Source organism: Ambystoma mexicanum, chromosome 12 (genome assembly GCF_040938575.1).
Source record: "Ambystoma mexicanum isolate Mex_15411 chromosome 12, UKY_AmexF1_1, whole genome shotgun sequence".
NCBI classification, from domain to species: domain Eukaryota; kingdom Metazoa; phylum Chordata; class Amphibia; order Caudata; family Ambystomatidae; genus Ambystoma; species Ambystoma mexicanum.
In genome coordinates, this window is record NC_090936.1 from 23,191,543 (window position 1) to 23,335,721 (window position 144,179).

Below are 144,179 nucleotides of genomic sequence, written 5' to 3' on the forward strand. Positions count from 1 at the left end.
CATCTCAACATACACAACACAAACATTCAAAAACAAACATTCATGCACATCCAACACCCCCCACACCTGCATCTCAACATACACAACACATTCAAAAACAAACATTCATGCACATCCGACACCCCCCCACCCCCCATCTCAACATGCACAACACAAACATTCAAAAACAAACATTCATGCACATCCGACACCCACCCAGCCCCCATCTCAACATGCACAACACAAACATTCAAAAACAAACATTCATGCACATCCAACACCCCCCACCCCCCCCATCTCAACATACACAACACAAACATTCAAAAACAAACATTCATGCACATCCGACACCCCCCACCCCCATCTCAACATACACAACACAAACATTCAAAAACAAACATTCATGCACATCCAACACCCCCCCACCCCATCTCAACATACACAACACAAACATTCAAAAACAAACATTCATGCACATCCAACACCCCCACACCTGCATCTCAACATACACAACACATTCAAAAAGAAACATTCATGCACATCCGACACCCCCCCACCCTCCCATCTCAACATGCACAACACAAACATTCAAAAAGAAACATTCATGCACATCTGACACCCCCCATCCCCCCATCTCAACATGCACAACACAAACATTCAAAAACAAACATTCATGCACACCCGACACCACCCCACCCCCATCTCAACATACACAACACAAACATTCAAAAACAAACATTCATGCACATCCGACACCCCCCCACTCCCACGTCTCAACATACACAACACAAACATTCAAAAACAAACATTCATGCACATCCGACATCCCCCACCCCCATCTCAACATACACAACAGAAACACTCAAAAACAAACATTCATACACATCCGACACCCCCCCACGCCCATCTCAACATACACAACACAAACACTCAAAAACAAACATTCATGCACATCCAACACCCCCCACACCTGCATCTCAACATACACAACACAAACATTCAAAAACAAACATTCATGCACATCCAACACCCCCCACACCTGCATCTCAACATACACAACACAAACATTCAAAAACAAACATTCATGCACATCCGACAACCCCCCACCCCCACATCTCAACATACACAACACAAACATTCAAAAACAAACATTCATGCATATCCAACACCCCCCACACCTGCATCTCAACATACACAACACATTCAAAAACAATTATTCATGCACATCCAACACCCCTCACCCCCGCATCTCAACATACACAACACACACACTCAAAAACAAACATTCATGCACATCCGACACCCCCCACACCCCCCATCTCAACATACACAACACAAACATTCAAAAACAAACATTCATACACATCAGACATGCCCCCCACCCCCCATCTCAACATACACAACACAAACACTCAAAAACAAACATTCCTACACATCCGACACCCCCCACCCCCACGTCTCAACATACACAACAAAAACATTCAAAAACAAACATTCCTACACATCCGACACCCCCCCAACCCCACGTCTCAACATACACAACACAAACACTCAAAAACAAACATTCATGCACATCCAACATGCCCCCCACCCCCGCATCTCAACATACACAACACAAACATTCAAAAACAAACATTCATGCACATCCAACACCCCCCCACCCCCGCATCTCAACATACACAAACATTCAAAAACAAATATTCATGCACATCCGACACGCCCCCCACCCCCCATCTCAACATACACAACACAAACATTCAAAAACAAACATTCATGCACATCCGACACCCCCCACCCCCATCTCAACATACACAACACAAACATTCAAAAACAAACATTCATGCACATTCAACACCCCCCACACCTGCATCTCAACATACACAACACAAACATTCAAAAACAAACATTCATGCACATCCGACACCCACCCACCCCCCATCTCAACATACACAATACAAACATTCAAAAACAAACATTCATGCACATCCAACGCCCCCCCCCGCCCCCCATCTCAACATACACAACACAAACATTCAAAAACAAACATTCATGCACATCCAACACCCCTCACACCTGCATCTCAACATACACAACACAAACATTCAAAAACAAACATTCATGCACATCCGACACCCCCTCCACCCCCCATCTCAACATACACAACACAAACATTCAAAAACAAACATTCATGCACATCCGACACCCCCCCACCCCCCATCTCAACATACACAACACAAACATTCAAAAACAAACAATCATGCACATCCAACACCCCCCCACCCCCCATCTCAACATACACAACACAAACATTCAAAAACAAACATTCATGCACATCCGACACCCCCCCACCCCCATCTCAACATGCACAACACAAACATTCAAAAACAAACATTCATGCACATCCAACACCCCCCCACCCCCCATCTCAACATACACAACACAAACATTCAAAAACAAACATTCATGCACATCTGACTCCCCCCACCCCACATCTCAACATACACAACACAAACATTCAAAATCAAACATTCATGCACATCCAACACCCCCCACACCCCCCATCTCAACATACACAACACAAACATTCAAAAACAAACATTCATGCACATCCAACACCCCCCCACCCCCACGTGTCAACATACACAACACAAACATTCAAAAACAAACATTCATGCACATCTGACACCCCCCACCCCCATCTCAACATACACAACACAAACATTCAAAAACAAACATTCATGCACATCTGACTCCCCCACCCCCATCTCAACATACACAACACAAACATTCAAAAACAAACATTCATGCACATCCGACAACCCCACCCCCGCATCTCAACATACACAACACAAACATTCAAAAACAAACATTCATGCACATCCGACACCCCCCACCCCCGCATCTCAACATACACAACACAAACATTCAAAAACAAACATTCATGCACATCCAATACCCCCCCACCCCCCATCTCAACATACACAACACAAACATTCAAAAACAAACATTCATGCACATCCGACACCACCCCACCCCCGCATCTCAACATACACAACACAAACATTCAAAAACAAACATTCATGCACATCCGACACTCCCCCACCCCCGCATCTCAACATACACAACACAAACATTTAAAAACAAACATTCATGCACATCCAACACCCCCCACCCCTGCATCTCAACATACACAACACAAACATTCAAAAACAAACATTCATGCACATCCGACACCCCCCCACCCCCGCATCTCAACATACACAACACAAACATTTAAAAACAAACATTCATGCACATCCAACACCCCCCCACCCCTGCATCTCAACATACACAACACAAACATTTAAAAACAAACATTCATGCACATCCAACACCCCTCCCACCCCCCATCTCAACATACACAACACAAACATTCAAAAACAAACATTCATGCACATCCAACACCCCTCCCACCCCCCATCTCAACATACACAACACAAACATTCAAAAACAAACATTCATGCACATCCGACATCCCCCCACCCCCACGTCTCAACGTACACAACACAAACATTCAAAAACAAACATTCATGCACATCCAACATGCCCCCCACCCCCCATCTCAACATACACAACACAAACATTCAAAAACAAACATTCATGCACATCCAACACCCCCCACCCCCTCATCTCAACATACACAACACAAACATTCAAAAACAAACATTCATGCACATCCAACACCCCCCCACCCCCATCTCAACATACACAACACATTCAAAAACAAACATTCATGCACATCCAACACTCCCCCATCCCCGCATCTCAACATACACAACACAAACATTCAAAAACAAACATTCATGCACATCCAACACCCCCCACCCCAGCATCTCAACATACACAACACAAACATTCAAAAACAAACATTCATGCACATCCGACACCCCCCCACCCCCCATCTCAACATACACAACACAAACATTCAAAAACAAACATTCATGCACATCCAACACCCCCCCACCCCCCATCTCAACATACACAACACAAACATTCAAAAACAAACATTCATGCACATCCAACACCCCCCACACCTGCATCTCAACATACACAACACATTCAAAAACAAACATTCATGCACATCCAACACCCCCCACCCCAGCATCTCAACATACACAACACAAACATTCAAAAACAAACATTCATGCACATCCGACACCCCCCCACCCCCCATCTCAACATACACAACACAAACATTCAAAAACAAACATTCATGCACACCCAACACCCCCCCACCCCCCATCTCAACATACACAACACAAACATTCAAAAACAAACATTCATGCACATCCAACACCCCCCACACCTGCATCTCAACATACACAACACATTCAAAAACAAACATTCATGCACATCCGACACCCCCCCACCCCCCATCTCAACATGCACAACACAAACATTCAAAAACAAACATTCATGCACATCCGACACCCCACCACCCCCCATCTCAACATGCACAACACAAACATTCAAAAACAAACATTCATGCACATCCGACACCCCCCCACCCCCCATCTCAACATACACAACACAAACATTTAAAAACAAACATTCATGCACATCCAACACCCCTCCCACCCACCATCTCAACATACACAACACAAACATTCAAAAACAAACATTCATGCACATCCGACACCCCCCCACACCCACGTTTCAACATACACAACACAAACATTCAAAAACAAACATTCATGCACATCCAACATGCCCCCCACCCCCCATCTCAACATACACAACACAAACATTCAAAAACAAACATTCATGCACATCCAACACCCCCCAGCCCCCATCTCAACATACACAACACAAACATTCAAAAACAAACATTCATGCACATCCAACACCCCCCACCCCCCATCTCAACATACACAACACAAACATTCAAAAACAAACATTCATGCACATCCAACACCCCCCACACCTGCATCTCAACATACACACCACATTCAAAAACAAACATTCATGCACATCCAACACCCCCCCACCCCCATCTCAACATGCACAACACAAACATTCAAAAACAAACATTCATGTATATCCGACACCCACCCACCCCCCCATCTCAACATGCACAACACAAACATTCAAAAACAAACATTCATGCACATCCAACACCCCCCACCCCCGCATCTCAACATACACAACACAAACATTCAAAAACAAACATTCATGCACATCCAACACCCCCACACCTGCATCTCAACATACACAACACATTCAAAAAGAAACATTCATGCACATCCGACACCCCCCCACCCCCACATCTCAACATGCACAACACAAACATTCAAAAAGAAACATTCATGCACAACCGACACCCCCCACACCTGCATCTCAACATACACAACACAAACATTCAAAAACAAACATTCATGCACATCCGACAACCCCCCACCCCCACATCTCAACATACACAACACAAACATTCAAAAACAAACATTCATGCATATCCAACACCCCCCACACCTGCATCTCAACATACACAACACATTCAAAAACAATTATTCATGCACATCCAACACCCCTCACCCCCGCATCTCAACATACACAACACACACACTCAAAAACAAACATTCATGCACATCCGACACCCCCCACACCCCCCATCTCAACATACACAACACAAACATTCAAAAACAAACATTCATACACATCAGACATGCCCCCCACCCCCCATCTCAACATACACAACACAAACACTCAAAAACAAACATTCCTACACATCCGACACCCCCCACCCCCACGTCTCAACATACACAACAAAAACATTCAAAAACAAACATTCCTACACATCCGACACCCCCCCAACCCCACGTCTCAACATACACAACACAAACACTCAAAAACAAACATTCATGCACATCCAACATGCCCCCCACCCCCGCATCTCAACATACACAACACAAACATTCAAAAACAAACATTCATGCACATCCAACACCCCCCCACCCCCGCATCTCAACATACACAAACATTCAAAAACAAATATTCATGCACATCCGACACGCCCCCCACCCCCCATCTCAACATACACAACACAAACATTCAAAAACAAACATTCATGCACATCCGACACCCCCCACCCCCATCTCAACATACACAACACAAACATTCAAAAACAAACATTCATGCACATTCAACACCCCCCACACCTGCATCTCAACATACACAACACAAACATTCAAAAACAAACATTCATGCACATCCGACACCCACCCACCCCCCATCTCAACATACACAATACAAACATTCAAAAACAAACATTCATGCACATCCAACGCCCCCCCCCGCCCCCCATCTCAACATACACAACACAAACATTCAAAAACAAACATTCATGCACATCCAACACCCCTCACACCTGCATCTCAACATACACAACACAAACATTCAAAAACAAACATTCATGCACATCCGACACCCCCTCCACCCCCCATCTCAACATACACAACACAAACATTCAAAAACAAACATTCATGCACATCCGACACCCCCCCACCCCCCATCTCAACATACACAACACAAACATTCAAAAACAAACAATCATGCACATCCAACACCCCCCCACCCCCCATCTCAACATACACAACACAAACATTCAAAAACAAACATTCATGCACATCCGACACCCCCCCACCCCCATCTCAACATGCACAACACAAACATTCAAAAACAAACATTCATGCACATCCAACACCCCCCCACCCCCCATCTCAACATACACAACACAAACATTCAAAAACAAACATTCATGCACATCTGACTCCCCCCACCCCACATCTCAACATACACAACACAAACATTCAAAATCAAACATTCATGCACATCCAACACCCCCCACACCCCCCATCTCAACATACACAACACAAACATTCAAAAACAAACATTCATGCACATCCAACACCCCCCCACCCCCACGTGTCAACATACACAACACAAACATTCAAAAACAAACATTCATGCACATCTGACACCCCCCACCCCCATCTCAACATACACAACACAAACATTCAAAAACAAACATTCATGCACATCTGACTCCCCCACCCCCATCTCAACATACACAACACAAACATTCAAAAACAAACATTCATGCACATCCGACAACCCCACCCCCGCATCTCAACATACACAACACAAACATTCAAAAACAAACATTCATGCACATCCGACACCCCCCACCCCCGCATCTCAACATACACAACACAAACATTCAAAAACAAACATTCATGCACATCCAATACCCCCCCACCCCCCATCTCAACATACACAACACAAACATTCAAAAACAAACATTCATGCACATCCGACACCACCCCACCCCCGCATCTCAACATACACAACACAAACATTCAAAAACAAACATTCATGCACATCCGACACTCCCCCACCCCCGCATCTCAACATACACAACACAAACATTTAAAAACAAACATTCATGCACATCCAACACCCCCCACCCCTGCATCTCAACATACACAACACAAACATTCAAAAACAAACATTCATGCACATCCGACACCCCCCCACCCCCGCATCTCAACATACACAACACAAACATTTAAAAACAAACATTCATGCACATCCAACACCCCCCCACCCCTGCATCTCAACATACACAACACAAACATTTAAAAACAAACATTCATGCACATCCAACACCCCTCCCACCCCCCATCTCAACATACACAACACAAACATTCAAAAACAAACATTCATGCACATCCAACACCCCTCCCACCCCCCATCTCAACATACACAACACAAACATTCAAAAACAAACATTCATGCACATCCGACATCCCCCCACCCCCACGTCTCAACGTACACAACACAAACATTCAAAAACAAACATTCATGCACATCCAACATGCCCCCCACCCCCCATCTCAACATACACAACACAAACATTCAAAAACAAACATTCATGCACATCCAACACCCCCCACCCCCTCATCTCAACATACACAACACAAACATTCAAAAACAAACATTCATGCACATCCAACACCCCCCCACCCCCATCTCAACATACACAACACATTCAAAAACAAACATTCATGCACATCCAACACTCCCCCATCCCCGCATCTCAACATACACAACACAAACATTCAAAAACAAACATTCATGCACATCCAACACCCCCCACCCCAGCATCTCAACATACACAACACAAACATTCAAAAACAAACATTCATGCACATCCGACACCCCCCCACCCCCCATCTCAACATACACAACACAAACATTCAAAAACAAACATTCATGCACATCCAACACCCCCCCACCCCCCATCTCAACATACACAACACAAACATTCAAAAACAAACATTCATGCACATCCAACACCCCCCACACCTGCATCTCAACATACACAACACATTCAAAAACAAACATTCATGCACATCCAACACCCCCCACCCCAGCATCTCAACATACACAACACAAACATTCAAAAACAAACATTCATGCACATCCGACACCCCCCCCACCCCCCATCTCAACATACACAACACAAACATTCAAAAACAAACATTCATGCACACCCAACACCCCCCCACCCCCCATCTCAACATACACAACACAAACATTCAAAAACAAACATTCATGCACATCCAACACCCCCCACACCTGCATCTCAACATACACAACACATTCAAAAACAAACATTCATGCACATCCGACACCCCCCCACCCCCCATCTCAACATGCACAACACAAACATTCAAAAACAAACATTCATGCACATCCGACACCCCACCACCCCCCATCTCAACATGCACAACACAAACATTCAAAAACAAACATTCATGCACATCCGACACCCCCCCACCCCCCATCTCAACATACACAACACAAACATTTAAAAACAAACATTCATGCACATCCAACACCCCTCCCACCCACCATCTCAACATACACAACACAAACATTCAAAAACAAACATTCATGCACATCCGACACCCCCCCACACCCACGTTTCAACATACACAACACAAACATTCAAAAACAAACATTCATGCACATCCAACATGCCCCCCACCCCCCATCTCAACATACACAACACAAACATTCAAAAACAAACATTCATGCACATCCAACACCCCCCAGCCCCCATCTCAACATACACAACACAAACATTCAAAAACAAACATTCATGCACATCCAACACCCCCCACCCCCCATCTCAACATACACAACACAAACATTCAAAAACAAACATTCATGCACATCCAACACCCCCCACACCTGCATCTCAACATACACACCACATTCAAAAACAAACATTCATGCACATCCAACACCCCCCCACCCCCATCTCAACATGCACAACACAAACATTCAAAAACAAACATTCATGTATATCCGACACCCACCCACCCCCCCATCTCAACATGCACAACACAAACATTCAAAAACAAACATTCATGCACATCCAACACCCCCCACCCCCGCATCTCAACATACACAACACAAACATTCAAAAACAAACATTCATGCACATCCAACACCCCCACACCTGCATCTCAACATACACAACACATTCAAAAAGAAACATTCATGCACATCCGACACCCCCCCACCCCCACATCTCAACATGCACAACACAAACATTCAAAAAGAAACATTCATGCACAACCGACACCCCCCATCCCCCCATCTCAACATGCACAACACAAACATTCAAAAACAAACATTCATGCACATCCGACACCCCCCCACTCCCACGTCTCAACATACACAACACAAATATTCAAAAACAAACATTCATGCACATCCGACACCCCCCCACCCCCATCTCAACATACACAACACAAACACTCAAAAACAAACATTCATACACATCCGACACCCCCCCACGCCCATCTCAACATACACAACACAAACACTCAAAAACAAACATTCATGCACATCCAACACCCCCCACACCTGCATCTCAACATACACAACACAAACACTCAAAAACAAACATTCATGCACATCCAACACCCCCCACACCTGCATCTCAACATACACAACACATTCAAGAACAAACATTCATGCACATCCAACACCCCTCACCCCTGCATCTCAACATACACAACACAAACACTCAAAAACAAACATTCATGCACATCCGACACCCCCCACACCCCCCATCTCAACATACACAACACAAACATTCAAAAACAAACATTCATGCACATCCAACAACCCCCCCACCCCCCATCTCAACATACACAACACAAACATTCAGAAACAAACATTCATACACATCAGACATGCCCCCCACCCCCCATCTCAACATACACAACACAAACACTCAAAAACAAACATTCCTACACATCCGACACCCCCCACCCCCACGTCTCAACATACACAACAAAAACATTCAAAAACAAACATTCCTACACATCCGACACCCCCCCAACCCCACGTCTCAACATACACAACACAAACACTCAAAAACAAACATTCATGCACATCCAACCTGCCCCCCACCCCCGCATCTCAACATACACAACACAAACATTCAAAAACAAACATTCATGCACATCCAACACCCCCCCACCCCCGCATCTCAACATACACAACACAAACATTCAAAAACAAACATTCATGCACATCCAACACCCCCCACCCCCGCATCTCAACATACACAAATATTCAAAAACAAATATTCATGCACATCCGACACGCCCCCCACCCCCCATCTCAACATACACAACACAAACATTCAAAAACAAACATTCATGCACATCCGACACCCCCCCACCCCCATCTCAACATACACAACACAAACATTCAAAAACAAACATTCATGCACATCCGACATCCCCCCACCCCCACGTCTCAACATACACAACACAAACATTCAAAAACAAACATTCATGCACATCCAACATGCCCCCCACCCCCCATCTCAACATACACAACACAAACATTCAAAAACAAACATTCATGCACATCCAATACCCCCCCACCCCCGCATCTCAACATACACAACACAAACATTCAAAAACAAACATTCATGCACATCCAACACCCCCCACCCCAGCATCTCAACATACACAACACAAACATTCAAAAACAAACATTCATGCACATCCGACACCCCCCCACCCCCCATCTCAACATACACAACACAAACATTCAAAAGCAAACATTCATGCACATCCAACACCCCCCCACCCCCCATCTCAACATACACAACACAAACATTCAAAAACAAACATTCATGCACATCCAACACCCCCCACACCTGCATCTCAACATACACAACACATTCAAAAACAAACATTCATGCACATCCGGCACCCCCCCACCCCCACGTTTCAACATACACAACACAAACATTCAAAAACAAACATTCATGCACATCCAACATGCCCCCCACCCCCCATCTCAACATACACAACACAAACATTCAAAAACAAACATTCAGGCACATCCAACACCCCCCACCCCCGCATCTCAACATACACAACACAAACATTCAAAAACAAACATTCATGCACATCCAACACCCCCCAGCCCCCATCTCAATATACACAACACAAACATTCAAAAACAAACATTCATGCAAATCCGACACCCCTCCACCCCCATCTCAACATACACAACACATTCAAAAACAAACATTCATGCACATCCAACACCCCCCCCACCCCCGCATCTCAACATACACAACACAAACATTCAAAAACAAATATTCATGCACATCCAACACCCCCACCCCCGCATCTCAACATATACAACACAAACATTCAAAAACAAACATTCATGAACATCCAACACCCCCCACCCCCATCTCAACATACACAACACAAACATTCAAAAACAAACATTCATGCACATCCAACACCCCCCACACCTGCATCTCAACATACACAACACATTCAAAAACAAACATTCATGCACATCCGACACCCACCCAGCCCCCATCTCAACATGCACAACACAAACATTCAAAAACAAACATTCATGCACATCCAACACCCCCCACCCCCCCATCTCAACATACACAACACAAACATTCAAAAACAAACATTCATGCACATCCGACACCCCCCACCCCCATCTCAACATACACAACACAAACATTCAAAAACAAACATTCATGCACATCCAACACCCCCCCACCCCATCTCAACATACACAACACAAACATTCAAAAACAAACATTCATGCACATCCAACACCCCCACACCTGCATCTCAACATACACAACACATTCAAAAAGAAACATTCATGCACATCCGACACCCCCCCACCCTCCCATCTCAACATGCACAACACAAACATTCAAAAAGAAACATTCATGCACATCTGACACCCCCCATCCCCCCATCTCAACATGCACAACACAAACATTCAAAAACAAACATTCATGCACACCCGACACCACCCCACCCCCATCTCAACATACACAACACAAACATTCAAAAACAAACATTCATGCACATCCGACACCCCCCCACTCCCACGTCTCAACATACACAACACAAACATTCAAAAACAAACATTCATGCACATCCGACATCCCCCCACCCCCATCTCAACATACACAACAGAAACACTCAAAAACAAACATTCATACACATCCGACACCCCCCCACGCCCATCTCAACATACACAACACAAACACTCAAAAACAAACATTCATGCACATCCAACACCCCCCACACCTGCATCTCAACATACACAACACAAACATTCAAAAACAAACATTCATGCACATCCAACACCCCCCACACCTGCATCTCAACATACACAACACAAACATTCAAAAACAAACATTCATGCACATCCGACAACCCCCCACCCCCACATCTCAACATACACAACACAAACATTCAAAAACAAACATTCATGCATATCCAACACCCCCCACACCTGCATCTCAACATACACAACACATTCAAAAACAATTATTCATGCACATCCAACACCCCTCACCCCCGCATCTCAACATACACAACACACACACTCAAAAACAAACATTCATGCACATCCGACACCCCCCACACCCCCCATCTCAACATACACAACACAAACATTCAAAAACAAACATTCATACACATCAGACATGCCCCCCACCCCCCATCTCAACATACACAACACAAACACTCAAAAACAAACATTCCTACACATCCGACACCCCCCACCCCCACGTCTCAACATACACAACAAAAACATTCAAAAACAAACATTCCTACACATCCGACACCCCCCCAACCCCACGTCTCAACATACACAACACAAACACTCAAAAACAAACATTCATGCACATCCAACATGCCCCCCACCCCCGCATCTCAACATACACAACACAAACATTCAAAAACAAACATTCATGCACATCCAACACCCCCCCACCCCCGCATCTCAACATACACAAACATTCAAAAACAAATATTCATGCACATCCGACACGCCCCCCACCCCCCATCTCAACATACACAACACAAACATTCAAAAACAAACATTCATGCACATCCGACACCCCCCACCCCCATCTCAACATACACAACACAAACATTCAAAAACAAACATTCATGCACATTCAACACCCCCCACACCTGCATCTCAACATACACAACACAAACATTCAAAAACAAACATTCATGCACATCCGACACCCACCCACCCCCCATCTCAACATACACAATACAAACATTCAAAAACAAACATTCATGCACATCTGACTCCCCCACCCCCCATCTCAACATACACAACACAAACATTCAAATACAAACATTCATGTACATCCGACACCCCCCCCACCCCCCATCTCAACATACACAACACAAAAATTCAAAAACAAACATTCATGCACATCCGACAACCCCCACCCCCCATCTCAACATACACAACACAAACATTCAAAACCAAACATTCATGCACATCCGACACCCCCCTCCCCCCATCTCAACATACACAACACAAACATTCAAAAACAAACATTCATGCACATCCAACACCCCCCCCCACACCCCATCTCAACATACACTACACAAACATTCAAAAACAAACATTCATGCACATCCGACACCCCCCCACCCCCACGTCTCAACATATACAACACAAACATTCAAAAACAGTCATGCACATCCGACACCCCCCCACCCCCACGTCTCAACATACACAACACAAACATTCAAAAACAAACATTCATGCACATCCAACACCCCCCTACCCCCACGTCTCAACATACACAACACAAACATTCAAAAACAAACATTCATGCACATCCGACACCCCTCCCACCCCCCATCTCAACATACACAACACAAACATTCAAAAACAAACATTCATGCACATCCAACACCCCCCCACCCCCGCATCTCAACATACACAACACAAACATTCAAAAACAAACATTCATGCGCACTCGACCCCCCCCAGCCCCCCCATCTTAACATACACAACACAAACATTCAAAAACAAACATTCATGCACACCCGGCATCCCCCCACCCCCGCATCTCAACATACACAAACATTCAAAAACAAATATTCATGCACATCCGACACGCCCCCCACCCCCCATCTCAACATACACAACACAAACATTCAAAAACAAACATTCATGCACATCCGACACCCCCCACCCCCATCTCAACATACACAACACAAACATTCAAAAACAAACATTCATGCACATTCAACACCCCCCACACCTGCATCTCAACATACACAACACAAACATTCAAAAACAAACATTCATGCACATCCGACACCCACCCACCCCCCATCTCAACATACACAATACAAACATTCAAAAACAAACATTCATGCACATCTGACTCCCCCACCCCCCATCTCAACATACACAACACAAACATTCAAAAACAAACATTCATGTACATCCGACACCCCCCCACCCCCCATCTCAACATACACAACACAAAAATTCAAAAACAAACATTCATGCACATCCGACAACCCCCACCCCCCATCTCAACATACACAACACAAACATTCAAAACCAAACATTCATGCACATCCGACACCCCCCTCCCCCCATCTCAACATACACAACACAAACATTCAAAAACAAACATTCATGCACATCCGACACCCCGCCTACCCCCGCATCTCAACATACACAACACAAACATTCAAAAACAAACATTCATGCACATCCGACACCCCCCCACCCCCACGTCTCAACATACACAACACAAACATTCCAAAACAAACATTCATACACATCCAACACCCCCCACCCCCGCATCTCAACATACACAACACAAACATTCAAAAACAAACATTCATGCACATCCGACACCCCCCCACCCCCATCTCAACATACTCAACACAAACATTCAAAAACAAACATTCATGCACATCCGAAACCCCCCACCCCCGCATCTCAACATACACAACACAAACACTCAAAAACAAACATTCATGCACATCCAAGATTCCCCAATCTCAATATACACAACACAAACATTCAAAAACAAACATCCATGCACACCCGACACTCCCCACCTCAACACACACAACACAAACATTAAAAAACAAGCATTCATGCACATCCAACAACTCCCACCCCCGCATCTCAACATACACAACACAAACATTCAAAAACAAACAATCATGCACATCCAACACCCCCCACCCCCGCATCTCAACATACACAACACAAACATTCAAAAACAAACATTCATGCACATCCGACACCCCCCCACCCCCATCTCAACATACTCAACACAAACATTCAAAAACAAACATTCATGCACATCCGAAACCCCCCACCCCCGCATCTCAACATACACAACACAAACACTCAAAAACAAACATTCATGCACATCCAAGATTCCCCAATCTCAATATACACAACACAAACATTCAAAAACAAACATCCATGCACACCCGACACTCCCCACCTCAACACACACAACACAAACATTAAAAAACAAGCATTCATGCACATCCAACAACTCCCACCCCCGCATCTCAACATACACAACACAAACATTCAAAAACAAACAATCATGCACATCCAACACCCCCCACACCTGCATCTCAACATACACAACACATTCAAAAACAAACATTCATGCACATCCGACACCCCCCCGCCCCCCATCTCAACATGCACAACACAAACATTCAAAAACAAACATTCATGCACATCCGACACCCCCCACCCCCATCTCAACATACACAACACAAATATTCAAAAACAAACATTCATGCACATCCAACAGCCCCCACACCTGCATCTCAACATACACAACACATTCAAAAACAAACATTCATGCACATCCAATACCTCCCAACCCCGCATCTCAACATACACAACACAAACATTCAAAAACAAACATTCATGCACATCCGACACCCACCCACCCCCACGTCTCAACATACACAACACAAACATTCAAAAACAAACATTCATGCACATCCGACACCCCCCCAGCCCCATCTCAACATACACAACATAAACATTCAAAAACAAACATTCATGCATATCCAACACCCCCCACCCCGCATCTCAACATACACAACACAAACATTCAAAAACAAACATTCATGCACATCCGACACCCCCCACCCCCGCATCTCAACATACACAACACAAACATTCAAAAACAAACATTCATGCACATCCAAGATTCCCCCCATCTCAACATACACAACACAAACATTCAAAAACAAACATTCATGCACATCCGACCCCCCCGACCCCCCATCTCAACATACACAACACAAACATTCAAAAACAAACAATCATGCACATCCGACACCCCTCCCACCCCCCATCTCAACATACACAACACAAACACTCAAAAACAAACATTCATACACATCCGACACGCCCCCCCAGCCCCATCTCAACATACACAACACAAACATTCAAAAACAAACATTCATGCACATCCAACACCCCCCCACCCCATCTCAACATACACAACACAAACATTCAAAAACAAACATTCATGCACATCCAACACCCCCCACAACTGCATCTCAACATACACAACACATTCAAAAACAAACATTCATGCACATCCAACACCCCCCCACCCCCCATCTCAACATACACAACACAAACATTCAAAAACAAACATTCATGCACATCCAACACCCCCCTAACCCCATCTCAACATACACAACACAAACATTCAAAAACAAACATTCATGCACATCCAACACCCCCCACCCCATCTCAACATACACAACACAAACATTCAAAAACAAACATTCATGCACATCCAACACCCCCCACCCCCATCTCAACATACACAACACAAACATTCAAAAACAAACATTCATGCACATCCGACACCCCCCCACCCCCATCTCAACATACACAACACAAACATTCAAAAACAAACATTCATGCACATCCAACACCCCCCCACCCCATCTCAACATACACAACACAAACATTCAAAAACAAACATTCATGCACATCCAACACCCCCACACCTGCATCTCAACATACACAACACATTCAAAAACAAACATTCATGCACATCCGACACCCCCCACCCCCATCTCACCATACACAACACAAATATTCAAAAACAAACATTCATGCACATCCAACAGCCCCCACACCTGCATCTCAACATACACAACACATTCAAAAACAAACATTCATGCACATCCAACACCCCCCACCCTCGCATCTCAACATACACAACACAAACATTCAAAAACAAACATTCATGCACATCCGACACCCACCCACCCCCACGTCTCAACATACACAACACAAACATTCAAAAACAAACATTCATGCACATCCGACACCCCCCCAGCCCCATCTCAACATACACAACATAAACATTCAAAAACAAACATTCATGCATATCCAACACCCCCCACGCCGCATCTCAACATACACAACACAAACATTCAAAAACAAACATTCATGCACATCCGACACCCCCCACCCCTGCATCTCAACATACACAACACAAACATTCAAAAACAAACATTCATGCACATCCAAGATTCCCCCCATCTCAACATACACAACACAAACATTCAAAAACAAACATTCATGCACATCCGACCCCCCCGACCCCCCATCTCAACATACACAACACAAACATTCAAAAACAAACAATCATGCACATCCGACACCCCTCCCACCCCCCATCTCAACATACACAACACAAACACTCAAAAACAAACATTCATACACATCCGACACGCCCCCCCAGCCCCATCTCAACATACACAACACAAACATTCAAAAACAAACATTCATGCACATCCAACACCCCCCCACCCCATCTCAACATACACAACACAAACATTCAAAAACAAACATTCATACACATTCAACACCCCCCACCCCCGCATCTCAACATACACAACACAAACATTCAAAAACAAACATTCATGCACATCCAACACCCCCCACAACTGCATCTCAACATACACAACACATTAAAAAAAAAACATTCATGCACATCCAACACCCCCCCACCCCCCATCTCAACATACACAACACAAACATTCAAAAACAAACATTCATGCACATCCAACACCCCCCTAACCCCATCTCAACATACACAACACAAACATTCAAAAACAAACATTCATGCACATCCAACACCCCCCCACCCCATCTCAACATACACAACACAAACATTCAAAAACAAACATTCATGCACATCCAACACCCCCCACCCCCATCTCAACATACACAACACAAACATTCAAAAACAAACATTCATGCACATCCGACACCCCCCCACCCCATCTCAACATACACAACACAAACATTCAAAAACAAACATTCATGCACATCCAACACCCCCCCACCCCATCTCAACATACACAACACAAACATTCAAAAACAAACATTCATGCACATCCAACACCCCCACACCTGCATCTCAACATACACAACACATTCAAAAAGAAACATTCATGCACATCCGACACCCCCCCACCCCCCCATCTCAACATGCACAACACAAACATTCAAAAAGAAACATTCATGCACATCCGACACCCCCATCCCCCCATCTCAACATGCACAACACAAACATTCAAAAACAAACATTCATGCACACCCGACACCACCCCACCCCCATCTCAACATACACAACACAAACACTCAAAAACAAACATTCATGCACATCCAACACCCCCCACACCTGCATCTCAACATACACAACACAAACATTCAAAAACAAACATTCATGCACATCCAACACCCCCCACACCTGCATCTCAACATACACAACACAAACATTCAAAAACAAACATTCATGCACATCCGACAACCCCCCACCCCCACATCTCAACATACACAACACAAACATTCAAAAACAAACATTCATGCATATCCAACAACCCCCACACCTGCATCTCAACATACACAACACATTCAAAAACAATTATTCATGCACATCCAACACCCCTCACCCCCGCATCTCAACATACACAACACAAACACTCAAAAACAAACATTCATGCACATCCAACACCCCCCACACCCCCATCTCAACATACACAACACAAACATTCAAAAACAAACATTCATACACATCAGACATGCCCCCCACCCCCATCTCAACATACACAACACAAACACTCAAAAACAATCATTCCTACACATCCGACACCCCCCACCCCCACGTCTCAACATACACAACAAAAACATTCAAAAACAAACATTCCTACACATCCGACACCCCCCCAACCCCACGTCTCAACATACACAACACAAACACTCAAAAACAAACATTCATGCACATCCAACACCCCCCCACCCCCGCATCTCAACATACACAAACATTCAAAAACAAATATTCATGCACATCCGACACGCCCCCCACCCCCCATCTCAACATACACAACACAAACATTCAAAAACAAACATTCATGCACATCCGACACCCCCCCACCCCCATCTCAACATACACAACACAAACATTCAAAAACAAACATTCATGCACATCCAACACCCCCCCACCCCCGCATCTCAACATACACAAACATTCAAAAACAAATATTCATGCACATCCGACACGCCCCCCACCCCCCATCTCAACATACACAACACAAACATTCAAAAACAAACATTCATGCACATCCGACACCCCCCCACCCCCATCTCAACATACACAACACAAACATTCAAAAACAAACATTCATGCACATTCAACACCCCCCACACCTGCATCTCAACATACACAACACAAACATTCAAAAACAAACATTCATGCACATCCGACACCCACCCACCCCCCATCTCAACATACACAATACAAACATTCAAAAACAAACACTCATGCACATCTGACTCCCCCACCCACCATCTCAACATACACAACACAAACATTCAAAAACAAACATTCATGTACATCCGACACCCCCCCACCCCCCATCTCAACATACACAACACAAAAATTCAAAAACAAACATTCATGCACATCCGACAAACCCCACCCCCATCTCAACATACACAACACAAACATTCAAAACCAAACATTCATGCACATCCGACACCCCCCCTCCCCCCATCTCAACATACACAACACAAACATTCAAAAACAAACATTCATGCACATCCAACACCCCCCCAAACCCCATCTCAACATACACTACACAAACATTCAAAAACAAACATTCATGCACATCCGACACCCCCCACCCCCACGTCTCAACATACACTACACAAACATTCAAAAACAAACATTCATGCACATCCGACACCCCCCCACCCCCACGTCTCAACATATACAACACAAACATTCAAAAACAAACAGTCATGCACATCCGACACCCCCCCACCCCCACGTCTCAACATACACAACACAAACATTCAAAAACAAACATTCATGCACATCCAACACCCCCCTACCCCCACGTCTCAACATACACAACACAAACATTCAAAAACAAACATTCATGCACATCCGACACCCCTCCCACCCCCCATCTCAACATACACAACACAAACATTCAAAAACAAACATTCATGCACATCCAACACCCCCCCCCCACCCCCGCATCTCAACATACACAACACAAACATTCAAAAACAAACATTCATGCGCACTCGACCCCCCCCCAACCCCCCCATCTTAACATACACAACACAAACATTCAAAAACAAACATTCATGCACACCCGGCATCCCCCCACCCCCGCATCTCAACATACACAAACATTCAAAAACAAACATTCATTCATGCACATCCGACACCCCCCACGCCCCATCTCAACATACACAACACAAACATTCAAAAACAAACATTCATGCACATCCGACACCCCGCCCACCCCCGCATCTCAACATACACAGCACAAATATTCAAAAACAAACATTCATGCACATCCGACACCCCCCCACCCCCACGTCTCAACATACACAACACAAACATTCAAAAACAAACATTCATGCACATCCGACACCATCCCCCCCATCTCAACATACACAACACAAACACTCAAAAACAAACATTCATACACATTCAACACCCCCCACCCCCGCATCTCAACATACACAACACAAACATTCAAAAACAAACATTCATGCACATCCGACACCCCCCCACCCCCATCTCAACATACTCAACACAAACATTCAAAAACAAACATTCATGCACATCCGAAACCCCCCCACCCCCGCATCTCAACATACACAACACAAACACTCAAAAACAAACATTCATGCACATCCAAGATTCCCCAATCTCAATATACACAACACAAACATTCAAAAACAAACATCCATGCACACCCGACACTCCCCACCTCAACATACACAACACAAACATTAAAAAACAAACATTCATGCACATCCAACAACTCCCACCCCCGCATCTCAACATACACAACACAAACATTCAAAAACAAACAATCATGCACATCCAACACCCCCCACACCTGCATCTCAACATACACAACACATTCAAAAACAAACATTCATGCACATCCGACACCCCCCCCCGCCCCCCCATCTCAACATGCACAACACAAACATTCAAAAACAAACATTCATGCACATCCGACACCCCCCACCCCCATCTCAACATACACAACACAAATATTCAAAAACAAACATTCATGCACATCCAGCAGCCCCCACACCTGCATCTCAACATACACAACACATTCAAAAACAAACATTCATGCACATCCAACACCCCCCACCCCCGCATCTCAACATACACAACACAAACATTCAAAAACAAACATTCATGCACATCCGACACCCACCCACCCCCACGTCTCAACATATACAACACAAACATTCAAAAACAAACAGTCATGCACATCCGACACCCCCCCACCTCCACGTCTCAACATACACAACACAAACATTCAAAAACAAACATTCATGCACATCCAACACCCCCCTACCCCCACGTCTCAACATACACAACACAAACATTCAAAAACAAACATTCATGCACATCCGACACCACTCCCACCCCCCATCTCAACATACACAACACAAACATTCAAAAACAAACATTCATGCACATCCAACACCCCCCCCCACCCCCGCATCTCAACATACACAACACAAGCATTCAAAAACAAACATTCATGCGCACTCGACCCCCCCCATCCCCCCCATCTTAACATACGTAACACAAACATTCAAAAACAAACATTCATGCACACCCGGCATCCCCCCACCCCCGCATCTCAACATACACAAACATTCAAAAACAAACATTCATTCATGCACATCCGACACCCCCCACGCCCCATCTCAACATACACAACACAAACATTCAAAAACAAACATTCATGCACATCCGACACCCCGCCCACCCCCGCATCTCAACATACACAACACAAACATTCAAAAACAAACATTCATGCACATCCGACACCCCCCCACCCCCACGTCTCAACATACACAACACAAACATTCAAAAACAAACATTCATGCACATCCGACACCATCCCCCCCATCTCAACATACACAACACAAACACTCAAAAACAAACATTCATACACATCCAACACCCCCCACCCCCGCATCTCAACATACACAACACAAACATTCAAAAACAAACATTCATGCACATCCGACACCCCCCCACCCCCATCTCAACGTACTCAACACAAACATTCAAAAACAAACATTCATGCACATCCGAAACCCCCCACCCCCGCATCTCAACATACACAACACAAACACTCAAAAACAAACATTCATGCACATCCAAGATTCCCCAATCTCAATATACACAACACAAATATTCAAAAACAAACATCCATGCACACCCGACACTCCCCACCTCAACATACACAAACATTCAAAAACAAATATTCATGCACATCCGACACGCCCCCCACCCCCCATCTCAACATACACAACACAAACATTCAAAAACAAACATTCATGCACATCCGACACCCCCCCACCCCCATCTCAACATACACAACACAAACATTCAAAAACAAACATTCATGCACATCCAACACCCCCCCACCCCCGCATCTCAACATACACAAACATTCAAAAACAAATATTCATGCACATCCGACACGCCCCCCACCCCCCATCTCAACATACACAACACAAACATTCAAAAACAAACATTCATGCACATCCGACACCCCCCCACCCCCATCTCAACATACACAACACAAACATTCAAAAACAAACATTCATGCACATTCAACACCCCCCACACCTGCATCTCAACATACACAACACAAACATTCAAAAACAAACATTCATGCACATCCGACACCCACCCACCCCCCATCTCAACATACACAATACAAACATTCAAAAACAAACACTCATGCACATCTGACTCCCCCACCCACCATCTCAACATACACAACACAAACATTCAAAAACAAACATTCATGTACATCCGACACCCCCCCACCCCCCATCTCAACATACACAACACAAAAATTCAAAAACAAACATTCATGCACATCCGACAAACCCCACCCCCATCTCAACATACACAACACAAACATTCAAAACCAAACATTCATGCACATCCGACACCCCCCCTCCCCCCATCTCAACATACACAACACAAACATTCAAAAACAAACATTCATGCACATCCAACACCCCCCCAAACCCCATCTCAACATACACTACACAAACATTCAAAAACAAACATTCATGCACATCCGACACCCCCCACCCCCACGTCTCAACATACACTACACAAACATTCAAAAACAAACATTCATGCACATCCGACACCCCCCCACCCCCACGTCTCAACATATACAACACAAACATTCAAAAACAAACAGTCATGCACATCCGACACCCCCCCACCCCCACGTCTCAACATACACAACACAAACATTCAAAAACAAACATTCATGCACATCCAACACCCCCCTACCCCCACGTCTCAACATACACAACACAAACATTCAAAAACAAACATTCATGCACATCCGACACCCCTCCCACCCCCCATCTCAACATACACAACACAAACATTCAAAAACAAACATTCATGCACATCCAACACCCCCCCCCCACCCCCGCATCTCAACATACACAACACAAACATTCAAAAACAAACATTCATGCGCACTCGACCCCCCCCCAACCCCCCCATCTTAACATACACAACACAAACATTCAAAAACAAACATTCATGCACACCCGGCATCCCCCCACCCCCGCATCTCAACATACACAAACATTCAAAAACAAACATTCATTCATGCACATCCGACACCCCCCACGCCCCATCTCAACATACACAACACAAACATTCAAAAACAAACATTCATGCACATCCGACACCCCGCCCACCCCCGCATCTCAACATACACAGCACAAATATTCAAAAACAAACATTCATGCACATCCGACACCCCCCCACCCCCACGTCTCAACATACACAACACAAACATTCAAAAACAAACATTCATGCACATCCGACACCATCCCCCCCATCTCAACATACACAACACAAACACTCAAAAACAAACATTCATACACATTCAACACCCCCCACCCCCGCATCTCAACATACACAACACAAACATTCAAAAACAAACATTCATGCACATCCGACACCCCCCCACCCCCATCTCAACATACTCAACACAAACATTCAAAAACAAACATTCATGCACATCCGAAACCCCCCCACCCCCGCATCTCAACATACACAACACAAACACTCAAAAACAAACATTCATGCACATCCAAGATTCCCCAATCTCAATATACACAACACAAACATTCAAAAACAAACATCCATGCACACCCGACACTCCCCACCTCAACATACACAACACAAACATTAAAAAACAAACATTCATGCACATCCAACAACTCCCACCCCCGCATCTCAACATACACAACACAAACATTCAAAAACAAACAATCATGCACATCCAACACCCCCCACACCTGCATCTCAACATACACAACACATTCAAAAACAAACATTCATGCACATCCGACACCCCCCCCCGCCCCCCCATCTCAACATGCACAACACAAACATTCAAAAACAAACATTCATGCACATCCGACACCCCCCACCCCCATCTCAACATACACAACACAAATATTCAAAAACAAACATTCATGCACATCCAGCAGCCCCCACACCTGCATCTCAACATACACAACACATTCAAAAACAAACATTCATGCACATCCAACACCCCCCACCCCCGCATCTCAACATACACAACACAAACATTCAAAAACAAACATTCATGCACATCCGACACCCACCCACCCCCACGTCTCAACATATACAACACAAACATTCAAAAACAAACAGTCATGCACATCCGACACCCCCCCACCTCCACGTCTCAACATACACAACACAAACATTCAAAAACAAACATTCATGCACATCCAACACCCCCCTACCCCCACGTCTCAACATACACAACACAAACATTCAAAAACAAACATTCATGCACATCCGACACCACTCCCACCCCCCATCTCAACATACACAACACAAACATTCAAAAACAAACATTCATGCACATCCAACACCCCCCCCCACCCCCGCATCTCAACATACACAACACAAGCATTCAAAAACAAACATTCATGCGCACTCGACCCCCCCCATCCCCCCCATCTTAACATACGTAACACAAACATTCAAAAACAAACATTCATGCACACCCGGCATCCCCCCACCCCCGCATCTCAACATACACAAACATTCAAAAACAAACATTCATTCATGCACATCCGACACCCCCCACGCCCCATCTCAACATACACAACACAAACATTCAAAAACAAACATTCATGCACATCCGACACCCCGCCCACCCCCGCATCTCAACATACACAACACAAACATTCAAAAACAAACATTCATGCACATCCGACACCCCCCCACCCCCACGTCTCAACATACACAACACAAACATTCAAAAACAAACATTCATGCACATCCGACACCATCCCCCCCATCTCAACATACACAACACAAACACTCAAAAACAAACATTCATACACATCCAACACCCCCCACCCCCGCATCTCAACATACACAACACAAACATTCAAAAACAAACATTCATGCACATCCGACACCCCCCCACCCCCATCTCAACGTACTCAACACAAACATTCAAAAACAAACATTCATGCACATCCGAAACCCCCCACCCCCGCATCTCAACATACACAACACAAACACTCAAAAACAAACATTCATGCACATCCAAGATTCCCCAATCTCAATATACACAACACAAATATTCAAAAACAAACATCCATGCACACCCGACACTCCCCACCTCAACATACACAACACAAACATTAAAAAACAAACATTCATGCACATCCAAGATTCCCCCCATCTCAACATACACAACACAAACATTCAAAAACAAACATTCATGCACATCCGACACTCCCCACCTCAACATACACAACACAAACATTCAAAAACAAACATTCATGCACATCCAAGATTCCCCCCATCTCAACATACACAACACAAACATTCAAAAACAAACATTCATGCACATCCGACCCCCCCGACCCCCCATCTCAACATACACAACACAAACATTCAAAAACAAGCAATCATGCACATCCGACACCCCTCCCACCCCCCATCTCAACATACACAACACAAACACTCAAAAACAAACATTCATACACATCCGACACGCCCCCCCAGCCCCATCTCAACATACACAACACAAACATTCAAAAACAAACATTCATGCACATCCAACAGCCCCCACACCTGCATCTCAACATACACAACACATTCAAAAACAAACATTCATGCACATCCGACACCCCCCCGCCCCCCCATCTCAACATGCACAACACAAACATTCAAAAACAAACATTCATGCACATCCGAAACCCCCCACCCCCGCATCTCAACATACACAACACAAACACTCAAAAACAAACATTCATGCACATCCAAGATTCCCCAATCTCAATATACACAACACAAACATTCAAAAACAAACATCCATGCACACCCGACACTCCCCACCTCAACATACACAACACAAACATTAAAAAACAAACATTCATGCACATCCAACAACTCCCACCCCCGCATCTCAACATACACAACACAAACATTCAAAAACAAACAATCATGCACATCCAACACCCCCCACACCTGCATCTCAACATACACAACACATTCAAAAACAAACATTCATGCACATCCGACACCCCCCCGCCCCTCCATCTCAACATGCACAACACAAACATTCAAAAACAAACATTCATGCACATCCGACACCCCCCACCCCCATCTCAACATACACAACACAAATATTCAAAAACAAACATTCATGCACATCCAACAGCCCCCACACCTGCATCTCAACATACACAACACATTCAAAAACAAACATTCATGCACATCCAACACCCCCCACCCCCGCATCTCAACATACACAACACAAACATTCAAAAACAAACATTCATGCACATCCGACACCCACCCACCCCCACGTCTCAACATACACAACACAAACATTAAAAAACAAACATTCATGCACATCCGACACCCCCCAGCCCCATCTCAACATACACAACATAAACATTCAAAAACAAACATTCATGCATATCCAACACCCCCCACCCCGCATCTCAACATACACAACACAAACATTCAAAAACAAACATTCATGCACATCCGACACCCCCCACCCCCGCATCTCAACATACACAACACAAACATTCAAAAACAAACATTCATGCACATCCAAGATTCCCCCCATCTCAACATACACAACACAAACATTCATGCACATCCGACCCCCCTGACCCCCCATCTCAACATACACAACACAAACATTCAAAAACAAACAATCATGCACATCCGACACCCCTCCCACCCCCCATCTCAACATACACAACACAAACACTCAAAAACAAACATTCATGCACATCCAACACCCCTCACACCTGCATCTCAACATACACAACACAAACATTCAAAAACAAACATTCATGCACATCCGACACCCCCTCCACCCCCCATCTCAACATACACAACACAAACATTCAAAAACAAACATTCATGCACATCCGACACCCCCCCACCCCCCATCTCAACATACACAACACAAACATTCAAAAACAAACAATCATGCACATCCAACACCCCCCCACCCCCCATCTCAACATACACAACACAAACATTCAAAAACAAACATTCATGCACATCCGACACCCCCCCACCCCCATCTCAACATGCACAACACAAACATTCAAAAACAAACATTCATGCACATCCAACACCCCCCCACCCCCCATCTCAACATACACAACACAAACATTCAAAAACAAACATTCATGCACATCTGACTCCCCCCACCCCACATCTCAACATACACAACACAAACATTCAAAATCAAACATTCATGCACATCCAACACCCCCCACACCCCCCATCTCAACATACACAACACAAACATTCAAAAACAAACATTCATGCACATCCAACACCCCCCCACCCCCACGTGTCAACATACACAACACAAACATTCAAAAACAAACATTCATGCACATCTGACACCCCCCACCCCCATCTCAACATACACAACACAAACATTCAAAAACAAACATTCATGCACATCTGACTCCCCCCACCCCCATCTCAACATACACAACACAAACATTCAAAAACAAACATTCATGCACATCCGACAACCCCACCCCCGCATCTCAACATACACAACACAAACATTCAAAAACAAACATTCATGCACATCCGACACCCCCCACCCCCGCATCTCAACATACACAACACAAACATTCAAAAACAAACATTCATGCACATCCAATACCCCCCCACCCCCCATCTCAACATACACAACACAAACATTCAAAAACAAACATTCATGCACATCCGACACCACCCCACCCCCGCATCTCAACATACACAACACAAACATTCAAAAACAAACATTCATGCACATCCGACACTCCCCCACCCCCGCATCTCAACATACACAACACAAACATTTAAAAACAAACATTCATGCACATCCAACACCCCCCACCCCTGCATCTCAACATACACAACACAAACATTCAAAAACAAACATTCATGCACATCCGACACCCCCCCACCCCCGCATCTCAACATACACAACACAAACATTTAAAAACAAACATTCATGCACATCCAACACCCCCCCACCCCTGCATCTCAACATACACAACACAAACATTTAAAAACAAACATTCATGCACATCCAACACCCCTCCCACCCCCCATCTCAACATACACAACACAAACATTCAAAAACAAACATTCATGCACATCCAACACCCCTCCCACCCCCCATCTCAACATACACAACACAAACATTCAAAAACAAACATTCATGCACATCCGACATCCCCCCACCCCCACGTCTCAACGTACACAACACAAACATTCAAAAACAAACATTCATGCACATCCAACATGCCCCCCACCCCCCATCTCAACATACACAACACAAACATTCAAAAACAAACATTCATGCACATCCAACACCCCCCACCCCCTCATCTCAACATACACAACACAAACATTCAAAAACAAACATTCATGCACATCCAACACCCCCCCACCCCCATCTCAACATACACAACACATTCAAAAACAAACATTCATGCACATCCAACACTCCCCCATCCCCGCATCTCAACATACACAACACAAACATTCAAAAACAAACATTCATGCACATCCAACACCCCCCACCCCAGCATCTCAACATACACAACACAAACATTCAAAAACAAACATTCATGCACATCCGACACCCCCCCACCCCCCATCTCAACATACACAACACAAACATTCAAAAACAAACATTCATGCACATCCAACACCCCCCCACCCCCCATCTCAACATACACAACACAAACATTCAAAAACAAACATTCATGCACATCCAACACCCCCCACACCTGCATCTCAACATACACAACACATTCAAAAACAAACATTCATGCACATCCAACACCCCCCACCCCAGCATCTCAACATACACAACACAAACATTCAAAAACAAACATTCATGCACATCCGACACCCCCCCACCCCCCATCTCAACATACACAACACAAACATTCAAAAACAAACATTCATGCACACCCAACACCCCCCCCACCCCCCATCTCAACATACACAACACAAACATTCAAAAACAAACATTCATGCACATCCAACACCCCCCACACCTGCATCTCAACATACACAACACATTCAAAAACAAACATTCATGCACATCCGACACCCCCCCACCCCCCATCTCAACATGCACAACACAAACATTCAAAAACAAACATTCATGCACATCCGACACCCCACCACCCCCCATCTCAACATGCACAACACAAACATTCAAAAACAAACATTCATGCACATCCGACACCCCCCCACCCCCCATCTCAACATACACAACACAAACATTTAAAAACAAACATTCATGCACATCCAACACCCCTCCCACCCACCATCTCAACATACACAACACAAACATTCAAAAACAAACATTCATGCACATCCGACACCCCCCACACCCACGTTTCAACATACACAACACAAACATTCAAAAACAAACATTCATGCACGTCCAACATGCCCCCCACCCCCCATCTCAACATACACAACACAAACATTCAAAAACAAACATTCATGCACATCCAACACCCCCCAGCCCCCATCTCAACATACACAACACAAACATTCAAAAACAAACATTCATGCACATCCAACACCCCCCACCCCCCATCTCAACATACACAACACAAACATTCAAAAACAAACATTCATGCACATCCAACACCCCCCACACCTGCATCTCAACATACACACCACATTCAAAAACAAACATTCATGCACATCCAACACCCCCCCACCCCCCATCTCAACATGCACAACACAAACATTCAAAAACAAACATTCATGTATATCCGACACCCACCCACCCCCCATCTCAACATGCAGAACACAAACATTCAAAAACAAACATTCATGCACATCCAACACCCCCCACCCCCGCATCTCAACATGCACAACACAAACATTCAAAAACAAACATTCATGCACATCCGACACTCCCCCACCCCCATCTCAACATACACAACACAAACATTCAAAAACAAACATTCATGCACATCCAACACCCCCCCACCCGCATCTCAACATACACAACACAAACATTCAAAAACAAACATTCATGCACATCCAACACCCCCACACCTGCATCTCAACATACACAACACATTCAAAAAGAAACATTCATGCACATCCGACACCCCCCCACCCCCACATCTCAACATGCACAACACAAACATTCAAAAAGAAACATTCATGCACAACCGACACCCCCCATCCCCCCATCTCAACATGCACAACACAAACATTCAAAAACAAACATTCATGCACATCCGACACCCCCCACTCCCACGTCTCAACATACACAACACAAATATTCAAAAACAAACATTCATGCACATCCGACACCCCCCCACCCCCATCTCAACATACACAACACAAACACTCAAAAACAAACATTCATACACATCCGACACCCCCCCACGCCCATCTCAACATACACAACACAAACACTCAAAAACAAACATTCATGCACATCCAACACCCCCCACACCTGCATCTCAACATACACAACACAAACACTCAAAAACAAACATTCATGCACATCCAACACCCCCCACACCTGCATCTCAACATACACAACACATTCAAGAACAAACATTCATGCACATCCAACACCCCTCACCCCTGCATCTCAACATACACAACACAAACATTCAAAAACAAACATTCATGCACATCCGACACCCCCCACACCCCCCATCTCAACATACACAACACAAACATTCAAAAACAAACATTCATGCACATCCAACAACCCCCCCACCCCCCATCTCAACATACACAACACAAACATTCAGAAACAAACATTCATACACATCAGACATGCCCCCCACCCCCCATCTCAACATACACAACACAAACACTCAAAAACAAACATTCCTACACATCCGACACCCCCCACCCCCACGTCTCAACATACACAACAAAAACATTCAAAAACAAACATTCCTACACATCCGACACCCCCCCAACCCCACGTCTCAACATACACAACACAAACACTCAAAAACAAACATTCATGCACATCCAACCTGCCCCCCACCCCCGCATCTCAACATACACAACACAAACATTCAAAAACAAACATTCATGCACATCCAACACCCCCCCACCCCCGCATTTCAACATACACAACACAAACATTCAAAAACAAACATTCATGCACATCCAACACCCCCCACCCCCGCATCTCAACATACACAAATATTCAAAAACAAATATTCATGCACATCCGACACGCCCCCCACCCCCCATCTCAACATACACAACACAAACATTCAAAAACAAACATTCATGCACATCCGACACCCCCCCACCCCCATCTCAACATACACAACACAAACATTCAAAAACAAACATTCATGCACATCCAACATGCCCCCCACCCCCATCTCAACATACACAACACAAACATTCAAAAACAAACATTCATGCACATCCAATACCCCCCCACCCCCGCATCTCAACATACACAACACAAACATTCAAAAACAAACATTCATGCACATCCAACACCCCCCACCCCAGCATCTCAACATACACAACACAAACATTCAAAAACAAACATTCATGCACATCCGACACCCCCCCACCCCCCATCTCAACATACACAACACAAACATTCAAAAGCAAACATTCATGCACATCCAACACCCCCCCACCCCCCATCTCAACATACACAACACAAACATTCAAAAACAAACATTCATGCACATCCAACACCCCCCACACCTGCATCTCAACATACACAACACATTCAAAAACAAACATTCATGCACATCCGGCACCCCCCCACCCCCACGTTTCAACATACACAACACAAACATTCAAAAACAAACGTTCATGCACATCCAACATGCCCCCCACCCCCCATCTCAACATACACAACACAAACATTCAAAAACAAACATTCAGGCACATCCAACACCCCCCACCCCCGCATCTCAACATACACAACACAAACATTCAAAAACAAACATTCATGCACATCCAACACCCCCCAGCCCCCATCTCAATATACACAACACAAACATTCAAAAACAAACATTCATGCACATCCGACACCCCTCCACCCCCATCTCAACATACACAACACATTCAAAAACAAACATTCATGCACATCCAACACCCCCCCCCACCCCCGCATCTCAACATACACAACACAAACATTCAAAAACAAACATTCATGCACATCCAACACCCCCACCCCCGCATCTCAACATATACAACACAAACATTCAAAAACAAACATTCATGAACATCCAACACCCCCCACCCCCATCTCAACATACACAACACAAACATTCAAAAACAAACATTCATGCACATCCAACACCCCCCACACCTGCATCTCAACATACACAACACATTAAAAAACAAACATTCATGCACATCCGACACCCCCCCACCCCCCATCTCAACATGCACAACACAAACATTCAAAAACAAACATTCATGCACATCCGACACCCACCCAGCCCCCATCTCAACATGCACAACACAAACATTCAAAAACAAACATTCATGCACATCCAACACCCCCCACCCCCCCATCTCAACATACACAACACAAACATTCAAAAACAAACATTCATGCACATCCGACACCCCCCCACCCCCATCTCAACATACACAACACAAACATTCAAAAACAAACATTCATGCACATCCAACACCCCCCCACCCCATCTCAACATACACAACACAAACATTCAAAAACAAACATTCATGCACATCCAACACCCCCACACCTGCATCTCAACATACACAACACATTCAAAAAGAAACATTCATGCACATCCGACACCCCCCCACCCTCCCATCTCAACATGCACAACACAAACATTCAAAAAGAAACATTCATGCACATCTGACACCCCCCATCCCCCCATCTCAACATGCACAACACAAACATTCAAAAACAAACATTCATGCACACCCGACACCACCCCACCCCCATCTCAACATACACAACACAAACATTCAAAAACAAACATTCATGCACATCCGACACCCCCCCACTCCCACGTCTCAACATACACAACACAAACATTCAAAAACAAACATTCATGCACATCCGACATCCCCCCACCCCCATCTCAACATACACAACACAAACACTCAAAAACAAACATTCATACACATCCGACACCCCCCCACGCCCATCTCAACATACACAACACAAACACTCAAAAACAAACATTCATGCACATCCAACACCCCCCACACCTGCATCTCAACATACACAACACAAACATTCAAAAACAAACATTCATGCACATCCAACACCCCCCACACCTGCATCTCAACATACACAACACAAACATTCAAAAACAAACATTCATGCACATCCGACAACCCCCCACCCCCACATCTCAACATACACAACACAAACATTCAAAAACAAACATTCATGCATATCCAACACCCCCCACACCTGCATCTCAACATACACAACACATTCAAAAACAATTATTCATGCACATCCAACACCCCTCACCCCCGCATCTCAACATACACAACACACACACTCAAAAACAAACATTCATGCACATCCGACACCCCCCACACCCCCCATCTCAACATACACAACACAAACATTCAAAAACAAACATTCATACACATCAGACATGCCCCCCACCCCCCATCTCAACATACACAACACAAACACTCAAAAACAAACATTCCTACACATCCGACACCCCCCACCCCCACGTCTCAACATACACAACAAAAACATTCAAAAACAAACATTCCTACACATCCGACACCCCCCCAACCCCACGTCTCAACATACACAACACAAACACTCAAAAACAAACATTCATGCACATCCAACATGCCCCCCACCCCCGCATCTCAACATACACAACACAAACATTCAAAAACAAACATTCATGCACATCCAACACCCCCCCACCCCCGCATCTCAACATACACAAACATTCAAAAACAAATATTCATGCACATCCGACACGCCCCCCACCCCCCATCTCAACATACACAACACAAACATTCAAAAACAAACATTCATGCACATCCGACACCCCCCACCCCCATCTCAACATACACAACACAAACATTCAAAAACAAACATTCATGCACATTCAACACCCCCCACACCTGCATCTCAACATACACAACACAAACATTCAAAAACAAACATTCATGCACATCCGACACCCACCCACCCCCCATCTCAACATACACAATACAAACATTCAAAAACAAACATTCATGCACATCTGACTCCCCCACCCCCCATCTCAACATACACAACACAAACATTCAAAAACAAACATTCATGTACATCCGACACCCCCCCACCCCCCATCTCAACATACACAACACAAAAATTCAAAAACAAACATTCATGCACATCCGACAACCCCCACCCCCCATCTCAACATACACAACACAAACATTCAAAACCAAACATTCATGCACATCCGACACCCCCCTCCCCCCATCTCAACATACACAACACAAACATTCAAAAACAAACATTCATGCACATCCAACACCCCCCCCACACCCCATCTCAACATACACTACACAAACATTCAAAAACAAACATTCATGCACATCCGACACCCCCCCACCCCCACGTCTCAACATATACAACACAAACATTCAAAAACAGTCATGCACATCCGACACCCCCCCACCCCCACGTCTCAACATACACAACACAAACATTCAAAAACAAACATTCATGCACATCCAACACCCCCCTACCCCCACGTCTCAACATACACAACACAAACATTCAAAAACAAACATTCATGCACATCCGACACCCCTCCCACCCCCCATCTCAACATACACAACACAAACATTCAAAAACAAACATTCATGCACATCCAACACCCCCCCACCCCCGCATCTCAACATACACAACACAAACATTCAAAAACAAACATTCATGCGCACTCGACCACCCCCAGCCCCCCCATCTTAACATACACAACACAAACATTCAAAAACAAACATTCATGCACACCCGGCATCCCCCCACCCCCGCATCTCAACATACACAAACATTCAAAAACAAATATTCATGCACATCCGACACGCCCCCCACCCCCCATCTCAACATACACAACACAATCATTCAAAAACAAACATTCATGCACATCCGACACCCCCCACCCCCATCTCAACATACACAACACAAACATTCAAAAACAAACATTCATGCACATTCAACACCCCCCACACCTGCATCTCAACATACACAACACAAACATTCAAAAACAAACATTCATGCACATCCGACACCCACCCACCCCCCATCTCAACATACACAATACAAACATTCAAAAACAAACATTCATGCACATCTGACTCCCCCACCCCCCATCTCAACATACACAACACAAACATTCAAAAACAAACATTCATGTACATCCGACACCCCCCCACCCCCCATCTCAACATACACAACACAAAAATTCAAAAACAAACATTCATGCACATCCGACAACCCCCACCCCCCATCTCAACATACACAACACAAACATTCAAAACCAAACATTCATGCACATCCGACACCCCCCTCCCCCCATCTCAACATACACAACACAAACATTCAAAAACAAACATTCATGCACATCCGACACCCCGCCCACCCCCGCATCTCAACATACACAACACAAACATTCAAAAACAAACATTCATGCACATCCGACACCCCCCCACCCCCACGTCTCAACATACACAACACAAACATTCCAAAACAAACATTCATACACATCCAACACCCCCCACCCCCGCATCTCAACATACACAACACAAACATTCAAAAACAAACATTCATGCACATCCGACACCCCCCCACCCCCATCTCAACATACTCAACACAAACATTCAAAAACAAACATTCATGCACATCCGAAACCCCCCACCCCCGCATCTCAACATACACAACACAAACACTCAAAAACAAACATTCATGCACATCCAAGATTCCCCAATCTCAATATACACAACACAAACATTCAAAAACAAACATCCATGCACACCCGACACTCCCCACCTCAACACACACAACACAAACATGAAAAAACAAGCATTCATGCACATCCAACAACTCCCACCCCCGCATCTCAACATACACAACACAAACATTCAAAAACAAACAATCATGCACATCCAACACCCCCCACACCTGCATCTCAACATACACAACACATTCAAAAACAAACATTCATGCACATCCGACACCCCCCCGCCCCCCATCTCAACATGCACAACACAAACATTCAAAAACAAACATTCATGCACATCCGACACCCCCCACCCCCATCTCAACATACACAACACAAATATTCAAAAACAAACATTCATGCACATCCAACAGCCCCCACACCTGCATCTCAACATACACAACACATTCAAAAACAAACATTCATGCACATCCAATACCTCCCAACCCCGCATCTCAACATACACAACACAAACATTCAAAAACAAACATTCATGCACATCCGACACCCACCCACCCCCACGTCTCAACATACACAACACAAACATTCAAAAACAAACATTCATGCACATCCGACACCCCCCCAGCCCCATCTCAACATACACAACATAAACATTCAAAAACAAACATTCATGCATATCCAACACCCCCCACCCCGCATCTCAACATACACAACACAAACATTCAAAAACAAACATTCATGCACATCCGACACCCCCCACCCCCGCATCTCAACATACACAACACAAACATTCAAAAACAAACATTCATGCACATCCAAGATTCCCCCCATCTCAACATACACAACACAAACATTCACAAACAAACATTCATGCACATCCGACCCCCCCGACCCCCCATCTCAACATACACAACACAAACATTCAAAAACAAACAATCATGCACATCCGACACCCCTCCCACCCCCCATCTCAACATACACAACACAAACACTCAAAAACAAACATTCATACACATCCGACACGCCCCCCCAGCCCCATCTCAACATACACAACACAAACATTCAAAAACAAACATTCATGCACATCCAACACCCCCCACCCCATCTCAACATACACAACACAAACATTCAAAAACAAACATTCATGCACATCCAACACCCCCCACAACTGCATCTCAACATACACAACACATTCAAAAACAAACATTCATGCACATCCAACACCCCCCCACCCCCCATCTCAACATACACAACACAAACATTCAAAAACAAACATTCATGCACATCCAACACCCCCCTAACCCCATCTCAACATACACAACACAAACATTCAAAAACAAACATTCATGCACATCCAACACCCCCCACCCCATCTCAACATACACAACACAAACATTCAAAAACAAACATTCATGCACATCCAACACCCCCCACCCCCATCTCAACATACACAACACAAACATTCAAAAACAAACATTCATGCACATCCGACACCCCCCCACCCCCATCTCAACATACACAACACAAACATTCAAAAACAAACATTCATGCACATCCAACACCCCCCCACCCCATCTCAACATACACAACACAAACATTCAAAAACAAACATTCATGCACATCCAACACCCCCACACCTGCATCTCAACATACACAACACATTCAAAAACAAACATTCATGCACATCCGACACCCCCCACCCCCATCTCACCATACACAACACAAATATTCAAAAACAAACATTCATGCACATCCAACAGCCCCCACACCTGCATCTCAACATACACAACACATTCAAAAACAAACATTCATGCACATCCAACACCCCCCACCCTCGCATCTCAACATACACAACACAAACATTCAAAAACAAACATTCATGCACATCCGACACCCACCCACCCCAACGTCTCAACATACACAACACAAACATTCAAAAACAAACATTCATGCACATCCGACACCCCCCCAGCCCCATCTCAACATACACAACATAAACATTCAAAAACAAACATTCATGCATATCCAACACCCCCCACGCCGCATCTCAACATACACAACACAAACATTCAAAAACAAACATTCATGCACATCCGACACCCCCCACCCCCGCATCTCAACATACACAACACAAACATTCAAAAACAAACATTCATGCACATCCAAGATTCCCCCCATCTCAACATACACAACACAAACATTCAAAAACAAACATTCATGCACATCCGACCCCCCCGACCCCCCATCTCAACATACACAACACAAACATTCAAAAACAAACAATCATGCACATCCGACACCCCTCCCACCCCCCATCTCAACATACACAACACAAACACTCAAAAACAAACATTCATACACATCCGACACGCCCCCCCAGCCCCATCTCAACATACACAACACAAACATTCAAAAACAAACATTCATGCACATCCAACACCCCCCCACCCCATCTCAACATACACAACACAAACATTCAAAAACAAACATTCATACACATTCAACACCCCCCACCCCCGCATCTCAACATACACAACACAAACATTCAAAAACAAACATTCATGCACATCCAACACCCCCCACAACTGCATCTCAACATACACAACACATTCAAAAAAAAACATTCATGCACATCCAACACCCCCCACCCCCCATCTCAACATACACAACACAAACATTCAAAAACAAACATTCATGCACATCCAACACCCCCCTAACCCCATCTCAACATACACAACACAAACATTCAAAAACAAACATTCATGCACATCCAACACCCCCCCACCCCATCTCAACATACACAACACAAACATTCAAAAACAAACATTCATGCACATCCAACACCCCCCACCCCCATCTCAACATACACAACACAAACATTCAAAAACAAACATTCATGCACATCCGACACCCCCCCACCCCCATCTCAACATACACAACACAAACATTCAAAAACAAACATTCATGCACATCCAACACCCCCCCACCCCATCTCAACATACACAACACAAACATTCAAAAACAAACATTCATGCACATCCAACACCCCCACACCTGCATCTCAACATACACAACACATTCAAAAAGAAACATTCATGCACATCCGACACCCCCCCACCCCCCCATCTCAACATGCACAACACAAACATTCAAAAAGAAACATTCATGCACATCCGACACCCCCATCCCCCCATCTCAACATGCACAACACAAACATTCAAAAACAAACATTCATGCACACCCGACACCACCCCACCCCCATCTCAACATACACAACACAAACACTCAAAAACAAACATTCATGCACATCCAACACCCCCCACACCTGCATCTCAACATACACAACACAAACATTCAAAAACAAACATTCATGCACATCCAACACCCCCCACACCTGCATCTCAACATACACAACACAAACATTCAAAAACAAACATTCATGCACATCCGACAACCCCCCACCCCCACATCTCAACATACACAACACAAACATTCAAAAACAAACATTCATGCATATCCAACAACCCCCACACCTGCATCTCAACATACACAACACATTCAAAAACAATTATTCATGCACATCCAACACCCCTCACCCCCGCATCTCAACATACACAACACAAACACTCAAAAACAAACATTCATGCACATCCAACACCCCCCACACCCCCATCTCAACATACACAACACAAACATTCAAAAACAAACATTCATACACATCAGACATGCCCCCCACCCCCATCTCAACATACACAACACAAACACTCAAAAACAATCATTCCTACACATCCGACACCCCCCACCCCCACGTCTCAACATACACAACAAAAACATTCAAAAACAAACATTCCTACACATCCGACACCCCCCCAACCCCACGTCTCAACATACACAACACAAACACTCAAAAACAAACATTCATGCACATCCAACACCCCCCCACCCCCGCATCTCAACATACACAAACATTCAAAAACAAATATTCATGCACATCCGACACGCCCCCCACCCCCCATCTCAACATACACAACACAAACATTCAAAAACAAACATTCATGCACATCCGACACCCCCCCACCCCCATCTCAACATACACAACACAAACATTCAAAAACAAACATTCATGCACATCCAACACCCCCCCACCCCCGCATCTCAACATACACAAACATTCAAAAACAAATATTCATGCACATCCGACACGCCCCCCACCCCCCATCTCAACATACACAACACAAACATTCAAAAACAAACATTCATGCACATCCGACACCCCCACACCCCCATCTCAACATACACAACACAAACATTCAAAAACAAACATTCATGCACATTCAACACCCCCCACACCTGCATCTCAACATACACAACACAAACATTCAAAAACAAACATTCATGCACATCCGACACCCACCCACCCCCCATCTCAACATACACAATACAAACATTCAAAAACAAACACTCATGCACATCTGACTCCCCCACCCACCATCTCAACATACACAACACAAACATTCAAAAACAAACATTCATGTACATCCGACACCCCCCCACCCCCCATCTCAACATACACAACACAAAAATTCAAAAACAAACATTCATGCACATCCGACAAACCCCACCCCCATCTCAACATACACAACACAAACATTCAAAACCAAACATTCATGCACATCCGACACCCCCCCTCCCCCCATCTCAACATACACAACACAAACATTCAAAAACAAACATTCATGCACATCCAACACCCCCCCAAACCCCATCTCAACATACACTACACAAACATTCAAAAACAAACATTCATGCACATCCGACACCCCCCACCCCCACGTCTCAACATACACTACACAAACATTCAAAAACAAACATTCATGCACATCCGACACCCCCCCACCCCCACGTCTCAACATATACAACACAAACATTCAAAAACAAACAGTCATGCACATCCGACACCCCCCCACCCCCACGTCTCAACATACACAACACAAACATTCAAAAACAAACATTCATGCACATCCAACACCCCCCTACCCCCACGTCTCAACATACACAACACAAACATTCAAAAACAAACATTCATGCACATCCGACACCCCTCCCACCCCCCATCTCAACATACACAACACAAACATTCAAAAACAAACATTCATGCACATCCAACACCCCCCCCACCCCCGCATCTCAACATACACAACACAAACATTCAAAAACAAACATTCATGCGCACTCGACCCCCCCCCAACCCCCCCATCTTAACATACACAACACAAACATTCAAAAACAAACATTCATGCACACCCGGCATCCCCCCACCCCCGCATCTCAACATACACAAACATTCAAAAACAAACATTCATTCATGCACATCCGACACCCCCCACGCCCCATCTCAACATACACAACACAAACATTCAAAAACAAACATTCATGCACATCCGACACCCCGCCCACCCCCGCATCTCAACATACACAACACAAATATTCAAAAACAAACATTCATGCACATCCGACACCCCCCCACCCCCACGTCTCAACATACACAACACAAACATTCAAAAACAAACATTCATGCACATCCGACACCACCCCCCCCATCTCAACATACACAACACAAACACTCAAAAACAAACATTCATACACATTCAACACCCCCCACCCCCGCATCTCAACATACACAACACAAACATTCAAAAACAAACATTCATGCACATCCGACACCCCCCCACCCCCATCTCAACATACTCAACACAAACATTCAAAAACAAACATTCATGCACATCCGAAACTCCCCCACCCCCGCATCTCAACATACACAACACAAACACTCAAAAACAAACATTCATGCACATCCAAGATTCCCCAATCTCAATATACACAACACAAACATTCAAAAACAAACATCCATGCACACCCGACACTCCCCTCCTCAACATACACAACACAAACATTAAAAAACAAACATTCATGCACATCCAACAACTCCCACCCCCGCATCTCAACATACACAACACAAACATTCAAAAACAAACAATCATGCACATCCAACACCCCCCACACCTGCATCTCAACATACACAACACATTCAAAAACAAACATTCATGCACATCCGACACCCCCCCGCCCCCCATCTCAACATGCACAACACAAACATTCAAAAACAAACATTCATGCACATCCGACACCCCCCACCCCCATCTCAACATACACAACACAAATATTCAAAAACAAACATTCATGCACATCCAGCAGCCCCCACACCTGCATCTCAACATACACAACACATTCAAAAACAAACATTCATGCACATCCAACACCCCCCACCCCCGCATCTCAACATACACAACACAAACATTCAAAAACAAACATTCATGCACATCCGACACCCACCCACCCCCACGTCTCAACATATACAACACAAACATTCAAAAACAAACAGTCATGCACATCCGACACCCCCCCACCTCCACGTCTCAACATACACAACACAAACATTCAAAAACAAACATTCATGCACATCCAACACCCCCCTACCCCCACGTCTCAACATACACAACACAAACATTCAAAAACAAACATTCATGCACATCCGACACCACTCCCACCCCCCATCTCAACATACACAACACAAACATTCAAAAACAAACATTCATGCACATCCAACACCCCCCCCACCCCCGCATCTCAACATACACAACACAAGCATTCAAAAACAAACATTCATGCGCACTCGACCCCCCCCAGCCCCCCCATCTTAACATACACAACACAAACATTCAAAAACAAACATTCATGCACACCCGGCATCCCCCCACCCCCGCATCTCAACATACACAAACATTCAAAAACAAACATTCATTCATGCACATCCGACACCCCCCACGCCCCATCTCAACATACACAACACAAACATTCAAAAACAAACATTCATGCACATCCGACACCCCGCCCACCCCCGCATCTCAACATACACAACACAAACATTCAAAAACAAACATTCATGCACATCCGACACCCCCCCACCCCCACGTCTCAACATACACAACACAAACATTCAAAAACAAACATTCATGCACATCCGACACCATCCCCCCCATCTCAACATACACAACACAAACACTCAAAAACAAACATTCATACACATCCAACACCCCCCACCCCCGCATCTCAACATACACAACACAAACATTCAAAAACAAACATTCATGCACATCCGACACCCCCCCACCCCCATCTCAACATACTCAACACAAACATTCAAAAACAAACATTCATGCACATCCGAAACCCCCCACCCCCGCATCTCAACATACACAACACAAACACTCAAAAACAAACATTCATGCACATCCAAGATTCCCCAATCTCAATATACACAACACAAATATTCAAAAACAAACATCCATGCACACCCGACACTCCCCACCTCAACATACACAACACAAACATTAAAAAACAAACATTCATGCACATCCAAGATTCCCCCCATCTCAACATACACAACACAAACATTCAAAAACAAACATTCATGCACATCCGACACTCCCCACCTCAACATACACAACACAAACATTCAAAAACAAACATTCATGCACATCCAAGATTCCCCCCATCTCAACATACACAACACAAACATTCAAAAACAAACATTCATGCACATCCGACCCCCCCGACCCCCCATCTCAACATACACAACACAAACATTCAAAAACAAACAATCATGCACATCCGACACCCCTCCCACCCCCCATCTCAACATACACAACACAAACACTCAAAAACAAACATTCATACACATCCGACACGCCCCCCCAGCCCCATCTCAACATACACAACACAAACATTCAAAAACAAACATTCATGCACATCCAACAGCCCCCACACCTGCATCTCAACATACACAACACATTCAAAAACAAACATTCATGCACATCCGACACCCCCCCGCCCCCCCATCTCAACATGCACAACACAAACATTCAAAAACAAACATTCATGCACATCCGAAACCCCCCACCCCCGCATCTCAACATACACAACACAAACACTCAAAAACAAACATTCATGCACATCCAAGATTCCCCAATCTCAATATACACAACACAAACATTCAAAAACAAACATCCATGCACACCCGACACTCCCCACCTCAACATACACAACACAAACATTAAAAAAAAAACATTCATGCACATCCAACAACTCCCACCCCCGCATCTCAACATACACAACACAAACATTCAAAAACAAACAATCATGCACATCCAACACCCCCCACACCTGCATCTCAACATACACAACACATTCAAAAACAAACATTCATGCACATCCGACACCCCCCCGCCCCCCCATCTCAACATGCACAACACAAACATTCAAAAACAAACATTCATGCACATCCGACACCCCCCACCCCCATCTCAACATACACAACACAAATATTCAAAAACAAACATTCATGCACATCCAACAGCCCCCACACCTGCATCTCAACATACACAACACATTCAAAAACAAACATTCATGCACATCCAACACCCCCCACCCCCGCATCTCAACATACACAACACAAACATTCAAAAACAAACATTCATGCACATCCGACACCCACCCACCCCCACGTCTCAACATACACAACACAAACATTAAAAAACAAACATTCATGCACATCCGACACCCCCCCAGCCCCATCTCAACATACACAACATAAACATTCAAAAACAAACATTCATGCATATCCAACACCCCCCACCCCGCATCTCAACATACACAACACAAACATTCAAAAACAAACATTCATGCACATCCGACACCCCCCACCCCCGCATCTCAACATACACAACACAAACATTCAAAAACAAACATTCATGCACATCCAAGATTCCCCCCATCTCAACATACACAACACAAACATTCATGCACATCCGACCCCCCTGACCCCCCATCTCAACATACACAACACAAACATTCAAAAACAAACAATCATGCACATCCGACACCCCTCCCACCCCCCATCTCAACATACACAACACAAACACTCAAAAACAAACATTCATACACATCCGACACGCCCCCCCAGCCCCATCTCAACATACACAACACAAACATTCAAAAACAAACATTCATGCACATCCAACACCCCCCCACCCCATCTCAACATACACAACACAAACATTCAAAAACAAACATTCATGCACATCCAACACCCCCCAACCCCGCATCTCAACATACACAACACAAACATTCAAAAACAAACATTCATGCACATCCAACACCCCCCACAACTGCATCTCAACATACACAACACATTCAAAAACAAACATTCATGCACATCCAACACCCCCCCACCCCCCATCTCAACATACACAACACAAACATTCAAAAACAAACATTCATGCACATCCAACACCCCCCTAACCCCATCTCAACATACACAACACAAACATTCAAAAACAAACATTCATGCACATCCAACACCCCCCACACCCATCTCAACATACACAACACAAACATTCAAAAACAAACATTCATGCACATCCAACACCCCCCACCCCCATCTCAACATACACAAACATTCAAAAACAAACATTCATGCACATCCAACACCCCCCATACCTGCATCTCAACATACACAACACATTCAAAAACAAACATTCATGCACATCCAACACCCCCCACACCTGCATCTCAACATACACAACACATTCAAAAACAAACATTCATGCACATCCAACACCCCCCACCCCCCATCTCAACATACACAACACAAACATTCAAAAACAAACATTCATGCACATCCCAACACCTCCCCACCCCCCCTCCTCAACATACACAACACAAACATTCAAAAACAAACATTCATGCACATCCAACACCCCCCACACCTGCATCTCAACATACACAACACATTCAAAAACAAACATTCATGCACATCCAACACCCCCCACCCCCACATCTCAACATACACAACACAAACATTCAAAAACAAACATTCATGCACATCCAACACCCCCCACACCTGCATCTCAACATACACAACACATTCAAAAACAAACATTCATGCACATCCAACACCCCCCCACCCCCATCTCAACATACACAACACAAACATTCAAAAACAAACATTCATGCACATCCAACACCCCCCTAACCCCATCTCAACATACACAACACAGACATTCAAAAACAAACATTCATGCACATCCCCCACCCCCACCCCCATCTCAACATACACAACACAAACATTCAAAAACAAACATTCATGCACATCCAACACCCCCCCAACCCCCATCTCAACATACACAACACAAACATTCAAAAACAAACATTCATGCACATCCAACACGCCCCACACCTGCATCTCAACATACACAACACATTCAAAAACAAACATTCATGCACATCCAACACCCCCCACACCTGCATCTCAACATAAACAACACATTCAAAAACAAACATTCATGCACATTCAACACGCCCCACCCCCCATCTCAACATAGACAACACAAACATTCAAAAACAAACATCCATGCACATCCAACACCCCCCACCCCCATCTCAACATACACAACACAAACATTCAAAAACAAACATTCATGCACATCCAACACCCCCCACCCCCCATCTCAACATACACAACACAAACATTCAAAAACAAACATTCATGCACATCCAACACCCCCCCGCCCCCCATCTCAACATACACAACACAAACAAATTCAAAAACAAACATTCATGCACATCCAACACCCCCCACACTGCATCTCAACATACACAACACATTCAAAAACAAACATTCATGCACATCCAACACCCCCCACCCCTCATCTCAACATACACAACACAAACATTCAAAAACAAACATTCATGCACATCCAACACCCCCCCACCCCCATCTCAACATACACAACACAAACATTTAAAAACAAACATTCATGCACATCCAACACCCCCCCACCCGCCATCTCAACATACACAACACAAACATTCAAAAACAAACATTCATGCACATCCAACACCCCCACCCCCGCAGCTCAACATACACAACACAAACATTCAAAAACAAACATTCATGCACATCCGACACCCCCCACCCCCGCATCTCAACATACACAACACAAACATTCAAAAACAAACATTCATGCACATCCAACACCCCCCCCACCCGCCATCTCAACATACACAACACAAACATTCAAAAACAAACATTCATGCACATCCAACACCCCCCCACCCCCCATCTCAACATACACAACACAAACATTCAAAAACAAACATTCATGCACATCCAACACCCCCCACCCCCATCTCAACATACACAACACAAACATTCAAAAACAAACATTCATGCACATCCAACACCCCCCACACCTGCATCTCAACATACCCAACACAAACATTCAAAAACAAACATTCATGCACATCCAACACCCACCCACCCCCCATCTCAACATACACAACACAAACATTCAAAAACAAACATTCATGCACATCCAACACCCCCCCACCCCCATCTCAACATACACAACACAAACATTCAAAAACAAACATTCATGCACATCCAACCCCCCCACACCTGCATCTCAACATACACAACACACACATTCAAAAACAAACATTCATGCACATCCAACACCCCCCACCCCCCATCTCAACATACACAACACAAACATTCAAAAACAAACATTCATGCACATCCGACACCCCCCCACCCCCCATCTCAACATACAGAACACAAACACTCAAAAACAAACATTCATGCACATCCAACACCCCCCACGCCCCATCTCAACATACACAACACAAACATTCAAAAACAAACATTCATGCACATCCAACACCCCCCACACCTGCATCTCAACATACACAACACACACATTCAAAAACAAACATTCATGCACATCCAACATCCCCCACCCCCCATCTCAACATACACAACACAAACATTCAAAAACAAACATTCATGCACATCCGACACCCACCCACCCCCCATCTCAACATACAGAACACAAACACTCAAAAACAAACATTCATGCACATCCAACACCCCCCACCCCCCATCTCAACATACACAACACAAACATTCAAAAACAAACATTCATGCACATCCAACACCCCCCACCCCCCATCTCAACATACACAACACAAACATTCAAAAACAAACATTCATGCACATCCAACACCCCCCACACCTGCATCTCAACATACACAACACATTCAAAAACAAACATTCATGCACATCCAACACCCCCCCCACCCCCATCTCAACATACACAACACAAACATTCAAAAACAAACATTCATGCACATCCAACACCCCCCCACCCCCCATCTCAACATACACAACACAAACATTCAAAAACAAACATTCATGCACATGCAACATCCCCCACACCTGCATCTCAACATACACAACACACACATTCAAAAACAAACATTCATGCACATTCAACACCCCCCACCCCCCCATCTCAACATACACAACACAAACATTCAAAAACAAACATTCATGCACATCCGACACCACCCCACCCCCCATCTCAACATACAGAACACAAACACTCAAAAACAAACATTCATGCACATCCAACACCCCCACCCCCCATCTCAACATACACAACACAAACATTCAAAAACAAACATTCATGCACATCCAACACCCCCGCACCCCCATCTCAACATACACAACACAAACATTCAAAAACAAACATTCATGCACATCCAACACCCCCCACACGTGCATCTCAACATACACAACACATTCAAAAACAAACATTCATGCACATCCGACACCCCCCACCCCCCATCTCAACATACACAACACAAACATTCAAAAACAAACATCCATGCACATCCAACACCCCCCCACCCCCATCTCAACATACACAACACAAACATTCAAAAACAAACATTCATGCACATCCAACACCCCCCCACCCCCATCTCAACATACACAACACAAACATTCAAAAACAAACATTCATGCACATCCGACACCCCCCGACCCCCATCTCAACATACACAACACAAACATTCAAAAATAAACATTCATGCACATCCAACACCCCCCCACCCCCATCTCAACATACACAACACAAACATTAAAATAAAAACATTCATGCACATCCAACACCCCCCCACCCCCATCTCAACATACACAACACAAACATTCAAAAACAAACATTCATGCACATCCGACACCCCCCCACCCCATCTCAACATACACAACACAAACATTCAAAAATAAACATTCATGCACATCCGACGCCCCCCCACCCCCATCTCAACATACACAACACAAACATTCAAAAACAAACATTCATGCACATCCAACACCCCCCACCAACCCCCATCTCAACATACACAACACAAACATTCAAAAACAAACATTCATGCACATCCAACACCCCCCCACCCCCCATCTCAACATACACAACACAAACATTCAAAAACAAACATTCATGCACATCCGACACCCCCCACCCCCCATCTCAACATACACAACACAAACATTGAAAAACAAACATTCATGCACATCCGACACCCCCCCACCCTCATCTCAACATACACACCACAAACATTCAAAAACAAACATTCATGCACATCCCCCCACCCCCCCACCCCCCATCTCAACATACACAACACAAACATTGAAAAACAAACATTCATGCACATCCGACACCCCCCCACCCTCATCTCAACATACACACCACAAACATTCAAAAACAAACATTCATGCACATCCCCCCACCCCCCCACCCCCCATCTCAACATACACAACACAAACATTCAAAAACAAACATTCATGCACATCCAACACCCCCCACCCCCATCTCAACATACACAACACAAACATTCAAAAACAAACATTCATGCACATCCGACACCCACCCACCCCCCATCTCAACATACAGAACACAAACACTCAAAAACAAACATTCATGCACATCCAACACCCCCCACCCCCCATCTCAACATACACAACACAAACATTCAAAAACAAACATTCATGCACATCCAACACCCCCGCACCCCCATCTCAACATACACAACACAAACATTCAAAAACAAACATTCATGCACATCCAACACCCCCCACACCTGCATCTCAACATACACAACACATTCAAAAACAAACATTCATGCACATCCAACACCCCCCACACCTGCATCTCAACATACACAACACATTCAAAAACAAACATTCATGCACATCCGACACCCCCCACCCCCCATCTCAACATACACAACACAAACATTCAAAAACAAACATTCATGCACATCCAACTCCCCCCACCCCCATCTCAACATACACAACACAAACATTCAAAAACAAACATTCATGCACATCCGACACCCCCCGACCCCCATCTCAACATACACAACACAAACATTCAAAAAATAAACATTCATGCACATCCAACACCCCCCCACCCCCCATCTCAACATACACAACACAAACATTAAAAAAAAAACATTCATGCACATCCAACACCCCCCCACCCCCATCTCAACATACACAACACAAACATTCAAAAACAAACATTCATGCACATCCAACACCCCCCCCCCACCCCCCATCTCAACATACACAACACAAACATTCAAAAACAAACATTCATGCACATGCAACATCCCCCACACCTGCATCTCAACATACACAACACACACATTCAAAAACAAACATTCATGCACATCCAACACCCCCCACCCCCCCATCTCAACATACACAACACAAACATTCAAAAACAAACATTCATGCACATCCGACACCACCCCACCCCCATCTCAACATACAGAACACAAACACTCAAAAACAAACATTCATGCACATCCAACACCCCCACCCCCCATCTCAACATACACAACACAAACATTCAAAAACAAACATTCATGCACATCCAACACCCCCGCACCCCCATCTCAACATACACAACACAAACATTCAAAAACAAACATTCATGCACATCCAACACCCCCCACACGTGCATCTCAACATACACAACACATTCAAAAACAAACATTCATGCACATCCAACACCCCCCACACCTGCATCTCAACATACACAACACATTCAAAAACAAACATTCATGCACATCCGACACCCCCCACCCCCCATCTCAACATACACAACACAAACATTCAAAAACAAACATCCATGCACATCCAACACCCCCCACCCCCATCTCAACATACACAACACAAACATTCAAAAACAAACATTCATGCACATCCAACACCCCCCCACCCCCATCTCAACATACACAACACAAACATTCAAAAACAAACATTCATGCACATCCGACACCCCCCCACCCCCATCTCAACATACACAACACAAACATTCAAAAATAAACATTCATGCACATCCAACACCCCCCCACCCCCATCTCAACATACACAACACAAACATTAAAATAAAAACATTCATGCACATCCAACACCCCCCCACCCCCATCTCAACATACACAACACAAACATTCAAAAACAAACATTCATGCACATCCGACACCCCCCCCCACCCCCATCTCAACATACACAACACAAACATTCAAAAATAAACATTCATGCACATCCGACGCCCCCCCACCCCCATCTCAACATACACAACACAAACATTCAAAAACAAACATTCATGCACATCCAACACCCCCCACCAACCCCCATCTCAACATACACAACACAAACATTCAAAAACAAACATTCATGCACATCCAACACCCCCCCCACCCCCCATCTCAACATACACAACACAAACATTCAAAAACAAACATTCATGCACATCCGACACCCCCCACCCCCCATCTCAACATACACAACACAAACATTGAAAAACAAACATTCATGCACATCCGACACCCCCCCACCCTCATCTCAACATACACACCACAAACATTCAAAAACAAACATTCATGCACATCCCCCCACCCCCCCACCCCCCATCTCAACATACACAACACAAACATTCAAAAACAAACATTCATGCACATCCGACACCCCACAACCCCTGCATCTCAACATACACAACACAAACATTCAAAAACAAACATTCATACACATCCGACACCGCCCCACTCCCCATCTCAACATACACAACACAAACATTCAAAAACAAACATTCATGCACATCCGACACCCCCCACCCCCGCATCTCAACAAACACAACACAAACATTCAAAAACAAACATTCATGCACATCCGACACACCCCCCCACCCCCCATCTCAACATACACAACACAAACATTCAAAAACAAACATTCATGCACATCCGACACACCCCCGCACCCCCCATCTCAACATACACAACACAAACATTCAAAAACAAACATTCATGCACATCCAACACCCCCCACACCTGCATCTCAACATACACAACACATTCAAAAACAAACATTCATGCACATCCAACACCCCCCACCCCCCATCTCAACATACACAACACAAACATTCAAAAACAAACATCCATGCACATCCAACACCCCCCACCCCCCATCTCAACATACACAACACAAACATTCAAAAACAAACATTCATGCACATCCAACACCCCCCACCCCCCATCTCAACATACACAAAACAAACATTAAAAAAAAAACATTCATGCACATCCAACACCCCCCCACCCCCATCTCAACATACACAACACAAACATTCAAAAACAAACATTCATGCACATCCAACACCCCCCACCCCCATCTCAACATACACAACACAAACATTCAAAAATAAACATTCATGCACATCCGACGCCCCCCCACCCCATCTCAACATACACAACACAAACATTCAAAAAAAAACATTCATGCACATCCAACACCCCCCCACCCCCATCTCAACATACACAACACAAACATTCAAAAACAAACATTCATGCACATCCAACACCCCCCACCCCCATCTCAACATACACAACACAAACATTCAAAAATAAACATTCATGCACATCCGACGCCCCCCCACCCCATCTCAACATACACAACACAAACATTCAAAAACAAACATTCATGCACATCCAACACCCCCCCCACCCCCCATCTCAACATACACAACACAAACATTCAAAAACAAACATTCATGCACATCCAACACCCCCCCACCCCCCATCTCAACATACACAACACAAACATTCAAAAACAAACATTCATGCACATCCGACACCCCCCCACCCCCCATCTCAACATACACACCACAAACATTCAAAAACAAACATTCATGCACATCCCCCCATCTCAACATACACAACACAAACATTCAAAAACAAACATTCATGCACATCCGACACCCCACAACCCCTGCATCTCAACATACACAACACAAACATTCAAAAACAAACATTCATGCACATCCCCCCAACCCCCACCCCCATCTCAACATACACAACACAAACATTCAAAAACAAACATTCATGCACAACCGACACCCCCCACCCCCGCATCTCAACATACACAACACAAACATTCAAAAACAAACATTCATACACATCCGACACCGCCCCACTCCCCATCTCAACATACACAACACAAACATTCAAAAACAAACATTCATGCACATCCGACACCCCCAACCCCCGCATCTCAACAAACACAACACAAACATTCAAAAACAAACATTCATGCACATCCGACACCCCCCCCACCCCCCATCTCAACATACACAACACAAACATTCAAAAACAAACATTTATGCACATCCGAAACACACCCCCATCCCCATCTCAACATACACAACACAAACATTCAAAAACAAACATTCATGCACATCCAACACCCCCTCACCCCCATCTCAACATACACAACACAAACATTCAAAACCAAACATTCATGCACATCTGACACCCCTCCCACCCCCCATCTCAACATACACAACACAAACATTCAAAAACAAACATTCATGCACATCCGACACACCCCCGCACCCCCCATCTCAACATACACAACACAAACATTCAAAAACAAACATTCATGCACATCCGACATGCCCCCCCACCCCATCTCAACATACACAACACAAACATTCAAAAACAAACATTCATGCACATCCGACACCCCCCCACACCCCATCTCAACATACACAACACAAACATTCAAAAACAAACATTCATGCACATCCGACACCCCCCACCCCCATCTCAACATACACAACACAAACATTCAAAAACAAACATTCATGCACATCTGACTCCCCCGACCCCCATCTCAACATACACAACACAAACACTCAAAAACAAACATTCATGCACATCCAACACCCCCCCACCCCCGCATCTCAACATACACAACACAAACATTCAAAAACAAACATTCATGCACATCCGACACCCCCCCACCCCATCTCAACATACACAACACAAACATTCAAAAACAAACATTCATACACATCCAACACCCCTCCCACCCCATCTCAACATACACAAACACTCAAAAACAAACATTCATGCACATCCAACACCCCCCCACCCCCCATCTCAACATACACAACACAAACATTCAAAAACAAACATGCATGCACATCCGACACCCCTCCCACCCCCCATCTCAACATACACAACACAAACACTCAAAAACAAACATTCATGCACATCCAAAACCCCCCCACCCCATCTCAACATACACAACACAAACATTAAAAAACAAACATTCATGCACATCCAACACCCCCCCACCCCATCTCAACATACACAACACAAACATTAAAAAACAAACATTCATGCACATCCGACACCCCTCCCACCCCCATCTCAACATACACAACACAAACACTCAAAAACAAACATTCATGCACATCCGACACCCCCCCACCCCATCTCAACATACACAACACAAACATTAAAAAACAAACATTCATGCACATCCGACACCCCTCCCACACCCCATCTCAACATACACAACACAAACACTCAAAAACAAACATTCATGCACATCCAACACCCCCCACCCCCATCTCAACATACACAACACAAACATTCAAAAACAAACATTCATGCACATCCAACACCCCACCACCCCTGCATCTCAACATACACAACACAAACATTCAAAAAACAAACATTCATGCACATCCGACACCCTCCCACCCCCCATCTCAACATACACAACACAAACACTCAAAAACAAACATTCATGCACATCCAACACCCCCCACCCCATCTCAACATACACAACACAAACATTAAAAAACAAACATTCATGCACATCCGACACCCCTTCCGCCCCCATCTCAACATACACAACACAAACACTCAAAAACAAACATTCATGCACATCCGACACCCCCCCACCCCATCTCAACATACACAACACAAACATTAAAAAACAAACATTCATGCACATCCGACACCCCTCCCACCCCCCATCTCAACATACACAACACAAACACTCAAAAACAAACATTCATGCACATCCAACACCCCCCACCCCCCATCTCAACATACACAACACAAACATTCAAAAACAAACATTCATGCACATCCAACACCCCTCACCCCTGCATCGAAACATACACAGCACAAACATTCAAAAACAAACATTCATGCACATCCAACCACCCCCCACCCCCCATCTCAACATACACAATACAAATATTCAAAAACAAACATTCATGCACATCCAACACCCCCACCCCCCATCTCAACATACACAACACAAATATTCAAAAACAAACATTCATGCACATCCGACACCCCCCATCTCAACATACACAACACAAATATTCAAAAACAAACATTCATGCACATCCATCACCCCCCACCCCCCATCTCAGCATACACAACACAAACATTCAAAAACAAACATTCATGCACATCCAACACCCCCCACCCCCCATCTCAACATACACAACACAAATATTCAAAAACAAACATTCATGCACATCCGACACCCCCCACCCCCATCTCAACATACACAACACAAACATTCAAAAACAAACATTCATGCACATCCAACACCCCCCAACCCCATCTCAACATACACAACACAAACATTCAAAAACAAACATTCATGCACATCCGACACCCCCCACCCCCCCATCTCAACATACACAACACAAACATTCAAAAACAAACATTCATGCACATCCGACACCCCCCTGACCTCCCATCTCAACATACACAACACAAACATTCAAAAACAAACATTCATGCACATCCAACACCCCCCACCCCCATCTCAACATACACAACACAAACATTCAAAAACAAACATTCATGCACATCCAACACCCCCACCTCCATCTCAACATACACAACACAAATATTCAAAAACAAACATTCATGCACATCCAACACCCCCCACCCCCATCTCAACATGCACAACACAAACATTCAAAAACAAACATTCATGCACATCCAACACCCCCCACCCGCCCATCTCAACATACACAACACAAACATTCAAAAACAAACATTCATGCACATCCGACACCCCCCGACCCCCATCTCAACATACACAACACAAACATTCAAAAACAAACATTCATGCACATCCGACACCCCCCCACCCCCCATCTCAACATACACAACACAAACATTCAAAAACAAACATTCATGCACATCCGACACCCCCCACCCCCATCTCAACATACACAACACAAACATTCAAAAACAAACATTCATGCACATCCGACACCCCCCCGACCCCCCATCTCAACATACACAACACAAACATTCAAAAACAAACATTCATGCACATCCAACACCCCCCCACCCCCCATCTCAACATACACAACACAAACATTCAAAAACAAACATTCATGCACATCCAACACCCCCCACCCCCATCTCAACATACACAACACAAACATTCAAAAACAAACATTCATGCACATCCGACACCCCCCCGACCCCCCCGTCTCAACATACACAACACAAACATTCAAAAACAAACATTCATGCACATCCTACACCCCCCACACCTGCATCTCAACATACACATCACAAACATTCATGCACATCCAACACCCCCACCCCCATCTCAACATACACAACACAAACATTCATGCACATCCAACACCCCCACCCCCATCTCAACATACACAACACAAACATTCAAAAACAAACATTCATGCACATCCGACACCCCCCCACCCCCCATCTCAACATACACAACACAAACATTCATGCCCATCTGACACCCCCCCACCCCCCATATCAACATACACAACAAAAACATTCAAAAACAAACATTCATGCACATCCAACACCCCCCACACCTGCATCTCAACATACACAACACAAACATTCAAAAACAAATATTCATGCACATCCAACACCCCCACCCCCATCTCAACATACACAACACAAACATTCAAAAACAAACATTCATGCACATCCGACACCCCCCTACCCCCATCTCAACATACACAACAGAAACATTCAAAAACAAACATTCATGCCCATCCGACACCCCCCCATCCCCCATCTCAACATACACAACACAAATATTCAAAAACAAACATTCATGCACATCCAACACCCCCCCACCCCTGCATCTCAACATACACAACACAAACATTCAAAAACAAACATTCATGCACATCCGACACCCCCCCACCCCCCATCTCAACATACACAACACAAATATTCAAAAACAAACATTCATGCACATCCAACACCCCTAAACCCCATCTCAACATACACAACACAAACATTCAAAAACAAACATTCATGCACATCTGACACCCCCCCGACCCCCCATCTCAACATACACAACACAAACATTCAAAAACAAACATTCATGCACATCCGAAACCCCCCCACCCCCGCATCTCAACATACACAACACAAACACTCAAAAACAAACATTCATGCACATCCAAGATTCCCCAATCTCAATATACACAACACAAACATTCAAAAACAAACATCCATGCACACCCGACACTCCCCACCTCAACATACACAACACAAACATTAAAAAACAAACATTCATGCACATCCAACAACTCCCACCCCCGCATCTCAACATACACAACACAAACATTCAAAAACAAACAATCATGCACATCCAACACCCCCCACACCTGCATCTCAACATACACAACACATTCAAAAACAAACATTCATGCACATCCGACACCCCCCCGCCCCCTCATCTCAACATGCACAACACAAACATTCAAAAACAAACATTCATGCACATCCGACACCCCCCACCCCCATCTCAACATACACAACACAAATATTCAAAAACAAACATTCATGCACATCCAGCAGCCCCCACACCTGCATCTCAACATACACAACACATTCAAAAACAAACATTCATGCACATCCAACACCCCCCACCCCCGCATCTCAACATACACAACACAAACATTCAAAAACAAACATTCATGCACATCCGACACCCACCCACCCCCACGTCTCAACATATACAACACAAACATTCAAAAACAAACAGTCATGCACATCCGACACCCCCCCACCCCCACGTCTCAACATACACAACACAAACATTCAAAAACAAACATTCATGCACATCCAACACCCCCCTACCCCCACGTCTCAACATAAACAACACAAACATTCAAAAACAAACATTCATGCACATCCGACACCACTCCCACCCCCCATCTCAACATACACAACACAAACATTCAAAAACAAACATTCATGCACATCCAACACCCCCCCCACCCCCGCATCTCAACATACACAACACAAGCATTCAAAAACAAACATTCATGCGCACTCGACCCCCCCCAGCCCCCCCATCTTAACATACACAACACAAACATTCAAAAACAAACATTCATGCACACCCGGCATCCCCCAACCCCCGCATCTCAACATACACAAACATTCAAAAACAAACATTCATTCATGCACATCCGACACCCCCCACGCCCCATCTCAACATACACAACACAAACATTCAAAAACAAACATTCATGCACATCCGACACCCCGCCCACCCCCGCATCTCAACATACACAACACAAACATTCAAAAACAAACATTCATGCACATCCGACACCCCCCCACCCCCACGTCTCAACATACACAACACAAACATTCAAAAACAAACATTCATGCACATCCGACACCATCCCCCCCATCTCAACATACACAACACAAACACTCAAAAACAAACATTCATACACATCCAACACCCCCCACCCCCGCATCTCAACATACACAACACAAACATTCAAAAACAAACATTCATGCACATCCGACACCCCCCCACCCCCATCTCAACATACTCAACACAAACATTCAAAAACAAACATTCATGCACATCCGAAACCCCCCACCCCCGCATCTCAACATACACAACACAAACACTCAAAAACAAACATTCATGCACATCCAAGATTCCCCAATCTCAATATACACAACACAAACATTCAAAAACAAACATCCATGCACACCCGACACTCCCCACCTCAACATACACAACACAAACATTAAAAAACAAACATTCATGCACATCCAAGATTCCCCCCATCTCAACATACACAACACAAACATTCAAAAACAAACATTCATGCACATCCGACACTCCCCACCTCAACATACACAACACAAACATTCAAAAACAAACATTCATGCACATCCAAGATTCCCCCATCTCAACATACACAACACAAACATTCAAAAACAAACATTCATGCACATCCGACCCCCCCGACCCCCCATCTCAACATACACAACACAAACATTCAAAAACAAACAATCATGCACATCCGACACCCCTCCCACCCCCATCTCAACATACACAACAAAAACACTCAAAAACAAACATTCATACACATCCGACACGCCCCCCCAGCCCCATCTCAACATACACAACACAAACATTCAAAAACAAACATTCATGCACATCCAACAGCCCCCACACCTGCATCTCAACATACACAACACATTCAAAAACAAACATTCATGCACATCCGACACCCCCCCGCCCCCCCATCTCAACATGCACAACACAAACATTCAAAAACAAACATTCATGCACATCCGAAACCCCCCACCCCCGCATCTCAACATACACAACACAAACACTCAAAAACAAACATTCATGCACATCTAAGATTCCCCAATCTCAATATACACAACACAAACATTCAAAAACAAACATCCATGCACACCCGACACTCCCCACCTCAACATACACAACACAAACATTAAAAAACAAACATTCATGCACATCCAACAACTCCCACCCCCGCATCTCAACATACACAACACAAACATTCAAAAACAAACAATCATGCACATCCAACACCCCCCACACCTGCATCTCAACATACACAACACATTCAAAAACAAACATCCATGCACATCCGACACCCCCCCGCCCCCCCATCTCAACATGCACAACACAAACATTCAAAAACAAACATTCATGCACATCCGACACCCCCCACCCCCATCTCAACATACACAACACAAATATTCAAAAACAAACATTCATGCACATCCAACAGCCCCCACACCTGCATCTCAACATACACAACACATTCAAAAACAAACATTCATGCACATCCAACACCCCCCACCCCCGCATCTCAACATACACAACACAAACATTCAAAAACAAACATTCATGCACATCCGACACCCACCCACCCCCACGTCTCAACATACACAACACAAACATTCAAAAACAAACATTCATGCACATCCGACACCCCCCCAGCCCCATCTCAACATACACAACATAAACATTCAAAAACAAACATTCATGCATATCCAACACCCCCCACCCCGCATCTCAACATACACAACACAAACATTCAAAAACAAACATTCATGCACATCCGACACCCCCCACCCCCGCATCTCAACATACACAACACAAACATTCAAAAACAAACATTCATGCACATCCAAGATTCCCCCCATCTCAACATACACAACACAAACATTCATGCACATCCGACCCCCCCGACCCCCCATCTCAACATACACAACACAAACATTCAAAAACAAACAATCATGCACATCCGACACCCCTCCCACCCCCCATCTCAACATACACAACACAAACACTCAAAAACAAACATTCATACACATCCGACACGCCCCCCCAGCCCCATCTCAACATACACAACACAAACATTCAAAAACAAACATTCATGCACATCCAACACCCCCCCACCCCATCTCAACATACACAACACAAACATTCAAAAACAAACATTCATGCACATCCAACACCCCCCAACCCCGCATCTCAACATACACAACACAAACATTCAAAAACAAACATTCATGCACATCCAACACCCCCCACAACTGCATCTCAACATACACAACACATTCAAAAACAAACATTCATGCACATCCAACACCCCCCCACCCCCCATCTCAACGTACACAACACAAACATTCAAAAACAAACATTCATGCACATCCAACACCCCCCTAACCCCATCTCAACATACACAACACAAACATTCAAAAACAAACATTCATGCACATCCAACACCCCCCACCCCCATCTCAACATACACAACACAAACATTCAAAAACAAACATTCATGCACATCCAACACCCCCCACCCCCATCTCAACATACACAAACATTCAAAAACAAACATTCATGCACATCCAACACCCCCCACACCTGCATCTCAACATACACAACACATTCAAAAACAAACATTCATGCACATCCAACACCCCCCACACCTGCATCTCAACATACACAACACATTCAAAAACAAACATTCATGCACATCCAACACCCCCCACCCCCCATCTCAACATACACAACACAAACATTCAAAAACAAACATTCATGCACATCCCAACACCTCCCCACCCCCCCTCCTCAACATACACAACACAAACATTCAAAAACAAACATTCATGCACATCCAACACCCCCCACACCTGCATCTCAACATACACAACACATTCAAAAACAAACATTCATGCACATCCAACACCCCCCACCCCCACATCTCAACATACACAACACAAACATTCAAAAACAAACATTCATGCACATCCAACACCCCCCACACCTGCATCTCAACATACACAACACATTCAAAAACAAACATTCATGCACATCCGACACCCCCCCGCCCCCTCATCTCAACATGCACAACACAAACATTCAAAAACAAACATTCATGCACATCCGACACCCCCCACCCCCATCTCAACATACACAACACAAATATTCAAAAACAAACATTCATGCACATCCAGCAGCCCCCACACCTGCATCTCAACATACACAACACATTCAAAAACAAACATTCATGCACATCCAACACCCCCCACCCCCGCATCTCAACATACACAACACAAACATTCAAAAACAAACATTCATGCACATCCGACACCCACCCACCCCCACGTCTCAACATATACAACACAAACATTCAAAAACAAACAGTCATGCACATCCGACACCCCCCCACCCCCACGTCTCAACATACACAACACAAACATTCAAAAACAAACATTCATGCACATCCAACACCCCCCTACCCCCACGTCTCAACATACACAACACAAACATTCAAAAACAAACATTCATGCACATCCGACACCACTCCCACCCCCCATCTCAACATACACAACACAAACATTCAAAAACAAACATTCATGCACATCCAACACCCCCCCCACCCCCGCATCTCAACATACACAACACAAGCATTCAAAAACAAACATTCATGCGCACTCGACCCCCCCAGCCCCCCCATCTTAACATACACAACACAAACATTCAAAAACAAACATTCATGCACACCCGGCATCCCCCAACCCCCGCATCTCAACATACACAAACATTCAAAAACAAACATTCATTCATGCACATCCGACACCCCCCACGCCCCATCTCAACATACACAACACAAACATTCAAAAACAAACATTCATGCACATCCGACACCCCGCCCACCCCCGCATCTCAACATACACAACACAAACATTCAAAAACAAACATTCATGCACATCCGACACCCCCCCACCCCCACGTCTCAACATACACAACACAAACATTCAAAAACAAACATTCATGCACATCCGACACCATCCCCCCCATCTCAACATACACAACACAAACACTCAAAAACAAACATTCATACACATCCAACACCCCCCACCCCCGCATCTCAACATACACAACACAAACATTCAAAAACAAACATTCATGCACATCCGACACCCCCCCACCCCATCTCAACATACTCAACACAAACATTCAAAAACAAACATTCATGCACATCCGAAACCCCCCACCCCCGCATCTCAACATACACAACACAAACACTCAAAAACAAACATTCATGCACATCCAAGATTCCCCAATCTCAATATACACAACACAAACATTCAAAAACAAACATCCATGCACACCCGACACTCCCCACCTCAACATACACAACACAAACATTAAAAAACAAACATTCATGCACATCCAAGATTCCCCCCATCTCAACATACACAACACAAACATTCAAAAACAAACATTCATGCACATCCGACACTCCCCACCTCAACATACACAACACAAACATTCAAAAACAAACATTCATGCACATCCAAGATTCCCCCATCTCAACATACACAACACAAACATTCAAAAACAAACATTCATGCACATCCGACCCCCCCGACCCCCCATCTCAACATACACAACACAAACATTCAAAAACAAACAATCATGCACATCCGACACCCCTCCCACCCCCATCTCAACATACACAACAAAAACACTCAAAAACAAACATTCATACACATCCGACACGCCCCCCCAGCCCCATCTCAACATACACAACACAAACATTCAAAAACAAACATTCATGCACATCCAACAGCCCCCACACCTGCATCTCAACATACACAACACATTCAAAAACAAACATTCATGCACATCCGACACCCCCCCGCCCCCCCATCTCAACATGCACAACACAAACATTCAAAAACAAACATTCATGCACATCCGAAACCCCCCACCCCCGCATCTCAACATACACAACACAAACACTCAAAAACAAACATTCATGCACATCTAAGATTCCCCAATCTCAATATACACAACACAAACATTCAAAAACAAACATCCATGCACACCCGACACTCCCCACCTCAACATACACAACACAAACATTAAAAAACAAACATTCATGCACATCCAACAACTCCCACCCCCGCATCTCAACATACACAACACAAACATTCAAAAACAAACAATCATGCACATCCAACACCCCCCACACCTGCATCTCAACATACACAACACATTCAAAAACAAACATTCATGCACATCCGACACCCCCCCGCCCCCCCATCTCAACATGCACAACACAAACATTCAAAAACAAACATTCATGCACATCCGACACCCCCCACCCCCATCTCAACATACACAACACAAATATTCAAAAACAAACATTCATGCACATCCAACAGCCCCCACACCTGCATCTCAACATACACAACACATTCAAAAACAAACATTCATGCACATCCAACACCCCCCACCCCCGCATCTCAACATACACAACACAAACATTCAAAAACAAACATTCATGCACATCCGACACCCACCCACCCCCACGTCTCAACATACACAACACAAACATTCAAAAACAAACATTCATGCACATCCGACACCCCCCCAGCCCCATCTCAACATACACAACATAAACATTCAAAAACAAACATTCATGCATATCCAACACCCCCCACCCCGCATCTCAACATACACAACACAAACATTCAAAAACAAACATTCATGCACATCCGACACCCCCCACCCCCGCATCTCAACATACACAACACAAACATTCAAAAACAAACATTCATGCACATCCAAGATTCCCCCCATCTCAACATACACAACACAAACATTCATGCACATCCGACCCCCCCGACCCCCCATCTCAACATACACAACACAAACATTCAAAAACAAACAATCATGCACATCCGACACCCCTCCCACCCCCCATCTCAACATACACAACACAAACACTCAAAAACAAACATTCATACACATCCGACACGCCCCCCCAGCCCCATCTCAACATACACAACACAAACATTCAAAAACAAACATTCATGCACATCCAACACCCCCCCACCCCATCTCAACATACACAACACAAACATTCAAAAACAAACATTCATGCACATCCAACACCCCCCAACCCCGCATCTCAACATACACAACACAAACATTCAAAAACAAACATTCATGCACATCCAACACCCCCCACAACTGCATCTCAACATACACAACACATTCAAAAACAAACATTCATGCACATCCAACACCCCCCCACCCCCCATCTCAACGTACACAACACAAACATTCAAAAACAAACATTCATGCACATCCAACACCCCCCTAACCCCATCTCAACATACACAACACAAACATTCAAAAACAAACATTCATGCACATCCAACACCCCCCACCCCCATCTCAACATACACAACACAAACATTCAAAAACAAACATTCATGCACATCCAACACCCCCCACCCCCATCTCAACATACACAAACATTCAAAAACAAACATTCATGCACATCCAACACCCCCCACACCTGCATCTCAACATACACAACACATTCAAAAACAAACATTCATGCACATCCAACACCCCCCACACCTGCATCTCAACATACACAACACATTCAAAAACAAACATTCATGCACATCCAACACCCCCCACCCCCCATCTCAACATACACAACACAAACATTCAAAAACAAACATTCATGCACATCCCAACACCTCCCCACCCCCCCTCCTCAACATACACAACACAAACATTCAAAAACAAACATTCATGCACATCCAACACCCCCCACACCTGCATCTCAACATACACAACACATTCAAAAACAAACATTCATGCACATCCAACACCCCCCACCCCCACATCTCAACATACACAACACAAACATTCAAAAACAAACATTCATGCACATCCAACACCCCCCACACCTGCATCTCAACATACACAACACATTCAAAAACAAACATTCATGCACATCCAACACCCCCCACCCCCATCTCAACATACACAACACAAACATTCAAAAACAAACATTCATGCACATCCAACACCCCCCTAACCCCATCTCAACATACACAACACAGACATTCAAAAACAAACATTCATGCACATCCCCCACCCCCACCCCCATCTCAACATACACAACACAAACATTCAAAAACAAACATTCATGCACATCCAACACCCCCCAACCCCCATCTCAACATACACAACACAAACATTCAAAAACAAACATTCATGCACATCCAACACGCCCCACACCTGCATCTCAACATACACAACACATTCAAAAACAAATATTCATGCACATCCAACACCCCCCACACCTGCATCTCAACATAAACAACACATTCAAAAACAAACATTCATGCACATTCAACACGCCCCACCCCCCATCTCAACATAGACAACACAAACATTCAAAAACAAACATCCATGCACATCCAACACCCCCCACCCCCCATCTCAACATACACAACACAAACATTCAAAAACAAACATTCATGCACATCCAACACCCCCCACCCCCATCTCAACATACACAACACAAACATTCAAAAACAAACATTCATGCACATCCAACACCCCCCCCCCCCGCCCCCCATCTCAACATACACAACACAAACAAATTCAAAAACAAACATTCATGCACATCCAACACCCCCCACACTGCATCTCAACATACACAACACATTCAAAAACAAACATTCATGCACATCCAACACCCCCCACCCCTCATCTCAACATACACAACACAAACATTCAAAAACAAACATTCATGCACATCCAACACCCCCCCACCCCCATCTCAACATACACAACACAAACATTCAAAAACAAACATTCATGCACATCCGACACCCCCCACCCCCGCATCTCAACATACACAACACAAACATTCAAAAACAAACATTCATGCACATCCAACACCCCCCCCCACCCGCCATCTCAACATACACAACACAAACATTCAAAAACAAACATTCATGCACATCCAACACCCCCCCACCCCCCATCTCAACAAACACAACACAAACATTCAAAAACAAACATTCATGCACATCCAACACCCCCCACCCCCATCTCAACATACACAACACAAACATTCAAAAACAAACATTCATGCACATCCAACACCCCCCACACCTGCATCTCAACATACCCAACACAAACATTCAAAAACAAACATTCATGCACATCCAACACCCACCCACCCCCCATCTCAACATACACAACACAAACATTCAAAAACAAACATTCATGCACATCCAACACCCCCCCACCCCCATCTCAACATACACAACACAAACATTCAAAAACAAACATTCATGCACATCCAACACCCCCCACACCTGCATCTCAACATACACAACACACACATTCAAAAACAAACATTCATGCACATCCAACACCCCCCACCCCCCATCTCAACATACACAACACAAACATTCAAAAACAAACATTCATGCACATCCGACACCCCCCCACCCCCCATCTCAACATACAGAACACAAACACTCAAAAACAAACATTCATGCACATCCAACACCCCCCACGCCCCATCTCAACATACACAACACAAACATTCAAAAACAAACATTCATGCACATCCAACACCCCCCACACCTGCATCTCAACATACACAACACACACATTCAAAAACAAACATTCATGCACATCCAACACCCCCCACCCCCCATCTCAACATACACAACACAAACATTCAAAAACAAACATTCATGCACATCCGACACCCACCCACCCCCCATCTCAACATACAGAACACAAACACTCAAAAACAAACATTCATGCACATCCAACACCCCCCACCCCCATCTCAACATACACAACACAAACATTCAAAAACAAACATTCATGCACATCCAACACCCCCGCACCCCCATCTCAACATACACAACACAAACATTCAAAAACAAACATTCATGCACATCCAACACCCCCCACACCTGCATCTCAACATACACAACACATTCAAAAACAAACATTCATGCACATCCAACACCCCCCACACCTGCATCTCAACATACACAACACATTCAAAAACAAACATTCATGCACATCCGACACCCCCCAACCCCATCTCAACATACACAACACAAATATTCAAAAACAAACATTCATGCACATCCAACACCCCCCCACCCCCATCTCAACATACACAACACAAACATTCAAAAACAAACATTCATGCACATCCAACACCCCCCCACCCCCCATCTCAACATACACAACACAAACATTCAAAAACAAACATTCATGCACATGCAACATCCCCCACACCTGCATCTCAACATACACAACACACACATTCAAAAACAAACATTCATGCACATTCAACACCCCCCACCCCGCCATCTCAACATACACAACACAAACATTCAAAAACAAACATTCATGCACATCCGACACCACCCCACCCCCCATCTCAACATACAGAACACAAACACTCAAAAACAAACATTCATGCACATCCAACACCCCCACCCCCCATCTCAACATACACAACACAAACATTCAAAAACAAACATTCATGCACATCCAACACCCCCGCACCCCCATCTCAACATACACAACACAAACATTCAAAAACAAACATTCATGCACATCCAACACCCCCCACACGTGCATCTCAACATACACAACACATTCAAAAACAAACATTCATGCACATCCGACACCCCCCACCCCCCATCTCAACATACACAACACAAACATTCAAAAACAAACATCCATGCACATCCAACACCCCCCCACCCCCATCTCAACATACACAACACAAACATTCAAAAACAAACATTCATGCACATCCGACACCCCCCCACCCCCATCTCAACATACACAACACAAACATTCAAAAATAAACATTCATGCACATCCAACACCCCCCCACCCCCATCTCAACATACACAACACAAACATTAAAATAAAAACATTCATGCACATCCAACACCCCCCCACCCCCATCTCAACATACACAACACAAACATTCAAAAACAAACATTCATGCACATCCGACACCCCCCCACCCTCATCTCAACATACACACCACAAACATTCAAAAACAAACATTCATGCACATCCCCCCACTCCCCCACCCCCCATCTCAACATACACAACACAAACATTCAAAAACAAACATTCATGCACATCCAACACCCCCCACCCCCATCTCAACATACACAACACAAACATTCAAAAACAAACATTCATGCACATCCGACACCCACCCACCCCCCATCTCAACATACAGAACACAAACACTCAAAAACAAACATTCATGCACATCCAACACCCCCCACCCCCCATCTCAACATACACAACACAAACATTCAAAAACAAACATTCATGCACATCCAACACCCCCGCACCCCCATCTCAACATACACAACACAAACATTCAAAAACAAACATTCATGCACATCCAACACCCCCACACCTGCATCTCAACATACACAACACATTCAAAAACAAACATTCATGCACATCCAACACCCCCCACACCTGCATCTCAACATACACAACACATTCAAAAACAAACATTCATGCACATCCGACACCCCCCACCCCCCATCTCAACATACACAACACAAACATTCAAAAACAAACATTCATGCACATCCAACACCCCCCACCCCCATCTCAACATACACAACACAAACATTCAAAAACAAACATTCATGCACATCCGACACCCCCCCACCCCCATCTCAACATACACAACACAAACATTCAAAAAATAAACATTCATGCACATCCAACACCCCCACCTCCCATCTCAACATACACAACACAAACATTCAAAAACAAACATTCATGCACATCCAACACCCCCGCACCCCCATCTCAACATACACAACACAAACATTCAAAAACAAACATTCATGCACATCCAACACCCCCCACACGTGCATCTCAACATACACAACACATTCAAAAACAAACATTCATGCACATCCAACACCCCCCACACCTGCATCTCAACATACACAACACATTCAAAAACAAACATTCATGCACATCCGACACCCCCCACCCCCCATCTCAACATACACAACACAAACATTCAAAAACAAACATCCATGCACATCCAACACCCCCCCACCCCCATCTCAACATACACAACACAAACATTCAAAAACAAACATTCATGCACATCCAACACCCCCCCACCCCCATCTCAACATACACAACACAAACATTCAAAAACAAACATTCATGCACATCCGACACCCCCCCACCCCCATCTCAACATACACAACACAAACATTCAAAAATAAACATTCATGCACATCCAACACCCCCCCACCCCCATCTCAACATACACAACACAAACATTAAAATAAAAACATTCATGCACACCCAACACCCCCCCACCCCCATCTCAACATACACAACACAAACATTCAAAAACAAACATTCATGCACATCCGACACCCCCCCCCACCCCCATCTCAACATACACAACACAGACATTCAAAAATAAACATTCATGCACATCCGACGCCCCCCCACCCCCATCTCAACATACACAACACAAACATTCAAAAACAAACATTCATGCACATCCAACACCCCCCACCAACCCCCATCTCAACATACACAACACAAACATTCAAAAACAAACATTCATGCACATCCAACACCCCCCCCACCCCCCATCTCAACATACACAACACAAACATTCAAAAACAAACATTCATGCACATCCGACACCCCCCACCCCCCATCTCAACATACACAACACAAACATTGAAAAACAAACATTCATGCACATCCGACACCCCCCCACCCTCATCTCAACATACACACCACAAACATTCAAAAACAAACATTCATGCACATCCCCCCACCCCCCCACCCCCCATCTCAACATACACAACACAAACATTCAAAAACAAACATTCATGCACATCCGACACCCCACAACCCCTGCATCTCAACATACACAACACAAACATTCAAAAACAAACATTCATGCACATCCCCCCAACCCCCACCCCCATCTCAACATACACAACACAAACATTAAAAAACAAACATTCATGCACATCCGACACCCCCCCACCCCTGCATCTCAACATACACAACACAAACATTCAAAAACAAACATTCATACACATCCGACACCGCCCCACTCCCCATCTCAACATACACAACACAAACATTCAAAAACAAACATTCATGCACATCCGACACCCCCCACCCCCGTATCTCAACAAACACAACACAAACATTCAAAAACAAACATTCATGCACATCCGACACACCCCCCCACCCCCCATCTCAACATACACAACACAAACATTCAAAAACAAACATTCATGCACATCCGACACACCCCCGCACCCCCCATCTCAACATACACAACACAAACATTCAAAACCAAACATTCATGCACATCCGACACCCCTCCCACCCCCCATCTCAACATACACAACACAAACATTCAAAAACAAACATTCATGCACATCCGACACACCCCCCACCCCCCATCTCAACATACACAACACAAACATTTAAAAACAAACATTCATGCACATCCGACATGCCCCCCACCCCATCTCAACATACACAACACAAACATTCAAAAACAAACATTCATGCACATCCGACACCCCCCCCACACCCCATCTCAACATACACAACACAAACATTCAAAAACAAACATTCATGCACATCCGACACCCCCCACCCCCCATCTCAACATACACAACACAAACATTTAAAACAAACATTCATGCACATCCGACACCCCCCACCCCCATCTCAACATACACAACACAAACATTCAAAAACAAACATTCATGCACATCTGACTCCCCCGACCCCATCTCAACATACACAACACAAACACTCAAAAACAAACATTCATGCACATCCAACACCCCCCCACCCCCGCATCTCAACATACACAACACAAACATTCAAAAACAAACATTCATGCACATCCAACACCCCCCCACCCCATCTCAACATACACAACACAAACACTCAAAAACAAACATTCATGCACATCCGACACCCCCCCACCCCATCTCAACATACACAACACAAACATTCAAAAACAAACATTCATGCACATCCGACACCCCTCCCACCCCCATCTCAACATACACAACACAAACACTCAAAAACAAACATTCATGCACATCCAACACCCCCCCACCCCATCTCAACATACACAACACAAACATTAAAAAACAAACATTCATGCACATCCGACACCCCTCCCACCCCCATCTCAACATACACAACACAAACACTCAAAAACAAACATTCATGCACATCCAACACCCCCCACCCCTGCATCTCAACATACACAACACAAACATTCAAAAACAAACATTCATGCATATCCGACACCCCTCCCACACCCCATCTCAACATACACAACACAAACACTCAAAAACAAACATTCATGCACATCCGACACCCCCCCACCCCCCATCTCAACATACACAACACAAATATTCAAAAACAAACATTCATGCACATCCAACACCCCCCCACCCCCATCTCAACATACACAACACAAACATTCAAAAACAAACATTCATGCACATCCAACACCCCAACACCTGCATCTCAACATACACAACACACACATTCAAAAACAAACATTCATGCACATCCAACACCCCCCACCCCCATCTCAACATACACAACACAAACATTCAAAAACAAACATTCATGCACATCCGACACCCCCCCACCCCCCATCTCAACATACACAACACAAACACTCAAAAACAAACATTCATGCACATCCAACACCCCCCACCCCCATCTCAACATACACAACACAAACATTCAAAAACAAACATTCATGCACATCCAACACCCCCCCACCCCCATCTCAACATACACAACACAAACATTCAAAAACAAACATTCATGCAAATCCAACACCCCCCACACCTGCATCTCAACATACACAACACATTCAAAAACAAACATTCATGCACATCCAACACCCCCCACCCCCCATCTCAACATACACAACACAAACATTCAAAAACAAACATCCATGCACATCCAACACCCCCCCACCCCCCATCTCAACATACACAACACAAACATTCAAAAACAAACATTCATGCACATCCAACACCCCCCACCCCCCATCTCAACATACACAAAACAAACATTAAAAAAAAAACATTCATGCACATCCAACACCCCCCCACCCCCATCTCAACATACACAACACAAACATTCAAAAACAAACATTCATGCACATCCAACACCCCCCCACCCCCATCTCAACATACACAACACAAACATTCAAAAATAAACATTCATGCACATCCGACGCCCCCCACCCCATCTCAACATACACAACACAAACATTCAAAAACAAACATTCATGCACATCCAACACCCCCCCCACCCCCCATCTCAACATACACAACACAAACATTCAAAAACAAACATTCATGCACATCCAACACCCCCCCACCCCCCATCTCAACATACACAACACAAACATTCAAAAACAAACATTCATGCACATCCGACACCCCCCCACCCCCCATCTCAACATACACACCACAAACATTCAAAAACAAACATTCATGCACATCCCCCCATCTCAACATACACAACACAAACATTCAAAAACAAACATTCATGCACATCCGACACCCCACAACCCCTGCATCTCAACATACACAACACAAACATTCAAAAACAAACATTCATGCACATCCCCCCAACCCCCACCCCCATCTCAACATACACAACACAAACATTCAAAAACAAACATTCATGCACAACCGACACCCCCCACCCCCGCATCTCAACATACACAACACAAACATTCAAAAACAAACATTCATACACATCCGACACCGCCCCACTCCCCATCTCAACATACACAACACAAACATTCAAAAACAAACATTCATGCACATCCGACACCCCCAACCCCCGCATCTCAACAAACACAACACAAACATTCAAAAACAAACATTCATGCACATCCGACACCCCCCTCACCCCCCATCTCAACATACACAACACAAACATTCAAAAACAAACATTCATGCACATCCGAAACACACCCCCACCCCCATCTCAACATACACAACACAAACATTCAAAAACAAACATTCATGCACATCCAACACCCCCCCACCCCCATCTCAACATACACAACACAAACATTCAAAACCAAACATTCATGCACATCTGACACCCCTCCCACCCCCCATCTCAACATACACAACACAAACATTCAAAAACAAACATTCATGCACATCCGACACACCCCCCCACCCCCCATCTCAACATACACAACACAAACATTCAAAAACAAACATTCATGCACATCCGACATGCCCCCCCACCCCATCTCAACATACACAACACAAACATTCAAAAACAAACATTCATGCACATCCGACACCCCCCCACACCCCATCTCAACATACACAACACAAACATTCAAAAACAAACATTCATGCACATCCGACACCCCCCACCCCCATCTCAACATACACAACACAAACATTCAAAAACAAACATTCATGCACATCTGACTCCCCCGACCCCCATCTCAACATACACAACACAAACACTCAAAAACAAACATTCATGCACATCCAACACCCCCCCACCCCCGCATCTCAACATACACAACACAAACATTCAAAAACAAACATTCATGCACATCCGACACCCCCCCACCCCATCTCAACATACACAACACAAACATTCAAAAACAAACATTCATACACATCCAACACCCCTCCCACCCCATCTCAACATACACAAACACTCAAAAACAAACATTCATGCACATCCAACACCCCCCCACCCCCCATCTCAACATACACAACACAAACATTCAAAAACAAACATGCATGCACATCCGACACCCCTCCCACCCCCCATCTCAACATACACAACACAAACACTCAAAAACAAACATTCATGCACATCCAAAACCCCCCACCCCATCTCAACATACACAACACAAACATTAAAAAACAAACATTCATGCACATCCAACACCCCCCCACCCCATCTCAACATACACAACACAAACATTAAAAAACAAACATTCATGCACATCCGACACCCCTCCCACCCCCATCTCAACATACACAACACAAACACTCAAAAACAAACATTCATGCACATCCGACACCCCCCCACCCCATCTCAACATACACAACACAAACATTAAAAAACAAACATTCATGCACATCCGACACCCCTCCCACACCCCATCTCAACATACACAACACAAACACTCAAAAACAAACATTCATGCACATCCAACACCCCCCACCCCCATCTCAACATACACAACACAAACATTCAAAAACAAACATTCATGCACATCCAACACCCCTTCCGCCCCCATCTCAACATACACAACACAAACACTCAAAAACAAACATTCATGCACATCCGACACCCCCCACCCCATCTCAACATACACAACACAAACATTAAAAAACAAACATTCATGCACATCCGACACCCCTCCCACCCCCCATCTCAACATACAAAACACAAACACTCAAAAACAAACATTCATGCACATCCAACACCCCCCCACCCCCCATCTCAACATACACAACACAAACATTCAAAAACAAACATTCATGCACATCCAACACCCCTCACCCCTGCATCGAAACATACACAGCACAAACATTCAAAAACAAACATTCATGCACATCCAACACCCCCCACCCCCCATCTCAACATACACAATACAAATATTCAAAAACAAACATTCATGCACATCCAACACCCCCCACCCCCCATCTCAACATACACAACACAAATATTCAAAAACAAACATTCATGCACATCCGACACCCCCCATCTCAACATACACAACACAAATATTCAAAAACAAACATTCATGCACATCCATCACCCCCACCCCCCATCTCAACATACACAACACAAACATTCAAAAACAAACATTCATGCACATCCAACACCCCCCACCCCCCATCTCAACATACACAACACAAATATTCAAAAACAAACATTCATGCACATCCGACACCCCCCCACCCCCATCTCAACATACACAACACAAACATTCAAAAACAAACATTCATGCACATCCAACACCCCCCAACCCCATCTCAACATACACAACACAAACATTCAAAAACAAACATTCATGCACATCCGACACCCCCCACCCCCCCATCTCAACATACACAACACAAACATTCAAAAACAAACATTCATGCACATCCGACACCCCCCTGACCTCCCATCTCAACATACACAACACAAACATTCAAAAACAAACATTCATGCACATCCAACACCCCCCACCCCCATCTCAACATACACAACACAAACATTCAAAAACAAACATTCATGCACATCCAACACCCCCACCTCCATCTCAACATACACAACACAAATATTCAAAAACAAACATTCATGCACATCCAACACCCCCCACCCCCATCTCAACATGCACAACACAAACATTCAAAAACAAACATTCATGCACATCCAACACCCCCCACCCGCCCATCTCAACATACACAACACAAACATTCAAAAACAAACATTCATGCACATCCGACACCCCCCGATCCCCATCTCAACATACACAACACAAACATTCAAAAACAAACATTCATGCACATCCGACACCCCCCCACCCCCCATCTCAACATACACAACACAAACATTCAAAAACAAACATTCATGCACATCCGACACCCCCCACCCCCATCTCAACATACACAACACAAACATTCAAAAACAAACATTCATGCACATCCGACACCCCCCCCGACCCCCCATCTGAACATACACAACACAAACATTCAAAAACAAACATTCATGCACATCCAACACCCCCCCACCCCCCATCTCAACATACACAACACAAACATTCAAAAACAAACATTCATGCACATCCAACACCCCCCACCCCCATCTCAACATACACAACACAAACATTCAAAAACAAACATTCATGCACATCCGACACCCCCCCGACCCCCCCGTCTCAACATACACAACACAAACATTCAAAAACAAACATTCATGCACATCCAACACCCCCCACACCTGCATCTCAACATACACATCACAAACATTCATGCACATCCAACACCCCCACCCCCATCTCAACATACACAACACAAACATTCATGCACATCCAACACCCCCACCCCCATCTCAACATACACAACACAAACATTCAAAAACAAACATTCATGCACATCCGACACCCCCCACCCCCCATCTCAACATACACAACACAAACATTCATGCCCATCCGACACCCCCCCACCCCCCATCTCAACATACACAACAAAAACATTCAAAAACAAACATTCATGCACATCCAACACCCCCCACACCTGCATCTCAACATACACAACACAAACATTCAAAAACAAATATTCATGCACATCCAACACCCCCACCCCCATCTCAACATACACAACACAAACATTCAAAAACAAACATTCATGCACATCCGACACCCCCCTACCCCCATCTCAACATACACAACAGAAACATTCAAAAACAAACATTCATGCCCATCCGACACCCCCCCATCCCCCATCTCAACATACACAACACAAATATTCAAAAACAAACATTCATGCACATCCAACACCCCCCCACCCCTGCATCTCAACATACACAACACAAACATTCAAAAACAAACATTCATGCACATCCGACACCCCCCCACCCCCCATCTCAACATACACAACACAAATATTCAAAAACAAACATTCATGCACATCCAACACCCCTAAACCCCATCTCAACATACACAACACAAACATTCAAAAACAAACATTCATGCACATCTGACACCCCCCCGACCCCCCATCTCAACATACACAACACAAACATTCAAAAACAAACATTCATGCACATCCAACACCCCCCACCCCATCTCAACATACACAACACAAACATTCAAAAACAAACATTCATGCACATCCGACACCCCCCCGACCCCCCATCTCAACATACACAACACAAACATTCAAAAACAAACATTCATGCACACCCAACACCCCCCCACACCTGCATCTCAACATACACAACACAAACATTCAAAAACAAACATTCATGCACATCCGACACTCCCCCCACCCCCACATCTCAACATACACATCACAAACATTCAAAAACAAACATTCATGCACATCCAACACCCCCCTCCCCCATCTCAACATACACAACACAAACATTTAAAAACAAACATTCATGCACATCCGACACCCCCCACCCTCACATCTCAACATACACAACACAAACATTCAAAAAGAAACATTCATGCACATCCGACACCCCCCACCCCCACATCTCAACATACACATCACAAACATTCAAAAACAAACATTCATGCACACCCAACACCCCCCACCCCCCATCTCAACATACACAACACAAACATTTAAAAACAAACATTCATGCACATCCGACACCCCCCACCCTCACATCTCAACATACACAACACAAACATTCAAAAACAAACATTCATGCACATCCGACACCCCCCACCCATGCATCTCAACATACACAACACAAACATTTAAAAACAAACATTCATGCACATCCGACACCCCCCACCCCCACATCTCAACATACACAACACAAACATACAGCAGAACAGACCCTACATAAACACAAACAAACAGACCACTTACCGGACATGCTAGAATGATATGATATGATATGATATGGCATTTGTAACGCGCCTATACACAAGTGTTTCAAGGCGCGACGAGGCAGGGAGGGGGGAACAAGGGGAAGACAGATAACGATCCTACTAGGCCAGGTGTCATTCAGACCGCGCAAGTGCAGGGGTAGGGTGAAGGGAAAAAGTGCAAGGGGAAGGGGGAGGGGGGGTGCAGTACAAATAAGTAGAATAGAGATAAAATAATAAATAAATAGGGCCAGCTGGTGGCAAGTGCAAGGTAAGTGCAGACAAGTGCTGGGGGGGGGGCTGTAGGGATACAGAGACAGTCCCGCAGTGCAGGGGTTGCCAGGGAGGCAGTGCAAGTGAAGAGTGTCTGGGCCCAGGACCGAGGTCAGTGAGAGTGGCCCAGTTGCAGAATCAGTGCAGTTTAGGTGAAGAATTTAGCAGGGGAGAGGGAGAGAGAAAGCAGAAGTGAAGAGGAAGGTTTTGAGGTGCTTCCGGAACCGGAGATGGTTCTCCTCAAGTTTCAGGGAGGCAAAGTAGAAGGCAGGTAAGCTGGAACGCTGGCGAGTTAAGTGGTGTGGTACAACGGCTGGCGTGACAAGCAAGGCTGAAATGCTTTCTGGCATCAAGCCTTACTGGCCACGCCAGCCGTAGTGCTGGCCCTCCATTGGTGCAGCACACACGCACTACGTGGCTCGTAGGAGCGATGTGGTGCGTGTGTGCCTAGCCAATGACGGCCAGTGTTTTGTCCGGCCTGGAAGACAACAAAGACTTTCCTAATGGAGGGCGGCTGATGCTGCTTGCGGGCCGCCCTCCATTAGGAAAGTCTTTGTGCCTCGCGGGCCAGTAAAAACAACATGGCTGGCCGCAACTGGCTTGCGGGCCGTATGTTGTGCACCCATGCCTTAAACCAACCGAATCACAGTACCTAAGGCCTTGAGAAGACTTGCCGGAGGCTTCAGCTTCCCCTTCATTGCTGCCACCCACTGGAACTCGCTACCACCCCACCTCAGAGGAATAACCTCCCACCTAGCCTTCCGCAAAGCGATCAAGACCATGCTTTTCGTAAAAACCTGCCATCACCCTCTATGACTGGGTCTTCATTGTCTGCTCAATGTACCCATAAATAACTCATGTAACTGAATGCAAGTATTGCTCTGTCTGCTCTCAACCTCTACGCTTACTGTAACCAGTAGCAATCTTTGTACCATGCAACTAAGACATTTCCATGGACCAGTGCCTCGATGCCTCTGGGCTGCTAGGGCGCTTTATAAATTTAAATAAATAAATACTTATCTTGGTCTTGATATTTCAGCAAATCAGGGTTACAGGGCCATGAAAGAGTCCAAAGTAAGAAGAGACAGAAAGATAGCGTACTTCTCTAGAAAATGTGTGCTGGACCACGCTGGGTTCTCATTAAAAGGAGTTCTGTTACTGTACCAACAGTGGCTACATCCAACTGTTCTGGGCGGCCTAGAAGCATTGTAGAGATTTAAAGTGGCTGGACGGAGTTGAATGCCATTTTTGGAAGGTTGTTCTGTGATTGTCTAGCCCATCCTCGATTGAGTATTTTCACCTCGAGTTTGACTTGATGTCTCTGGAAGCCCAACTTCTGATTTGCAGGGGTGCCCCAATGTTGAAAGGCAAGACTGATCCAATTTGTCCTTCGCTATCTAAATTGGGTATGAGTTACGTCCCAGTGAAAATTATTCTATGAGTTAAGCCAAATGATCAATTGGTTTCCTGACTTTGACAGATTTTCTGATTTATCGATACTTAAAGGCAGAGGCGTTGCTAGGGGGGGGCTAAAGGGGCTATAGCCCCTGGTCTTTTGGTTGTAGCCCTGGATAGAATCTCAGGAGCTACAAACAAAAGGCTAGCTAGCCCCCAGTCCTTACATTTCCAACATCAGCGTAGCCCCGGGTCTTTTCCAGACCTAGCAACACCCCTGCTTAAAGGGGTGTTTAGCCACCGTGTGGTCAAAAGGGATTAGCTTTGCAATTGTGAACATCTGGTCAAATAATTAAAGGGACATGCGAGCATCGCAAATGTGATTTACCGATTCATGCAACCAGAACGTTATCTATTGATTTGCCCAGATCCAGCAGTCTGCAATGTTAGACTAAGGCAGCAGTATGCAAACTGTAGGTCACGACCCCCCAGGGGTCCGCGGGTGCATCCCTGGGGGGCCCCGAGAGCTCAGCAAGAAATATTTTTTAAAAAACTTTTTTTTTTAATTGTTTTAAATTGGAAGAAATGGGCAGGGGTGGCTCACATGGTCGGGCTGAAGCACGAAACTGTCTCAGGCAACAATAAAAAAGTGGCCCACAGTTGTAAATGGATATTCATTCCTTTAGTCACAGACTGGGCCTCATTACAACTATGGCGGTATGGTAACAACGGTGCCGGTAAGCTACCGGCACCGTTGCTACCGTACCGCCATAGTAAGAGTTGTGCTCGCGGGTGCCTGACAGCTCGCCAGGTCTGACCTGGCAGGCTGTGCGGCACCTGCGAGCACAGCTCGTCGGATGCACCGGCACCGTTATTAACGGTGCCGGTGCATCCGAGCTCCCCATTCCCATTGAGCCCTATGGGGCCCAGATGGGAATGGGGATCTACCGGTAGAGGCGCCCCCGAAAGGGCAATTATCAGGTCTGCCTAACTCGGCATGACCCGGTAATTGCCCATTCTCGGGTGGCGGACCAGGATGCAACTCCGGTAGCAGCCGTGCCGGTTTTACCGGCACAGCTACCGCCAGGGTTGTAATGAGGCCCACTGTTTCAATAGTACCCAAGGGGGTGCTTTGTGTTAAAATGTAAGTAAATTGTGATATATTCAGCAACAATGGTCAAAATGACTAACTGCATAGTTAAGTAACTCATCAAACTGGTCCACATTGGCCAAAATGGGGGCCCATTTTGACTGGCCCACACTAGCATTTTACATTTTTGGTACAGGCATTGCCCTATAGGCCTGTCCGAGCCTGGCGGCTCATCCATAATGGTGAGGGGACGCCCATCCAGTGGCCCCTCACCCATTATGGAGGAGCTAAGGAGCCAGCCCAGTGAAACAGTGAGCACTCCCTCCGCTGCTTTATCCAGCTAATGGAGTGCTCCTGGGCTGGCTGAACTGTCAAGGGGAAATACCGTTTCCCTTTGACAGTTGAGTTTATTTCCCCTGCCGCACATGCTCACTGAGCCATGCAAGTGCTTGGCCGTTTTGCTTCGCCAGCATTGCATAGCTCATTGGAAATGCTGGCTGGGGCACTGCATGTCTGTATGTCCGAGGGGGAGCTCCTGCGCCTCCTCGCACATACGGACAGAGCAGTCTGGAGCAGAGCGTTTCAGCACCCACATGCAGGCCAATGCAGAAGGTATGTTTATGTTCATTGTTTTCATTTAATCATGTGTATGGATGCGTGTATGCTTATGTTATGAGTGAGTGTATGGTGATGGATGCTCGTGTGAATGATAGAGTGATTGCTGTATGAATGTGCAGCGCCTTGCATGCACACATAATCATGTTGATTGTGTTAGGCCCAGTGGGGCCCAGGGGACAGGGATGGTATCTTTTTACTGGACATCTATCATAGATGTCCAGTAAAAAATGTCATGCCTGCCCCCTGGGCCCCCCAGCACCAATTGCAAACTGTTTGGCTATTTACCCATTTTTTTGTTAAAAGTATGCTCTACAATGCAACATTATAACCCATTATTTAACAAAAATGCACAGGGGGAACCCCCCCCCCGAACCCCCTTTATTGGTTCGTGCTCCCTCACTATGCTCGGTCGCTATGGCATTTTTGGCGGAAATAGTTATGCCCCTCCACTTAAAAAAAATCACCAGCCGCCACTGGCCCTCAGACTGTGTTGGGAACGGGATGGGGGGAACCCAGGGACTACGGTGGAAGCACAATGGGCGGGAACCATGGGATAGTGGTGGGAGCAGAGTGGGGAGAGCCCAGGATGTGTGATGGAGTGGGGAGAGACCAGGGACTGGGTAGGAGTGGGATGAGGGAGCCCAGCGACTGTGATGGGACAGGTGACGGCGCGCAATACATACTGTCCATTTGGCATTTCTGGGGGGTCCCGACCTGCCCAAACTTTGCTCAGGGGGGCCCCGGCCAAAAAAAGTTTGAAAACCACTGGACTAAGGCTTAGGACCAATCAGCTTCCAGTGTTAACTGTGCGTGGGCCCTAATTAAACCTGGCCCCAGAAGCCAGATACTGCAGAATGTGTAAGATTCCATCTAACCTAGAGTCTGCCGAACATGTGCTCACAGAACGTCCTCAAATGGGTGCCCTGTATATGGTCTCGCTTGGCCCCTTTCCAATTCTATAAAGTCTTTGGATCTTTGGGCTTTTTGCTTAAATTCTGAGCCGATGTCTGTTATATTGGCACTATTTGACGTGTAGAGAAAGATCGAAAAGCGTCTCAGCACTAAATGACGATTATAGGCAGCCAACCAGTATATGTGCAATACTAGGCCCTAACAAGGAATTTTAGTTTTTTTGTTATTTTAGCTTAATCTGAAAGAAGGGATTAATTGCTTGAATGATTATGAGACTGTAAAATATAAAGTGAATGTCAAATACAAAATGAATGATGTATGTACTTATGCTATTTAATGTATATTTATACTATTTGCAAATGTTGATGGTAAAGGTTCTTTAGAACTATATACAATAAAGCATTATTATTATTATTAATTATTAATTATAACCTGGATGTATCCAATAACAGTCTTTCGTAGGCAGCATTAGCCACAGCGCTGGGGTGGCAGGGTCTCTGATGACCCGCAAGTCCCTCCCGACCCCCACACCAATTATGAAGGGAAATCCTCAAATATTGAGAATGTGGGAAAGTCTTCAACCGGGCGATCACATGATCAAGATGTGTCCTGATTGAGACCTGCGTCTCCTCATACCACACCGCATTTATTTATTTAGCATATTTAACATCTGTAAAGCGCGCCTAACCCGTGGGTATCTGGGCGCCGGACAGGTGTTTACAGTATTGAATCAACATCTATTTGCACTATATTTCAATTGATTCTATATAGTTATTATCCGGTGTTTTCAATGTGGGGTGAGACTCGCTATACCCGTATGTGCTTGGGGCCGGTGGAACCGCACGTGCCTCCAGTGTGCGTACCGTCTTCAATGGGAATATCCTACCTTCTCCTCGCTCCCGGTGTTTATTGCTGCACTCTCTGCCCACACTCCAGACTACTTATAGGCTATCCACCGATGGAGGGCACTTCGTGGTCTGATGTCGAGCCCTGCGAACACTGAAGTCGTCCATCTTCCTGCTTCCAATGCCCCCACCTCTCTTCCCACCACATGCCTCGTTCCTGCCGGACATACACCCCCCCCCTCCTCCCAGGCACAGTATGTATGTTTAACAGTTCTACCTCAAAATAAGGAAAATCATATTCAAGTATTCATCAGCTAAAACCTGGACTACGGTACCAGTCTCCTGCCCATTTTCCCCTACTCCCGCTCAACAAAGTTCTCAGCCTTTCCACGGGTACCATCTACAATTCCCCCACCTCCCCCACCTTCAAACACTGATTCCATGTTGTCAGGTGAACTCCATGCTGGGGATTTTGAGGAGGCACGGGTCAATATGCTGTAGGAGGAATACTGCTTCCATCAATGATCAAATTTCTTGGCCCTGCATTTGTCAACAACTCAATTGAGGGCATTCCCAAGGCCCCGCCCCATGATCCATTTGAATGGCATTAAACCCTCCCTAAACCCCCGCCGATTACTCAACTTGTGTAATTCTATGATATCATGAACACTTTCCGAGGATCGCAACTATCCTCACCGGAGAAGACAGGAGAGCCGTCCATTAATCTCCGTTATCAATATGGGCCACCTGTTGTGATGGAAAGGTCCTTTGGACTTCCACTCCAGGGCACTCAGAACGCACACCAGCTTCTGGATGGGGCATCTAGATTAAGACCAGATTGGGGGCTTGGGATCACATCACGCCAGCACTTAGAACACATCCGGACTCCCTGTGTCGCCAAGGGTGTAATCCAAGATTGACTCACAGGAGGGCTTCAGGTGTCTGCCAGCAACATCTACCATATACTCTCTCCCTGGGGCCCCAGAGCCCCAGCTTAATCACCAGCTGGTCTCCACACGGTTCAGACTGCACCAGAAGAACCTGGCGTTCGCTGTTGAGGGCCCGATGCTCTGAAACAGTCTTCACGGCACTGTACAATGTGTTGCGGACATGTTCCGGACAACGTTAGGGCTTTTTGGCTCCAAGGCTCCTTAATTAGCTACATTACCGACCTACCACTCAATGGCTCAGAGTAATGTACATCGCAATCAAAGAAATACAGCTCTACATTTTAAAAAAGTAACATTATAAAAGGCTTAAAGAAAAAATTAAATGACAAGTAGCTTTTAACAAGTTTTCTTTAAACAGGGAAATTGAGGTATGGGAAAGCACTCTCTGGGCAGGAGCGGGAACATTTGCTCTAATTTCTGCTTCACATCTGAAGAAACACCGTGAGTCGAAGAGCGTGTTCCTATCTACATCCCCAACTATGCACAGATGATCTTTTAATGACTTCTTCTCAAGTGCTTGAAATATAGGGTTCGCCGTAATGCAAAGTGAAATCATGCATGGGCCAGACAATGGATTAATCATTAAAAGGCTGTATCACACTATCAAACAGTTATCTTTGTTAATTAGCTCCGCGCTGCAGAACACAGCCCAGCCCCTGATTGGCTCCATATGGTGCTGTAACGTATGCTTGGGAGCTGCCAAGGAAGAGGAGGTGCGCGCGCTTCAGCTTCGATTATTGAAGCCTATGTCAGGGTGCTTATATGGGTGCGTGGATGCGAGTGAACAGCCTGGGCCTTTTAGGGGGAGATGCTGGGGAAACAATGATACGTCAGCCACAGAACCCAATTCATAATGGAACGAAAAGTCCATATCCTCATGCGGCATGTGCGTGTAGGGGACCTGCATAGTCCATGCTTAAAAGGCGTGCAACAGTGCGTCATTTATTTATTTATTTATTCATTCATTTCATTTGCTGATAGCGGCCAGACCGGGAAGTGTCACAGCACTTTGCACAGGTGGGTGAGGGCCACAGAGATTACATAGAGGGTGGTAAAAGGTGCAAAAGGGTGTAAGGTGGGACACGGGGGGGGGTGTGGAAACAGAAAAATAATATGAGGCCGGGAAGCCCAGAAAGAAACACACCAACACAGGTTACAAAGAACATAAAAGTGCTTTATTTAAAAGCTACAACAGTCACCAAAGTCAATTGACAAACGGATAGCTATTCGGCTCTCAGAGTAACGTAACGAACTTCAACGAAGGTTCGATGCATTAGTGAGAGAGACCGTACATTGGAATACTTGGGCTTTTTATACTCTTTATCCAGCCCTTGGCCAACCCCCTCGCGGGTTAACCATTCTAGGAGTCGGGCCTATGGGTTCCTTGCCAGGTCAATCCTATAATATATGCATTTTGATTAGTTTCGCTGCTATAGTTGTACATTTACACATAGGTCAACAATAGGACAAGGTCTCAGTTCGCGACCCCGACAAGTGGCCTGCAGGCATATTAATTATTCGTGTGTACGGAGGTCACTGCGGCCAGAATTTTACTCAGAATGTCATTCGGCCTCCATTTTGATGTTCAGGGTGACTTCCATATAAGAAGAGAACCTAAAATGGCGGCTTAATCCAAGATGGTGACTTACATTACTTTCTCTAAGGTCAAGACCTTGCCGCAGAGTTTGTTCGCATATGATGTTTAGACAACTTGGCGTAGGCCAATACACATACAATTGTTGCGATAGGAGGCATAATATTGTTTCAATTCCGACAAACCCTCCTTTTGGCCTATGCCAAGTGCTAATATCATTTCTAATATCTTTGTAAATAACTCCATGCATTGTCGTCTATACATCCTGAATCATTATCTGTAATGTCTATAGCCATTAGGTCGTTCATCAGAACGTCTTGTAACACAAACTCTTTAGATGCTGTATCTGGGGCATATATTTTGTGCCCTACTGTGCTCACTGCTTGAGCACAACATCCCGCTAGCATTGCACATATACTAGGTAAACATTGGAGACAGCAACAAAGGAATAGCAGGATTCCCAAAATAACCAGGATAACAGAAAGCACCTTCCAACCCCAGGATCGTAGAGAATCCCAGAACCAGGCGCTAATATTCCAATCTCCCACAGGAACATGTACTTCAGAACTAAGGATGTGCAACTTCTGTATTGCTTTAAAAATCGACGGTGAGGAATCTGGTACGAAAACACAGCAAGCGGACCCCACTAATTTGCATACTCCACCACGTTCTGCCAGGATGACATCTAATGCCATCCGATTTTGGAGTGCTACCAATCTTATTGCTTTTTGTTCTAGTGTCATATTGTAGAGTATATCCGTGGTCCGGTTGATGGTTCTCTCCAGTACTCTTGCTAGTCCCCTAATATTTTCAGAATTTGCTATCTGTCCCCAAAATGGCACAACTGATTTTGCTATATCTCCCAATACTTGCCCAGGGGTATCTCCGTTCTCGTCCCGCCGTGGGCGAGCCTTAGAAACCTCCAAAGTACTAGCTATGAATACCCCAGGTAACAGGATTCCTAAATAACATGTTCCCTGCCAATCCTTGGGCAACCAGGGAAATGCTGAATTACCACAAACAAAATAGACAAACAAGTTACTTTCTTACCTGGTAACGTTCTTTCGATGGGATGGTCCGACGACGTATTCCATATCTATGACATGTAATCACCACAGCTGTGCTGCTTCGGAAACTTTTTTCGGCGTCTGCGTCCTGCGTCGATGACGTCGATGCGCCGTCGTCGAGGACCTCCTCCGACGTCCGACATCATCCGATGTGATAAGTAGGACGCACGACGCCCGTAGCCTCAGTTGTAGTTTTTTCCCCCAGAACGTGTGACATTAGTCAACTGCCAGTCAGACACAAAGCCTTGTGGAACGTAAGCTGCAATCGCAAAAGAAATTCTGCAGCGGGCAAGGCAGGGCGGGAGCGATATGGAATACGTCGTCGGACCATCCCATCGAAAGAACGTTACCAGGTAAGAAAGTAACTTGTTATTCGAGGGGATTGGGTCCTCCGATGTATTCCATATCTATGACAGACTCCCAAAGCAGTACCAGAGCAAGGAGGAGGGAAAGAATTTAGAATCAAAATTTAGAATAGCCAATCAAATAGCAGAGCAAAGGACCGCCTTGCCAAAGGCCAGATCCTGTCCTCGGATGGAATCGAGGGAATAGTGACGTACAAACGTATGTACTGAAGCCCAGGTGGCTGCATCACAGATGTTGTGAATAGGAACACCCCTCTGCAGGGCAGTAGATGCAGCCACACCCGTGGTAGAATGGGCCCGCAAGCCAGCCGGTGGGTCCTTACCCGCCAAGCGGTAACACTCAGAGATGGCTAAAATAATCCAGCGAGACAAAGTCTGTTTCGTCACAGCTTGCCCCAAACGCTTTCCAGCGTAACCAATAAAGAGTTGATCGTCCACTCTGACCCGGGACATGCGTGAAACATAAAAGCTTAAAGCTCTCCTAGGATCAAGCCTATGGAGCCTCTCCTCTTCCTTACCAGGATGCGGAGGAGGATAGAATGCCGGAAGAACAACCTTCTGGGCCAAATGAAATTCCGTCACTACCTTCGGAAGAAAAGAAGGACGAACTCTAAGGACAACCCTGTCCTTGTGAAATACAGTGAAGGGTGGCTTAACTGAAAGTGCCTGTAACTCACTCACTCTGCGAGCGGAAGTAACCGCAACTAAAAACACAGTTTTCAGAGTTAACAGCCTCAAAGGGCAAGAATGTAAAGGCTCAAACGGAGCACCCATAAGAAACTTAAGAACAAGGTTTAAATCCCAACCGGGCACCAGGAAAGGTGACAGAGGGAACACATTAGTGAGCCCTTTCAGAAACTGTGAAATTAAAGGGATTTTAAAGTAAGAACACTCTTCAGACGAGCGCTTAAAGATGGACAGCGCCGCCAGGTAACCTTTAATGGTACCCACTTGCAAGCCCCTGTCGGCCAAAGAAAGTAAAAAGGACAGAACCATGGGGATGTCACATGCAAAAGGATCCACATTCTGAACTCTGCACCAGTCGCAGAACTTACGCCAACGGCAACGGTACAGAGACTTTGTTGCTGGCCTTTGGGCCGAAAGCAACACCTCCATCACGTCTTCAGGGAGGTCCCAATCCTTATACCTCAACCTTTCAGAAGCCAAGCGTGAAGATTGAGGGATCTGACCTCTGGATGGAGAACCTGACCACCCTCCCGTGAGAGCAGATCGTCTCGGTAGGGAAGACGACGTGGAGGGCAGATGGACAAGTTGAGAAGGTCCGGGTACCACGTCCTCCGAGCCCATGCCGGAGCAATGAGGATCATCCGGGAACCGAACTTCCGTAACCTCCGCAGCTCTTGCGGGATGACGGGGACTGGAGGAAACGCGTACAGCAGTGGGAATGACCACTCCACCACAAACGCATATCTTAAGGCTCCTTTTGGAGGAAATTCCCGCGAGCAAAACCTTTCGCACTTCTGGTTGAGACTGGAGGCGAAGAGATCCACTTGAGGGGTCCCACAAAGGGCGAAGATCTCCAGGAGAATCTCCTGAGCCAACTCCCACTCGTGAGAGATCGCGCTCTGCCTGCTCAGAGCGTCCGCTGTCACTTTTTCGTCTCCGGCCAGATGAACTGCCGAGATCGAAACTTCCTGCTGGATGGCCCAGAACTCGAGCTGCATCGCCTCCCTGCACAGAGGAAGTGACCCTGCCCCCCCTTTTTGTTGAGGTAGTGCATGGCCACTGTGTTGTCCGTCAGGATCAGGACACTCTTCCCTCGCACAGTCGGCAGAAAAGCCTTCAGGGCTAGCCTGACGGCCCTCAGCTCCAACAGATTGATATGGAGTCTGGACTCCGACGGAGACCAACGACCGCTGACTGTCAGCCCGTTGGCATGAGCTCCCCATCCCGTGAGGGATGCATCCGTCATGATCGTCACCTCCGGCCAGGGAAGCCAAGTTGCCTTCAACGGCCCACCACAGAAGGTCCTGGGCAACCGAGGGCGGCACCTGAACCGGGTCCGACATCCTGCCGGAGGACTGCGACCATTGCGTCTTGAGTGCCCACTGCAAAGATCTCATCTGCAGGCGAGCGTCTGGCACCAGAAGAATGCAGGATGCCATGAGGCCGAGCAACCTCAAGAACTCGAACGCTGGGAGCGTCTGGGCATGCTGAAACTTGTGCACCATCTGCTGAATGTGAAGAGCCCTCACCTGGGGAGGAAAACACTGCCCCAGGGAAGTGTCGAGCACTGCTCCGATGTACTGGAGCCGCTGTTTTGGCGTCAAATGGGACTTCTTTAAATTGAGGGAGAAGCCCAGCCTGTGAAGGGAGTGGCAGGTGACGGACAGATGATCCAGGACTTGCTCGGGAGAGCTCCCCCTGATCAACCAATCATCCAGGTAGGGGTAGATGTGAATCCCCCCTTGCCTGAGATGCGCTGCCACCACCACCATGAGCTTGGTGAAAACCCTCGGGGCGGAGGTCAATCCGAACGGCAGGACCCGAAACTGAAAGTGCGAGTCGCCAACCGCGAACCTCAGGTACTTCTTGTGCTTGGGATGGATCGGCACATGGAAGTAAGCATCCTTGAGGTCGAGTGACACCAACCAGTCCAGAAGATGAAGGGCCTGGAGGACTTGAGAGAGAGTAACCATCTTGAACTTGTCCTTCCTGAGGAGTTTGTTCAAACCGCACAAGTTCATGATGGGTCTCAATCCCCCGTCTTTCTTCGAAATCAAAAAATAAGGGGAATACCATCCCTTGTTCCTCTCCGCTACAGGCACCAGTTCTATGGCGCCTTTCTCCAGCAGGGCTTGAATTTCCTGCGCAAGGAGCGGATCCGGACTCTGCAAAGAGAGGTTCCCCGGTGGATTGTCGCGAGGCCTGTGCCGAAAAGGAAGACAGTGGCCGTGGGTTATGATCTCCAGAACCAACACATCTGAAGTAATGGCTTGCCACTCTACAAGATGCTGCGCCAGCCTTCCCCCAACCGGCGAACCATGGGACATGGCCTCATGACTGAGTGGGAGCGGCTGCGGCGTTACCTGAGGGCAAAGAGGCAACTGCCCGAGCGGCCTTGGCACCACGGGTACCCTGTCGTCCACCTCTGGTACCCCTGCGTTGGCCTCTTTGACTGCCAGCTCCTCTCGCTTTACTGAAGGATGAGTAATAGCGAAACGAACCACCCCTCCACTGCTGTCCCCTAGGACGAAAAGGCGGAGGTTGGCGAACTGCAGCGCCCAACGACTTTGCTGCAGCTTTTGAGGTCCTCAACCTCTCAAGGCTCTCGTCAGCCTTGCTGCCAAAAAGGTGTTCACCGTCAAAGGGCATGTTGAGGAGCCGGGACTGCACATCAGGAGCAAACCCCGACTTCCGCAACCACGCAAACCTGCGTATCACGGTGCTCGCCGCCATGGACCTACTGACGCATTCAGCTAAGTCCAAACCCGACTGAACGGACTCACACATGGCATCCTTACCATCCTGGACCATAGCAAGTAAACCATCCCGTTCGTCCCCTTCGGGAATATGTACAGCCGCTAACGCAACACAGTTCCACAGAGTGTGTGTGAAACGAGACAAGGCACAAATGGAGTTGGCCGCCTGAAGCGCCATACCACCAGAAGAAAACACTTTCTTCGCCCAGCCATCAAAACGTTTGTCGTCCCTATCAGGAGGGATGGTAGGGTACGACGCCTGCTATGCCGGGGCCGTGGCCGCCTGCACCACCAAACTCTCCGGAGTGGGGTGCCTGGTCAAGTAGCAGGGGTCGCTACTGGCTGGACGGTATTTTCGCAACAAGGATCTGCCCACCGCCGGGAGACTCTCCAGAGCAGTCCAAGCCGCCGCCACCCTTCTCTGTAAAGCCATATGGGTCAGTTGGGGGACCAACATCAAGGATGTCCGTCAGATCATCCTGCACAAACTACCCTGCGGGAGAAGACCATCCCCAGTACTCAGAAACCCTAGCCATAAGGCGCCGGTACGAGGAATCGGCATGAGAGCCAGGCTCAGGCCTACAAAACTCCACCTCCGGAGAGGTGTCCAGTCCACTGGCATCATGCAGTGACTGCCTCAAATCGTCAAACTGACTATGGCCCGAGACAATTTCATCTGGAAGCTGACTAGGAACCAGGCCATCAGAATCCTCATCTGCCGCTGAAATATATTCCAGGTGGCGAAAAGAAGGCACCCGAGAGTGCTTGCTCTTAACCAGAGCCTTCCTAAGGGGTTCCCCCGTGCCACGGGGTACCTCCGACACGAAAGGCGTCGATGGCGTCGAGCGAATCGGCGCCGACGTCGAGAGAACAGGCATCGGCGCCGAGAGGATCGGCGTCGACGTCGAGGAAATCGGCGTCGACGTCAGATGCAGCGCCGCCAGCATCGGCGGCGTTGACACAGCCCTCGAAGCCGGAGCCCCGAGCGTGTCCCTCGACGACCTGAGCGTCGACGGCTTCGACACTTCCTCGGAGCCGGAGCCTCGAGAAAGCCTGTCGACGCCCTCGACGCCTCAGACGTCGATGTCTTCCTCGAAGACCTCACAGGTGCACACGGTCTCGAACGCGTCGAGGACCGAGACCTGGAACGGGTACGTCGAGAACGAGTCTCCTTGTCCGAACGGGACCTCTCCCGTGGCTCGTGCCGACCACTCTTGCGAGCGGTGTCTCTCGACCTCCTCACGACTGATCCCACTCGGGGGCGTGGACGGCTGAGTACCTTGCGACTCAAGAATCGCCAGCATTTTCTTCTCGAAGGAAGCCCATTCCTCCGGCGTCGCACGGCTGGTGGGGTAAGTGACGTGCCGGGCAGAGTCCTCCGAAGAGGACCTGGAAGACGACCGGTGTCGGCGCTTCCGAGAATGCCTCGAAGAGGCTGAGGAGTGGCGAGACCGACTCCTAGAAGGAGACCCACGAGACTTCCGACGATGACGCGGAGAGTCACCCCTCGAATCATCCGTCGAAAGCCCCGCAGACTTCGACTTCCGGGGCTTGGACACCCGACCTACCGACAACAACTTCTTACGTTCGCGTAAGGCTTTGGACGTGAGCGACTGGCAGTCGATACAGTCATCCGTGTCGTGGGCCTCCCCGAGGCACCAGAGGCAGGCGTCGTGCGAGTCCGTCACCGACATCTTGGACCCACACTCCCCGCACTTCTTTAAACCCTGACACGGGGTCGAAGACGAAGTAGAAGACATCTTCACACAAAGGATTTACACAAAACGAACAGGTTCGAAGAACCGAGAAGAACAGAACTCCAAAGAGTCGAGGCGTTAACCGAGATTCACGAGCAAAACACGTTCGCGGAAAAAACGGAACTGAGGCTACGGGCATCGTGCGTCCTACTTATCACATCGGATGATGTCGGACGTCGGAGGAGGTCTCGACGACGGTGCATCGACATCATCGACGCAGGACGGAGACGCCGAAAAAAGTTTCCGAAGCAGCACAGCTGTGGTGATTACATGTCATAGATATGGAATACGTCGGAGGACCCAATCCCCTCGAAAGGCCCCCCTACATACAGAGGCCTGTTCTCCCCGGTCAAATTTACAATGTTCACACAACCTTCAAAATCTCCCATTGACCGAGTGCCATTTCTTTGTACACAAAAGGGGACTGAATCAGGGCTATGATTAATAGAGTAGGAAGGAGGCACGGCATCCTTATTGCCTATCAGAGACATTTTAAAGGAGATTAGAGTTTGAAAGGGAAGAGATAGTTTATCAGATGGCCTAATAGAAGCAACATTAGGTTTACTTCTATTTGCAAAAAGCGAGCATCCCAGGGGAGTCAATTCACGTTTCTCAAAATCATTTAAATTAGTTCCATCAAAGTTCCCTGAGATACTATCATTCCAACGGCCAAAGAATAGTGCTCTAAGAGAGGCATAGCAAGCAGTCGTTAAAAGTAAAGGGTAAATATACCATCCTAGCCCCTTGTTCCCATGTTGCGGTAAATGGGTACAAATCCAGAAATTACTCTTATTAAAAATGGCATGTGTTGAATTCATTATTATCATTAAAGTGTTATTATGGTACTTTCATCTATGCTGGGAGTCTCTAGGTGACAGAGTGTGAAGGTGTACAGAGGGAGTCAAAGCAGTAGGTACAATTTCAATTGGCAGTAGAGGTTTTAGAGGGTAAATTTTTTCGAAGTACCAAAGTCCCACAGCAGTAACTATAGAAATTCCAATTATTATTAACACAACACAGCAATATGTTTTCGGGGTCCAGGCACATTGTTCGTTGTCCGAGTTGGTCACCCCCTTATTTACAAGTCCAATGCGAACAGCAGCAGTGGAGGTGGCAGGCATCGTAGTTTCTCAATCGACGACCCCAATGTTCGTTGCTGGCGACACTACGTTCGCGCAACTTCTTAGTCCTTCCCCAACCCTAGCCAGCAGAATCCCTTTTTTTCAACAAAAACTTCCTTTTACAAGAGAAAAAAACTCTCAATTACTTTTTCTTTCCAGATGCACAGGCAAAACCTGTGCCGTAGTTCTATTTTCTTCGTCGAAGGTCGTACCTGGTGGTACCCAATGCTGTTTGATCCGGAAATAAGGTAACGTCACTTCCTGAGGGAAGCAACGTATCAGAGGCGACGGAAGTCGCAGAACTTGAAACAGTGTTTTCCGGAAGTGACTTTTTCAAAGAGTGCGGGGATGAAATGGACTGTTCCCCAAGCTCCACAGGCTCAGAGAAATTCTCCGACGCACTCACAGTACTGTTTGCTACTCCAGGATCAAAGATTGTAGCATCAGCGAGGGGTTCTGCTTCTTCTGTAACATGCGGCGTCGGGTGAGGAAGTTTCTTGACATGCGTCGCGTGGATCCAATGCTTCTTTCCAGCCACCCGCACTGCTGTTTGGGTGACCAACAGTACCTGATAGGGTCCCCTCCAGCGAGGAGCGAGACAGGAAGACCTTTCGTAGGCCTTCACTAGGACCCAACTTCCAAGCGGAATATCGTGTCCTGGGCCCGTAAACCGTACAGGTAAAACTGATTGGACCTGATGATAAATGAGATACAGATTTTTAGTCAACTGGTTATAGTAGTCTACAAGCAATACATCCTCGACCTCCCTTAAGGTTTTGGGCTTCGGAAGGCCCCAAATGTTAGCAGGTCTCCCCATCACTACCTCAAATGGGGAGAGCCCAGTCTTAGTTTGAGGTGTGGTACGCATGGCTAACAATACAATAGGCAAGGCATCTGGCCATTCCAGTTTGGTGTTGGCACATGTTTTTGCAAGCTTATTCTTTAGGATGCCGTTATGTCTCTCTACCAACCCAGCACTTTGAGCTTGTCTAGCTGAGTGAAATCGTTTTTTCAATGTGTAACGCTGTGCATATCTGCAAAATTACTGCTGCAACAAAATGGGGACCATTGTCCGACCAAATTACCCTTGGAAGCCCAAATCGTGGAAAGAATTCTTTTACCATAGCCTTTGCAGTGGTCATGGCAGTAGCATCCTTAACGGGGAAAGCCTCGACCCATTTACTAAAAGCACAAATAATCACAAGAACATATTTTAGATTGTTACACCGTTCCATCTCAATAAAATCAAAGTGGATGACCTTGAAGGGGACAGAAGGGGGCCTAAAGCTTCCCCTTGGAGTTACTGTCCCCTTCCCCACATTGTGCTGTAAGCAAATCATACAATTCTGAACATGGCGCTGTGCAATCTTCGAAATTTTATCATTCACCCAAACTTGTTCTAACATTCTCGTGATCTGTTGGGCACACACATGCGTAGGACCGTGTGCCATCGTAACCATTGCCAGCACATATGAATCAGGGAGCAACCATTTTCCTTCAGATGTATCCACCCAACACCCATCGTCATCCAGTTTCCCCATTCCTTCGGCCCACTTTTTAGACTCTTCTATTGTGGCATCAGTTTGGATATCTCGCACAGACCCGATACCCTCATCCATTACATAGGCATTTTTTGTTTCCCTTAGAGCATAGATGTGTGTGCTAAGGTCTGTAGCTGTTTGCCTGGCTATCTGGTCAGCAAAAGCGTTCCCTTTTCCCACGTCATCTATGACCTTACGATGTGCTGCACATTTCATGATCGCTAACTGCCTAGGGAGTGAAAGTGCCGAGAGCAATTGCACTATCAGGAGACCATGCTGGATCTTGGTCCCATGTGAGGTTAGGAACCCTCTTTCCGACCAGAGCCTCCAAAAGTTGTGAGCCACCCCAAAGGCGTACTGGCTATCAGTATATATGTTTACTATACGCCCTTCGGAGAGTTCACAAGCTCGGGTCAACGCTATAATCTCTGCGGCCTGCGCGGAGTTATGCGGAATTCTTTTAGTTTCAACAACCATACTCAATGTAGTAACTGCATAGGCAGCTGTAGATGTACCATCTGGGAGTTTGAAGTAGGAGTAATCACAAAACAGCTCCCCTTCTGCATTGCCCAAAGGAGTATCTATAAGATCTATCCTGCCCTTTGTTTCCTGTTCAATGGTATACAGGCAGTCATGTAATTCTTCGTCACCGCAAACAGTATTTTGCGGGAAAGGTAGGAGTGCAGCCGGATTAAGAACACAACACCTCTTAATTTGAATGTGAGGGGCAAACAGAATTAATTCATACCTCGTCAGTCGTGCAGAGGTGAGGTGTTGCGTTTGGGTTTTATTCAATAGGACATCTACAGAGTGAGGTACCATCAAAATTAAATCATGGCCTAGGACCATTCCCTCACTCTGTTTTACAGACGCGGCAGCAGCGACAGCTCGCAAACATCTTGGCAAAGCGCATGTGACAGGATCAAGGGCGGAGGAGTAGTAGCCGCACGGCCTATTCTTCCCTCCGTTTTTCCTGTGTTAACACAGCCAAAGCATTTCCATCACATTCATGCACAAACAACACAAAGGCCTGGTCATAATTTGGAGTACCCAGAACAGGTGCAGAGCATAACGCGGTTTTGAGAAGCTCAAATGATCGTTGATGTTCCAATTTCCATGGCAGCGGCAAAGAAAAGCCCTTCTTTGTCAAAGCCAACATCGGTTTTATCACTAGTGAAAAGTTTGGGATCCACAACCTCCAGTAAGAAGCCATACATATTAAGGCCCTGACTTCCTTCTGTGTTTTTGGAACAGACATGCCAGAAATGTGTTTTATTCTTTCAGGTGTCAATCTTATCCCCTCCTTTGACAGGAGGTCGCCTAAATAGGCGACCTCCTGACAACAATATTGAAATTTCTTGAGGGAAGCTTTATGACCGTTTTCGGCCAGATGAATAAGTAACAATACAGTGCCCTCTTTACAAGCACTTTCAGAATCTGCAGCCAAAAGCAAATCATCGACATACTGAAGTAGTGTACAAGTAGGTGGCAATTCAAGGGTATCAAGCTGCTCTTTCAAAGCTCTACTATAAATGCTTGGACTTTCAGTATACCCTTGAGGTGCCCGAGTAAATGTGAATGAACGTCCCCCCAAGGTGAACGCAAACAAATATCTACTCTCCTTGTGTATAGGAATACTAAAGAAAGCATTCTTTAGGTCCACAACACTAAAATATGTAGCTGTAGCAGGGATCATTGTTAGTATCGTTGTTACATCAGGCACAATTGGAAATTGTGGGGCGACAACTTTGTTAATAGCACGAAGATCAATTATGAAACGGTATGGGATTGCATTGTCGCCTTTCTTGTATACAGGCAAAATCGGGCTGTTACATATACTACCTGCAATCTCTTCAATCACCCCTCGATGCACAAAATCGGAGACAATGCACTTCAAAGCACGCTCGCCTTCAACTGATATTTTATATTGCGGAATGCGTGGTAGTTTAACTCCATGCTTCAAAACTATTTTAACGGGCTCAATCTGTAGCCCCTAATAAAATGTCATCGGAAGGAAGCTCTTCAGAAAGGTAGGCAGCAGAAGGGTGATCAAATATGTTTCTCGTGTCCACACTTGAAGTCTGATTTTCCCGTGAAAAAGGTTCCTGAGGATCTTGCGAGAACTGACCTCTATCAGGGCCCCCTGCTCCAGGGCGACCTCTAGGCCGTCTACCCATACTTCCAAACGCATTGTTTGACCTTTGTCGAAGGACGGGGCACTGTGCTCGCCAATGACCTTCCTGGCGGCAATAGGCACCTTGATTAACATTCACAGGACCCAAAGGAGCGTTTCCTTTTGGGACATACTGACCTCTGATCAGTGACGGACCTCCTCTGGGATTTCTAACAATTTGTTGAAACAATACTTTAGTCTTCAAATCTCCTTTCCTCTTCTCCATTTTCTCTTTTTCATTATTCACATGGTTCTCATAATACTGAGCCATGTGCAAAACTTCAGATTGGGATTTCGCCTGCCAAGCGCTCTCAGATGACATAATCTCTGACTGGATGTCGGGCAACAATCCACGTACAAAGTTGTCCACAAACAACCTTTTCCCAGACTCTGTGCAACAAGTCCTGTCCACTGAAGTCGGAGAATACCTGTTTGAATCTATTAAAGAACTCGTGGCACCTTCAGTTTTTCCTTGAACACAGGCCGTAATCTTGTCCCAAATAATTCTTTTCTCAGGAATTATGGTTTTCACTTTTGCAACAATTCTATCAGGCAAAGTAAGTATTACCTGAGGTGGTTTCTCACCAGCTGGTCTTTCCCCATCAAACCTAATCATGTTAGCCCACGTATCTCCCAACCCTGGCACATCGTCTATTGTTCGAACCTGCTTCCATAAATCTATGGGCAGGAGTACAGGGAATAGCAAGTCAATGTCACTTAAGGTGAACACAGAGGACTGCAAAACGGACTCTATCTCTTTGTAGAATCCTGTCGGGTTTTTCCTAATATCGGGAATTGATTGTCTAATAGTGTTCACTTCCTGTCGCGAAAACGAGACGTGAACAAATTGCGATACATAGTGTGCAGGGATGTCCACAGCGGGTGCACCAGTCCCAGCGTTAGCGGGAATCTCAACCTTAGGGACAAATGTCGGTGGAACCTCTCTCATAGGCAACTGAGATGTAGGTAATTCTGACCGCTTACTAAGCAACAGAGCCAGGTCGAGCGCTAAGGCAGCTGAAGAAGTGTTGGGTGAAAAAGCCCTTTTACAAATACCCAATAACTCTATAGGACAACTAACCTTCTTCCTTACACATTCTTCCTGCAGGTACTGTACCATTACCTGAATCACCTTCCTCTGCATTTCTACTGTATACTGACTATACGTGTCATATACTTCATCTGGCGGTATTGATGAATCCGAGATCCATCGAATCGCATCTTTGGTACAAATTCGTACTTCCTCAGGTGCCGATCTACGACACGGAAGGAGCCGTTTCTGCACATACATACTGTCGTCTTCATCATCCTCATCTCGTGATTTCTCAAAGTCCCTCCTATACTCAAACAATCTTTCAACATGACCATGTACTTTCTCCTCTGTGTCCCTCGAAAGTGCTAAAGTATTTAGATCCCTCACCTCTTGTGGGAGATCTGAATTTTGTAATCTACCCCACATTACACATAAATGAATCCCCAAACCTTCGATAAAAACATTTTTCTCGGGAAAATTGTCCATATTTGATAATGTGGAAAAAACATTGACTTGATCACCTTTCTCCATACAGTGCTTAGCCCATGCAAATAATTCCTGTTTCTTGTCTGCAGAAACAGTATTTCGAGTGACAATCTTTGACCCCGCACCCCGATCAACGTTAGTCAATACAGAACCACTCGGGAGTGGAGATATGGGCAAATTCAATGAGGGTGCAACTATCGGCGCAAGAGGAAGGGTGGTGCGATAGGTGGAGGAACAACAACTGGAGGAATAGGAACAATAGGTTCTACAGGGGAACAGGAATAACAGCAGGAACAACAGCAGGAATGGGCAGAGCACCCGGGAGAGGTTCATACGGAGGTGGCGCAGAGGCACCAGGCCTGCGTTCGTTTAACAATTTTTCAATAAATTCTTCAGAAACATGGAAATCTTTAGAGGGATACATTTTTTGGATACCGAGTGAGAAAGCCCTTTCCATATTTTTAACTGACTCCGAATGTTTTTCCTTATCACATAACAACGCCTTTTCGGCATTAGTTTTATGACGGCGTGCATGTTTATCCCTACTTTTAAGCTGCTGCAACGCTTCTTTTTTCCAATTCTGCAAAACATCAAATGCTGCAGGTCTGGCCTTCTTTTTTAGCAAGACCGATTCTAAGTATTCAATACGGGGGATCTCGAAACTACCATTGATTTGCCACTGAAATTCGGAGGCATGTCTGGTTTGTCTGTGCCAAATATCATTAAATACTATACTTCCAATGCCATGCTTACAGTACATAGTACATGCCGGCGACCCCTCCTGTGGTTCTGGGCGGCTAAATTCCAAAGATTGTCGATCGCTGCAGAACAGAGCCCTAAAGCAGCTAGACAATTTCCCAGGCATTTCACAAAAAATTGGTGTTACCTGGTCAATAATTGTGTCTGCAGATACAATACGCCAAATTCAAATTGTCAGGGTTAAATTAAGAGCCGGGTTACGACTGCACCTGACCAAACCTAAGGAGGACCGTACGGTTTACCAAAGAACTTACCTAACGAATTTTACCTTGTGTTTGGTGGTTTCGACAAATCTGCCCGCCTCAAAAATGGACCCTCGTCAAGATGCCATGTCAGACCACACGACTATCGTCCAAGGATCGGATCGTGCAGCGCTGCCGAGGTATCGCGACTCGTTCGGTCGGGCCCGCAGTATCACACCATCCGATCCCGGTTCGATAGTCTGCATCAACCTTCAATGATCCGGCATCAATCTTGAGGGTGCCTGTTCGGGTGCCAACTGTGGAAACAGAAAAATAATATGAGGCCGGGAAGCCCAGAAAGAAACACACCAACACAGGTTATAAAGAACATACAAGTGCTTTATTTAAAAGCTACAACAGTCACCAAAGTCAATTGACAAACGGATAGCTATTCGGCTCTCAGAGTAACGTAACGAACTTCAACGAAGGTTCGATGCATTAGTGAGAGAGACCGTACATTGGAATACTTGGGCTTTTTATACTCTTTATCCAGCCCTTGGCCAACCCCCTCGCGGGTTAACCATTCTAGGAGTCGGGCCTATGGGTTCCTTGCCAGGTCAATCCTATAATATATGCATTTTGATTAGTTTCGCTGATATAGTTGTACATTTACACATAGGTCAACAATAGGACAAGGTCTCAGTTCGCGACCCCGACAAGTGGCCTGCAGGCATATTACTTATTCGTGTGTACGGAGGTCACTGCGGCCAGGATTTTACTCAGAATGTCATTCGGCCTCCATTTTGATGTTCAGGGTGACTTCCATATAACAAGAGAACCTAAAATAGTGGCTTAATCCAAGATGGCGACTTACATTACTTTCTCTAAGGTCAAGACCCTGCCGCGGAGTTTGTTCGCATATGATGTTTAGACAACTGGGCGTAGGCCAATACACATACAATTGTTGCGATAGGAGGCATAATATGGTTTCAATTCCGACAGGGGGGGATTAGGAAGACAATGTCCCATGGAATAGTCTTTCGTTCCTTCCTGGAGGGCAGGAGAGAAGGGGCCCGCCTGGGTGATGCAGGTATTTGATTCCAGAGGGCTGATGTGCAGCGGGAGACAGCCTGGCTCCTTACTTTCACGTATTGCTTCCCATGGGGGAGTTGGCCTCTCCAGGTGCTGTGTGCCTTGCTCATCAAGGACTTGGGGGCTGCCAATGCAGTTCTGGGAACCTGTGTAGGAGTCATGCTCTCCAAGGGACCTAACAAAACCCACCTGACACATTTTGGTACAACAGATGAAAGGATTGAATTGCGTGCTATTTATTTATTTATAGAGCGCCAGTAGCCCGCGGGCATCGGGACGTTAATACAAACACCAGATGGACGAACATCAAAGACAGGACAAGGAGACTGCTTTTTGCAGGATGGGAAGGGGGTTTATTTGAAAAGCAGAGTTTTTAGGGCTTTCCTAAACGCTCCCAACTCGGATGCGCAGCACAAACGTTTTCGTTATCTATGTTCCCCATTCTGTGTAACTACCCTCGGCTCTCACACACAAGGCAATGGACCCCGCTCACTCAGCCAGAATGCGCCAGTCCTTACAATCTAGTCACCCCAGCTACGTGCATGACCTTAACATCTGAGGGGATACCATTCCGTTGGCTTTATTACAGTGCTTGGAAGTGGGGGCAGTCCTGCTGGGAGCGCTATATAAAACGGATACACTAGTGGAAAATGACAAGGGTACGTAAGGGTGGAAGGCATTTCAGCTTAATCGACTTTGCAAGTATCAACCAAAAAAAGGGGGCTATGAACCCAATACCATGATCCCTACAACATATTTCTCTAACCTTAATTTAGTGACAAATGACACTTTGTGGATACATTTCTAGGATATCAAATCCCCCACAAACCCACTTCCAGAACTCAGTGTCTCCCATTCCCCAGGGCTCTTGTGTCAGATAGTGTCGCACAGATTGGTTAATTAGTTACAACACTGAGATGTCATAATGTTGAAGGGTCTTGGGGTTGGGCCCTGGTGTGGCTATTGAGATCAGAAGGCTGGTACTTGGTACTAATTCACCAGATGCTATGGAGCTGAAAAGGAGAGGTCTCTTATATCTGAAATCAAGGCTATCGGCGCCATGCCCTCCATCACAATTATTGGGCAATGAAATAAGCGCCAATGCTACCGGCAAAATTTACTATCATACTGAACAAGATCTTTAAGGGAATAGAATGGGAACCAAACTGGGCAGAAGGTTACCACGTGCACAGGAGAACCTGTGTAAATAAACCAGACAGATGGAATTGGATCTCCAATTCTCGGATTAGAATAATTTGGTTGAGTTTGAAAAGTTACTGTTTTGTAATGGAGAATTGAACTCGTCAATATAGTAAACCTTGGAGGTATCTTATACTATGCCCATCCCTCCAACTCCCTCAGGGTCAGTCGTTTTTCTAAGAAACGAGCTGGGGGTAGATCTCTGTCTTCGGCTGGGGCCTCCCTCTGGAACAGCGTCCCTGCCACTCTAAAACTTGAGGAGAACCATCTCTGGTTACGGAAGCACCTCAAGACCTTCCTCTTTTCTTCTGCCTTTGCTCCCCCTCTCCCCTGCTGATCTGTTCTCTCTTGGCACCGTGCACCTGTCCACCCTCTGTCTTTTGGGCCCAGGTACCTGCTCATCCTGCCACCCTCCCGCACTGCCTCTGGGCCACCCCTTGCACTGGGGTCTGTATCTGTACCCATACAGCCCCCCCTTTTTCTTCCTGCACTTATCAGACCTACCCTGCCTGCTGCCTTAAACCTAGCACTTGCAAATTGCTGGCTGCATTACCACTGTTTGTTGCCTTTATTATTTATTTATTGTTATTTATCTGTTTCTCCTCTGCTTCGCACTTTCCACCTCTCCCCCCTTCCATGCACTTTTCCCCTTCCCCCTCTCCCATGCACTTGCGCGTTCTCAATGTCACTGGGCATAGTAAGATTGCTGTTTTGTTCTCCCCTGTTCCCCTCCCTTGCCTTGTTGCGCTCTGAAACACTTGTGTACGAGCGCGATAAAAATATCAATCAATCAATCAATCCTGCGTTATGCAGATTCATCCTGTCGTTACGTGTGAGCAAACTACCAGTGCTAGCTTCTACTGGCTCTGAATTTGCCAGTAAGGGTGAGGGATGGAAAGAGAATTGGGAACCGCTCGCCATGTGCTTACGGAACTCTTCATGCAGTGTCCTCTCTGCATGCGATTGCTGGGGACTTTTGTCTCGAATTTAGATAACATCAAAAGTGACTAGCTTTGGCGCTATTGTTTAAACACAGACAATAATGAATTACACATTGCGTTATATCAGGTGTGGAGTGAGATAATGGCGACGGGCAAACCTGTTAAATTTAATCAGAATTAGGTGAAGTATAATATTATATGGGAAGAATTGTAAATGTATGTAATATATAGGGAACATGTTTATAAGTAGTGTAGAGGAGGTTCCAGACATGACCTCCACCCCTGCCCCTCAGTTCGATATGCCAGGAAGGTACCCGCCAAGAGGCGTGACGTATGAAGAGCAAATGAACCAACAGGGAGCCGCACTGGGACTCTGCCCAGTATACATCAGGAGATCCGTGCCTGTTAAGTGCCCATAACAAGACAACCCTGGGCAGCGCGGTACCCTATCAGACAGCCAAAGCAGCCGCTGATATGAAATGAGGAGTACCTTCATGCGGTCCACGAAGAGACACCAAAAGCCTTAATGGAAGGCCAGGAGAAATGACATAAGTGCCTGAACAGACTCGCAAATGAACAAACATGGCTATCGAAGACAAGCACGCCAGTGCGAGTATCTACGGAAATAAATGTAATGGACACAGTGAAGAGACAATGTTAAAACGTAAGGAAACGGTGCTGCGAGACAAGATGGAAGCAACCATCCTGTTAAACGTGTGTAAATAGGCTTGAAACGCAAGATGCTAAGAAACCGATACTGCTTGCAATTCTTAGTAGAATAATAGAAGCAGAATGCTCCGACTATATATCTGCCTCAAGAAGGTAATTATACAAGTGCGACTCCATTTTGTAAAAGCAGAAATGTACCCAGGCAACCAGAGGCCTGACAGGCCAAGTTTTCGAAACCCAGCCAAAGGCAAGAGAAGGAGCATAATCGAAACTCAACAAAGAGCGTCTCATGTCTAGGAAATCGAGGTCAACCAGAGAAGGGGAGGAGAGCATCTACTCGCAAGAATAAGGCTCCGGAGCATACCAGCTCGCCCGTGAAGGTCAAGATAAGAGAGGCCCAGACAGGTGGCAGAGCCGATGCAGAATTAAATACAATAAAAGCTGGAAACTGAAGCAGATTCATGGTGAACAGACACGTGGCCTGCCAGGCGCGAAGAAGTACCACCGCCTGATGTCATCCAGAACCCGAGGATGCCATAACTTCTCCTGATAAGAGACTACAGTTCCGAGGCCATAACTAGCCAACTAATTGACACATAGCCCTAAGATACTGATTGATGGAAGGGAGGCAGGGTGAAACTTGGGACACCAGGCACCTGGGTTTCCATTCTGCATGCTGCTAATTAAAATGGGGATGTATGTCTAGGGGTGTAAACCGCCCAATCACAACAGACCAAGTATTCTAGGGTCCTATAGCCAGCAGAACCAATGAGATGTCGTACTCGTAGTGACGTCTATCACGAGTCATGTAGGGGGTTGGACATAGACGCCCACCTGATAAGAGTTATCCAATCCACATGCTCTGTTACCATATACAGATATAGCACCTATACTTAGGTTACCTTTCCTAACCAATTATATTGAATGATGATTTTTGTAAAGTTAGACGTCAATAATGACGAGTTTTATGCATAAAAGTGGCTGTTCAACTGAAGTTCAAGGAAGTCGGGGCGAGAGAGGTGATCGCAATGCTGCTGATTTCCATTTGTTTTCCCTGTTTGATGTACTTGCCATTAAACAGACTTCCCTTTGCCAACTTACTGAGTCCTCAATATTGAGTTGTGCTGGAGTATGTGAATCCTGCACCCCCTGTCCTCACATGGTGCAGCTATCTTGTCTTACAAGCTCAGACGAGTGAGTACTGACCTATGGGCCCGTCAGTGACTTCCTCCCCTCTCTGAACACTCGGTAGCGTGAGGATGGTTTCGGCCATCGATTATTGATTATCGATTGATAGTTATAAGACACCTTCATACCGACGGCATGAAGTAACTCTGGGCCCTCGGTAAGATCACGAGTCCTTTCGCCATTCTGGCTGAGTAGACTGAGAAGCTCCCCGTGGACAATGATAGAGTAAAAGTTTCAAAAATCTGCAGTGGGTCTGAAGGAATCCGCCTTTCCAAGCATAACCCTTCTCATTCCCATGGGCAGCGGATCGGACGAAAACGTTAAAAGCAGGAAGAGGAAGGGGCGGTGATCCCGAAGTCCCAGAGAGGAAAAGATGCGATCGTTGAGTGAAACAACAACTCGTTAATTTGGCAAATGTCTCGTAGGCATTAGAGCAAGTAGGGGAACGGAAACGGAGGGTGGCGGAGAAAAAATAAAGGAGGAAGAAGTAGAGAAGACTCTATATATACAGGAAATTAATGACTCGAGCATAAGAAATAAAGAGTGGATACCAGGGGGGCACCTGAGCAAAAAACGTAAGGAATACCAGGGGGGCACCTGAGCAAAAACGTAAGGATTCGCCTTGTTCCAGCGCTTTCAAGAGTGGTCAGAAGGAACGTGAACCCGGAGCCCACAGTGGGGGGACAATTTATGCTACGATTAAAGACGTCACAAAAGGGGTTCGTTCACATCCCATGGTGGGGTATTGATTAGAAGGCAGGTATATGTGTGACCAGCTGGCGCCTGTCTAGTCTGTCAAGCGTCTGTCATATATGTCCTGTGTATGTCAAATGTGAAATTATTGTATTGATGATTGATTGAAATGCATTTTGGCTTTACGCGATTTCGTAACTAAGAGGGAAACGCCTTTGAATTGATGAGTTTTGAGTAAATTGTTGGTACAAAATCTAGCGGGAAAAAATTGGATTGGAGCTTGCTTATGTGGTGCTCGCTCATACTAGTGGAAAGATTAAAGACTGTGTAAATATCGCTGGTGAAGAAATTAAGAATGGAGGAAGTTATCCCACTTGCACATTTATGCAAGCAACTGCCCAAGAATACAATAAAACTGAAGGAATATAGCCAGGAGTGGGTTAAGGGTACTGTCAATAAGATGTTTGTGCCTTGGCCCCAGAACGGGTCGCTTTCTAAGGCTGTTTTACAGCACATGACCACCTTCCTACACGCCACATATACAGGCAAGAAGTTAGAGAAACGTCTTGCTGTTCTTGAGTTATGGAAAATGTTTGAAGAAACAAAGGTGGAAGAACCACCCACAGACTGGACACTAAATGTATGCACGGAGGGGGGTGAGACGCCTACCACGCCACCAGCCCCGCCTGAGGCAGTCCACGAAGGGAGCAAAACAGAAGGGCTTTACCCGCTAAGAGAACTCAAGACAGCTACGGGGTATAGCAACCCTGCATATGAGTCACCTACGCAAAGTAGTGACGAGATCAAGGAGAGGGAGCAGGAGAGTAATCTTGCCTCCGCAGTCCCGAGGGACAAGGAAAGACGCGATGGTGGAAAAAAGGATCAGGCACAAACTAGTGCATCTCTCAAGAAAGAGAGAGAGGGAAAGAAGCGGAAAGGAAGTGATGAGATAGGATTTGCAAAAGACGAATGGATGGGAGGGCAGATACTATTGAAATTAGATGCAAAAGGAAATGATGAGGTATGGTCAAGAGAAAGGACTGATGAAGAGCAACGAAGGGAGAAGGAAAAGGAGAAGGAAGTAAGGGATGAAAGGATAAGAAAGAAAGATAGGCTAAAACGAGAACAACTATATCGCGAAGAGCAAGGAATAACGCTCAGTCGCACACAATACGCAGCCTATGAAAAGTACAGGCAGAACATGCTAAAGTTAGAGGAAGAAAGGAGAGTGCACAAAAGAAAAGTTAAAAAAGTGTGAAGATGAAGAAAGTAGAAGGGCAAAAGAACGTAGAAATGAACAAACAAGGGAAGTAGATAAGGCTAGGGAGGAAGCAAAAAAGCGAAAGGAAATAGACGAGGAAATAGAACGTAAGCGCAGACAGAGGGCACGGGATCTTGAATATTTGGAGAAGAAAGTGATTAAACCCAGTCCTACAGTAGAATGGGAGGACATACAAGAATTTTTTCCTGCAAGATATGCAGTACCGGGTACAAGCGGGACTAATATTGAAGATGACTTCGACACCAGAAGCATCGGGGAAACGATTGATAAAATCTATGACGAGATGGGACTGTAACTAGTTTACCAAGGGGGAAGGGAAGATGAGCGCTTAGAGAGCACTCAGCTATACGACACTGAGGATGTAACCCGAAGTAGTGGGAGCAGGGGACTGTCCCTAGACAGGCTGGAGATTGGGCAAAACAAAGAAGACGCTAGGAGTTGTGTAAACTGGGAGTACTCAGAATCTGACTCTGGTGGGGAAACAGAGGATGTGGCAAATGAAGAAGGGAGACGGTGCGAAAAACGGCCCCCAGGGGACTGAGGGGTATGATGGTCAAATGCTAGCAGGTCCACAAGTAGGGCACCGAAGTCTGTCGCGGAGTCCGGTTGTCATGAAGGAACACCCCACAGTCAGAGGGGGGCGTCAGCACCTGCCTAGGCAGACAGACTAAGGGCAATGCCAGGTAGACAGCAAGGTGGGAATGCCACCCCGGCAATAGACCAGAGAGCTATGGGGAAAGAGAAGGAGGACTGCGCATTCCTATTCCCGTTGTTAGAAAAGGGGGGAGCAACACCACAATATATTCCATGTCCACACATGGTCCGAGAGAATCTTAAAAATAAGCTTCCAATGCTGACATGGGGAGCCAGAAAGTGGATACACGAGCTAGAGAAAATGACGGGGGGTGTCACCTTAGCTATAGGGGGCATTAAGGACCTCCTAATTTCTATACTTGGTGAAAGAGCAGATGATCTATGGAAAGGGGCAGGCTATCCTAGGGTAACATTAACTGATACCTCACATGACGGAGTGCCATTTAATAACTGCAGAGCAGTAGTGTGGAAAGCGCTTCAAACGCTATACCCAGACACGTCCGATATGGGAGCTATAATGACTCGGAAAATGAAAGATTCCGAGGATCCGTTGATTTATATCCAGAATTTTTCAAGACGTGTGGGTGCTCCAAATGCATGAGTCTTGGACGAAATCTATCCCTGTATTCTACCACATATTATGCCACGGGTTGCCTAAACCGGTGCAGAAGCAGCTAAAAGAATTGGTAGGTGTAGAAGCCAAACCATGGGCCGAAATACAGTTGACAATTGCACACTACTGTAGATTGTTGCAAGAAAAGAATCGGAAAAAAGAGGCAATGCGTAAGGCAGAGGAGGCAAAGCTAGTGCAAAAGAAACTCTCGAAATATGCACTCGAGGGAGCCATGCTCACCAGCCCAGCTGAGCCAAGCGCTCAACAAGCGACCAACCCATCGCAGAATAATCAGCGTAACGCAGGGTCCTACCCCGAGGAAGGGGTTTTGGAGGAAGAGGATGGCAGAATAATCAGGGAAGGTTTCGAGGTAACCAAGGAGGTTTCCAGAATGTTCAAGGGGGCTTCCAGAATGCACAGGTGGCCAGTCCAGCTACTCCAGATGGACAGATGGCCCGACCGCCGCCACTGTGTTGGCTGTGTGGAATGAAGGTATACGTAGCACGTATGTGCAGAAGCCAAGGCATGTGGCAAAACAGCCAAGGGATGGGGGTAGGCATGATGAATCAACCTGCCGTCCCGCAACCGGGCGGTGCACAAAATTACACAGTGCAGCCACAGGCATCAGGCGTGCATCAAGGTGCACAGCAAGTGGTTCAACCACCGAACATGGGGAACTTGCCACAGGGACAAACGCAGCAGGCACTGCTGCAAATGTCGCAGGGCACTAGCTCCGGAGGGGGAGTTAACCCTGAGACTGGGGGAAATCAACAAGTATACAGTGGGCCGAACTTATATATAAAATAGGACAGCTCACGGGGGACTCTGATGTGCTCTATCCTATCAGTGACACCAGACCCTAACAGGGAACCAAGGGTGAATGTCAACATAGGGGGGAAAGAATATTCCTTCTTAGTTGATACGGGTGCAACGCGCTCGTGCATTTCGAGAAGGCAAGTTTTCCTTGTCCGGCTAGGCTATAGATACTCAGAGTTTCACTGGAGCTCATAGTAGAGTTCCCTTTTCAGACGCACTCCCAGTCTCAGTGGGAGAGCGCAAAATGAATGTACCTCTATTATATTCACGTCAGACTCCAGTAAATATTCTGGGTCGGGACCTGATGACTAAATTAAACATGACCATCTCGTTTACCGAGAATGGTATAGTGTGCTCCACTCCAGGAATGCATTATTGAAACATGTGCGAAATGATCAGAGCATACTCTGGACGTGTAGCAATGAGGGCTATACCGCTAGAACCTGAGGTTTTCGCATATGGCTTTCGGGTGCTTATGGCGGGATTGCCAGGCCTCACGGACAGACCTATGAGATCCCCAGATGAGTTTCTATTCAGACCAAGCATACCCATGCACGAAGAGGAGGGACAAGCATTTCCCTTAAGGGTGCAATCAGCCACAGTGCGAGGGAAAGTGGTATTGGTCGAAGGATGTGATGATGAAGGCAGACAATGGGGTGCCATTGTCGCCATTGAAGAAGGGTACCGAGTGACTGACGTCACCGATGACGATCTGTTCGAAGAACACCCTGACCTAGAAGAGACAAGGGTGGAAGTGAGTCTCATATTTTGGGTCAAAATGATCAAACGAGAGGTGCCACAGAGAATGATGTTGGCACTAGTACGCCTTGAATACTTTGATGACGACATGGGCCAAGTGCCTGCCACAGTATGGACAACAGGACCCTACGATGTAGGACTCCTGAAGGGGGCAGGGGAAGTGAAAATTAAACTGAAGCCAGGAGCAATTTTACCGCGAGCGCGACAGTATCCCATGTCCAGAGAGGCAGATGAAGGGATCGCGAAGACAATCTCCGCCATGATGGAGCAGGGCATCCTTGTGACGTCAGAATCGCCGTGTAACACAGTGATTTACCCTGTCAAGAAATCAAAAGGAGGGTCTTGGCGTTTAATCCAAGATTTAAGAGCCCTAAACGATATTGTTGAAGCAAGTTCCCTCTAGTCCCAAACCCCTCTACAATCCTAGGCAACATACCCACTGAAACAAAATATTTCACGGTGATCGATCTGAAGAATGCGTTTTTCTCGATCCCGTTGCACCGTGACTCACAAGAACTGACATCATTCACTTTCAGACAAATGCGCCTGAAAAGCATGAGGTTGCCACAGGCGTACTGCGAGTCCCCATCTATATTCAACAGAGTCCTGCAAATGGACCTAAGCAATATTCGGGTGGACAGTGTTGTGTTGTAGTATGTAGATGCCATTCTGATCTGCAGCACCACTGAAGATCAATGCAGGCAAGACTCTGTCCAGCTACTAACCATACTGGCTGAGAAGGGATACAAAGTTGACAAGGAGAAGCTGCAATACTGTCAGCCAGAAGTATTGTACATAGGGCAACTGATTTCACATGAGGGGAAGAAAGTGACCCCAGAGAGGGCTGATGCTATCATGAACACGGCCAAGCCACGCACAATAAAACAAATGCAAAGCTTCTTAGGCCTGTGCAATTAGGTCAGAGCATGGGTCTTTCGACTACAGCTCATATACCAAGCCCTTGCTTCAGGCCCTAAAAAAGGCTCAGGCGACAAGGGAAGATATTGAGTGGACTGAGGCAATGGAAAAGGGGTTTACAGAACTCAAGGGGGCAATTTGTAAGGCCCCAGTTCTCGGGATTCCTAATTATGCAGAGGAGTTTTACCTGTTCTCACATACTGATGGTAATTTCATGACGGCAGTGCTCGTGCAGCGAACCTCACTGGGGTACAAGCCCCTAGCATATTACAGCAGGAATCTGGACCCAGCCATGAAGGGCCACTTCCCATGCGAACAAAAGGCGTCATCCATTGTGATGGGGTGCTTCATGACGCTGTATGTTGAGCACTCACTGTTCGCCATACTAGAGAAGCCAAAGGGCACACTGACATCTCAGAGAACATCCGCCTATGAGGTGATTATCTCTAATCCATCGATCAAAATAGTGCGATGTAAAACTGTAAACCCTACTACGTTCATAGATGAGCCAGTCACAGAGGGAGAACCTATACACGACTGTGCGAACTATGAGGAATTCTATGACGAGATCCCTAGGGTGAAGCAAAATGCCCTGGCGAGTTGAGAGATCGTCTTCATTGACGGGTCTTCGAGAGTAGACCAAGAAGACGGACAAAGGTATACAGGCGTGGCCGTGGTGAAACACCTGGCGAACGGGGAGTTTCAAGTACTCGTTAGTGCACGAATACCATCCCACTATTCTGCGCAAGCTGCAGAACTATTGGTACTGATACTCGCCATTGAGAATCATGCAGACCAGGAAGTAATAGTGTACAGTGACTCTGCCTATGTGAAGTACACAGTGCACGCAGGCTTAGCGCGCTGGAAGAGGAGGGGCTACCTCCGAGCAGACGGCATGCCAGTGCAGCACGCAGCCTTATTGGACAGGTTGATAAAATCACTGCAGCTCCCATTGGGCATAGCGGTCGTGAAATGCGCCACTCACACCAAGGGGACAGATTTCGTGTCACGTGGAAATCAAGAAGCGGACACGGAAGCCAAGCGTATGGCATTTAGGAACGAAACAATCATGGACGTGGAGGTGGCACGCACCCATGAGCAGATGATGGTAGAGCGAGCCACACCAGAAGCCTATAGCAATATGGGGCAGATTCAGCTAATGGAGCTCCAGGGGGAGGCACCTCAGGAGGAGAAAAATCTGTGGAAGCATTGAGGGTGTTCTTTAAACCCCTCTGAAGGATTGTGAAGGCAAGACAGCACTGGTAAACCAGTAATGCCTGTCGCCCTTCTGAAGGTAGTGCTAGAACAGCTTCACTACCCCATTCACATGTCAAAAGAAAACATAACTGCAACGCTCGCAGAAGACTGGTTCACACCGAATTTAGCAGAGCATGTTGCATTTTTCATGGTGAACTGCATTATCTGCCAGCAGTTCACCGCTGGGCACACATTAAAAGTAGTGAGAGGAATCATTCCCAGACCAAATGGACCGTTTCAGCACTTACACATCGATTATGTCGATATGATTCAAGTGTGCAATGGGTACAGGTATTTAATTGTGGTGGTGTGTCCATTCTGTAGATGGATAGAAGCAGGTCCCTGTACACACCCCAACGCTACCTGTGCTGCTAAGTTCCTAGTGAGGGAGGTGTTCCCTAGATGGGGGTGTGCGAAGTAATGAGATCAGATAACGGGGCTTACTTTGTAAATTCAGTTTTTGAACTGATTAGCTTGTTCTTTGGTATAAAGCACAAGTTCTCGTCGGCGTATCATCCTGAGGGCAACGGGATATGTGAACGGATCAACGGCTTGCTTAAGGAGAGGATAGCCAAGTTGAAACTCACATTAAAGAAGGGATGGCTGCACTGTCTACCACTGGCATTGTATGCACTTCGGAACCAACCAGAATCCGACCATCATCTCACGCCGCACAAGATAGTTAGAGGCAGACGGATGAGGACCCCTCTTACCCCCTGAGATAGAGCTAGATGTGATGCCCAGCCAACTAGGGAGGTTCTGGGAGCAGAAATGAAAGACTATCTCAACTGTATGACATCCAGTGCCTCTGTCATTACAGACCAGCTGCAGCGACGGCAAAAAGGGGACAGCGCAACACAAATCGCAACACAAATCGCAACAGAAAGTGCTGATGCAGGTGCAGCTCAAATCCTTTGTGCGCCCCTCACCTTTCCTGGTGATACATTATTGGTCAAGAACCACACAAGAAAGAGGTGGGACGAGCCAAGATTCAATGGTTCCCTTCTTCGTAGAGGACTGCACCCCGTCCACTGTCAAGCTCAAGGGCTGGATATTCCTAAATTACATTAAACCCTACATAGGAGAAAGCCCTCCAGCTGCATCCTGCTGCAAAGAAGCTACAGACACATGCAGACAAGATCCATGACGAGGAAGAAGGATGCATTAGAAGAAAGGACAAGACGAAAAGAGCTCTTGTGAAAATCTTGACCTTACACTGAACTTTTCCCCTAAGCATTGAAAGGGATAAAAGCAACAAAATGAACACTCTGTGCAGCCAAAGATACAGGGTAAAGAAGAGAATCGCACACCCAAAGCCGCAGTAATGCTACTCATATAAATGTTTAAAGCCACATTGAACACTGAAAATACCCTAAGACTCTGATAAGCGGAAAGTAAGACATTCCTGAGAACCAAAAACAATATCCCGAAGCAACCAGGACCAAGACTGTGCCACAAAACCATGGTCTCCCCCAGCAGGAATATTACAAAGGATGTGATTTCTGATTAGTATTAGAGACATATCCATCACTCGTAGGGAGAGACACAAATATCCCAGATTTCATCCAAAATCCAGCTAACAGGAAGATAATACAGCAACTACTGACTGTCCTAGCAGAGGCTTTTGCCGAAGTGCCAGAGTACTGGGAATAAGGACAAATGCTGCCACCTCAAGTGATCATCGATGAACTGACTTACACCCTATTTTTCCGAATCATAGAGCAGTGCCCAGGAGCTGTTGAGAGAACCACAGATACCCTAACCTTCATCAGAGACCCAAGAAACAACAAATTCCTAAACCAAGTATGGTACAAACTAAACTACGTGGTTGCAATCTACGCAGCAGGAAAGTGTAAAAAATGTTTGCGTCAAAAGAAAGGATTGTGATCAGGACCCAGTAAACAAGGCAGATGTTGCTGTCACCCGCAGATACCCATCTGGCTCACAATGTCATGCTCAGACTAGTCACAGACTATCCAGAAAACGTAGGAAGGCCTGCAGATGTTGACGTCATCACCTTCCTTAGATATCCGGCCAACGCCCCACACATGGGCACACTTCTCCATGATATAATGCTGCAAGTGGAGCTATCCAACTTCCAGCGAGAATTCCTAGGGAGATTCCAGTGAGACCTTTCGCCGAGGGACAGATCGAGGAGACGAAGACTGTTCACGCTGCAAGAAAGGCCTGTGATCTAGAGACTAGAAAACAAGTGCAAATGTCGTTGACACCAGAAGACAGCAGATATGCACACCTAGTCTTCTTCCATCTCATTGAGAACTTTCCAGAACTAGTGGGTAGACCCAACAATGTTGACGTATCCACATTTCTCAGAGACCCAGTGAAGAACGCTCAATTAAACAGGCTCCTGAGAGCCATCATAGCACAACTAAGGAGCAATTATGGACATCCACTGCTGAGGAGAGCCTTAGAAGGAGGAGATCCAAAATAGAACCTTTCGTCATCTTACCGCCTTGGAGCAGACAGAGGAAAGAGACACTGTTCTTCAACGTGTCGCTGAGAGACGGAACGAAAGGAGCGAACACAAGAACTTCACCATCTTATTTTTCTTTTCCTTCAACCCACCCATTTTTCAATTTTTTCATATGGTCACTTTTGCTTTTATGTTTTGTTCCTGTTTTTGCAATATCTTATTTTTGTGATTTTTAACTCATTTTTTACCTCTTCCATATGTACATTTTTATTTTTACAACTCTATTTTGTGAGTATAGCTCAGTTTTTCCTATTTTTGCCACTTTTTTTTTTACTTTTTCAGCATTCCATTTTGTGTGATTTTGTAGCAGTTCCATTGTTTTATTCTTTCGCATTGAACTGTTTCCAGCATGTCCTCAGGACCAAGGCAAATTCGAGGCGTTCATTGGGACCTCACCTACTACAGATATGCATAAATAAATGTGATGTACTAGAGTTGATAGCCTAACCTTTTTCCATAGTCTAGCGAACAGAACCGTGCTGCATACCCAGAGACTATCATCATCACCCGCATGAGGGGGGACACTTAAAAGCACTCGACACTTTAGTAATAATAGATTTTTTGAACTGTGAGATCAAAGCACGTAAAGAATAAATAATTAACTATGGACTTTATCGAAATGGGGGCCCAGAACAGTAACATAGTTCTACCGCTGGCAGAAGGGCGCCTCCACATCCCTGGAAGAAAATGCTGCAAATTATTGTTCCGAACGATAATGTGCATATGTACAGTGATTATTGTTGTTTTCCTATTATTAACAATCAGAACTGCTTTCTTTATTGGTGAGCGAAGTGTCCCACTATCACTACAACCACAGGATAATGAACGTCAGGGTCACACAAAAGCACCCAGACCCTATATAGTGATTCCAGTTCCAAGAAAAGCTAATGATGAAGCAAATGATTTGAAATTGAATGTAATTAGCAGTGATACGTAAATACATGAGATAATGAATGGGGAGAAAAGCTGGAGACAAGGACAGCAAGAAATGAATGATAATATAGCACTGACCACGGCACGCACCCACACACAGAGTGCACACAAACAAGGGCAAGTGTCAATGGCTACAAGGCTTCCGACGAAGGCAGCAGAAAAGGAGGGACTGCCTGCCAATCAATTGATTCCTGAAAACAAGAGAAATGCCCAGGAAAAGCCAAGTGAAATACTAAAGATTGAGGGAATAACAAAATCCCTCAAAAGAACAGAAATGGCCACTAAAGAATTCACAGAGAAGACACAGATGCTAATAAAGTATTTGTTCCCATTCATAGCCCAAGCAAAGAAACCGCACGAGGAGCTGAAGAACGGGACTATAGAAACTATGATATCAGACACACCTGCTCCAACACAAGGAACAAGCCGCGAGCCCACAACACAGCCTCACGTTGGAAAGTTTGCGAACAAATGGTGGTCAGGGGAAACTGATGACAGACTACAAAAGGGAGGGAAAGTAAACGCAAAGCCTTCTCCTACCATAGCAATACAGTTGAGACAGCCTGCACCACCGAGATACCCGAAGTGGAAAAGCAGCACAGATGCATTCAGAGACATAGTCATAGCTAACTACAGAAGAACGCTAAGAATCAAGAGAAGCCCTCATGAAGATTCCAATGAACTTAACGACTACCTGGATAGCACAGCCGATCTTGGAAACAACATATGGTACCAGCACATGAAGGAAGTAGGACGAAGATAGTCAGAAGGAGAATGCTGCGTCTGTGCACTCCTGCCATACAGTATGGGAAAATCCAAGATCTTTGTGGCTGTAGAAATTGATGTCCAGACAGCACACTGTATGTCACACGTAGCAATGTGCAAGACCGGAGGCCAGTTCATGGGCAATAATGCCTCCCTGAAATGGGCAACAGAAGCAACTGACCCTGACGAGGATGATTATGTTCAGGACATAAATACAAGAAACAAAGCCCATACTAAGAATCATGTAATCAGATACGAGAACCCTGGAGTGAAGGGAGCTGGAATTAGACGCGAAGTGAATCATACCATCATGTACCAATCCTGAAGATAATGAACAAAACACTGAAGAATCAAAAGAAATGGATATGAAAATTGAAGAAGCAGTGGTCGATGAACCGACCAGAGGGGGGAGTGTAGAGGAGGTCCCAGACATGACCTGCACCCCTGCCCCTCAGTTCGAAAGCTAGAAACTGAAGCAGATTCATGGTGAACAGACACGCGACCTGCCATGCGCGAAGAAGTACCACCGCCTAATGTCATCCAGAACCCAAGGATGCCAGTACTTCTCCTGATAAGAGACTACAGTTCCGAGGCCATAACTAGCCAACTAATTGATACATAGCCCTAAGCTACTGATTGATGGAAAGGAGGCAGGGTGAAACTTGGGACACCAGGAACCTGGGTTTCCATTCTGTATGCTGCTAATTAAAATGGGGATGTATGTCTAGGGGTGTAACCCGCCCAATCACAATAGACCAAGTAATCTAGGGTCCTATAGCCAGTAGAACCAATGAGACGTCGTACTTCTAGTGACGTCTATCACGAGTCATGTAGAGGGTTGGACTTAGATGCCCACCCGATAAGAGTTATCCAATCCGCATGCTCTGTTATCATATACAGATATAGCACCTATACTTAAGTTACCTTTCCTAACCAATTATATTGCATGATGATTTTTGTAAAGTTAGACGTCAATGATGACGAGTTTTATGCATAAAAGTGGCTGTTCAACTGAAGTTCGAGGAAGACGGGGCGAGAAAGGTGATCGCAACGCTGCTGATTTCCATTTGTTTTCCCTGTTTGATGCACTTGCCATTAAACAGACTTCCCTTTGCCAACTTACTGAGTCATCATTATTGAGTTGTGCTGGAGTATGTGAATCCTGCACCCACTGTCCTCACATGGTGCAGCTATCTTGTCTTACAAGCTCAGGAGGGTGAGTACTGACCTATGGGCCCGTCAGTAACTTCCTCCCCTCTTTGAACAGTGTCATATGTAATTGTAAGTTATTTTACCTTATGTGAATTATATTGTATGTTTAGTTATGTCTTTTCTATACATGTAAAAGTTCATTTGAACTATAATCATTGCATTAAAAATAATAAAAAAATAATAATAATGTTGCCAACCCAACAGCAACAGGAATCGATTTAGCATAGGGAGAGAGAGAGAGAGGGAGGGAAAAAAGGAGAGAGAGAGGGAAAGAAGGAGAGAGAGAGAGCAAAGGAGAGAGAGGGAAAGAAGGAGAGAGAGCGGGAGGGAAAGAAGGAGAAAGAGAGCGATTGATAGAGGGAAAGAAGGAGAGAGAGATAGAGAGCGGGAGGGAAAGAAGGAGAAAGTGAGGGAGAGAGAGAAAGAAGGAGAAAGAGAAACCAAAAACTGTATTATCAATTCTCCAATTCCACATGTCCTGGGCACATCTCTAATCCAGCCTCTTTAATGGTCCCTCCCCTTTGGCTTCATTTTAATTGCTCTCTGATGTTGGCCCTGGTGGCTTGGGCACAGTGTGCCGTGCGCTGCGCCTCTATAATGGCTGATGGACCTATGCAGCCACCGGTTGTCTGACAGGCTGAGATCTTCCACTGCTGCTGAATCACAATCAGAAAAGCCCTATTAAGAAGGGGGGGGGGCATCACACAACACACTGATATTCTGTGCAGTCCTTTTCAATACCTGTTTTGCCACCATTCGATTCCTGGATTATCAAACCTTTTCATAGTTTTGCCACAGTTTCAACTTGTACACTTCCTCTTTTCCTTATGGCTTTGCCAATTCTTGCTTTTCATCAGCTTCTATAATTCACAGTGCTTTTTATTCATTACCAAGGCTTACTTTCTTTATTTCATAATTCACATTTCCTTTGCACCAGGGAACGCTTTTCTCTGCTTGCCATTCATGTGGCATTCACTCGTTATTACTTTCCTTTGGTTTGTTATTCAAAACTTCGGTTTATTCTTATCAAAATAACGTAGCCACAAATTCCCAGTTTACTCTTCTCCTGGGAATGTGCACTCTGCTCACAGGCTTCTTATTCAATTTAAAGTTTACTGCTTTTCTGGCCCTACCGCACCCATCCCAATTTCAATAGAGTTTGGTATTCACAAACCACTCTGTTCATCAACCTTCACATTACCGTAGTCATTAAACATATGTGTTTTACATTTGGACCGGCAATCCCATTCCCTCCTCTCACTTGCGAGCACTCATACCTGTATTCACATTGTGGCTCGCACCACAGCATCCCGGAGTCATTCATCCTTACTTGACTCACCGGGTACGCTGTCTTTGTGTGCTCTTTTCCACTTCGGTCGGTTCTTTGTGGCTGCTGCTGTTCCTGGCTCGGCAGGCCCCTCTTCCAGGGTCTCCGACACCTCAGGCTACCAGAGAGGGGAGTCCTCTTGGCTCCAGGAAGTCGGCAGCCTGCCCCTGCCAACGGTGACCTTCGGACAACACCTACAACAATCTGCTTCAGCTGCAACAACTCTGCAGCACCTCACCGCTTCGGACACACATCTCCCTACCTTCACCTCTGGCTTCTCTGTCTGCAAGCACTCCACCGACCACCTCTTTCTTCTCCTTAGACTCACCAGAGCGGGCCATTTATGCCACCCCCTTTGGCTTCTGGTGCAAGCCCTTAACATTGATTTCACAGCAGTCTTGTACTCGGCATCCCTCTTCCTCGTCCCAGTACCAGAGTGGTGTTTGTGTATGTCTGAGTTAATAAAGGATGGATTCTCAAGTGGTCTCGTCCCTCTCTCAGTACCAGAGTGCTGTACATTGGGAGATGGTTTTCTAACACAATAGGGAAGGGGTTGGTAATATCCCATAAAAGCCTGGGGGACATTGGATTCCGTATGAAAGGGAAATGGAGGACACTGTGTCTCGCCTCAGAGTGCCTCATCCCCACTCCCCAAGTCTCCTCTTCCCAGGTGATCCTCCCTCGCATATCCACCCCCAGAGTCAGGATCTGAAAGTGACAGCCTTTGCCTGGTGTCCTGGGGGGGGGGGGTATTTTGGGGAAAGAAGTGAGGATGCCCTCAGATTCCTCACACATGGTGGTTGGCAACAACTTATCTTGTATTGAAATAAACCTATCCCTCACTATCTCTACGCGGGGCTTTCACTTCCTCAACATAAACTAAAGGGGTCATCAGAATGACCGTCCCAAATAGTTAAACTACACGGTCCTGTGTCAAAAATCTACTTCTATACCCTACCCTCTACATCCAAGATAACTCTAAAGAGATCCACATTTCCTTCACCAGGAGGATGACTCCCTCTGCCTGGGTGGGTGATGGAGTTCTCTTGACAGAAGTCGTCAGAGGGAATGACTCCCTTCCCCTGACGTCAGACAGGAGTTCTCTTGCAACAAAAATGGCCAGGAGGAATGGCTGCCCTACTCTGGTATTGAACAAAGGTTCATATTTATTTATTTATTCAGAATATATAAAGTGCAACTAAAGCCCAAAAATGCATCTAGGTGCTGTCAGGAGGAATGGCTCCCTTCCCCTGGCGTATGTACAAGCCCTTTTGGGACAGGAGAATGACTCCCTTCTCCTGTCTTGTTTAGCCTATTCTTGAAAACAACTGCACCAGGAGAATGACTCCCTTGCCCTGGTAGTCTCACGACTGGCTTTCAATCAACTTGGTGTTCTCTTTGCCAGGAGAATGACTCTTCTCCTGGCTTTCCTGAGGGTTTCACAATGTCCACACATTTGACACCAGGGGGGAATGACAACCTTCCCCTGGTTTCTGGTACCCTCTATTGGTCACTCACTCTTGGCCTCTCGTTTGGGCTCTCTTGCCAGATTTGACCAGTGTCCCAATTCCTTCTCAGGGTTCCAGTGGACTTCTCTGCCACTGTGACAAGGAAACACTCTTCTGATGCATCCTTTAGTCTGCTTTAGATCTGTGGTCTTAGTACTGCGACTATGATACAGAATCACTCCTCTGAGGCACTCTTTGCTCTGTTGTGGTGTCACACTGGATATTAAATGTTGCCTCTTATTGTAACGATTGTATGTATATTGGCCTACGCCAAGTTGCTTAAAACTGTACGCGAATAACTCTCTACGGCAAGGTCTTGACCTTAGAAATTGATGTAAGCCGCCATCTTGAATCAAGCCGCCATTTTAGGTACTCTTGCTGTGTAAATGTCACCCTCTACATCAAAATGGTGGACAATGCCATTCCGAACAGAATCTGGTCGACATGACCCCCGTACAGCTAATGTATAACTTGCCTGCAAGCCACTTGTTAGGGTCATGAACTGAGAACTTGTCCTTCTGTTGACCTGCATGTAAATGGATTACCTGTATCAACGGAACTGATCTATGTGCATACTGATGTATGCATTAGAATATTGACCTGGCAGAGACCCTAGACCAGTAATACATTCATGGAATGGTTAACCCGCGAAGGGGTTCGACAACAGGCTGGAGAAATGTATAAAAGCCTGAATGTCCCAATCTACAGTCTCTCACTGAATACATCAAAGCCCATTGAAGTTTGTTGTGTTGTACTGAGGGCCGATAGCTATCTGATCTGTCATTGACTTTGTCATTGCTTGACCTTAAAATAAAGTAGTTTGTATGTTCCTTTGTAACCGGTGTTTGGTGTGTTTCCTTTGGGTTTCACGGCCTCATATTATTTTCCTCTTTTCAAAGTTGGTGCCCGAATAGGGACCCTCAAGATTGATGCCGGACCATTGAAGGTTGACGCATGCTATCGGACCGGGATCGGATGGTGTGATACTACGGGCCCGACTGAACGAGACGCGACACCTCTACAGCGCTGCATGATCTGATCCTTGGACGATAGCCGTGCGGTCTGAGATGGCATCTTGACGAAGGTCCATTTTTGAGGCAGGCAGATTTGCCAAAATCACCAAGCACAAGGCAAAATTCATTAGGTAAGTTCTTTGATAAACCGTACAGTCCTCCTTAGGTTTGGTCAGGTGAGTCGTGACCCGACCCTGACAATTTGAATTTGATGCATTGTATCTGCAGACACAATTATTGACCAGGTAACACCAAGTTTTTGAGAAATGCCTGGGAAATTGTCTAACTGCTTTAGGGCATTATTCCGCAGCAATCGACAATCTTTGGAATTTAGCCGCCCGGCACCACAGGAGGGGTCACCGGCGTTTACTATGTATTGTAAATATGGCATTGGAAGTGTAGTCTTTAATGATATTTGGCACAGACAAACCAGACATGCCTCCGAACTTCCTTCAGTGGCCAATCAATGGTAGTTTTGAGATCCCTCGTATTGAATACTTAGAGTCGGCCTTATTAAAGAAAAAGGCCAGACGCCCAGCATTTGATGTTCTGCAGAATTGGAAAAAAGAAGCGTTGCAGCAGCTTAAGACTAGGGAAAAACATGCGCGCTGTCATAAAACAAACACTGAAAAGGCGTTGTTATATGATCAGGACAAACAGTCTGAGTCAGTTAGGAATATGGATAGGGCTTTCTCACTCGGTATTCAGAAAATCTATCCTTCTAAAGACCTTCATGTTTCTGACGAGTTTCTTGACAAATTGTTCAATGAGCGAAGGCCTGGTGCCTCTGCACCACCTCCGTATGATCCTCTTCCTGTTGCTTTGCCTCTTCCTGCTGTTATTCCTGCTCTCCCTGCTCAACCTGCTGCTCCTATTATTCCGGCTGTTGTTCCTCCGCCTTCTCTACTACCTATTCCCATTGCACCAGTAATAACACCTCCATTAAATCTGCCTGCACCTCCACTCCCGAGTGTTTCTGTACCGACTATAATTGATCGGGGTGCGGGGTGGAAGGTTGTTACTTGTAATACTGTCCCTACAGACAAAAAGCGGGATTTGTTGGCATGGGCTAAGCATTGTATGGAGAGAGATGATCGAGCTAATGTTTTTGCCACACTGTCTAATATAGATAATTTTCCTGAGAAAAATGTTTTTAATGAAGGTTTAGGGATTAATTTATGCGTAATGTGGGGTAAATTAAATAATGTGGATCTCCCACAGGGGCTGAGGGATCTGAATACTTTAGCACTATCAGAGACACTGTGGAGAAAGTACATGAGCATGTCGAGAGGTTGTTTGAGTATAGGAGAGATTTGGAGAAGTTACGGAATGAGGATGACGAAGAGGAGAGTATGCACTTACAGAAACGATTTCTTCCGTGTCGTAAATGGGCATCTGAGGAAGCACAAATTTGTACAAAAGATGCGATTAGATGGATTTCGGATTTATCGATAACTCCGGTTGAGGTATATGACACATATAGTCAATATACGCTAGAAATGCAGAGGAAGGTGATTCAGGTAATGGTAGAGTACCTGCAGGATGAATGTGTGAGGAAGAAGTTTAGTTGTCCCACAGAGTTACTGGGTATTTATAAGAGAGCTTTTTCACTTGACACTTCTTCGACTGCTTTAGCGCTGGACTTAGCTCTGTTGCTTAGTAAGCGTTCGGAGTTGCCTATATCTCAGTTGCCTATGAGAGAGGCACCTCCGACATTTGTCTCAAAAGTTGAGATTGCCGCTAATGCTGCAGCAGGTATAGCTGCTGTAGACATTCCTGCACATTATGTATCACAGTTTGTTCACGTCCCGTTTTCGCGACAGGAAGTGAACACTATTAGGCTATCAATTCCCGAAATTAGGAAAAATCCGACAGGATTCTATAAAGAGATAGAGTCCGTCTTGCAGTCCTCAGTGTTCACCCTAGGCGATATTGACTTGTTATTCCCTGTACTCCTGCCTGTAGATTTGTGGAAGCAGGTTAGAACAATAGATGATGCACCTGGGTTGGGAGACACGTGGGCTAATATAACTAGGCTGGACGGGGAAAGGCCAGCTGGTGAGATACCGCCTCAGGTGATACTCACTTTGCCTGACAGAATCATTGCAAAATTAAAAATTATAATTCCCGAAAGAAGAATTATTTGGGACAAGCTTATGGCCTGTGTCCAAGGAAAATCTGAGGGTGCCACCGAGTTCTTTAATCAGTTCGAACAAGTATTCTCGGACTACAGTGGACAGGATTTAGGCACAGAATCTGGGAAAAGGTTATTTGTAGACAAATTTGCACAGGGATTTCTGCCTGACATCCAGTCACAGATTATGTCTTCCGAGAGCGCTTCGCAGGCGAAATCCCAATCAGAAGTATTGCACATGGCTCAATACTACGAGAAATGTGTCAATAATGAAAAAGATATAGTAGAAAAGAGAAAAGGAGACTTAAAGACTAAAGTATTGTTACAACAAATTGTTAGAGGCCCCAGAGGGGGTAGTTGGCAGATTAGAGGTCAGTATGTTCCACAAGGGAATGTGCCCTTGGGTCCTGTGAACATTAACCAGTGTGCCTATTGTCGCCAGGAGGGTCATTGGCATGCACAATGCCCCGTCTTTCGACAGAGGTCGAATAACACATTTGGGAGTATGGGTAGACGGCCCAGAGGTCGCTCCGGGGTGGGGGGCCCTGGTAGAGGTCAGTTTTCACAGGATCCTCAGCAACCTTTTTCACAGGACAATCAGACTTCGAGTGTGGATAATAGAAACATATTCGATCACCCTTCTGCTGCTTACCTCTCTGAAGAGCTTCCTTCTGATGATATTCCGTTTCGTTAGAATTGCTCGAAGCAGGGTTTGGAACTTACACCTATTCCCGTTAGTCAGAAAGGTCCCTACGTTGAAATGGTAGTGGTAAATAGGAAACATCAGTTCTTGATAGACACTGGAGCACAGAAGTGCTCCATTGATCATTCTCGGGTTCCAAACATTCCACTGTCAGGGCAAACCAATGTTTCTGTGGGGTTTTCTGGCACACCAGTCATTTGTCTGGTTTCTTCGCCGGTACCTATTTCTTTGGGTCCCTTTACGGACCATTGTCCCTTTCTTTTGACTTCGAATTGTGGAGAGAATTTGTTGGGGTTGAATCTGTTGAAGGAATTAAATGCGGTAATTCATTGTTCATCTGATGGAGTGCGTTTGACGATTTCACCACAGCAGTTTTCTGTTTCACAATTTTTGACTAGACCTTTGCCACCAGAATTCAGTAATGTCCCGGAGTGTTTGTGGGCGACTGACGACAATGATGTCGGTGTTCTACAGATTGAGCCTGTTAGAATAGTCTAGAAACATGGTATTAAGCTGCCACGTATTCCGCAGTATAAGATCTCGGTTGAAGGTGAGCGAGCTTTGAAGAGCATTCTTTCTGATTTTGTGCATCGTGGGGTGATTGAGGAGATTACAGGAAGTTTGTGCAATAGTCCGATCCTACCCGTGAACAAAAAATGCAATAATGCTATTCTGTTTCGTTTTATAATTGATTTGCGTGCCATTAATAGAGTTGTCGCTCCACAATTTCCAATTGTGACTGATGTGACGACGATATTAACTATGATTCCAGCTACGGCTACTTACTTTCGTGTTGTGGACCTGAAGAATGCTTTCTTCAGTATTCCTATACACAAGGACAGTAGATATTTGTTCGCATTCACCTTAGGGGGACGCTCGTTCACATTTACTCGTGCACCTCAAGGTTACACCGAGAGTCCTAGCATTTATAGTAGGGCCTTGAAAGAACAGCTTGATACTCTTGAATTACCCCCTACTTGTATGCTGCTTCAGTTCGTTGACGACTTGCTTTTAGCAGCAGATTCTGAGAGCTCTTGTAAAGAGGGCACTGTATTGTTGCTCATCCATCTAGCTAAGCATGGTCACAAAGCTTTGCTTAAAAAGTTTCAATATTGTTGCCAGGAGGTTGCCTATTTAGGCTACCTCCTGTCAAAGGAGGGAAGAAGATTGACACCTGAAAGTATAAAACACATTTCTGGCATGTCAGTCCCAAGTACACAGAAGGAAGTCAGAGCCTTAATAGGTATGGCTTCTTACTGTAGGTTATGGATCCCGAACTTTTCACTAGTGATAAAACCGATGTTGGCTTTGACAAAGAAGGGCATTGCTTCGCCATTGCCATGGAAATCGGAACATCAACAATCATTTGAGATTCTCAAGACTGCATTATGCTCTGCACCGGTTTTGGGTACACCAAATCACAACAAGGCCTTTGTGTTGTTTGTGCATGAATGTGATGGATGTGCTTTGGCTGTATTAACGCAGGAACATGGAGGGAAGAATAGGCCGTGCGGTTACTACTCTTCCGCTCTTGATCCTGTCACATGCGCTTTGCCAAGATGTTTGCGAGCTGTCGGTGCTGCTGCCGCGTCTGTAAAACAGAGTGAGGGAATGGTCCTAGGCCATGAGCTAACCCTGATGGTGCCTCACTCTGTAGATGTTCTATTGAACAAAACTCAAACGCAACACCTCACTTCCGCACGATTGACGAGATATGAATTAATTTTGTTTGCTCCCCATATACAAATTAGGAGGTGTTGTGTTCTTAATCCGGCTGAACGCCTACCTTTCCCGCAAAATACTGTTTGCGGTGATGAGTCACATGACTTCCTGTATGCTATTGAACAAGAAATGAAGGGCAGAATTGATCTTAAGGACACTCCTTTGGATAATGCACAAGGGGAGCTATTTTGTGATGGCTCCTGTTTCAAACTTCCGGATGGTACATCCACAGCTGCTTATGCAGTCACTACATTGGGCACGGTTGTAGAGACCAAGCGAATTACACATAACTCCGCGCAGGCCGCAGAGATTATAGCATTAACCCGAGCTTGTGAGCTTTCCGAAGGGCTAACAGTGAATATATATACTGACAGTCAGTATGCTTTTGGGGTGGCTCACAACTTTGGGAGACTTTGGTCAGAGAGAGGGTTTCTAACTTCACATGGGACCAAGATTCAGCATGGCCCCCTGATAGTACAATTGCTCTCAGCACTCGCGCTCCCTAGTCAGTTAGCGATCATGAAATGCGCAGCGCATCGAAAGATCACAGACGATGTAGGGAAAGGGAATGCTTTCGCTGATCTGATGGTCAGACAAACTGGCACAGATCTTCGCACAGAAATGTATGCTCTAAGAGAAACTAGGGATGTCTATGTAATGGACGAGGATATTGGGTCTGTGCGGGATATCCAAGCTGATGCCACAATGGAAAAATCTAAGAAATGGGCTTAAGGCTAAGAGAAATTAGATGATGATGGGTGTTGGGTGGACACAGTTGAAGGGAAATGGTAACTTCCTAATGCCTACATAGTTATGATGGTTACCATGGCACACAGTCCCACACATGTGTATGCCCAACAGATTACGAAAATGTTAGAGAAAGTCTGGGTAAATGATAAGATTTCGAAAATTGCTCAGCATTATGTCCAGAATTGCATGATTTGCCTACAGCACAATGTGGGGAAGGGAACGGTAACTCCAAGGGTAGCTTTGGGCCTCCTTCTGTCCTGTTTGAAGTGATTCATTTTGATTTTATTGAGATGGAGAAGTGCAATAGTTTAAAATATGTCCTTGTGGTCATTTGTGCCTTCAGTAAATGGGTTGAGGCTTTCCCTGTCAAAGATGCTACAGCCTTGACCACTGCAAAATTATGATAAAGGAGTACTTCCCGCGGTTTGGGTTGCCAAGAGTCATCTGGTCAGACAATGGTCCACATTTTGTTGCTGCTGTAATTTTACAGATATGTATGGCACTACATATTGATAAGCGATTTCATTCGGCTAGACATCCTCAAAGTGCCGGGTTGGTAGAGAGACATAACGGTATCCTAAAGAACAAACTCGCTAAGACGAGTGCCGGTACTAAACTAAAATGGCCGGACGCCTTACCGATCGTGTTATTAGCCATGCACACTACCCCTCAAACTAAGACTAGGCTCTCTCCATTTGAGGTGGTGATGGGGAGGCCTGCCAATATTTGGGGTCTTCCGAAACCTAAAGCACTGAGAAATGTTGAGAATGTATTGCTTTCAGACTAGTGTAACCAGTTGACTAAAAATCGGTATTTCATTTATCACCAGGTACGATCAGCTTTACCTGTAGGTTATGAGGGCCCAGGACACAACATCCGGCTTGGAAGATGGGTCCTGGTGAGAGCATACGAGCGGTCTTCTTGCCTCGCGCCTCGCAGGCAGGGACCATTCCAGGTCTTGTTGGTCACCCAAATGGCAGTGTGGGTGGCTGGAAAGAAGAACTGGATACATGCGACGCATATCAAGAAACTTCCTCACCCGATGCCGCACGTTACAGAAGAAACAGAATCCCTCGCTAACGCTGCAATCGATGATCCTGAAGCAGCAAATAGCACTGTGAGTGAGTCGGAGAATCTCTCTGAGCCCGTGGTGGTTGGGGAACCGTCCATTTTGTCTCCACACTCTTTGGAAAAGTCATTTCCGGAAACCATTGCTTCGAATTCTGCAACTTCCGTTGCCTCTGATACGTTGCTTCCCTCAGGGAGTGACGTTACCTTGTTTCCGGATCGAACAGTACCGGAAACCACCAGATATACTCTTCGGCAGAGAAAATAGACCTACGGCACGGTTCGACTGTGCATTCAAAAGACGGAAAGGATCATCAAGGGCTTGCTTTTGCCCAAATTTTGAGAAAGATGGCTCTGTCGGCTAGGGTTGGGGAAGGATTAAGAAGCCGTGCAACCGGGGGGTCGCCAGCAACGAACATTGGGGTTTCCAGCCGAAGACTACGATGCCTGCCACCGCTACTGCCCGTATTGGACTTGTAAATAAGGGGGTGACCAACTTGGACAATGAACAATGTGCCTGGGCCCCGAAAATGTATTGCTGTGTTTTGATGATAATAATTGGGGTTTTTATAGTAACTGCTTTAGGATTCTGGTACGTCGAGGAGATTTATCCTCTAGAGCCTCTTTTGACAACTTAAATTGTACCTACTGTTTTTACTCCTTTTGTACATTTGCATATTCTGTCACCTAGGGACTCTCAGCATAGACAGAAGTATCACAATAATACTATGATGCTGATTATGAATTCGACACATGCCATTTTTAACAAAACCAATTGCTGGGTCTGTTCACATTTACCGCAACACGGGGATAAGGGGCTAGGTTGGTATATTCATCCCTTACCTTTGACGACTGCTTGTTATGCCTCTCTCAGAGCACTCTTCTTTGGTCGATGGAATCATAGCATCTCAGGGAACTTTGATGGAACTAATTTGAATGATTTTGAGAAACGTGTTCTGACTCCCCTGGGATGCTCGCTTTTCGCAAATAGGAGAAAACTCAACGTTGCTTCAATTAGGCCTTCTGATAGACTATGTCGTCCTTTCCAATCTTTAGTTTCCTTTAAAATGGCTCTGATAGGCAATAAGGATGCCGTGCCTCCTTCTTACTCTGTTAATCATAGCCCCGATTCCGTTTGTTTCTGCATACAGAGGAATGGTACCCGGTCAATGGGAGGTTTTAAAGGCTGTGCCAACGTTGCAAATTTGACTGGGGAAAACAGACCTTTGTATGTGGGCGAACATGTCTATTTCGTTTGCGGTAATGTAACATTTCCATGGTTGCCCAGGGATTGGCAGGAAACATGTTATTTAGGGATCCTGTTACCTGGGGTATTCATAGCAAGCACTTTGGAAGTTTCAAAGGCTCGTCCACGGCGGGACGAGAATGGTGATACCCCCGCACAAGTGATGGGAGATATAGCGAAATCAGGTGTGCCATTTTGGGGGCAGATAGAAAATTCCGAAGACATCAGGAGACTAGCGAGAGTACTGGAAAGAACCATCAACCGGACCACAGATATACTCTGTAACATGACATTAGAGCAGAAAGCGATACGATTAGTAGCACTCCAGAACCGGATGGCATTAGATGTCATTCTGGCTGAATGTGGTGGAGTATGTAAATTAGTGGGGTCCGCTTGCTGTGTTTTTGTACCAGACTCCTCCCCAACCATTTTCAAAGCAATTCAGAATCTGCACGTCCTTAGCTCAGAAGTGCATGTTACCGAGGGGAACTGGAATCTTAGTGCCTGGTTTTGGGATTTCTTGCGATCTTGGGGTTGGAAGGTACTTTCGGTTTTGTTGATCATTTTGGGAGTTCTGCTATTCCTTTGTTGTTGTATCCCATGTCTGCCTAGTATATGTTCGATGCTAGGGGGATTTTTGTGCTCAGGCGATAGGTACGATAGGACAAAAAGTATATGCCCCGGATAAAACTTCCAAGGAGTATGTGCTAAAAGAGATTTTAGTGAATGACCTGATGGCCATATATATCTCTGATGGCGATTCAGGGTGTATGGACGATGACGTATGGAGTTACTTGCAAGGAGATCAGAAGTAGTCTTAGCACTTGGCATAGGCCAAAAGGAGGGTTTGTCAAACTGGATATTAAATTATGCCTCCTATTGTATCGATTGTATGTATATTGGCCTACGCCAAGTTGCTTAAAACTGTACGCGAATAACTCTCTACGGCAAGGTCTTGACCTTAGAAATTGATGTACACCGCCATCTTGAATCATCTCTTGTTAGGGTCGTGAAACTGAGACCATGTCCTTCTGTTGACCTGCATGTAAATGGATTACCTGTATCAACGGAACTGATCTATGCGCATACTGATGTATGTATTAGAAGATTGACCTGGCAGAGACCCTAGACCAGTAATACATTCATGGAATGGTTAACCCGCGAAGGGGTTGGATAACAGGCTGGAGAAATGTATAAAAGCCTGAATGTCCCAATGTACAGTCTCTCACTGAATACATCGAACCACGTTGAAGTTTGTTGTGTTGTACTGAGGGCCGATAGCTATCTGATCTGTCATTGACTTTGTCATTGCTTGGCCTTAAAATAAAGTACTTTGTATGTTCCTTTGTAACCAGTGTGTGGTGTGTTTCCTTTGGGTTTCCCGGCCTCATATTATTTTCCTCTTTTCACAGTGGGTCAGTGGTTTTAGGACTGCCACTGCTGCGAAGAAGCTCTCTTCAGAGGCACTCTTTATACTGCTTGGGGTCAGTAGTCTTAGGACTGCCACTGTGATGAGGACGCACTCCTCTGATGCATAAGCACTCTACTGGAGTCAGTGGTCTTATTATTCTACCTTGATAAGGAAGCTCTCCTCTGAGGCACTCTTTGCTTTGTTGTGCGTCAGTGGTCCTAGAACTGCCACTAAGATGAGGAAGTACTCCTCGAATGCACTCTTTACACTGCTCTAGGTCAGTGGTCTTAGGACTGCCACTGTGACAAGGAATCTCTCCACAGATGCACTCTTTACACTGTGCTGGGTCAGTAGTTTTAGGACTGCTACTGTGTTGAGGAAGCACCCGTTGGATGCACAAAGACTCTACTTGAGTCAGTCGTCTTGTGACTGCCACTTTGACGAGGAAAGCTCTCCTCAGAGGCACTCCTTAATCCCAGGATAAAGTATAGACCTCCTCTGGTCTGACATAATAGCCCAACCCCCTTGTCTCTACCGTTCTGCCCGTGCTCACCTGTACCTCTGGATGGTATTGGGCACTCCTCTGGTTCTTCCTGGGATGGTTGTCAGTCTCTCCCAGGCTCCGTGGGGTCTGGGCTTTCACCTTTGGCTCGGCAGCGGATCTGTGGCCCTCTCCGCCCTTCTCCTTGTATCTTATTGGTGGACCAGTTCCTGCTAGAACCCACAGGGACCCCCACAGCTGCACATTGGCATCCTGGGCCTTCTGACTTTCCAAACTTGGACAGCTTTCACCTCTGCTGTTGCTCTGGGGCTGCACTGGCCTCCTTGACTTCCTCTTGTGTGTCTCTTTGCTTTTTATCTTTCTTTGTTGGGCCCACCCCAGCGGAACACTAACTCTCTTTCTGCTTCAGTGGTGTAATGTTCATGCCTCCTCAGGGCTTACTCGTACCAGTACTGTCAAAGTCCCTTATCGGTTTCAATGATGCAATATTTATGTTTCCTCTGGGTCTACTCGTGTCAGTACTACCATATGTTGCAGTATTGTAATACAACACGTGGGTGTGGTAAGGAGTGCCCGGTGATGTAGGTATGGGCTGTGAGATGGGGAAAAGAATAGAAGCAGGGTTGTGTGGCCTAGAATGTACGTCCTCCTCTCCAAGAGGGGAGTCCTCCCCTGAAAGGTCCTCCTGCGTGTTACCACTCTAGGGGGAATATTGGTTAGCGGGCGTATCACCCTGGCCTTACAGGGAAGGGCGTCCTCCTTGGCAGAAGTGACGTCAATGAAAGATCCGTCACAGCTATTACTAAAGAGTCTCCCCTCCCCGTTGGTTTACTAGACTACTGTTGCTACCTATATAATCAGAGCACTCATTTAGTGGCCGGGAGGATAGCACAGGGGCAACACACTTGTCTTGGAAACAAGACACTGAGGAGCATGGGTTTGAAACCCGGCCTCGCGTTTAGGTATGAAGCGCAATATGAGAACCCAATTTTATTTGTTTTTTGACATTTATATCCATCATAGAAAGAAAGACTTTATTTCCAAGTGTGTGGGTCCTCCAGTGCACCTGGGTGACATTTCCAGGAGATGTTGCATGTAACCTGGCCTCTGTCCCGAAGCCTTGCACCTTCAACTCAATTTAAAATGTGGCACAAAAAGAAACTATTTTGTGCTGCAAAATGTATTTTTGCTGCACAATGTCTGATTCTGTGCAGCAATATTCTTAGGCGGGTTTGTCGCTCTAACCAAGGCCCCTTGTGCACCTTCCTTGGCCTTCTGCGATTAGTTGCAACCTCAGGGAGGCATTCTTTGAACGTGAGATGGAGGAGTGGCAGGGGTCTACGTTGTTCAGCCCCCAATCCCCCAGCCAGGAGGGGAAAAGATGCATCCTGCTCACTGCTTTCCAGCCAGGCTGAGGCCAGGTGGGGCTGCCTTTACTTCATGGGAGGGGTGGTCAACAGGAATGGAGGTAGGGGTGGGGGTGAATGGGGGGCAGATATAAGAGAAAAGGGGAGCTGACTGGAATGGAAGATATGTAGAATTTGGTTTCCACAATGCTTTCCTTATTACTCATTTTATCTAGCTCAATGAATGCATATTTGTTGAATAAAAGGTGCCTACCTTTTATTCCTTGGCTTTATTAATTGGATTCCTCTCTCAGGCGCTTGTTCCAGGGATTCCGGAGTACACTTCATTTTTCAAGCCGTGACAAAGGCTGCTTATCCTACATGCAGGGGAGAGTGGACACAAGGTGCAGAGGGGTGGGGGGTTGATGGAAGATGAAGAGAGCGGGGGGTGGAGGGTGAAAGAGGTGGGAGGGCATTTAAAAGAGGAGGAGGGGGTGGATGGTTGAGGACACAGAGGGCAGGAGATGTTGGAAGGGTGTGGGAATGTGTGTGATTTTGGAAGGGATGAGAGGATGGACGGGATAGTGGGTTTCCCGCTTGAACATGCCAAGTGATGCTGGCGAAACACTGCCAGCAAGAACTGGTGAGGCCGCCAGGCTGTTTCCAGCCCAAGTCAGGCCCCTCACCACCCAAGTATAACAGTGAAAAAGGACAACTTACAACACATGAAACCCATATCCCTAAAGTTCATCGTCATCCTTGCAACAGCCAGTGCCTCAACCCACCCTAAACTCTGCCCCCACCCATCCTAAGCTCTGCCCCCCACCCACCCTAAGGTCTGCCTCCACCCACCCTAAGCTCTGCCCGCACCCACCTTAAGCTCTGCCTCCACCCACCCTAAACTCTGCCTCCACCCACCATAAGCTCTACCTCACCCATCCTAAGCTCTGCCCCCCCACGCACCCTAAGGTCTGCCTCCACCCACCCTAAGCTCTACCCCACCCACCCTAACCTCTGCCTCCACCCACCATAAGGTCTATCTCACCCACCCTAAGCTCTGCCCCCCACCCTAAGCTCTGCCTCCACCAACCCTAAGCGTTGCCTCCACAACCTGCCTTCTCCTGGGACCCTCTGTCAATCTGACCCTCGGGCAGTGCTTTAAGTGGGATAAGAAATCGAGAGCTTGGGGGCTCTATTGCGTCGGGGTGCAATATTTGGGGGGCAGGCCTAAAAAATGTCTTTCACAGTCTCAAATACCTGAAAGAGGAGTGGACTGTATAATTTAAGGAGTGGCCTAACAGAGCCAATCCAGTTCACTTGTGTGCAATAAAAGGACATCAAATTCAGATTTTTAAAAAAATATTAAAATATGGTTAATGTGTGCAAACATGTTGACCAAAATAAATATATTAAAATATGAAACTGAACATCAAAACAAAATGGGTTCATACACCATGCAATCCCACCCTTCTTATGAAAAAAATGCATTATTCGTACACATTATTTAAAATTATTCTAATGCTAATATTTTGATACAATGTGTTGCAAAAATCAAACAACGTATTCTCTTACAGTGTTGCGTTCCGTTTTGAAAAAAAAAAAACTAATGTCAAATGTAACTGACGTTGTGCGTCTAAACATTACTGAAGGCAACATCTACTGGCAAAGAACAATATTTAAAAGAAATTTGGCCGGGGAGTTAAGGTCAGAGAGCCCTGGGTAGAGCCCTGGTTTAAGGCCAGTATTTGGGGAGTGCCAGAGCCCTGGCCCACTTAAAGCCCTGCCTTCTGGACCCTCGTCCTAAAATCTGTCCTTGCTTTGCCCGATGATCTTATCCTTGTCTGGCAAACAGTCTCTAATTCATAACCAGGCAACGCGTTTATTCGTCTTATACTCTTGAATAGTAAAGCAGTCGGGTGAATGCAATTAATTGAATAATACGACGGCAGCAGCCAAGCATATGAACGCCGTTTGGGTATGAATATGCCATGTCATTGTGTGACAATAGCGCCGAGTCGTGGAGTTTGATATTCATGGCGCCACTCACGGCCCTAATCAGCGGCACTAAAATATGCAGCCGGGCTCTTCCAAAGCGGCCATTCCGCCTGGAGTCTGGAGCCTGCCTTTAATTGGAGGGAATGAAGCAGAACAGGGAACGCTGGCTCGGTGGAAAGGTAACAGCCCGGCGGAGCCCAATGGCCCACAATTGAAATACCCGCTTCAGCGGTCTGACTGGCATGTGCTCGAGAGGCTGCGAGATGGCAGGGCGCGCAAGCAGCCGGGGAGAAACGGTGGCAGGGGTCATTAGGAAAGGGGCAGCCATCACTCAGAACACGAGCGAGACACTGCAAGTTGCACAATCAGCCATGAGCCGTGAAATGATTGCATTCAAGAGTTGAGGAGTTGAAGAATGTGCGTAGGATCACACAATGCAGCTGAATTACATGTCAGTGTGGGGGAGGCGGTGAGGGGGATGGAAGCAGAACACTTAGCAGTTCAGAGAGATGGAGTCTGTCTTCTCTGTTTACAGGGCATCCCTTCAGAATTGAGGAATGGAGCAGAGACCAGGTTAGAGGTGGGCCAATCGCTGTGAATTGGCCCCTTCTAAACCCTGAGGCGATTTGGGGGAAATTCACTGAATTTGGCAGCATTTGCCATACTGTAAATGACCGCCTTCCACGTGCAATATCCACAATTTCGCAATTCTCTGGGCAAAATGTCTGCAAAAGTACAAAACCGCAGAGAGGGTAATATCTGGTGTATTCGGGTGGTGGTGTGTCCGGGGAATAGAACAGAGTAGAGAAGAGAGACTATGATATACCAGAAGAAAAGGATATGTATCCACAGTGGGTCAAACAGAATGTGGACTAGAACAGAGCTAATACAAGCCACCCAAATGGGCCAACTATAAAAGCCACCCAAATGGGCCAACTATAAAAGCCACCCAAATGGCCAACTATAAAAGCCACCCATGAAAGCCAACCAAAAAAGCCACCCATAAAAGCCGCATATAAAAGTCACCCAAAAAGGCCACCCATAAAAGCCACCCAAAAAGACCAACTATTAAAGCCACCCAAAGAAGGCCAACTATAAAAGCCACCCAAAAAGGCCAACTATAAAAGCTACCCAAATGGCCAACTATAAAAGCCACCCAAAAAGGCCAACTATAAAAGCCACCCTAAAGGCCAACTATAAAAGCCACATATAAAAGCCACCCATAAAAGCCACCATAAAAGCCACCCAAAAAGGCCAACTATAAAAGCCACCCAAAAAAGCCACCCAAATGGCCAACTATTAAAGCCACCCAAAAAGGCCAACTATAAAAGCCCCATATAAAAGCCACCCAAAAAGGCCACCCATAAAAGCCACCCAAAAAGGCCACCCATAAAAGCCACCCAAAAAGGCCAAATATAAAAGCCTCCTAAAAAGGCCAATTATTAAAGCCACCCAAAAAGGCCAACTATTAAAGCCACACCAAAGAAGGCCAACTATAAAACCCACCCAAAAAAGCCACCCAAAAAGGCTAACTGTAAAAGCCACCCAAAAGACCAACTATAATAGCCACCCTAAAGGCCAACTATAAAAGCCACCCAAAAAAGCCACCCAAATGGCCAACTATAAAAGCCACCCAAAAAGGACAACTATTAAAGCCACCCAAAAAGGCCAACTATAAAAGCCCCATATAAAAGCCACCCAAAAAGGCCACCCATAAAAGCCACCCAAAAAGGCCACCCATAAAAGCCACCCAAAAAGGCCACCCATTAAAGCCACCCAAAAAAGCCAAATATAAAAGCCTCCCAAAAAGGCCAACTATTAAAGCCACCCAAAAAGGCCAACTATAAAAGCCACCCAAAAAGGCCAACTATTAAAGCCACACCAAAGAAGGCCAACTATAAAAGACACCCAAAAAAGCCACCCAAAAGGTCAACTGTAAAAGCCACCCAAAAGACCAACTATAATAGCCACCCTAAAGGCCAACTATAAAAGCCACCCAAATGGGCCAACTATAAAAGCCACCAAAAAAGGTCATCCAAAAAGGCCAACTATTAAAGCCACCCAAAAAGGCCAACTATAAAAGCCACCCAAAAAAGGCCAAATATTAAAGCCACCCAGAAGGCCAACTATAAAAGCCACATATAAAAGCCACCCATGAGAGCCACCCAAAAAGGCCGCCCCTAAAAGCCACCCAAAAAGGACAACTATAAAGGCCACCCAAAAGGACAACTATAAAAGCCACATATAAAAGCCAGCCATGAAAGCCACCCAAAAAGGCCACCCATAAAAGCCACTCAAAAAGGCCAACTACAAAAGCCATCCAAAAGGCCAACTATAAAAGCCACCCAAAAAGGCCAACTATAAAAGACACATATAAAAGCCACCCATGAAAGCCACCCAAAAAGGCCACCCATTAAAGCCACCCATAAAAGCCACCCATAAAAGCCACCCAAAAAGGCCAACTATAAAAGCCACTCATAAAAGCCACCCAAAAAGGCCAACTATAAAAGCCACCCATAAAAACCACTTAAAAAGGCTAACTATAGAAGCCACCCAAAAACACCAACTATACAAGCCACCCATGAAGCCTCTCAAAAAGGCCAACTATAAAAGCCATTCATTAAGGTCAACTTGAAAAACCACCTAAAAAGGCCAAATTTAAAAGCCACCCAAAAAAGGCCAACTATAAAAGCCACCCATAAAAGTCACCCATGAAAGCCACCCAAAAATGCCAACTATAAAAGCCACCCTGAAAAGCCACCCAGAAAAGCCACTTAAAAGGCCAACTATAAAAGCCACCCAAAAGGGACAACTTTAAAAACCACCCATATAAGCACTTTATGGGAGGCCATGTTTTAGAACATTGATCAGATCTTGGTTTTGTGATGGACAGGAAATGTTCTCAAGTATTCCCTTAAAAAGAGAAGGCTTCATCAAAAGACAATGGATTTCTTATATTGCACTTAACGTCGATTCCAGCCTCTGAGCGCGGTGACCGGGTTCAAACAAGACACATGTATTGCCCCTGAGCCATCCTCCCAGCCCTTAACAGCCAGATAATGTGTTAAACACTGCTCCAGCAGACATGAAGAATAATCTGGGGGTGCCAAGCCTACTGACCGATGCGCCAGAACCAAGGTGTGGCCATGTATGAGCCTGGCTGCGACCCCTGCAGCAGGAGATCCCCCTCGGTGCAGGCACAAATAGTTTCATGTTCGTATGACATCTGTTACTCAAACACATGCTGGGGTTATAGGTGAAGCTTTGAGGTAAAGAATGACCAAAGCAGTACCCTGGGACCACTCCTGGGCAAGACCTGCAAAGGGTCTGCCACACTTATGCACTGTGCACCATGCTTAAAACATGCGTAACAAAGGAGTACATACATGTAAGCTTAAGTTATCTATAATACGTCTAGAATTATGAGGAGGAGGAGTGAGTATTGTATTTAACTGTAAAAGGTGAGGGTTGAACATAGTTTGCTCCAATGTAGTATATGAAAAGGGCACCCCTTATATTGTTGCTGATGGTGCATTCCAAGCAGACTCTAAGAGGAGAGGGGAGACCACTGAGGTTGACCATTGGTGGCCGAGGCCAAGCTGATTGGCAGAGAGAGTGTGGCCTTAGGAAGCCCTCTCAGGTCTAGATCCCCCTCCTTGACGTCCTAATCGGGGTCCTAGATGTTGCCCAGACAGCTGCCTCAAGGTAGCCCAGCTGACTGCCTGTCCAGAACCGCGACCTGGCGGTTAAAGCCCCTGTGTGGTGAGAGAAGACCGTACCAATGAAATGTGCATTGCGTAAACACGGGAGCGGCAAGCTCACTCTACTGTGTGGCTGGTCCGGAGCATTGTTGAACTGGAAACTCCTATCCAGTGGCCCGTCTGAGGTGAAAGGAGGCACAGCCACTTCACGGCTTCCGGTGCTGAAAGGATCGGCGGACCAGAGAGCCCAAAATAAAGTCCAATCTCTGGGAAGTCGAGTAAGATGAACCTTGACATACTGATGCATCTCTCCAAAAAGTATTGGGGCGGCTCAGGAGAAGAAGTCGGACACATAAGGACAATCTGACTTGCTTTTAATAAACGTATACGAATACGGCCTATCTTTCCCTCCTGCTAGAGGGGTTTCCCTGCCTATCGAAAGGAACTGAAGGGGCTCGTCTGTCGTTAGGAAGTCCCAAAGAAAAAGAAAATGTCCTCCATCGAAATCTAATTCTACCCGACCCGACCACTAATACAACCAGCTTAAACGAGGCCAGGAGCATGGCTTAATTCCCCTGGTATCCAGTTATCCTCTGGTAGTCTTTTTATATCAGTGTCTCTCTTTCTTGTGTTTGTTTCCTAACATGGTTTTCTATAATAGTCTCTGGTATCTGCTGGATTAATTCTAGTAGCTCTTCCACATTAGTGATGCGTCTGTGACACCTTTCCTTATATTACTTTCTCACACTCTTGTCTGAACTCGCAGAACTCTCCTAGTCCTTTCATACAGGCCTTCTGAGTTTGGGTAGGCTTTGATCCAATTTGTTATCTCTCCCTTCCTGGGTTCTCGCTCTGTAACTATCTTGTTCACTTGATAGTCCTATCTCCTCTCCTTTATTACAGGATCGTATCCCATCCTTTCTCCACTCTTAACATTTGGACACACAGGGTATTTTACCTTCTTTCTTCTTTATCTGCTTTGCACAGTTCCAACACTTTTCTATTTTGTATCTCGTCGTTATTACTGAGACGAGTTTCTCTCTCCTTATAATGTTGCCCAGGTGGCCTCCCACTTCTCTCGTTCTCCCGGTTACCTCTCTGTATGCAGGGGAACGTTGTAGGGCATGGCATTCACTCAGGTATTCCTCTTTGGTGTTTGCCTTCTTGTGCCTCGGTTTTGACGGTCTCCATTCCTGACTTCCCTTCTGCCGTATACAGGTGTTGACGTTACAAAGATGTTTGTTGCTCAATTTGCATTCTCACTCTTTGGTTTCACTAGTCTCCCATTCCCGGCTTCTCCACTGGCTGCTGCCATGCGTGGGTGCTGCAGATAGGAAGCTGTTCACGCTCCCTCCTATGAGGGTCTCTGCATGGTTTGTTGGGCATCCTGCCCACCACGATATCGACGTGGTCCAGCCGCCACCACCTGTTACAGGATTCAGCTCTCCTAGTTCACAACAATTGCTCCATTGTGGGATACGACGGGCCTCCAGCGTATCAGACTGGCGTTCTTTGCCTCCTCGAATGTCACGGGCCCCGCGGCTTTTCTCAGGTCCGCCTCTCCCAGGAGTAATCACGCCAGGGGGCTTCCCCTGTGTACGATACTCGCCGCTTCTCCTCAGTACTCTACTCGTCTCAGTTAATTACATGTCTCTTCTTAAAAAGACGTCTTCATTTCCTTTTTCAGACTGGTTTGTGTCAGCATTGGCTTCATCCACATATGCAGAGCTCACAGTATCCTTCGTAGCAGATAGTCCCATATATGCCACTATGGTGTGTGGCTTAGGGAGTTCCTCACAGGAACTGGAGTCATTGTCCCCTAAGTGGGGGAGTCTCTTCCAGTGAGATCCCACTTGCCCAGACCCGTAGGGAGGGTCTTGCGTGGTGGGCTCACCTCCCTAGCAACATTTGTGAGTTGCGTCCCCAGTGCTCTCGTGGGGTGCTCATGCGCTCTCCACCATGGGTGACCAGGATGACGTGCAGGAGCCCAGGCGGCGGCATCAGGACCAGCAGGCCCAGTGGGTGCACGTGCATTGAGACAGCAAGAGACGCTGACAGCGATGCCCAGGTTTGATATTTCTGGGGCCCTGTCAAGCCTTGCACCAAGGTGGAGGCTTTGGATGTATCGGCTGGACATGTACTTCCAGGCCATAGGTGAGACAGATGAGGACAGTTAAGTGGCCACATTTCTGTACTCGGCAGGTCCAGCAGTGCATAAGGTTTTTCAGTCCCTGAAACCAGTGGATGCATCGTACATGGCAGCCAAGAACGAGCTGCGCAAGCACTTCATGCTGCTGGCCAATGTGGACTATGAACGCTTCGTCATGTGCAGTGCCAGACAGAAGGCTGATGAGTCTCTGGACACATTCTATGGACGTCTGTGCCGGATGTCGCAGTCATGTGCCTGAGAGAACCCCAAGACCATGGTCAGGAACCAGCTCATACAAGTCTGTTCATCTGGAAAGCTGAGAAGGCAAGTGCTGCGGGAACCAGGACTCATGCTGCCCCGCATTTTGGAGCAAGGCTGTTGCCATGAGGTGTTGGAGGTGTGGGTGTTGAAAATGGATGCAACATTACAGCCAGGGAAGACAGAGGAGGTTTGTGCCGCAGGCAGAAGCCAGGGAGGAAGACGGGCCCGACGTCCAAGTGGAGGTCAGCGTTACAGATTTGCCAGTACCCTTGAATCCTGCCTCAAGTGTGGGTATGATCTTCCACACCCGGCAGAGTGGTGTGGGGCACTCGACCATTATGCCCATATGTGCAGGGCACCATTGCTGGTTCTGGTGCAGAGGGAGCTGGTAAGGGCAGGCTTCTTCAGGCCACAGCGCCCGCCCAATGTCTCAAAAGTAGACCAAGGGGATTATGGTGTGACTCATGAAGATGAAGAGGAGGAGAACATTTTCTTTATCACCAGTGTCAGTGCGCTATGTGCCACCACTAGAAGGCAGCCACTGTGCCTCATGAAGTTCAACAAGTCGACGGTACCGGTGCTGGTCGGCACAGGGGCATCGGTCAACGTAATGGCCAGGGTGCACTATGATGCCATGGTGGTGGCACCGACATTACAGAAGCATTCAGTGCGGATATTCACTTTTGGTGGTGAGCAGCCCATTCCATTGGCCAAAGCATTTCTGGCAAAGGTTGAGCATGGAGGGTCGTCCATCAAGGCCCAATTCTATGTAACGAGCATCAGCAGCAACACTCCCCTGAGCTGTGTGGCAGCAAAAGCGTTGGACATTGTGAGCTTCACCTATTCAATGTATGTGGAAGATGTACAGGGGCTTCTCGCAAAGTACAGCAAGCTATTGGAAGGAATAGGCCGCATAACCGGTGAACCCGTAAGGCTGTACATTGATGAGTCCATACAGCCAATTGCGCTCAAGCACCCCAGACTACCATTCCATCTGCAGGACCTTGTAGAGAAAGAACTGGACAATTTGGTGGCACTGGACATCATCGAGAAGGTGGATGGACCTACCCGTGGGTGTCGCCGATCGTCACCGCAAGGAAGCCAAAGCAACCTGATTTGGTGAGGATCTGTGTGGACATGAATCTCCCAAATAGAGCCATCAAGCGTGAAAGACATCTAAAGGCCATGTTCGATGACATAATTGCAGAACTGCAAGGGGCGCAATTCTTTTTAAAGCTTGACCTATGGGCAGGGTACTATCAAGTGGTGTTGCACCCAGACTCAAAATACATCATCACCTTTACCACATACTGAGGCCTCTACGGATACAAGCGCCTACGCTTCGGAGTGTCATCAGTAGCAGAGGTGTTCCAAAATATCATCCATGGGGCCCTGGCGGATCTGGAGGGTGTCCTCAACATCAGCTATGACATCCTGGTGTTTGTAAAGACGGAGGCAGTACACATGGAGAGGCTGGTGAGCGCTCTGGAACAGCTGCAGGCGCTGGGGCTGACCTTGCATAAGGAAAAATGTGAATTCCTCAAGAGAAACATTGAGTTTTGTGTTCAAGGAGGGAGGGGTGTTACCTGACCCCCGAAATGTCAAAGACATTGTTGGGGCGAGGCCCCCATAGAATGTATCTGAAGTCTGAAGCTTGCTGGGGATGGTCACCTACTGTGGCCGGTTAATCCGGAACCTAGCCTCCAGGTCTGAGCCCCTGAGAAGTCTCACCAAGAAAGTAGCAACGTGGCAGTGGGGTCCGCTGGAACAGGCTGCGTTGGAAGATGTGAAGGAAACAATGACGGTAGACACATGGCATTTTTCGATCCTTCCTGGACATCAGAGATTGTGGTGGACACCAGCGCTTTCAGTCTGGGTGCAGTGCTCACACACGCAGTAGAGTGACGCAACTCTGCTGCATGTGTTTGTAATAAACGAGCCATTGCCACGGGCGTGTCAGTGTGATTGTGGAGCCCGGACAAGCAAGCATTGTGTACAGTGTGCTCTGTGGCTGGGGGGCTCACTCCGGATGATTATTCCGGCGACATGCAACATCACCCACAAATGAAG